This window comes from Eschscholzia californica, unplaced genomic scaffold, assembly GCF_041429995.1.
Source record: "Eschscholzia californica isolate CP2 unplaced genomic scaffold, dmEscCali1.0.p SCAF_3, whole genome shotgun sequence".
Lineage (NCBI taxonomy): Eukaryota > Viridiplantae > Streptophyta > Magnoliopsida > Ranunculales > Papaveraceae > Eschscholzia > Eschscholzia californica.
The window spans coordinates 63,633,869-63,772,857 of NW_028238420.1; the positions used below are offsets into that span (position 1 = coordinate 63,633,869).

General features: G+C 36.1%; 18 protein-coding genes, 2 long non-coding RNA genes, 1 other non-coding gene and 3 pseudogenes across 25 annotated transcripts; 15 read left to right on the forward strand and 9 right to left on the reverse strand.

Annotated features, from left to right (window-relative positions):
- The first annotated feature begins 1,664 nt into the window (after window positions 1-1,664).
- On the forward strand, window positions 1,665-5,798 carry LOC147553174 (protein NRT1/ PTR FAMILY 2.11-like). The gene is made up of 4 exons (XM_086666549.1): window positions 1,665-2,189; window positions 2,955-3,172; window positions 3,592-4,151; window positions 4,714-5,798. Exons 1-4 carry the CDS (start codon window positions 2,078-2,080, stop codon window positions 5,609-5,611), a joined length of 1,788 nt encoding a protein of 595 aa, XP_086522675.1. The 5' UTR covers window positions 1,665-2,077; the 3' UTR covers window positions 5,612-5,798.
- A 124-nt stretch (window positions 5,799-5,922) lies between these two features.
- On the reverse strand, window positions 5,923-14,622 carry LOC147553175 (uncharacterized). The gene is made up of 4 exons (XM_086666550.1): window positions 13,831-14,622; window positions 7,714-8,253; window positions 6,872-7,169; window positions 5,923-6,347 (listed from the first exon to the last, which is right to left on the reverse strand). Exons 1-4 carry the CDS (start codon window positions 14,479-14,481, stop codon window positions 6,313-6,315), a joined length of 1,524 nt encoding a protein of 507 aa, XP_086522676.1. The 5' UTR covers window positions 14,482-14,622; the 3' UTR covers window positions 5,923-6,312.
- Window positions 10,733-11,580, forward strand: LOC147553176 (uncharacterized). Its single transcript, XR_015237027.1, has 3 exons — window positions 10,733-11,249; window positions 11,342-11,440; window positions 11,515-11,580. It is a non-coding gene; the product is annotated as an uncharacterized LOC147553176 (long non-coding RNA).
- A 203-nt stretch (window positions 14,623-14,825) lies between the features above and the next one.
- Window positions 14,826-15,380, reverse strand: LOC147553177 (uncharacterized). Its single transcript, XM_086668688.1, has 2 exons — window positions 15,300-15,380; window positions 14,826-15,218 (listed from the first exon to the last, which is right to left on the reverse strand). The coding sequence occupies exons 1-2, from the start codon at window positions 15,378-15,380 to the stop codon at window positions 14,826-14,828; spliced, it is 474 nt and encodes a 157-aa protein (XP_086524814.1).
- Window positions 15,381-19,307: 3,927 nt separating this feature from the next.
- LOC147553178 (LEAF RUST 10 DISEASE-RESISTANCE LOCUS RECEPTOR-LIKE PROTEIN KINASE-like 1.5) lies at window positions 19,308-21,813 on the forward strand. Its single transcript, XM_086672152.1, has 2 exons — window positions 19,308-20,846; window positions 20,971-21,813. The coding sequence occupies exons 1-2, from the start codon at window positions 19,530-19,532 to the stop codon at window positions 21,580-21,582; spliced, it is 1,929 nt and encodes a 642-aa protein (XP_086528278.1). The 5' UTR covers window positions 19,308-19,529; the 3' UTR covers window positions 21,583-21,813.
- Window positions 21,814-22,922: 1,109 nt separating this feature from the next.
- On the forward strand, window positions 22,923-25,135 carry LOC147553179 (uncharacterized). Its single transcript, XM_086666552.1, has 2 exons — window positions 22,923-23,795; window positions 24,531-25,135. Exons 1-2 carry the CDS (start codon window positions 23,017-23,019, stop codon window positions 24,634-24,636), a joined length of 885 nt encoding a protein of 294 aa, XP_086522678.1. The 5' UTR covers window positions 22,923-23,016; the 3' UTR covers window positions 24,637-25,135.
- A 350-nt stretch (window positions 25,136-25,485) lies between these two features.
- On the forward strand, window positions 25,486-25,556 carry TRNAG-GCC (transfer RNA glycine (anticodon GCC)). Its single transcript has one exon. It is a non-coding gene; the product is annotated as a tRNA-Gly (tRNA).
- A 68-nt stretch (window positions 25,557-25,624) lies between these two features.
- Window positions 25,625-27,867, reverse strand: LOC147553181 (protein NUCLEAR FUSION DEFECTIVE 4-like). The gene is made up of 2 exons (XM_086666551.1): window positions 27,320-27,867; window positions 25,625-26,981 (listed from the first exon to the last, which is right to left on the reverse strand). The coding sequence occupies exons 1-2, from the start codon at window positions 27,791-27,793 to the stop codon at window positions 25,803-25,805; spliced, it is 1,653 nt and encodes a 550-aa protein (XP_086522677.1). The 5' UTR covers window positions 27,794-27,867; the 3' UTR covers window positions 25,625-25,802.
- A 13,359-nt stretch (window positions 27,868-41,226) lies between these two features.
- LOC147553182 (protein NUCLEAR FUSION DEFECTIVE 4-like) lies at window positions 41,227-44,081 on the forward strand. Its single transcript, XM_086667198.1, has 2 exons — window positions 41,227-41,882; window positions 42,699-44,081. The coding sequence occupies exons 1-2, from the start codon at window positions 41,415-41,417 to the stop codon at window positions 43,848-43,850; spliced, it is 1,620 nt and encodes a 539-aa protein (XP_086523324.1). The 5' UTR covers window positions 41,227-41,414; the 3' UTR covers window positions 43,851-44,081.
- LOC147553183 (glutathione S-transferase U17-like) lies at window positions 44,024-45,414 on the reverse strand. Its single transcript, XM_086667200.1, has 2 exons — window positions 44,826-45,414; window positions 44,024-44,510 (listed from the first exon to the last, which is right to left on the reverse strand). The coding sequence occupies exons 1-2, from the start codon at window positions 45,141-45,143 to the stop codon at window positions 44,127-44,129; spliced, it is 702 nt and encodes a 233-aa protein (XP_086523326.1). The 5' UTR covers window positions 45,144-45,414; the 3' UTR covers window positions 44,024-44,126.
- LOC147553184 (glutathione S-transferase U17-like) lies at window positions 45,378-47,036 on the reverse strand. Its single transcript, XM_086667199.1, has 2 exons — window positions 46,656-47,036; window positions 45,378-45,957 (listed from the first exon to the last, which is right to left on the reverse strand). The coding sequence occupies exons 1-2, from the start codon at window positions 46,971-46,973 to the stop codon at window positions 45,568-45,570; spliced, it is 708 nt and encodes a 235-aa protein (XP_086523325.1). The 5' UTR covers window positions 46,974-47,036; the 3' UTR covers window positions 45,378-45,567.
- Window positions 47,037-48,657: 1,621 nt separating this feature from the next.
- LOC147553185 (HIPL1 protein-like) lies at window positions 48,658-51,965 on the forward strand. Its single transcript, XM_086667201.1, has 7 exons — window positions 48,658-49,092; window positions 49,259-49,416; window positions 49,541-50,320; window positions 50,431-50,647; window positions 50,745-50,923; window positions 51,027-51,268; window positions 51,400-51,965. The coding sequence occupies exons 1-7, from the start codon at window positions 48,981-48,983 to the stop codon at window positions 51,806-51,808; spliced, it is 2,097 nt and encodes a 698-aa protein (XP_086523327.1). The 5' UTR covers window positions 48,658-48,980; the 3' UTR covers window positions 51,809-51,965.
- Window positions 51,966-54,859: 2,894 nt separating this feature from the next.
- LOC147553186 (beta-glucuronosyltransferase GlcAT14B-like) lies at window positions 54,860-59,669 on the forward strand. The gene is made up of 4 exons (XM_086664863.1): window positions 54,860-55,843; window positions 55,929-56,004; window positions 56,088-56,203; window positions 58,847-59,669. Exons 1-4 carry the CDS (start codon window positions 55,228-55,230, stop codon window positions 59,359-59,361), a joined length of 1,323 nt encoding a protein of 440 aa, XP_086520989.1. The 5' UTR covers window positions 54,860-55,227; the 3' UTR covers window positions 59,362-59,669.
- An 81-nt stretch (window positions 59,670-59,750) lies between these two features.
- On the reverse strand, window positions 59,751-61,386 carry LOC147553187 (AAA-ATPase At3g28510 pseudogene; annotated as a pseudogene). The gene has a single exon (XR_015236573.1). The product of XR_015236573.1 is annotated as an AAA-ATPase At3g28510 pseudogene (transcript).
- A 1,552-nt stretch (window positions 61,387-62,938) lies between these two features.
- LOC147553188 (AAA-ATPase At3g28580 pseudogene) lies at window positions 62,939-64,741 on the reverse strand (annotated as a pseudogene). Its single transcript, XR_015236575.1, has one exon. The product of XR_015236575.1 is annotated as an AAA-ATPase At3g28580 pseudogene (transcript).
- A 990-nt stretch (window positions 64,742-65,731) lies between these two features.
- On the forward strand, window positions 65,732-68,709 carry LOC147553189 (putative prolyl 4-hydroxylase 6). The gene is made up of 8 exons (XM_086664867.1): window positions 65,732-66,451; window positions 66,533-66,616; window positions 66,729-66,786; window positions 66,876-66,983; window positions 67,806-67,866; window positions 67,942-68,117; window positions 68,202-68,256; window positions 68,333-68,709. The coding sequence occupies exons 1-8, from the start codon at window positions 66,330-66,332 to the stop codon at window positions 68,632-68,634; spliced, it is 966 nt and encodes a 321-aa protein (XP_086520993.1). The 5' UTR covers window positions 65,732-66,329; the 3' UTR covers window positions 68,635-68,709.
- Window positions 68,710-69,807: 1,098 nt separating this feature from the next.
- LOC147553190 (putative prolyl 4-hydroxylase 7) lies at window positions 69,808-72,425 on the forward strand. 2 transcript variants are annotated; one of them, XM_086664868.1, is made up of 8 exons: window positions 69,808-70,003; window positions 70,105-70,194; window positions 70,303-70,360; window positions 70,809-70,913; window positions 71,474-71,531; window positions 71,608-71,783; window positions 71,888-71,945; window positions 72,049-72,425. In XM_086664868.1, exons 1-8 carry the CDS (start codon window positions 69,909-69,911, stop codon window positions 72,348-72,350), a joined length of 942 nt encoding a protein of 313 aa, XP_086520994.1. In that variant the 5' UTR covers window positions 69,808-69,908; the 3' UTR covers window positions 72,351-72,425. The 2 variants fall into 2 exon arrangements, with proteins under 2 accessions (XP_086520994.1, XP_086520995.1); XM_086664869.1 differs by having other exon boundaries at window positions 69,961-70,194.
- Window positions 72,426-74,948: 2,523 nt separating this feature from the next.
- LOC147553191 (uncharacterized) lies at window positions 74,949-76,868 on the forward strand. The gene has a single exon (XM_086664865.1). The coding sequence runs from the start codon at window positions 74,949-74,951 to the stop codon at window positions 76,587-76,589; it is 1,641 nt and encodes a 546-aa protein (XP_086520991.1). The 3' UTR covers window positions 76,590-76,868.
- A 72-nt stretch (window positions 76,869-76,940) lies between these two features.
- LOC147553192 (putative prolyl 4-hydroxylase 6) lies at window positions 76,941-86,556 on the forward strand. Of its 2 annotated transcripts, XM_086664872.1 has the most exons (8): window positions 76,941-77,262; window positions 77,364-77,453; window positions 77,562-77,619; window positions 78,069-78,173; window positions 85,197-85,254; window positions 85,331-85,506; window positions 85,611-85,668; window positions 85,772-86,299. In XM_086664872.1, the coding sequence occupies exons 1-8, from the start codon at window positions 77,168-77,170 to the stop codon at window positions 86,071-86,073; spliced, it is 942 nt and encodes a 313-aa protein (XP_086520998.1). In that variant the 5' UTR covers window positions 76,941-77,167; the 3' UTR covers window positions 86,074-86,299. The 2 variants fall into 2 exon arrangements, with proteins under 2 accessions (XP_086520998.1, XP_086520997.1); XM_086664871.1 differs by lacking the exon at window positions 85,197-85,254 and having other exon boundaries at window positions 85,411-85,506; window positions 85,772-86,556.
- A 2,674-nt stretch (window positions 86,557-89,230) lies between these two features.
- LOC147553193 (uncharacterized) lies at window positions 89,231-91,648 on the forward strand. The gene has a single exon (XM_086664864.1). The coding sequence runs from the start codon at window positions 89,599-89,601 to the stop codon at window positions 91,546-91,548; it is 1,950 nt and encodes a 649-aa protein (XP_086520990.1). The 5' UTR covers window positions 89,231-89,598; the 3' UTR covers window positions 91,549-91,648.
- Window positions 91,649-91,846: 198 nt separating this feature from the next.
- On the reverse strand, window positions 91,847-95,926 carry LOC147553194 (uncharacterized). Its single transcript, XM_086664866.1, has 9 exons — window positions 95,205-95,926; window positions 94,753-94,833; window positions 94,236-94,646; window positions 93,849-93,984; window positions 93,527-93,689; window positions 93,063-93,191; window positions 92,772-92,966; window positions 92,264-92,386; window positions 91,847-92,105 (listed from the first exon to the last, which is right to left on the reverse strand). Exons 1-9 carry the CDS (start codon window positions 95,365-95,367, stop codon window positions 91,998-92,000), a joined length of 1,509 nt encoding a protein of 502 aa, XP_086520992.1. The 5' UTR covers window positions 95,368-95,926; the 3' UTR covers window positions 91,847-91,997.
- A 2,220-nt stretch (window positions 95,927-98,146) lies between these two features.
- Window positions 98,147-102,159, reverse strand: 5-FCL (5-formyltetrahydrofolate cycloligase). The gene is made up of 7 exons (XM_086664870.1): window positions 101,802-102,159; window positions 100,570-100,710; window positions 99,541-99,708; window positions 99,163-99,204; window positions 99,030-99,075; window positions 98,602-98,672; window positions 98,147-98,482 (listed from the first exon to the last, which is right to left on the reverse strand). Exons 1-7 carry the CDS (start codon window positions 102,085-102,087, stop codon window positions 98,349-98,351), a joined length of 888 nt encoding a protein of 295 aa, XP_086520996.1. The 5' UTR covers window positions 102,088-102,159; the 3' UTR covers window positions 98,147-98,348.
- Window positions 102,160-105,331: 3,172 nt separating this feature from the next.
- LOC147553196 (AAA-ATPase At3g28580 pseudogene) lies at window positions 105,332-106,774 on the forward strand (annotated as a pseudogene).
- Window positions 106,775-119,390: 12,616 nt separating this feature from the next.
- On the forward strand, window positions 119,391-121,489 carry LOC147553197 (uncharacterized). Its single transcript, XR_015236576.1, has 2 exons — window positions 119,391-119,713; window positions 121,178-121,489. It is a non-coding gene; the product is annotated as an uncharacterized LOC147553197 (long non-coding RNA).
- Window positions 121,490-138,989: the final 17,500 nt, after the last annotated feature.

Genomic DNA, 138,989 nt, shown 5'->3' on the forward strand with positions numbered 1-138,989 from the left:
ACTATTAACCCGCAATTGATAAATGTAGATCGAACTCTAGAAAAATAATTAGAAATATTTTCAGAGTTAATCATATTAAGAGATTCAAATTCACCTCGTAAAGTCTGCAACCTTACATTTTTTACCTTCTCGTCGCCCTTGTAAGATCTTTGTAACAAATCTCACACTTCTTTAGCTGCTTCAGCTCTTGAGATCTTCTCAAAGACAATCTCATCAACAACTTGATAGAGAAAGAACAGTGCCTTCTTATCCTTCTTTATGTTCTCTCTCAAACTATCTTTTTGGACCTAAGAGAGAGCTTCATGTGCTCCCCGATCAACTGATTTTTCATACTCAAATTCTACGACCTCCCAAATTTTTTAGAAGTCAAATAATGCTTTCATTTGGATACACCATCGATCAAAACTTTTCTCACAAAATCACGGAAACTGAGGTTGGATTGGCCCTCATTTTGCAATTCGATTAGTAATCACAAAATATTCCTAGCCCGGATACCAAATGTTGGAAATTAAAAGTGTTCGATTTCCGAATGATAAAGGAAATTATAACTTGCACAAACAAAGAAGAATGAAGAAGATATTTAACTGCATAGAATTACTTGACTTGATTTCATTTGATGAAAATAAACTATAAAACCTAGTCTATTTATAGATCCAAATTCTGGCCATTAACTATGACTACTACTAACATGATCCCACTAACTTATCCATTAACACCATTAACTTACCACTAATCAACTAAAGAAAATAACTTCCCACTAAAATTGACTCTCTGCTTATTTAATTAATAAACTAATTAAATTTGAATTTAGATAAAATTTAACAGCTACTTATGTTTGAAAATGATTAGTACTTGGATATTATGTTACATTAGATCTATTAATGATATTATAGTATTTCGAGAGATGGTTTGTCAATGTTTTGGATAGCTTGATTAATTTCAAAGCAGAGGGTCATTTTTTGGAAATATATAAACAATTTAAAAAATATATCAGAATCAATCAGCGACGGTTTTAGCGTCGTTAGTATACAGTAGCAACAGTTTTCTTTACAAATAACGTCGCTAATAATTGCCATTGCACCGTTGCTCCCAACTGTCGGTATATTAATTTCGATGGAGGCTTCCGCAACAAAATTTCTTACATTACCAAATACTTTTAGCGACGTCGCTACCCCATTTTGTAGTGATCAGTATAAAATATACCTAGTCTTTTTATGAGACATCCCTTTGCATTATAAATTTAAAACTTGTCATGTCAAAATACAGAGTCATACTACAAAAATGTTGATGCGTTGTTGTCCTAATATAAAAATAATTATTTTACATATCAAATTATTGATCTGGATAAATATAATAGACTCATAAAACATAGTAATTGACAACATATAATATTTTTTTTTTGTTCAAACGGACAACATATAATATTATTCTGATGAGGTGTAACGTAGTTTATTTTCTTATTAGGTACAACATATTTTTCGTCATTCATGGGACTATGACTAAATAAATTTGTTTGCGCTGACCTGATATAAATACAATGAATATTCTATGTATTGTTCCAGGTATCGCGACACCCCAACAATTTTCTATTATACCATGTAAATTATCCCCCATTGAGCCACATGTTAATATTAAAATAAACACAGAAAATAGCGACTTATGGTGTGAACATTATCATGTGAACATGTTACCATTAAAATAAACATATTGTGGGAGGATATTTAGGAGGCATCTTCCATAGATGTTAATATTAGAGAGAGAAAGAAGAAAGAGAGATGAGATTGAAGTTCTGAAAAGAAGACATATAGTGCCTATCTAATGTCTCAATCAGGGTGTGAGAGATTACTCCTCATCAAGCTAGTTGAAGAATTAAGATGATGAGATTCTCTTTAAGTGGGGGTGGGGCAAATTTTTTTTTTCACTTTGACCACAAGTCCATTATTGGCTAGTTGTTCACTTTCTCTCTCTATAAATACAACAAGGATAGGTGACCTAGAGAAGTACAAAGATAAGGAAGAGAAACATAGAGAGAGAGAAGAAGGAGAGGTGTGTGAGAGAGTGATAGGAGAATATAGAGATGGAGAAAAGTAAAGAGAACAAAAATGTTGAAGAAATGGAAGAAGATTTTAATGAAGAACCAAAGAAGAATCTCAAATATAGAGGTGTTAAAGTCATGCCCTTCATCCTTGGTAAGTAGTACTTTTTTCAATTAAAAGAGTGTTAGTCTGCCTGATCACAACTCCGGTTGAATCCTGGTCGGGGTATGTGAACGAATATTTGTTTGGAGAATTTTTTCAATAGTTAAAATTCTTGCATTTTTAGTAACATCATTTAGTGTTTCCTTTTGAGTTCTTAATCTTTTGATCATAATTGAGGTATATAGAAAATGAGATTAGCTCATGATAAGAGTGATAATCTTTTGTTTTGGTGAAAACTAGTCAATTAAGATATTATTATGTTCCCCTAAATAATTGCATATACATGGAAATTTTATTTTAAAAAGTAGACGTTTCGAAAGAAAAAAAAAAAGATTAAGTCAATAAAGACAGCCTAATTATATAGATATAAAATATTAAAATTGGAAATATGTATTTTTCGTATAATTTGGCAATTCGCCAATGGACAAAACAAATAGCATCTTTTGTTATATGGGGAGAGTCATTTTGTCACTTGAACACAAAGCAACCAAAGCCATTTCTTGGGTTAAGACTAGTTGGCACAATGATTTTCGGTTTTAAAATGGAATTCTTTTTAAGATGAAGATTTAGAAAGTTTTCGAACTTAAAGGGGATGCACATAAATATTATACCTAGCTAAGACCCCTAAAAACAAAGAAACCCAAAATTTTCGATTCATTTAATCTCTACTGAATATTTTAGTATTTCTTTTTTTGTTTCTTAATGTTTTTGCTCGTAAAAATGACCTAACATATATATGATGGATGCATAATGTAGGGAACGAGACGTTTGAGAAATTGGGAACAATAGGTACAACGTCAAACTTAATGGTTTATTTGACCTCGGTTTTTAACTTGAAAAGTGTTTCTGCTGCAACTCTTATCAATGTTTATAGTGGCACATCTAACGTTGCCCCGTTATTCGGGGCCTTCCTCTCTGATACTCACTTTGGTCGCTACAAAACTTTACTATGTGCTACGACCTCTTCCTTCTTGGTATGTGCTTTCTCTCTAAATTCTAAATCCCATAAAATTTTGTATCTTATTAAGAACAATTAAAACATCCAATTCTTCAACAAAAAAATTACAACATCTAATTAGGCATAAGATTTCGTTGATGGAGCCACAAATCTCGACAGGCCCCACGATGGCCAACATGTTATATAATCCTCTCGCATGAGAAGTCTATAAGCACGTACGAATCTGAGTGTGTCTGTATGTATATACAGACAATTCAACCGTCTGTACATATGGAATTTTGTTAATACATTTTTGTGCTTCAATCAACTATAAGATCATTACTATCATAGCCTATGGAATCTTGACCCCTCCGAGCCAATGAACCTGTTCAAGTCTATAGAGACCGAGTCGACTCAGTTGAATGATCAACTCTAATAAGCTTTTCTCCATTTCAGGGTATGTTAATCCTAACCCTAACAGCAGCCATTCACAAACTACATCCTCCCCATTGTGAAAACAAAGATAACTCAGCATGTCTAGGACCTACACATGGGCAACTCACATTCTTAGTAGCAGGGTTCGGGTTCTTGATAATTGGTGCGGGTGGAATCCGACCGTGTAACTTAGCATTCGGAGCAGATCAATTCAACCCTAATACTGAATCGGGGAAAAGAGGGATAAATAGTTTCTTCAATTGGTATTATTTCACTTTCACATTTGCTATGATGACTGCTGTAACACTTATAGTTTATGTACAAACAACTATAGGTTGGGGTGTCGGACTTGGAATTCCGGCACTTCTAATGTTGTTGTCGTTTGTTCTCTTTTTCGCGGGTACCAAATGGTATGTTATTGTGAAGCCTCAAGGAAGCCCGTTTACGAGTATAGCCCGAGTTATTGTTGCCGCTATCAGAAAACGACAATTGAAAATACCCGAAGAACCCGAATTCACTCTCTTCAATTACTATCCACCTAAGACTATGAACTCTATACTTCCTTCGACTAATCAATTCAGGTAAATTCCCAGCACTATCTATTTCTTATACTACAGTTGTTTCGGTCTCACACGTTTAAGTCTAGTTTTGGAAATTGACTATGACAGTCATAATAACAATGACATTGTTACATCAATAAGATGGGATTAGCATGATAACTGCCAAATTTAAACCCTTGCATAAACCGGTTGAAAGCCCAACTAAACTACTGGTCGAAGCCCATTTGACTATTTTAGTTAATAACGGAAATTCAATAAACCATGGATTTCACCTCTCTTGGGAATCAAACCTGGGATCTCCAAGGTTTTGGCGTACATGCACTATTAATGTGATGGTCCCACATCGGTTGCAAGTGTCCCAAGCCTGTATAGGTTCATGCTCAAGCTTAGTGTCCAGGCTCCTGGGGTGGGCTCCTGAAGCCTTCACCAAGAACAAACCCCCATACATAATGGGCTTGGGCCTGGTATCAAAAGCTGGGGCAATAACGCTAACTCCTAAAAAACGTCCCATCACTGAGCTCCTATACATATTATATAGACAAACTCGAACTACCCGACTAAGTGACTGAAACCATGAATGCAGATACCTTGACAAGGCAGCAATAGTTACAGAAGACGACAAGATCAATACAGATGGATCACCTGCAAATCCATGGCGACTATGTGGAATGCAACAAATAGAAGAAGTAAAATGCATAATTAGAGTACTACCTATATGGGCTTCTGGCATAATCTACTATGTGGTCATTGTTCAAGCACACACTTATGCAGTCATTCAAGCTCTTCAATCCGATCGTCGCCTCGGTAACACCGGGTTCCAAATCCCCGCAGCAACTTACATTATATTCGGTATGTTAGGTCTAGCATCATGGATACCTATTTACGATCGAATAATCGTTCCTAGACTTCGAAAACTCACAGGAAAAGAAGGTGGAATTTCACTACTTCAAAGAATGGGTATTGGGTTAGTTCTATCATTTTTAACAATGATAATAGCTGGTGTGGTCGAAGGAAAACGAAGAGAATTTGCTCTCACTAGACCGACTCTAGGAATCGCTCCGAAAAGAGGAGCAATCTCTTCTCTTTCAGCATTTTGGCTTGTTCCACAACTCACTCTTTCAGGTCTAATTGAAGCATTTAACTCAATAGGACAAGTTGAGTTCTATTACAAACAGTTTCCTGAAAATATGAGAAGTATAGCCGGATCTTTCTTCTATTTAACCATAGCAGGAGCTAACTATCTAAGTACTTTTCTAATTTTTATCGTTCATCGAACAACCGAAGGATCGTCGACAGGAAACTGGCTAGCTGAGGATCTTAATAAAGGAAAATTGGACTATTTTTACTATATGATTGCTGGTTTAGGAGTATTGAACTTTGGGTATTTCTTGATTTGTGCTAAATGGTACAGATACAAAGATACCATTATTCAGATGGCAATGGAAACAAAGGTATCAGCTGATGAGAAACATTTGGTTTGAATTAGGGCTTGTTTATAGGGTGTCTTTGTTGAAATGGTTATTAGTCTATATCCTTTGTTTTGGTAATATGGGGATATATGTCGCATGTAATTTTGTCATTCAATAAAAGTGTATAAAGGGCACCACAATAACTGATTTCCAACTTCTGCTAAAGGCAATCTATATATGTAATATATGGTTTCGGCTATTCGTCTCTGTCTCTAGTTATTGTTATCAGATATATTCTTATAGGATTCGGGTACGGATATGAGTTTCTATTTGCAGATATCAAATCTTAAACTTAGACTAAACAATAGAAAAGGAATTCAATATGATAAAATCTTCTGCTAACATCTTATCTATATTGAAATCATATACCTAATAAACAGTCACTCTCTGTGAAACAACATGATCGAAAAAGAGAAGAAATCGTCTTTCAGCCATAAATTCCTCTTATCATCTACAGTAATATGCAAATAAAACAACAACGGAAAACGGTTTATTGACTGATCCAATTAGACTAGTTGAAGTAAGTTATCGTACCCTGACAAAGGAAAAATGACATAAGTTTCGCATCCTTGCAATCGTCATTGCTTGAAGTATTAGAGTATGAAACCGGCAAGCCACGAGCAAGAAATCAAGAAGAAGAGCTTGTCTTTAATAAATCATACATAAGAGGGTTCCTGGGGAAATTACACTGAACTCTATCCTTTCTGCTCGTCTTATGCTTGACTCGGGGATGCAAACTCTTTAGCAGCTGAAAGGAAAAAACAGAGTGCAAGAATGAACTTCCATGAACCAAGAGAGTTAACAGAGATATTCTTGAAGAATGGTGAAGATTAAATATGATGGAGAACTCTAAGGAGCTATACTTATCGACCTCAAAATACTGGGCGAACCGAAATGGGTATATTTCAATGTTGTGACAAGGAAATAGTCGTCTATGTTAGGTTTTATGAGTCCATGATGATTAAGTGTCGTCTTCTATCTAGCTAACATCGGATACATTACTTGTATAACTTCATTGATATTCTTCTAATAGTAGCAAATACTCAAAAACAAATTGCGAAAGACAAACATGGAAGCTTGTGTGAAAACGACCCCAAAAGTTTCCAAATCAAGTTCGGGAACTTGGTCGGATTTCATTTTCTTACTTCTAAGCCTTCGAATTTAGTTTATGTAAACTTGAACTCCTATCATGCAAGACCTTGAAGTTTAAGGATTTTGAACATAGCATAGAATAGGAACTTAAGAAAATGTGCAAAAACAAAGAAGACTTACCTCGTGACGAAGCCTTAATAACAATTACATGCATAGTTGCATTATTAGGCGGAAGGTGCAATAGAAGAGGATAAAGATTTCCATTCCATTTACTACGAGTACAAGCAATTATGTCTTCCATCCCTGTCTCTTCCTCCAATCTATGGGTTAATTCTTCTACACTAGTCCCTTTAAAACTAAATGAAGGTCCATCAATGGCTTCCTCATTACCAACATTACCCTTATCGTCAGCAATATAGTAGTAAATTGTTCTACCATCAGACTTGGGTGGTGAACTAATAACAAAAGAATCATTTGACTGCACAAAAACAACAAAAATAGGGATACAAAAAATCAAATCTTGTTCTTACTTCATTCCCATAAAAGAAACTCATTGAACAAATTCGATATCTTCTACCAATGTACTAAGATTGTGAACATCCAATTCAACACCACGTAGGCGGAGATGCTTTTATATTCGTGAGACTTCATTTATCCATGTGGGACTACTCTCGCGTACTACTGAAATTCAATCTAGCTTATATGGGTAGCTCTCGTATAAAATGTTTAAATATCCGAAAATACAAATACTTCAATTTATCAATCATAAAATCAATGAAGAACGACAAATTTTTCTCTATTTGAGATATGTTCATGAGACTTCATTTATCAATGTGGGACTATTCTTACGTACCCAACGGAAACCCCGAAAATACAAATACTTCAATCTATGAAATCAATTAAAAACAACCATTGTTTCCCCTCAACTAAGCTTGAGGAAAAAACAAAAGGGGGGCTGGCTAATTAATTAGACATTTCAAAAATAAAGAAAAACCCTAAATAGAGAAAAATGAGAATCAAACCTCAATTTTAGACAACTTGGGAGATGAAGATCCATCAGAAGATGGAGGAGGAGGAGGTGGTGGTAGTAATGGGCGGAGTTCAAGAACATCAACATTCCATAAAATCCAATCTTGGGTAGCTGTTCTATGAGGAATATCATGAGTAATTGAATTTCTCCAAGGTGGTAGACCACCATTAGCACGAAGAAAATTCCCATACCTAGTTTTCAATTTAATCATCTGATTATTACCTTCTTTAATGGGTTCCCATTCAACCATTGAATCTAAGCTTCTAGGTACAAATTGAAGAACTTTTTTACCAGTCATTCCAAGAAAATATGGAATTTCTGTTGCTGTTAAATATTTATTATAACAACTTTTTAAACGAATAACAGAGTTAATACCAATACCATCAACAAATTCAACTGTCCATCTTGCATTTTTTGAATTTCCATGACGATCTTGACAAACTGATTCTTGATCATCTTCTGCTAGTAAGTATTTATCATGGTGGCTTCTGAGACGAACTGTTTTTGCGTTTTCGAAGATTTCCATTCCTTTCTGTTTATTTTTAAAACAAAAACAAAAAACAGAGATGATAATCAGATAAGAGATTTTGGAATTAGGGTTTGTGTTAGAAATTGGAAAGAGAATGTGAATTGGGATTATTAGGTTTAATTAGAGAAGGAGTACAACAAGGGGTTTGATCTGAAAATGAAAGTTTGCTACTTTTTGTTTGTGAAATGGGAAATTGGGGCAAAAACGTTTTTGTTTCGACGACGAGGCAGATGCCAACTAGATGAGTGGATCTAGAAGAGTGAAGGATGTTTTTCTGGAGAGTCTCTCCATTTTTCTTCGCTGCACAGCAGCCTGGGCTAGTTTCTATGTGAAAAAGAAAACATGGGGCTTTCTGAAGCGGAAGTTTTATAGGGCCTCCATTCTTGTGAAATGGGCCCATCGTGAATTTGATATGATTCTACCGAATTTACAAGAAAACATTAGGTACGAGTCCAACAAATTTAAAAGAGACCATTCGGTGCGAACCCACCGAAATTCATCCCAGTAGTCTATTCTTGTGACTTTAGTAGATTCGTACCCAATTGTAAATTCGGTGGACTCATATCGATTCACAAGGAGGGACCCCTTTAACAGAAATGAGGGTCCCTATAAAACTCCCCTTCGTGACATAAGAAATCTCTCGTACAAAATTGAAAGAGAAATTTGTAAGTTTTGGGGTATATGTGTTTTTTTTTTGAACTTGGCAAATATGAGTGGGGTAACAAAAGTGTTTTCTCTTCTTAATCTCCAACCACCACCTCCCCCCCATCACCATGAATTTTCAATCCTCCTTCCTTTCTCTTCTCTCTCTCATTCCTTCCCATATCTGTTTCGACAAAGGAAAAAAGTCTCGTTCATTAGAACACCGATTTGATTTGAGAAATTTTATCTAAATCAGATTGCCCTTCCGGTGAAGGAGACCATCCCCTTCGGTGGAACAAATAAAGAGAGAGAGGAAAGAAAGTTAAATTGAAGTGGTGGGAGAAGAGGTAAACCATAACAGAAATTGTGGTGATAGTCGGAGGCTCGGAGGTGGTAGTGGTCAGAAGAGAGAAAAAAACCTGAAGAAAAAACTTAGACTCAACGAAGTTATGTTCAGATACCAAAATGGATAAGACTAAGAAAACTAGGTTTCAACTGGATTATATTCATATACCCAAAAAAGCTCTATTAATATTTATCATCTAACATGCACTTAGACAAATTTGCATTTAAGAAAAAATGTTGATGGAATCTTTCACTCCCCACACTAGGTTATGGAGGTGTCAATAGCTACTCGATAGAAACCAATCTCTAATAAAAGAGAAATATGGTAGAAGTAGGAGTATCTCCAAGGGGATAAAAGTCACATTGTTAAGAGTTCTCTTTCCTAAGTTGCAATTCAGAGACAATATCAACTCTATTTGTATCCAATAGAAATCTTTGAAATATTTCTACTTAATAAACATGTCACTCTTAAATTAAATAAGAAAAAAAAATAGTTAAAAAAACAAGGAATTTCTATTGGTTTAAATTTTAGAGTGAGACTTAGAGCATCTCCAATGCAAGACTCGATCTTAAAATCTTGAGTGCCACCTAGGACTTTAGAGTTTTTTTTTTGAGAAAAAATCTCTCCAATGCAAAACTTAATTGAGATCTTAAGATGATGTGGAAGCATTAAGTTTTAAGATGTCTCAACTAGAAACTCTATTTTTGAAATCTCTTTTGAGAGTCTTAAGTGTCTTAGAGCATCTCCAATGGGACACTCTAATAAACACTCTAAAAATCTAGTTGTCAAGTGTCAAATAAAGATTCTCTTTCCTAGTGTCAATATAGAGACACTCTACATTTGTTTGGTCTCCAATGGAGATCTCTAAAATCTCTTACTTAATACACATGTCCCTTTTCAATTTAATAGACAAAAAGTAGTTGAAAAGCAAAGTTTTCTATTGGTTGAAATTTTAAAGTAACACTTAGAGAGTCTCAAGTAGACACTCTCATTTTAGAGATTCTCTCTCTAGACACTCTATAATAAATGTGTCCAACTCATAATAGAGTGTGTAACGAAGTGTTCCATTGGAGATGATTTTTTAACAAAAACTCCAAAAAGTCATATGTGGCACTCTAAGTGTTAGAGATTGAGTGTCCTATTGGAGATGCTCTTAGTCATCAAATTTAATTTGGCCGCGGCTTTGGGGAATAAAGAAAATTCTCCGGGGAATAAATTCTCGAGGGAATCCAGATTTTTTTGAAAATTCTCCGGGGAATAAATTTTTATGGGGAATACATAATACATTTTTTTTGAAAGTTCTCCTCCATCTCATCTGTTCTCTCTGCCACTTCATCTTCTCGACACCTCATCATCTTCTCAGGCAAAAGTCGCCGGCCGGCCAATTTCCGGCCGGCGACCTTCAAACATAAAAAAAAAAAAAAAAAAAAAAAAAATTCTCTCTACTCTCTCTCTCCAAATTTATTTTTCTTTTAAGATCTGTTCTCTCTCTAAAAATACTTAGTGTGTTCTTCTGCTGTATGGCTGATATGTATGACAGTAATAAGAGCTCTTCTTATTTTCCTACTCGTCCAGTTCTTGAATCTGACGATATCTCTCTTTTTCTTCAATATTTTCTTCATTCTTCTTCTTCTTCTTCTGAAAGGTCTAAACTTCCTTGTTCATCTCAAACATTTCATCCACCTCTCTTATCTTCTTCTGCTTCTGCACAATTTAACAAGGACTAGTTGCAAGAAGATCAACTTCGTTCATGTTTATCCACTGGAATTCCTAACTCGGATTTCCGACTCAGTAATCATAACGATTCTTCTCCTCCTCCTCTTGACTCGTCTGCCAATTTGATCCTTTCTTCTCCTAATATTTACTTTCCTTCTGAAATGAAAGAGAATCCTCCGATTTTTTTTTTTAGAATGGAGTTGCCGGAGATTCAGATGCCGCCGGTGCAGGTTCCGTTAAGAGAAGAAAAGTTCCGGTGGAGAACGATCTTGACGATTATGATTGCGAAAGCGAGGTATGTTTCATTAGTTTCTCCTTCTCTCTCTACATTTTCTCCCTCTCTCTTTCTCTCTCTAGAACTAATTGAGTAATACTGTTTGAATATAGGAGGGATTTGAAGCATCAGATGGACCATAAAAAACAGTTCCTTGTCGTAATTCTTCAAAGAGAAGTAGAGCTGCTGAAGTTCATAACTTATCTGAAAAGGTAAGATTTTCTCACTTAATGAAATTGTGGATAAAAGTGTGATGAGATTTTGTTTGATTTGAATGTTTAAACAGAGAAGGAGAAGTCGGATCAATGAAAAAATGAAAGCTTTATAGAATCTAATTCCTAACTCAAACAAGGTACTAATTTAAGAAATTTCCCCTCTTTCTTAACTTTTCAGAGTTCCTTGATTTTCCTTTATCAATTGTGAAGAAGTTGATGTTTGGTTTTACAACAGACAGATAAGGCTTCTATGATTGATGGAGCGATTGAGTATCTGAAGCAACTTCAACTCCAAGTTCAAGTGAGTAATCTTTGATTTCTACCAAAATATTGTTAGTTTTATTTTTCTTTTTCTTTGTTGTGATAGATGATTTTTAGCAAACCCTAGAAAGTTTTCTGCAACTTATGTAGGTAAGTTGTCGAAAAGCAGAGAAGATTTGAACCCACAAAAGAGAGCATCTAAGTTAGAATGTGATATACTTCAAATTTGGGACTAGACTTTTTCTTTTGGCTCTAAATCTGTTCTAGAGAGAGAAAAGAAAAAAAAAATTAGAGAGAGAGAGAGAGGAGAGAGAAAAAAAAAATTATGTTTGAAGGTCGCCGGCCGGAAAATTGGCCGTCCGGGACTTTCGTCGGAGAAGATGATGAGGTGTCGAGAAGATGAAGTGGTAGAGAGAGGTGATGAGATGGAGGAGCCTTTTTATAGCATCTTCTAAAATTAGAAGCCCCCTAGCAATAAAAAGAAACATAAAAAGTCAATCTTATTTGAATAGTTTTAAGAAAAGTCTTTATTCCCCGGAGAATTTTCTTTATTCCCCAAAGCCGCGGCCTTTAATTTTTGGACCAATAGAAAATCTTTCTTTCTCAACCACTTTTTCGTATTAAATGTATGTGTGACATGTGTATCTATTAGAGTTTTTCAGAGTGTTGCATTGGAGGACTTGAATTAGAGACACTCAAGTTAGCCACATAGGAAAGAGAATCTTAGTTGAGACTCAACACATAAGTCAATTAGAGTTTTTTTTCAATTTTGCATTGGAGATGCTTTTAGAGCTTAAGAAACACTCTAGTTTCTCTAATTTTAGAGTGTTTCTTTGAGAGTCTCTATAATAAATGTTCCCACATCATCATAGAACGTCAAATAAAATACCCTATTGGAAACAGTTTTTCAACAAAAATTTTCAAAAATCTCAAAAGGCACTCTAAAATTTTTGAAGTTTGAGTGTCCCACTCAAGCTGCTCTAATCTCGAACATTTTCTCAATGACTCATTGACTCCAATTCTCTAGTGTGACAATTTTGGTGCATGGAAAGCATTTCAAACGGCACTCCAGAAGAAAAAATAAATGAGGCTCGCTGCTTTCACGCGGAAATACGTGTCCTGGAAGATGGGCCAAGCAGTGGGGTGGGAAATTGTTAAACTACCTTTATGAGTGTTTCTTTTGGTCGGTTTGGTTTTGCGTGGCTGACACTGACTGGACACGCAGACTCCCACGTGCTTCATATACGCACGAGTTTATAACGGTTAGATTAATAAAGTCAGATTACAGTTATTGGTGGAGATGGGCCGGGCGGCCGGCCCAGGTTCCCCGGAGTGGGTTTCCACCTGAATCCGCCCCTTTCATCAAGGTCAAACTTCTCGAAATTTTGTTAAGCTCAATTGACCTAGTAGACATTGGCATATATGTGATTATGGCAACAATATCTGAAGGTGTCGCTCTTTCGAGTAACGCTTAAATTTTTACTCCTTTTGAGTTTTGAATATCTTAAACCCGACTCCTATCCGACCGATACCCGATAAACCTGAAAACTTTAACGGGTTCTGATGGGTTTTTGCCTTTTTGGGCACTGGGATAGTAGAAACTACTCTTCTGATAACTCGATAGATATAAAATTCTAGAGCCTGACCAACATGACTTGATGAGAGTGAGCTTGTGGTCACCCAACTCTACTCTATTCCCACCCTTAAGCCAATAACCAAGGAAGGGACACCAATGAAACTACCGTTACTACATATTTGGTATACAATACTGATAACAATGGATGGATACAGGTAATTGGTTCGAGTTGCGGGCTAAATAGCCCCAGTCTCCTAATTACAACTATGAAATCTGCATGATTTATTAGCTCCTCTCGGTTTTTACAAAGTTGTAAAGAGCACCAAAACTAAACACAAGTACTCTGGCCGTTGTATTTGACTAAAAATCGGTGGCATCTATTCGATTTTTTGTTCACAAGATTAGTTCAACTCTACCGATTTCAAAAAGGGCGGAAAGCACTTTGAAATCTAATCCTATGGAGTTATATCTAACTGTAACTATGAAAAATCATAATAGAAAATAGGTTAATCAGGAAAATAAGCAATAAAATAAGTTTTGAGCGCCAAACCTTAGATGAAATAGATAATCTCAATGATTTAAAAGATGCGGCCGACCATAAAGTAGAAGTGGGAGAATCCATAGGATCATCTGATAAAGAAGAAAAACTAGTCGAAAATGGTGAATGATTGAAAAATGATCTTGTTAGCTCCAAAGAATCTACAACGATTTCAACATCCCATAAAAGCCAATTTCTTGTTACTGTTTTATAAGGAATGTCATGAGTTACAGAGTCTTTCCAAGGCCTTGCTCCGCCGTTAGCACGTAAAAATGTTCCATTTTTAGTCCTTAACTTCACCTGAAATCCATCTCTTATGGGTTCCCATTCAATTATTGAAGAAGACGAAAACGAAAATGAATTGGTTGCCCAAATTTTTGGTGTTTGATGATAAGTTTGAAGGACTCTCTTACCAGCCATACCAAGAAGGTAAGGAATTTCAGATGCACACAAGTATTTTCCATAACAACTCTTGAGAGCTATAAGATTTGATTTACCTTGTATGAATTCTACTTCCCATTTTGTTTGAGGAGATGATATATTATGGCTTTGTCGAACGGATTCTTCATCTTCTTCGGCTAGTAAGTACTTGTTTAGGTGGCTTCGGAGTCTCACTACTTTAGCTTCATTGAAAAACTCCATTGGTTCATCCTTGTGATCCATTCACCCATATATGGTATTATGTATAAATATAACAGAAAAAAAGGGGGTTTTCTCCTTATGTTATTGTTGGAAGGGGCATTTTAGTTTGTTTATGAAAGGGGTGAAATGTGCCCAATTATGAACTTTTTCTTTTTTGTGTTTGTATAAATACTAAATTATATTATATTTATATAAAGAGATGATGTTTGAAATGTACTTTTAGGCAATATTTGTTTATAAAATTTGATTCTTAGTTAATATTATTTTTTGGTCAATATAATGAATTTTAAAATAGTAAATATACTACGACTTTTTTTTTTGATGAAGGAAAATACCATTAAAACCAAGCGTCTATTACACACCTACTAGAAATCCGAAACAAAAGAGACAACATCATTCCAAAGTTTCTTACACCCGTGAGCACGCCCCCATTTGGCTAACGCATCTGCATCATTATTACTATTCCTAGACACATGAGAGAATATAATTCCTGGAAAGTTTTCCTTGATGTCTTTGATCTGTCGGATGATATTTTGAGATTGCCATTGAATACATCCTTCCTCGTCATTGAGAGCTTGGATTATTGCTTTATTATCACTTTCTACATGCACATAAGATAGTTGCATTTGCCTCGCGCTTAGTAGACCATATAATACCGCTAAACTTTCACATTCTTCAGCATTTTGCCCTCGTACACTATCTGCTACCGCTAGAATAAAGTTGGCTTCTGCATCTCGCATAATGTAACCGATTCCTGCCTGTTCATGTAAATTAACAAAAGAGGCATCTACATTAATTTTAATATAAGGTGTCGATGGAGGTCTCCATGTTTGTATAACCGTTTGTTTTTTACCCTTCGTGGTAGTGCAATTCTCAGTTCTGAGAGGAGTAGTAGAGGTGTTGTTTATCCTTTCTGTCATTTGTATTGGATTCTGTTTAATCGTCGTAAAGCAGTTTTCACATCTGGCTTTCCACAGAAACCAAAGAATTTTAGCATACAGGTTAATAATTTCTTCGTCAAGGGATTTCCATTGGTGTATCCATTGAATAGTGGTACTAATGTGATCAGTTCTAACTTGGTAATGAAACCAAATTGCTTTCGCAAACGTGCAATGCAACATGACATGATCTATGGTCTCCTCATCATTACAGTTCACACAGGAGTAATTATTACCGATGAATTTGCCGATCCTTGATTTTACTGGTAAGCAATTCGTACAGCACTTCCATAGGAATAGTTTGATCCTAGGAATAGTATTCATATTCCATATGAAAAACCAGTCCATCTGGTCCTGCGTATTATAGATAGTATTGGAGCGTAAAAAATTGTACATGGATTTAAGAGAGAAGTTACCTGATTTAGTCAATGTCCAGATAGCTTTATCTTCATCATTAGGATTTAGGTTGATGCTGAGTATCGCCCTGCAAATCTCATTAGTAAAATACATATTTATTTCATTTAAATTCCATGTACCGTTCGTGATAAGTTGAGAAACCCGATCATAGTTACAACCTCTATCATTGATGATAGGTGGAGGATGGTTAGGTATCCAGTAGTCAGTCCAAATATTGATAAGTTCTCCTTTGTTAATATTCCAAAAAATCAGTCTCTCACTTTGATCATAGTATTTCGATATAGATTTCCACGGCCACGAAAAATGATTCTTGGGGGGCTTAGGTTTCTGGGATTTATAAAAATACTTCCCTTTCAGCACTTGGACCCAAATAGCCTTCGGGTTGCTGATAATCCGCCAGTTCAGTTTGTGAAGGAAAGCTTGATTGTCGAGTTGAGGAAGACGAAGCCCGAGACCACCATATTTGCGAGGCTTGCAAATAGAGTTCCAGTTGATAGTATGGAAAGTTTTGGGTTTTCCCCACCAGAAAGTCCGTTGTATAGACTCAATGCTGTTGCTTATGCCTTTAGGAAGAGCGAAGCACTGCATTTGGTATCGGGGAACAGCCGCTGCGATGGTTGATATTACTACCGAGCGGCCAGCTTGCGAGAGGAGATAAGTTTGCAATTTGGCAAGTTTATTCTTGATTTGGGTGACAAGAGAGTTGAAAGCTTGTTTCTTATTGCGATCAATGAAAAGTTTAGTACCTAGGTATTTATCCCCAGACGAAGATTGATGAACCTTAAGTTCTCTAATAATCATCCGTTTGAACTTCGGATGCGAATTTTTCGAGAAAAAGATATTCGACTTAGCGTAGTTAATCATCTGACCGGACGCATCACTAAATTCCTTAAGAATTTGCTTAAGATTGAAAATATTCTCAAGAGAGTTTTGTCCGAAAATGATGCAGTCATCCGCAAAAAGGAGATGTTTGATCGAGAAGTTCGCATTGGGGATGAAATATACTACGACTGCCCATGGCAATATGTCAATAATGCTTTCTTCAATTCTTGGTTAACGGTTAATAACCGCCCCATAACTATAGAAATCTTGCCTTTTCATGGCTTGAGAAAATTATATTGCGAATGTTATGATGACACCATGCAAAAATTTTGCCTTTTCATGTTCGGGGTCATATCTCATGGGCGGAGCAGCATTGTTATTTAAGATCATTTCCTCTAAAGGACCACTAGATAAGTCATGTACGGTGCAAATTTCTTCTTGGAAACTAATTAACATTCATGTTCAAATGTGATATTTACATGTGTGCATCTTGCATGCTACAAATTTATGCTTTTGCACTAGGCATGACTTTTGATGGTGATGAATCAATAAAATTTATACTTATAGGGGATACATAAAAATGATAAAGAAAAAATAGAGAAGTCATGGAGTTTTGAGGAAATTGGGAAATGAAAATGACATAACATAATTGAATAAAAAAATGTTACATAGTTGTATAAATATTTATGCAATTGTTATCTTTTATTACCCGCATGCTTAGAGTTTAAAATGCAACACGAAACACGATTGAGATTTTTCCAGTGGGAATCAAATGTATTAGGTGATCAGTTGACTAATTTATTACAAACATACAGTGAATTCATAATAGATTGTATCAACATGACTATGAAGGTTAATGGTATGTAAGACATGCTGCTCATATGCTATAAGCCCATTGTGCCATGTTTTTCACAACAAATACTAGCGTGCCATTCTTGGGTTGTGTGGATCACCCTAATTTAATTGACATAATGAAATCAAGTACAAAACTAGAGTGTTACGAACCGATGTACCCGCACGGTGTACTTCAAAACGTCAAGTTTGGAGAAATATGAACATCGTACTCATTTACATCCTCAAATATACAAAATATTTGGGAATTCAACTTTTTTACTTGCTCTACTTGAATACTCAATTACTAACACATGATTAAGTACTAAACTGTTGTGATTCACGGAAAACAATATGGTTGTCAATAAGTACATAAGCCGTACCTGAATAGCTGAGATTATAAATGGATCTCGCGTGGTTGTTGTTAGATTACGATTGTATAGCTACGCAGATACATCACCTCTGAACAACCATGAGTATAGTGAAATTTCGTTTTTTAAAGTGTGATCTTTTACAAGATATTTCCATATTTAAGAGAGTTTGACAATAATCCTTATCACAAAATGGATAGTGCCAAGAGAAGGATGGGTCACGAGGAGAGATGGGGTGCCTATAGAGGCACCTGTATATACCACATCTTCTATTTCATAGGATATGAAAATCCTCCCATTCCAAAAGGGAAAGTTTGTATACCCTCACCATTTTTACCTGCCACACTGGCCTTCGATTTGACTTGGTCAAGTTATCTTGACCGAGTCAAATTTCACTCACACTCGGCACTAAGTCAATATTTATCAAATTGATTAAAAAAAAAACCTAAAATTATCTATCACTCCCATGACGTAGGAATTTATTTTCCATCATCCACGCCCACTACCACTACTTTTCGAATGTAATATCCAAAATCAAACAATTATTTTCCTTGGTGTTTTAATGGTGTAAATCATGTCAAAGAGAGAAACTTCACATTTTATTTTGGCCTAACTAAACTATAAAGACGAACGATGACCTTGAAAAACAAAAAACTTCATAAATGTAATCTATCGGAGGTATCAGTCCGACAAATGACATTGCAGGTCCACACGAAGTTACTGATATGTAATGGGACGTATCTATTTTATCTTACTGATGAAAAACTTATCAAAATTATCTTCAAATGTTGTTCAATGTTATCTTTTGGTAGTACCATACGTCTTATGTTATGCATCGATTTCATGCTTCCGACAGTTTGAGTATAACAACTGTTTCATTCGATGAAAAATTATCAAAATATTTATTTGATTATTTCTCTTTGTTATCCGTTGACATGTCTTATGATAAACATTAATTTCATCTTTCCGATTGTTTGAGTAAATAATATGTTTCATGACGAAAACGGGTCAAAACATTGGACGAATATGTATGTACGAGAAATGAATGTATGGAGTAAAAATATACTCCATGTAAGTGCGGACGTAAATAACCATGAATATATGGGGGTAAATTATGGTAAAATTTTCCCTTCAAGAATGACCCATTTAGACCTTTCTTTTATGAGAATGACCCATCAAGTGATAAAATCTTGACCAGTAGACTTATCATTTCCGTCCAAGAAATCCAAAGAAAGAACTTTCCACAACAAGTCAAAAAGATCACAACCCTACCCCATTGACTGGCCTATCCGTACGCACCCATTTATTCAACATTAGATACTGTCACTAAAGGTGGTCCCACAAAAATGATCCAGCGGTCCTCATCGTTTCATCTACCACAACAATCTAATAATCCTACGGGTTATATTTACACCTCGATTTAATAAGGACAAACGCTAAATTACTAGAGTCAATTTTCAAGACTTTTGTCTTCTGATCTTTCCCCACTATATCTCCTCTCACACGTGACTCTTGTTTCTCTCTCTCTAAATTCTAAACCGGATCCTTGTTTCCCTCCTCCTCACTTTTTTATCTCTAAACAACACACAAAACCCCCCAATAAACCCTAGTTTTGTGTAGAAGAAGAAAAATATCAAATCTATCTTTTTCTCTGTCTCTAGATTTTCTCTGTTTATCTTCTTCACAAGTAATGACAGTCATGCCAAATCTTCATCTCTTTTTACTTGTTGTTATCTTTCTCTTTTCTATATTTGATTCAACTACTTCCCATAAATGTTCTTCTTCATCATCTATTGGTGAGAAAAACTCAACATCATGTCCACCTTTAATGTCTTCTTCTTCATCACTATCATTTCCATTTTCTACATACCCAGGTTGTGGTCATCCATGGTTTCAGATCCATTGTTCAAACCCACACTCACTAATCTCCATTAATAACTTATCTTTCTCTATCCTTGGTTATGAACCTAACCCATCTTCTTCTCTCCTTCTCTCTCCTCAACCCTCTGTTAAAAAAACTACTCTGAATACTCATACTCATGATCAGTGTTCTTCATTATCTCTTCCTAATCGTTCTATTAATCTCTCTGGTTCTCCTTTTCGATTCTCTGATTCTTCTTGTTCTCGACTCTCTGTTATTAAACCTTGTTCACCTCTAATTCTTCCTAATTGTAGTCTTTGTAGTTGGGAATGTGAACTATTTAAACACCCAATTAAGCTCTTACAAGGTTGTGAGTTTAGACATCATTCTGATGAACAAGGAGGTTGTGAAGAAGATTTTCTAGGGTTTTTAGAAAGTTTCTTGAAATGGGGAATTCAAATTCAATGGGATGAAGATGATGATGATACTTATTTCTCAAATTGTAAAACTTGTCAAGCTAACAATGGTGTTTGTGGGTTTAATTCTTCTCATCCACTTAAACCCTTTCTCTGTTTTCAATCACTAACAACAACCCATCAAATATTTCATCGAAATAGTTCGAATCGAAATCGAATTGTTCTATTTTGTACCCTTTTTATCTTTGCTTTTTTAGTACTGGTTATATCAATCGCCATTGCTATTTTCAAATTCAGAGGAGGTGGTAAAGCTTTACAAACAGAAGAAGATCCAACTACTCTGTTTCTTCATCGACATCGTTCGCCGAATCTTCTACCACCAGTTTTCAGCTATGAAGAACTTGAATCATCCACAAATGGATTCGACCCGAAACGGAAAATTGGTGATGGTGGATTTGGATCAGTTTATCTTGGCCAACTCTATGATTCTCGTCTTGTTGCAGTTAAAAAGCTTCATAAATTACAGAGTAGTAGTTCTGCAACTAAATCATTTCGTAATGAAATCCTAATTCTTTCATCAATTGATCACCCAAATCTTGTTAAACTTCATGGATATTGTAGTGATCCAAGAGGACTTCTATTAGTTTATGATTATGTCCCAAATGGAACCCTAGCTGATCATCTCCATGGATCTAAAAGTTCATACAAAAAAGGGTCTTTAACATGGCAGGTAAAAAACCTCCCCAAAATTTCAAGATTCAATTTTTATTCATTCATATTGAAATTTAAGACAAACCCATTTTAATTCATGTAGTTTGATTACATAAATGATTGAAAAGTTTACTTTTTTTTAGGTGAGAGTTGAAGCTGCTTTAGAAACAGCCATGGCGGTTGAGTACTTACATTTTTCAGTAGAACCAGCAATTGTTCATAGAGATATAACAACAACAAACATATTTGTTGAAAAAGATATGAAAATCAAAGTGGGTGATTTTGGTTTATCAAGACTATTAGTTTATCCTGAATCTTCATTATCATCTAGATATGTTTGGACAGGTCCACAAGGAACACCAGGTTATTTAGATCCAGATTATCATAGATCATTTAGGTTAACAGAGAAAAGTGATGTTTATAGTTTAGGTGTTGTTTTATTAGAATTGATTTCCGGTAAGAAAGCTGTTGATTTAACAAGAGATAAAAGAGAAATTGGATTAGTTGATCTTGTTGTTTCAAAAATTCAAGTGGGTTGTTTACATCAAGTGGTTGATCCAGTTTTGATTGTTGAAGGAGAAGCAATGGGTACTATTGATGCAATGGCGGAATTAGCTTTCCGATGTGTAGCGGCCGAGAAAGATGATCGGCCGGATGCTAAAGAGGTGGTGGCTCAGTTGAAACAGATTAGAAATCGTGTTAGTATTGGAACTAGGGTTTCATCAAGAGTTGCTTTGGATGCTTCAAGGACTTAATAGTTAACAGGATTTAGTCTCTTCTTAGTGTACATAGCTTTTGTTTACTTTTGTGCTTTTGTGGGAGAGAAAGAGAGTTGTATAATTGGAAATCAATTAGAAATCTTTGAAAGTTAAGTAGATCCTTATCTTTCAGCAAAAAAAAAGTAGATCCTTATGAGCTATAATTAGGTAATGTATTTTTGAATTATCATGGATATGTATACCAATATACATTCGTACCTTCATTTATATGGTAGATAGATACACATGTTACAACTAAACGCGATTGTAATGTGCAAAGAAACAACTCAATCTTTCAATGTCGAAGTGTTGTGTCCCATAGCCCATTAGAAGTTTGAAGAGTGATTCAATCTTTGCCTAGATTTATTATTCGACAACGAATTGATTGATGGGTGGGTGTGGTTTTAGCCTTCTATGTTCCCAAGTGGTCTAGAGCCTCACCCACTACAAAAGCTAAGGCAAGAGCAAGTTTTTCTTTGACGATTATGAAGTGACTAATCCACGTCCCGCAAGTCACATCCTATGTAGTTTGACTCAAACGATATTTACAATCACAGATGGAACTTGAAAGTTGATCATCTGCCCATGTCTGGAAAAACTTTTGCGAACTTGTGTTAGATATCCTTTTCTGAATGTTGTCTTCAAAGCTTAGCTCAAGACATAAAATTTTTCCTCGCATTTATAAAGTGACTATCAAATTCATGACCCTGCCACAACGTGGGATAGCTCCAACATGATACATAATATGCCTTTCTGAGAAGTGGGTTCTAGGGGCACAAAAGGTTTCACTCTGGGATGAGAGTTTCAAGGGGACGTCGTACCATTTGAATGAAAAAGTGAATTTAAGGGTCCGGGACCGCTCACCCTTGGACTTGCTCTTAGTGGAAAAACAATTTCCTCTGATTCCATCTTCTTCACTCACCATCACCAAGTCACCAACTAGTCCATCACCACAATTGTCATCGACCAGCACCACCATCTCTTTCTACACTCTCTCCCCTCCCCCTCATCTCTATCTCTCCTCCCCACTTTCTCTATCTTCTTTCTGTCCTCGCCATCGGTAGTCTTAGACAAACGTTAACAAATCTCATCATTGGCATTGCCAAATTGGAGACCAAACAAGCGAGTTGGTAAAAAATTGGAGGCCATTTAGAAATTAGCCAAATCATGTGTTTACCTAGTCCTACATTGATCCCCTATTAAACCGCACAACTACATCTTCTTCACCAATCAAGAAAACTAATTCAGTTTAAAAAATTCACCATTTTTAGCCACTCCACCCAAATTCAATCACACATGTATTTTTCTCTCTCTAGATTAATTTTCTTACTTTAGTCCCCCACCCCCCTCCTTTGATGCCATTAAGGTCGCAATTTGGTTTCTTCTTAGAGAAAAAAACAAACAAAACCAGAGAAAGAAGGGTTTTTGAAGATGACCGTTAAGGGCGGCACTAGCCATGCTTGCGCTGCTTGCAAATACCAGAGAAGGAAATGTTCTTCTGATTGTCTTCTTGCTCCTTATTTCCCTCCTGATCAACCTAAAATGTTTCAAAATGCTCATAGACTTTTTGGTGTTAGAAATATTCTTAATATTCTTAAACCTCTTAATCAAAACCAGAGAATTGAAGCCATGAAATCTATCATTTTTGAATCTGATATTAGAGCTCGTTTCCCTGTTGATGGTTGTTATGGTGTTGTTACTCAACTCCATTATCAACTTCAACAAGCTAGAATGGAATTTGAATTTATTACTACCCAACTTGCAATTTGTAAACAAACCCACCACAATCAAAATCAATTTTCTTCTTTATCACCACCATCTCCTCCTCCTCCTCCTCCTCTCCCTGAATTACAATTAAACACAGGAAACAATCACCCCACCTCCTCTCCCAAAAACACACTAACCCTTTTTCAAAATCAGTCATTTGAAGACACCACCGGAATTTCTATTCAATCATCTAATGAAGTACATGATCAAGATTTCAATGTAGTTCCTGCAGAATATTTGATCCAAAAAGATGAAATAATTTCAGATCATATGTGGATGCAACAAAATTATAATACCAACAACAATGGTAAGAAGATAGAAGGAATTGAATCTCAAATTTTCGGTGAACAGCCATTAGTGTTCCAAGAAGAAGTAATTGAAGCTCCTCAAGATTATGATGAAATACCAGCTTTTTTTGACTCAAGGGAAGGATATGAATCAAGGTAGTTTATTTTTGAATTCTTTATATTTTTCTACCTAATTGTAGTTACTGAGAGAGTTATTTTGTGAAAGGGGCGTAAAAAGAAGTACTGGTAGATGGATTTTAGTCTTGACATACCAACTTTGACGTTTTAATTAGTATGTGACATGGAACTCAAAGTCGGTCCGACCAAACTGAAGATAAAAAATCGTTTCTCAAACCCATTATTTGATGGAAAATGATGGCTTGACAAAAAAAAAAATGACACAAACAAGGAAAAATATCATGCTAACATTATGTGCAAATTTGTCATTTCAAGCCAGTTCGGACCATATTAGTCGGGCCAAGTACGTTGTTGTTATTTGACACTCTTATTGAAGAAAGTTAGTCGGCCTCGAACAGACGTTGACCGTTGCTGAACCACCCTGATTACTAAATACATTATACACTCGAACAATACCCAACTTTTACTCTTCTAGTAGAAGATGGGTACTTAATAGGTTAAGGGTTTTCGGTGCTTTAGCCCGTACACTAAAGGTCTATGGCCTGCCATACTGACCGCCCAAGCTTATTTCGGTATCTTGATTGGGCTTTTGACAAAGGAATTTGTTATGCACCCAGCCTGAGCCAGCTCGGTAACCTTAATGGCGAAGGGTTTTCCCATCGTGCCTGGCTAGTTTTGGTTGTTAATTTGTTACTTAAAAATGACTTTTACTCTAATGATTCTTGACATATAATTGGTTTATTATTTTTGCAGCCCTGAATCATCATCTCTAATCGACACAACTCAACCAATTCAAAATGTATCGGAGAAAGAATTAAAAAGTGCCGCTTCTTGCTTTAGTCTCACCAGCGTGAATTGATAAAACAACGAACGAAAAAAGATGCAATAGAAATGAACTTACCTATCCATTATTTTTGTTTTCTTTTTCTGCTTCCCTTTTAGTTCGATTTGTTAAAGTTTATTCCAAAATTTTGAGCTCTAGTTTTCTCTTAATATCCTAAAATTTCAAAATGTAATTTCACAAATGAATAAGTATAGCTAGTCAAAAGTAGTCTTCCTGCAAAGCTCTTGCCAATGTTCTTCGATTTCAATAATAGCTAACTCTTGAGTGTCTTGGATCTATCCATTTGTTCGTTCTAGTTTGTCTCGTGATCCTTCTAGCCGCTTAGTTGGTTATTATATGACATTTTTTTTATTCGTTAATTTTCTAGCTACTTAGTTGTTTTTTTTTTCTTTTAAAGAACTTAGTTGGTTATTATATGATATTTTTAGTTCGTTGTTTTATGTTTGTTTTATTTCTCGAGTTGTAACAAGAACGTAGGTGTTTTTCCTACCTATTATGTTATGTTTGTTTTCTATGCTTGGTATTGTCGATTATATGGAAGTTTGTTCTAGCAATATGGACGTTGTTTCAACATTGAAAAAGATAACAACAGAGATTTTTCTTTGCCTCCACCATTTCAAATGAGAAGTCCTTAGCTCGTCTAAATAATAGGTAAACTAAATCACCGCCCACAAAGTACCTAATGAGATCTCTTTCCGCTCATCCTTTTCGCTATGCTAAAATGGTTGTTTGGTTTCATATGATATCCGCCAAGCACAATAGAAAAGTGATTTTATTTGAACGTTCCACTAGGAATCATTTTACATTTCCAAGAGATATTAGAAAGTTATACAAAAATAAAGTATTATCAACTATATAACATCAGCACCAGTGGTCTAGTGGTAGAATAGTACCCTGCCACGGTACAGACCCGGGTTCGATTCCCGGCTGGTGCATTTCTTTATAGTATCTTTTCACAAAAACCATATTTTTTCATTTCATCACAATTTTGCTCCATTCTATAAAGAAAAAAAGACGTACGTATTGAGATTATTCAAATTTCAAAATAATACAAAAGTTTCACTCAAGTATGTATACCACTAAATAGACCTTCAACCTCTCAAAGATTTCATCCCCCTAGCGCCTCCCGTTTAATTGACAAGGTGCACAACTATCGACGTAATGTCTCGTCTGTGATACCTTTACTGTTTACCAGAATGCGTTACTCTTTCAAATATAACTTGATGATAAAACTTTCTAGTCCTGAAAAACAACCCCAACGCAATAACAAAACCTAAAAGACTAACAGAAGCCATTATCATAAAAGATAACATAAAACAGTGAATACCAACACAAGTCTTTTCACTATTTAACATCGATGATTCTCGGTCATAGATAAATCCAACAACTCTCACTGAGAGAATATAAGATCCTACCGGACTAGCTAGGGCAATCGTGTTGAATATAGTACCAAGATGAGTTACTCCAAAAATTTCAGAAGTTATAGTTGGGAATAATGACCATTGTGAACCGTAACAAATACCAACCAAAGTTGAACCAGCATATAGAGCACCAGGCAAACCAGATGAAATCACTAAATGACCAACACCCATGCTTGCTAGAGTTACAGCCATGAAGATTGGTCTAGCCCAACCTTTCAAATGTAAGAAATAGTCTGAAATGAAACCAGCTCCGAATCGACCAAGAAAATTCCATATACTCCATAATGAAACCAGGGTTCTTGTTTCAACACTAGTGTAACCAAGTGATCCACCAATTTGACTTATATTGTTAACAGTTGCCATTCCCGAGCCTAACCCACATGACATTGCCAAGAAAAGTAACCAAAAATTGATTGTTTTCATGGCTTGAAGAAGATTCAATTGTGGTTCTAATGGAGTAGTAGGCTCATTGATCTTGTTTTCATCAGTTTGAGACTTTTGGGTAGGTGAATGTTTATCGGAATTAGGGTTAGTAATGTTCTCAAGTACTTCAACTTGTTCTTGATCATTCAAGATTAATGAAGTTTGTTTAGAATCTCTATAATGGGCTCTAGTTGCAATTCCAATTGGGGAAGCAATTAGTCCTAAGAGAAGAAGTAAGAACGAAAGTATACGAGCCGCTAATCCATAAGTAACGAGGCTTTCGGAGATGATTAAGATCATAAGATAAGCAGCAATTGTAAGAGCAATGATGGAAAAAGCATTGAGATGTTTCTTTTCATCAGTACTAATTGTTGGGTTGATTTTGACAAAGAACATGAGTAAGATAGGAATAATGGATGGTAAGAGAGAAAGCAATAGAAGGAAGGAGCTTGGCTTGTCAGCAAATATTGTCTGGTATACTTGGATCAGTATTGCACCACTTAGACCCAGAAATCCCTGATCACAAGACAGTTTGTTAGTAAGCACACATTACAAAAATGACACTCTACCAGACACTTAAGACGACGAAATACGACAAGCTTAGGTGAACGGACATAATACAGAGAGAAATCACCCCTGTCTAAACATTGGCCGTCCACCTAAACCGATCGGAATACCTTCGTCGTATTAGATGTCGACCACAATATGGTATTAAAATTAAATAATGCATAAATGAAGTGTAGTGCAGAGGTAACAAAGATGTTATTCTGCCCTACTCTAGAGGCAAATAGAACCCTGACCGCCTTAGATGGATGAACATGATTTAGAAAGAGTAGCGGTAAAAATGAACAGACCTTAATGATACCAACAATGGTCCCACTGTAATTGGGGAAATTTTGAACGGCTGTGACAACATCAGCAGTGTTAGAGAAAGTCTGAGCATGAGCAGCAAAAAACATAAACAAACACATCACTGGTACCGACGGTCTTGATATAATCCCAGTAACAGCAAGCCACATAAAAAAGTAACCCGCGAAACACTGAATTGCTCCGGTTGTAATAACAACCCATGGCCCACCGAGTCTTTTGATCCATGATCTCGATGAAGAAGAAGAGGATGATGATACAACGACAGTGTAGAGAAGACCGGATAGAAGACCAAAATTAGCTCCGATGTCTTTGAAAACGGCGATGGAGTCAAGTGTTGACTGATCGTAACCTTGACTTGACTTCAGGATCGGAGAGTATATTCCAAAGGCGTACGATGCACCCACACTACACTGAATCCAAATACTTGCTACTGTTGTTACCCATTTGCTATTCTTCATTTTCTCTTCTCCTTCTTTCTTCTTCTTTTTCTTCTTTCTCCTTCTTCTTCTCTTCTTTTATTTCTTCTTTCTGCATTTCTATGGAGTGATGTCCATTTGGTTTTAAGAGGGTAGTAGGTGACACTAAAAATGGAAAAAGTGAAGATGTTTACACAATGATATAAATGTGGAAATAGTTCGAAAAATTGAATTGTTTTTTGTTCACAAAGGAAATTTTATAATAGTAAAGTACCGTAAATGATTTAAATAATAATTTACGAAGGTTCCTTATGAATCTGGTGGGGATTATATTGAGAGATAAATTATTATAACTTTTACCCGAAAAACATTGCAAATCAATGCAACTAGAACTATAATCGTGCACAGATCTTCATACAGATTACACTATATCCGTTTTTCTATACAATTATTTCTTTTTTCAACAAGGAGGTACTTTGATATTATATTACTCTAGCTATAATCTTGAGGATTCTAATCAGATAACAAGTTTAATGAGTCATATTTTATTTTAGTTTATAGAAAAGCACAATCATGAAAAGATATATACAGTGAAGTACAGAAATAATTAAATTATGTAACCAGCTCTTCTTCCTTGGGCTTGGCATCATTAGTGGTTGTCGTGATGTTATATATATTCCCGGTATATTAACTCCGTAATATCTGGCTAACTCAATTTTCTGAAAGATACACTTTAAAAAAAATATTTTGAGAAAGATACACTTAAATTCGAAATGTGGGTGAATTTTATAGCAGAATCAATGTTATACTTACTAGATACGTTACATTGTTATTAAACGTTCAAATCTAAATGTTGATTTTTTGTTCTTGTGTTTCTTTTTTTAAGATTGGAGTTATTTCTATGAACTTTTAGATATATTTTCAAAGATATAAATTGGTCAATCTGGTAAGATTTTCTTGACTTTTATTCTTCGTAACAGGAGTGTGGTACAAAGAACTAAAACTAAATGAATGAAATATCACCACCACTTTACTCCGTATTTAATGAAAAAGTTATATAATTTTGGACACTACACTAAAAAGTATAAAAACTAGAAGAGGGATCTAATATTTTAATGGGTTATTTTCCTAATGGCCCCAACTTTGTGACCAGCTTCCCGCTTGGCCCCCTACTTTACAAGAAATACCCATATGGCCCCCTTCCGTTATAACACCGTTACTCTCTCTCTTCCATTTCTTTTCTCTCTCCTCCAGCATGTTTTCTCTCTCTGTCACCTCGTTAAACCAGCCACATCATCGTCTTCACCGGCAAGGTCGCCGGCTGGCCAAATTTCCGGCCGACGACCTTCAAACTTTTTTTTTTCTCTCTCTCTCTAAACTCCGGCGAAGGGAAACCTTCGCCGGAGCTAGGTCTGTTCATCACGAACAGACCAGATCTGGGTCTGTTCGTGATGAACAGAGGTCTGCTCATCACGAACAGACCACGATCTGGTCTGTTCGTGATGAACAGACCTAGCTCCGACGAAGGTTTCCCTTCGCCGGAGTTTAGAGAGAGAGAGGTGAGAAAATTTTTTTTTCTTTTTAGAGAGAGAAAAAAAAAAAGTTTGAACTGGCCGGCCGGCGACCCTGCCGGTGAAGACGATGATGTGGCTAGTTTAACGAGGTGGCAGAGAGAGAAAACATGATGGAGGAGAGAGAAAAGAAATGGAAGAGAGAGAGTAACGGTGTTATAACGGAAGGGGATCATATGGGTATTTCTTATAAAGTAGGGGGCCAGGCGGGAAGCTGGTCACAAAGTTGGGGGCCATTAGGGAAATAACCCTATTTTAATCTACTCACATTCTTAACTCATAAATCTACATTTTTGTTGTATTTCAAAAAATTCTTTAATTAATTCACCCTCAGAGCCTCTGGAATGCAAAGTTCAAAAAAGTCCTCATTTGTCATATGTGTTAAGTTTCAATTGAGATTCCACTTTTAGGTGGTAAAAATAAAGATCTTTAATCCTTCTGCATATCCAATACAAAACTCTAAACATATTTTATTAACTTATGTGACATAAATTATTCTTATAAAGAAATAGTTAGTTATTTTAAAATTTTAGAAGACTTGATTTCTATTGGTTGAAATTCAAACAGTGATGAGTTAGACAATAAGAGATCTCCCAAGAGGACACTCTTTTTTTAGAGTGCCCTCTTGAGATATCTCTATTCTACTCTCGACACGCCATCTTTAAGATTATAGCTCAGTTTTACATTGGATATGATTTTTAAGAAAAAACCCCAAAAGCCATAGGTGGCACTCAAAACTATTAAGATTGAGTGTTGCATTGGAGATGCTTTAAGTTTGGTTTACCTCAGAATGTCTCTGAAATAACACATATTATAATACTAGCTAGGGTTATTTCTTTTTGGCTCCCTAATTTAGGACAAGTTTCCTTTTTGATTTCATGTTTTTTAAAAATTCAAAATTTGCTCATTTTTTTAAACGGTCAGTTAACTTTAACAAAGTAATTTTTTTTGTTTCTCTAATTACTCTTCTTCTAAAAATTAAATCAATTTTGTTTCTTCTTCTTCTCAAATAATAACCTCAATGTGACTTTCGTTCAAGCTAGGAAAAGAATATTCAATCTGATGTCATCATATATTACTGCTTGATGATAAAGAGAAGAATTTGATCCTCACTTTTTTTGGAATCTGATCCTCACTTGGTAGTCAGGTTTCACTTGAATTCGATAAAATTTTTGTGTTTTTCGAGCTTAAAACCAATTATCCATGAGTATAGAGGATATAAATATTTATATTATTGGTTACTAGATCGCCTTTCTCCCATGATATTAGTATTTCCGACTCTACTTTTTACCTTACCGCAGTTGAATACGACAAAAGAAGAACAACTTAGTTTCGAGGACAATTTCGTCACCATTCATGTACTCAATGCCCTAAGATGAAAAATAAAGGAGGAGGCATCCTATGGCTTTGGTTAGTTCCCTAATTCATCCCTAATGTTTACCATAAAAGTTCTAATTAACACAAGAATACAAGATAATCCATGTGCACGACTGCTCCTTATCAACATTTACTAAAAAAAAAAAACACATTTGCAACCTTAAATAGAATAAAAGCTCTCAAGATATATATGATGGGTAAGCAACAGTAAACGGTTGACCGGTGCAAAGTAAGACCATACTTGGTCACATTGTTGTCCGAAGCTTGTGTTCGACCTCATATATAGTTTAGTGGCGATTTATTAAAGGTCAGTGCTTTGAGGAAATCAAAATAATTTTCGGGATGTGAAGACTTTGTCAAAAACTGGTCAACTTTAGTTGACCAGTATATTTTCTAGATGTTAGGGGGAAAGCAAATTTTTTGACCATTTCTTCTCCATTCCGGCAACGGTTGTCGGAATCCGACCACCACTAGGAGCCGATCTAAACCACGCCATTAATGAAAACTGATTCAAACCTTCCTAATGAACTAATATTAATCTTTTCCTCTAAAAACTTGTCTTAGATACTAGTTAATAACACCAGTCATTGTTCAATCTAACTACTCAAGTAACAAAACAAAGAACACATCAGTAATCAAAATCCTAGGTCTGCAGTTTTTTAAAATAGTGAAGTTAGATATGCACATTGATAAATGAGAAATGAAACTCTCGAGAAGCCAACACTTTAGCACACAGTATTGCTCAATCAGTTTTTAGTACCTAGCTTTCGCTTCTTTTGTAATTTAGTCCTTATTTTTAGTTAGGTCTAAATTCTGCCATTTAACTTCATTGTATCTCGAAGCAGCCGTTAGAGGCAACTAATGAAGTTATTTTCTCCACCCCCCCCCCCCCCCCCCCCCCCAAAAAAAAAACTAATAATTAAACAAACAAGAGAAGAAATAAGTAAAAGTGAAGGATCAAGTAACCGTTTTTTTTATATTGGTGGATAGATGATCGTACCTGAAGGAATGAAAAGGAGGTGGATGAAGAAACCCTAGTTTTTTACAAGTTAAAGAGAGGCATTTCTAGATGGTTTGTTCAAACCAAAATGGTCAAGATCCCCTTAGAACTAAGAGAGAGAGAGAGAGAGAGAGAGAGAGAAAGAGAGAGAAAGAGAGAGAGATCGGTATTTAGGGTTAGGGTTTGTATTTGAAGGTCTAAGAGAGAGACGGTAAGAGAGAGAGGGGCAGAGATAGAGAGGCAAACTATAAGACAGAGAGTGGGGAGAGGAGTAAGAAAATGGTGGGGGTTGTCGTCGGAGATGGTGGTCAAAAATGGTGGCCGGAGATGGTGGTCAGAAGAAGAAGAGGAAGAAACAATGATTGATTTCCCCTGAAAATTTCTAAAATTTCACATATTCTCTTTAAATTTTCACACTCTAAAAATTATTTAGCTTTCTCCAAAACGCTGGCCTTATTAAAACTACCAGAATTGTCTCAAAATTAAACAAAAAATAAAAATAAATATAAAAGTGACGTGAAATTAGAGTTAACCACATATTGAGAAAGATAATATGATTGCCTCCAATTAGTCATGCCATAATCGAAGTGGACCAGGTCACTCTTCTGTTTGTAGTCGGACACAATTTTCAGTCACAGTAATAATGATCAAATTTTTCGAGGACTTGTTATACCATTTTGTCAAATCAAGATTTTTTTAATATGCTTATATCAAGATTTAATATAGAGTTAATTCCTATATAGCCCCTACTTTGTGACCAGCTTCAAATATGGTCCCCAAAATTCTGTAAATTCAAATATGACCCCTTATTTTTAAGTTAATGTCCTAACTACCCTTCCTTTAAATCTTTTTTCAAAATTAAAGATAAAAATAAAATCATAATTCCACCTCATTTCCCTCTCCACCGCACATCTCTCTCCATGTCAACTCTCTCTCTCTCCACATCACCTCTCTTTCCAACTCACCTCTCTCTCCAACTCACCCCTCTCTCTCTCCAACTCACATTCATCTTCTCCGATTGAAGTCGCTGGCCGGAAAATTTTCCGGTCTCCAACTCACATTCATCTTCTCCGATTGAAGTCGCTGGCCGGAAAATTTTCCGGCCGGCGACCTCAAAAAAAAAAATTTTTCTCTCATCTCTCTCTCTCTCTCTAAAAACTCCGGCGAAGAGGGTTTCCCTTCGCCGGAGCCGTGAACAGACCAGATCGGTCTGTTCACGAGCAGACCTTGAACCTTCGCTAGATTTTTAGAGAGAGAGAGAGATGAGAGATTTTTTTTTGGGAGGTCGCCGGCCGGAAAATTTTCCGGCCGGCAACTTCAATCGAAGAAGATGAAGGTGACTTGGAGAGAGAGAGGAGTGAGTTGGAGAGAGACAGGTGATGGGCCTAAAAGGTTACCCTAAAAGGTCTCCACCCGCAAGTATACGGGCGTCAAGTAATAAGTCCGGTAAGACCGGTTCGTTCCTCAGAGACTAAATTAAACTAAAATCTAACCTTAAAACTATTGAGATTTAAAAATGGTTTGATTGAGGTAAAATAAAAATAAAATATAAAACTCAAAAATAAATAAATAAGTCGGTATTCAGAAAAAGGAAACCTAGGGTTTTCGAATCCGTCTTCCTAATAATTCTAACGATAATTTAATGTTGATCTAATTAGAGAGTTCTTTATATAACTCAGGTTTTAGTCCATGAACGGTCTAAAAACCCGGAAGATTTTATCGTTAAAATGGTAAAAACTTTAATAAATTATCGAGAAAACAATTATTATGACTTCATTTAAAACCCTAGATAAGAAATTTAGTTTCTCATGATGATAGATGGAAGTTTAACTAAATAAATGATGGGAGAAAAGTAGAAAAAGTTAGATTTCTTACTGATTTTGCAGCCAAACAGAACCTTAAGGAATTGATTTCCTTCTGTTTTTCCCGGAAATTTGCCAAACGCACCCTCTGGGAAAACGATTTTCTCGTCTTCCCGGAAATGGTTTCCCTGAGAGAAAATTATTTTCTCATCTTCTTCAACCTTCTTTCTCTCTCTAAACTTCCTGTTTTCTCTCTCTTTTCTTAATCTCTCTGTTAATTCTCTCTCTCTATCTCTCTCACAAAGAAAGACTAATTAAAATCAAAGAAATATAAAATTGAAATAAAAAATTACCTCCATTAAAGCTCTCGGGTTTCTCTCTCTCTCTACAATATCTCCCTGTTTCTCTCTTGTTCTTTCTCTCTTCCTCTGTAATCTCTCTCTCTTTCTCACTAAGAACAGAGTTAAACAAAGAAAAAAAAAACGAAAATCAAAAGTTAAGGTAGCTCTCGGTTCTCTCTCTCTCTCTCTCTACTGTTCTTCTTTAAACCCCTTGATCTTTCTTAGCCGAGAGGACCCCAAAGATGAGATCCCCCTTGCTCTCTGTTTTTCACTGATATATATAGAGAGAATTCAAAATTCGAAATCCTCAACAAATCTCGATCTCCCACTCAGTCGAATCCCGAGTTCCTTCTATCTCGGTTCTCCAAAATCTTTGGACTTTAATCTTCTCTCTCGGTTATCTCTCCCGGTTATCTCTCTCTCCTTCCTGTTTTTGAATCAGTTTTATTAGATAGAGACGAGAGAGAGAAGGATTTAATCTGTTTTTGATTCTCTCTCTCTCGGTTTCTCTCTCTAACTAAACTGTTCTTGAATGGCAGTGAAGATGGGCGGCTTTAGAGACCGTCCGATCTTCAAAACACGGATCTGGACGGCGGAAACGCTCGAAAGCACCATAATAACTTGCTCGCGGGTGTATTGGGACGTAAATTCTTGCCATCCCGAACAAGCGTCCCGCACAGCCCGACTGTGTACCGAAAATTCCATGTTACGTTAGATTGCACGCCACGTGTCACTGTTGACCTGATTTTAATCCAAACTTTGACTAGCTATAAGTCTCTCGTCCGAACTCTGATTTGACTTCCGTTTTCGCCTACGGGCTCGTCTTGGACTCTACTTTCCATCCGAACACTAATATTGACCAAGAAGTCAGAATCAACAAATGACCAAAATGCCCCTAGTCTGTATTCTTTCCGACTTTTATCCGTTTTGCACGCATAACTCTGTAAAAAGGTACCTGAACATAAAAGAGAGTAATTCGTGAGAGTAACTGCTCTAGAGAGACTAACTCGTCTAAATTAAGAGACTCAGATGGGACATTTCCATGTCTCATCAAACATCCCCAAACTTAGATTTTGCTAGTCCTCGAGCAAAACAGAAAAATAAAACTAAACCCATTTCACCACTTTCGTAGGGACCCACGATTGCACTTAGCCCGTGCAACAAGCCGTTAAACCTCTAGGTTACCCAAGAGGACGAGTTTTGTCTCGTGAGGGTTTGCAGTGAATATACCCACAAAATTCAAAGATCAAAAATGCAAAAGGGTCTAAATATGATGTGGACTAGAAATGTTCATCCGGTAGATTTTCGAAAGTTAATAGACATGAAATCTAAGTCGACCAAACCATAAAAATGCTAAAAATCCCTTCACTAGTAATCAAGACTCGAAGTGCACGTGACCAGCCAATATGAGTATCATTTCGGTTCTTAAAAGACAAGACCTCGATTACCGTCTCGATACATTTCGCCTCAACTACTGCCTCACGGTCATACACTCAAAAATCAAAGTCACTCAAGAATGGTTCACTCTATGTGTTGGTATGAATATGAAAGAAAACTCAACACATGAAAAAGACGGACTAAAATTCTGTGGACGACTGATCTCAAAGAAGGAAACAACCACTAATACAGGATGGGGAAGCTAACCAACTCTTCTCACCTGATCTACTATCTAACAATGCTTCCTAGAGGTCGATAGACACTAATGAGGATCTGACTAGAACTCCTGAGAACTCGACGTCTTCAAATCTTCAAGAACTACTTCAAGGGATAAATACTCAAACAAACTACATAAACAAAATTTTTTTTCTTTCTTTCTTCTTTTCTATTCATACTAATTATTTTTCTTTTCTCTTTTTTTTTTTTTTTTTTTTTTTTTTTTTTTTTTTTTCCTACTGACTCTGGTAATAAAACTCAAAATACAGAACATACTTTCTTTCTTAACACTTTCCTTGGGTATAATTCTCTCCACTTTGCTTCATGCCTTATTCTCAGGGTTCTAAATGATGAGGTTCCTATCTTCCTCTAGTTGACACTGTTTTCAAGTTTCTCCGACTACAAGAGAAAGGTTTGTATTCCTGATGACATCCCTAGTGGTTGTAAAATTTGAACTCAAGAGATCAACTGAGTTCTAATGAATATTGCGAGGTTGAGTAGCTCTTCATTCTACTCAGAATTAGCTCAGAAGAGATCACTCAAAGCAAAAGAAAGGCTCAGAATCTCACATGGGTTAAGTCTCCACTAATGATCGATTAAGTTCTCTTAGAAAAGTCTACTCTTCACCTATCTAATACTCACATGGGCTAGTGCACAAACAACTTCAAGACTCGAAATTCATAAAAAAACCTTTAACAAAAGCATAGTACAACCAACTAGACTCTATAACTATTAACAAGCAAAAACAACCAGACTCACGTTTCTAATCCAAAAATTAAAAATTTTGAACCCTTTTGAATTTTTGAAATAAGGACTAACAATTCAATCCCCATCCCCAAACTTAAACCGAACATTGTCCTCAATGTTCTGAAGACTATGCAAAAAATAATAGGGTGAAGGGAAAGATATTACCTAATTCCAACGTCCTGACCGTGGGTTGCCTCCCAGAAAGCGCTAAGTTTAACGTCTTCAGCCAGACGAAAGTAGATGACTCGAAAAAATCGAAAGAATTAACCTACTGGATTACAGATAATGTGATTAACTATAAACCAATAGTCGATACATCTGTGGGTCCACCCAAAACACAAATTTTTCAGTGAACGATAGTCTCATACTTAAATAATTTGGTGATAGTGAGACTATCAGGAAAGAAGGGCAATCCCCAAACTTAGACGACACTGAGGGAGTTAAGTTTGGTACTGCACCCGAGAGAGTACATACCTGATAGAAGGGGTCTTCATATGGACGGTAGACAGAGGGAACGAGTGCTTCAAAATCTACACATGGTTTCGAGGGACAAAATACAAAGCAATCTAGAGGACTATCAATGACACCCGGACTTAAACTAAGGTTCTCTAAAACAGGTACTTCGGGTTCCTTCAATGGAGAAACCCTACTATCAGACTCACAATCCCTAGAAGTCGGGTTAGATAGTCCTTCTATAATTTCTTTTATCATGTTATCATCGGTGTCCCTAAAGAATTCTAAATCTTCGCCTAAGTCAGGCGAGTCAATGCTCTCATTTAACAAATTGGTTAACCATGATTCATCATCCTCAGTTGAGTCAAACGACTTCAAATCATCTTCAACTCTAGTGAACTCTTCATTATGGTTTGAATGGGTTTCAAGTTTGGTTCGATGAGAGGATATCTCAATATCGGGCTCCATCGTTTCTGAGATTTTAGTCTCAATAACGATGTTGTCGGGAGAACTATGCTCCTCTAAAATCGTATCCTCGTCATCATCATACACATGATACTGTGAACCGTACTCTACATTCTCATGGTGATCTTCTTCTATAATACTAGTTGTTATTTCTTGTAGAGTTCCACAGATATTGTCAGTCTTTTCTTCTAAAGTCTGACAAAACTCGAAAGTACTCTTTTGAAGATCACTAACAGTTTGGGTCAATGAAGATGATGATAAAGATGGAGAGTCAATAGTTTCAACGTTATCCCATTGATGTTGAGACACATTTAAAACATAAGACTCTTCATTAATCTTCCTTAACATACTCATAGTTTCGGCTAACGAAGATGATCCTAAAGATGAAGAGTCAACCTTTTCACTGTTATCCCATTGAGGTTGGGACACGTGTGGAGCAGAAGATTCTCCATTAATCCTCCTTAGCGCAGTCATAGACTCTTCATGAACCTTCTTTAACATACTCATAGTTTCGGCCAACGAAGGTGATGCTAAAGATGAAGGATCAATAGTTTCACCGTTATCCCATTGCGGTTGAGACACGTGTGAAGCATAAAATTCTTCGTTATAATGCATGTAAGAGTCATTAGCTTCAATGTTTTCCCATTGAGGTTGGGACACATTTGGAGCATAAGACTCTCTACTATAATGCATGTAAGATGATCTGTCAGGATATCTATAATATGGTTCATAACCTTCTTGAGGTTGATAATAATCCCTAGGACCATCATTATGCACATTGTATCTAGGATGACTAACACTATTCTGACCATTTGCTAAATACCACCATGGTAGTGATGAAGAATTCTCGTCCCTTCTGCCATTATGTTGGGACCACGATCTATCCATCACTCAAAATTATTATTATTTTTTTTTTTTTTTTTTTTTTTTTTTTTTTTTGAGACCGAAAACCGAGGTAGCCCTACGAAGATCCTATAGGAAAGCAAACACAATCAGGCTGACTCCACCAAGCAACCTAGACAAAATCTAGCAATGAGTGGGTTTGTCAGATTCACCTAAAAAGCTAGACAGCTCCTACTTCTCCACAACACTTGAACTTTGACTGTTATAAAGGTTACTCGATCAGAGTAGTCAGTAAACAATTCTCCAGGAAGACAACCAACGATGAACGTTGTGACAGCCGTCTTCCTTCGGCAAACGTTTCCTCTTCTCGAGGCGGCCTTTTTGACAAGAATTGTTTACAAACTTTCCTCTGAGAATGCCTAGATAAAAGTCAATTTCCCGAGTTGTTTTTGAAGGGTCCTATGAGCTCGTTACCTTAGGGGCTGATGTCTAAATAATATTTTAGCTTTTTAAGTGAGGTTTGGGTTCGTGAATGTTGTTACCTATGTGGGCAAGAGAACGGTGATGAAATCCGTTTCTTATCTTGTAACTGGGTTAGTGCCCTTACTAAAATGATTACACTAACAGTTCGATCAAAGCAATCAGGCACACGAATTCACACCAAAAACCCACTGACAGGAGATTCGTGGGTGTTCAAGAAATTTACCTCCCGTTCAAGACGGGCGATGACCTTTGTAGATGACCCGCGAATGTTCCGACCCGAGGCTTCGTTTTGGTTTTCGGTTACAATTTAATTAAGCCCTCCAATTTAGGGTCAAAACTTAAAAATAAAAAATAAAACCAGAAAGTCTAAAAGTCTCTCTCTCACAAAAAAATAAAATAAAAATAAAAAAATAACAAAAAATGTAAATTCTTCTTCTTGAGCTCCTCTCCTTGTTGCGCCTTCTCCTTTGCTCCTTAGTGTTTTTCTACACCAAAAACGGAAAAGCAAGTAAAAGTGTCCAAAAATATAAACTTACTAAAAAAATAGAAATAAAATTAGATTAAATTTAAACTAAGTCCCCGGCAGCGGCGCCAAGAACTTGATGGGCCTAAAAGGTTACCCTAAAAGGTCTCCACCCGCAAGTATACGGGCGTCAAGTAATAAGTCCGGTAAGACCGGTTCGTTCCTCAGAGACTAAATTAAACTAAAATCTAACCTTAAAACTATTGAGATTTAAAAATGGTTTGATTGAGGTAAAATAAAAATAAAATATAAAACTCAAAAATAAATAAATAAGTCGGTATTCAGAAAAAGGAAACCTAGGGTTTTCGAATCCGTCTTCCTAATAATTCTAACGATAATTTAATGTTGATCTAATTAGAGAGTTCTTTATATAACTCAGGTTTTAGTCCATGAACGGTCTAAAAACCCGGAAGATTTTATCGTTAAAATGGTAAAAACTTTAATAAATTATCGAGAAAACAATTATTATGACTTCATTTAAAACCCTAGATAAGAAATTTAGTTTCTCATGATGATAGATGGAAGTTTAACTAAATAAATGATGGGAGAAAAGTAGAAAAAGTTAGATTTCTTACTGATTTTGCAGCCAAACAGAACCTTAAGGAATTGATTTCCTTCTGTTTTTCCCGGAAATTTGCCAAACGCACCCTCTGGGAAAACGATTTTCTCGTCTTCCCGGAAATGGTTTCCCTGAGAGAAAATTATTTTCTCATCTTCTTCAACCTTCTTTCTCTCTCTAAACTTCCTGTTTTCTCTCTCTTTTCTTAATCTCTCTGTTAATTCTCTCTCTCTATCTCTCTCACAAAGAAAGACTAATTAAAATCAAAGAAATATAAAATTGAAATAAAAAATTACCTCCATTAAAGCTCTCGGGTTTCTCTCTCTCTCTACAATATCTCCCTGTTTCTCTCTTGTTCTTTCTCTCTTCCTCTGTAATCTCTCTCTCTTTCTCACTAAGAACAGAGTTAAACAAAGAAAAAAAAAACGAAAATCAAAAGTTAAGGTAGCTCTCGGTTCTCTCTCTCTCTCTCTCTACTGTTCTTCTTTAAACCCCTTGATCTTTCTTAGCCGAGAGGACCCCAAAGATGAGATCCCCCTTGCTCTCTGTTTTTCACTGATATATATAGAGAGAATTCAAAATTCGAAATCCTCAACAAATCTCGATCTCCCACTCAGTCGAATCCCGAGTTCCTTCTATCTCGGTTCTCCAAAATCTTTGGACTTTAATCTTCTCTCTCGGTTATCTCTCCCGGTTATCTCTCTCTCCTTCCTGTTTTTGAATCAGTTTTATTAGATAGAGACGAGAGAGAGAAGGATTTAATCTGTTTTTGATTCTCTCTCTCTCGGTTTCTCTCTCTAACTAAACTGTTCTTGAATGGCAGTGAAGATGGGCGGCTTTAGAGACCGTCCGATCTTCAAAACACGGATCTGGACGGCGGAAACGCTCGAAAGCACCATAATAACTTGCTCGCGGGTGTATTGGGACGTAAATTCTTGCCATCCCGAACAAGCGTCCCGCACAGCCCGACTGTGTACCGAAAATTCCATGTTACGTTAGATTGCACGCCACGTGTCACTGTTGACCTGATTTTAATCCAAACTTTGACTAGCTATAAGTCTCTCGTCCGAACTCTGATTTGACTTCCGTTTTCGCCTACGGGCTCGTCTTGGACTCTACTTTCCATCCGAACACTAATATTGACCAAGAAGTCAGAATCAACAAATGACCAAAATGCCCCTAGTCTGTATTCTTTCCGACTTTTATCCGTTTTGCACGCATAACTCTGTAAAAAGGTACCTGAACATAAAAGAGAGTAATTCGTGAGAGTAACTGCTCTAGAGAGACTAACTCGTCTAAATTAAGAGACTCAGATGGGACATTTCCATGTCTCATCAACAGGTGAGTTGGAAAAAGAGGTGATGTGGAGAGAGAGAGAGTTGACATGGAGAGAGATGTGTGGTGGAGAGGGAAATGAGGTGGAATTAAGATTTTATTTTTATTTTTAATTTTGAAAAAGGATTTAAGGAAGGGTAGTTAGAACAATTACATCAAAAAAGGGAGCCATATTTGAATTTATAGAATTTTGGGAGCCATATTTGAAGCTGGTCACAAAGTAGGGGGCCATATGGGAATTAACTCTTTAATATATTACTAATTTTGTAAAGGCCCCCTTGCCTTTACAAAATGAGTATAATAATATTCTCACATTTATCTCATTGTGGACACCTCTTCTTCCTACTTAATATTTATTTGTTTTTGTCCAATTTAAATAATAATTTCTCAAGTCACCCATCCACCTACCACTTTCCTCTTTTGAGGCCAAATGAAAAACATGAATTAAATCCTAAAGAAAAATAAGAGAAGATAGAGAGAGAAAGAGAGAAGAAGAAAGAAGTAGAGGGATATGGAAACCAGCAAATGGGTAGCAACAGTAGCAAGTATTTGGATTCAGTGTAGTGTGGGCGCATCGTATGCCTTTGGAATATACTCTCCGATTCTGAAGTCAAGTCAAGGTTACGATCAGTCAACCCTTGATTCCATCGCCGTTTTCAAAGACATCGGAGCTAATTTTGGTCTTCTATCCGGTCTTCTCTACACAGCCGTCGTATCTTCATCTTCTTCCTCGAGATCATGGATCAAAAGACTTGGTGGGCCATGGGTTGTTATTACAACCGGAGCTATTCAGTGTTTCGCGGGGTACTTTTTTATGTGGCTTGCTGTTACTGGGATTATATCAAGACCGTCTGTACCAGTGATGTGTTTGTTTATGTTTTTTGCTGCTCATGCTCAGACTTTCTCTAATACTGCTGATGTTGTCACAGCCGTTCAAAATTTCCCTAATTACAGTGGGACCATTGTTGGTATCATTAAGGTCCGTTCATTTTAACCATCTATTTTTCTTCCATTTTGTTTTATGGGCATCTATCTTTTTTGCAACTTTATGAGATTTTGCTTAGATGTGAATCAAAAGTCAACCTAGGTAGAGGGTCTTGTTTGGTTAAAGTAGGAGGTTTACCCAGACCTTGGATTGGATCGTGTTTTCTATATTAGTCTCAGACAATGATAAATATTAATCATGGTTGGTGGGTAGAGAAAAGTGAGATTATCAAGAAAAAAACGATTTCATAATGTGATTTTGATGATTATGACATTTTTTTTTGCTCGACGAATTAGTTCCTTTCGGAATAAGATTGACATATAATGATTTTGTATTCAGACAGAGAGAGTGATAATAAAAATAATAAAGAGGAGAAAGAGTAATAATAAAGAGGGGAGAGAAGATTGAAGTTAAAGCCAGTTGAAAAAAGATATCGAACTAACAGAGTTATGACCGAATCCTCAAAAATGAGGCATTACGGCATTATATGTAAACTCGGGGGCCTGAAGGAAAACTAGTCATAAACGAGGGAGTCATTTGAAAAAAAAATCTATAATTATATTTGTTAACTATTTAGACATGCCCAACGGATTGATTCGCGGACCTTCCCGCGCCAGGTGAGTTCCACCCGTGCCTGGGATCTTAAAATCCCAGGCATAGCACGGGTCGTGCTAGGTATCGTTTCATTCTAGGTCATCCCTTGTGCAACACGGCCCGCTGACCACCACTAACAAGTTGTTTATGCCTTTTTTTTACAATTATTTTGTTCATGCCTTAAAAGTGATTACTAACAAACTGTTTTATGATCAGGGTTTTCTTGGTCTAAGTGGTGCAATATTGATTCAAGTATACCAAACAATATTTGTTGATAAACCAAGCTCCTTCCTTCTTATGCTGTCTCTCTTGCCATCCATTGTTCCTCTCCTACTCATGTTCTTTGTTAAAATCAATCCAACAATTAGTACTGATGAAAAAAAGCATCTCAATGGTTTTTCGATCATCGCTCTTATAATTGCTGCTTATATTACCATCTTAATCATCTCCGAGAACATCGTTTCCTATGGATTATCGACTCGTATATTTGCATTCATAGTTCTTCTCTTAGGACTTGCTTCACCAATTGGAATTGCAACTAGAGCCCATTATAAAGATTCTCAACAAACTTCATTAATCTTGAATGATCAAGAACAAAATGAGACTCTTCTGTATAAAAATCCTAAAGCTGATCAAGAATCACTTACCCACAAGATCAAGGAAATTACTACTCCATTAGAACCACAATTGAATCTTCTTCAAGCATTACAAACTATTGATTTTTGGTTACTTTTCTTGGCAATGGCATGTGGGTTAGGCTCAGGAATGGCAACTGTTAACAATATAAGTCAAATTGGTGGATCACTTGGTTACACTAGTGTTGAAACAAGAACTCTGGTTTCATTATGGAGTATATGGAATTTTCTTGGTCGATTCGGAGCTGGTTTCGTTTCAGACTATTTCTTGCATTTGAAAGGTTGGGCTAGACCAATCTTCATGGCTGTAACTCTAGCATGCATGGGTATTGGTCATTTAGTGATTGCTTCTGGTTTGCCTGGAGCTCTATATGCTGGTTCAACTTTGATTGGTGTTTTTTATGGTTCACAGTGGTCATTGTTCCCAACTATAACTTCGGAGATTTTCGGAGTAACTCATCTTGGTACTATATTCAACACGGTCGCCCTTGCTAGTCCAGTGGGATCTTATATTCTTTCGGTGAAAGTTGTTGGATTTATCTATGACCGAGAATCATCGTTGATAGACAACGGAAAGACTTGCATTGGTACTCATTGTTTCATGTTATCGTTTTTCATAATGGCTTTCGTGAGTCTTTTAGGGTTCGTTTCTGCTCTAGTTCTGTTCTTTCGGACTAGAAAGTTCTATGAACAAATTATATATGAAAGAGTGACACATTTTCATAAACGGTAAAGGTAATGCTAACGAGATATTACCTCGATGATTTTGTACCCCTTTTATCATTGTGGAGGTCTTGGGTTTGCATCTTTCGGACTCTGGTGGTATCTTTGGGATTGTTCATGGTTATTTTTTATTTGTTGAGAAGCAATGAATTCATTTCTTTTTCTTCGGATATTCGAGTGAAATTTTTGTATAATTTTGATTTTGAATTTCTCTATTATAAATTATGCATCACTACTAAAAGCTGAAACAGCAAAATTATTCGTCGAAGATCATTAAGATGACTATTCATTTAGAAGCAGCAGGATCCTTAGCTGCCAGGATGGTGACAAGGATCTTAGCAAACTCCATGAGCTTTTCTGTTTCAGGCATTACTTCCTTAACTGAAGGATCATCACAAAATCTGTTAGCCCATTTTGTTATTCCTGGAACCTTAGCCTCGTCGAGGATTTTCGTGTTGTTCATCTTCTCAATAGCTTTGACCCATCCCAGGTAGCATCCAAGTGCAATATCTAGATATCCGATCTTCTCCCCACTGAAGAATTCTTTCCCTTGACTGCAATCCGAGAAAGCTTCTTCTAACAATCCCAAACCTGCAATTACTTGTTCGACAGCGACCTTCTTCTCCTCTTCGTTTTGTTTCGTAACGATCTCAAACAGCAAGGGGAACCACTAATAACAACATCAACAACAAGTTCAACAGATAAGACTGGTTCAACTATGTGGTAGTGTTTCTTTTTTTTTTCAAAAGTCAGATCTGACTGGTCTAAGTTGCCTGACTCTGGGATGATTTCAGAATGTTTGCTTTTGGTCTGACTCGTCCAAAAAAAAAAACTGTCTCCGGGTGATTTTGAGCCCTTTTGAGTCAGACACGTAAGTCTGAATTAAGAGTACGTTATCTCAAATATCCTTAAATGACTATATTACCAGATTTAGAAGAGTCAGTTTCAGACAAACAATGAAAAGATACATGAGTTATTGGTATACCTTGTCGTCGATGTAAGTAGCCCAGAATCTAGCTACGGAACGATCGTAAGGATGAGACGGAAGAATAGAAGGTTGAGATGTCCAAACATCATCGATGTATTGAACAATAATGAGAGATTCAGAAATGGGTTTTTCACCATGAATCATGACAGGCATCTTCTTATAAACAGGATTTGATTTGAGAAGAAGTTCACTTTTAGAACCAAATTTTTCTTCAAGAAACTCATATGGGACTGATTTTATGTTGAGTGCAATTCTTGGGCGCATCACAAATGGACTTGGCCATGCTCCTAAAAGCTTCACATCTACTCCAGCCATGTCTACTTCTCTCTCTCCCTCTCTCTATTAGGATTAGAAAAAAACAAGAGCTTCTTTGAAGTCTTAAAGAGTTCAGGGAGTTTGGATTTGTGTGGTTATAAATTGGACTACAATGAAGAGATAGAGAAAGAGCAACCAACCAACCACTTAGTAAAAAAAAAAATGCACCAGCCGAGAATCGAACCCGGGTCTGTACCGTGGCAGGGTACTATTCTACCACTAGACCACTGGTGCTATTTATTCTAATAATATTTAAAACGATAACTTATAAACAAAGGCTACAAAAGTAGACCTACTCCTACGAAACGACCGTCCTTTATGAGAGTGAACAAATCCATCCAGATGTCTCTCTTATCTGTGTATACGGCTAGTTATTTGGCAAATACAATAGTTGTATAGTAACTTGGTGGATTTTATGTTATGATTAAATTTTAGCAACAACAACACTGTTCTTAGCGGCCATGGTGGTACGAAGGATCTTAGCAAACTCCATGAGCTTCTCTGTTTCAGGCATTACTTCTTTAACTGAAGTGTCGTCACAAAATCTATTAGCCCATTTAGTTAACCCTGGAATCTTAGCCTCGTCGAGGATTTTTATGTTGTTCATCTTTTCAATAGCTTTGAGCCATCCTAAGAAACACCCAAGTGCAATATCAAGATATCCGATCTTCTCCCCGCTGAAGAAACCTTTCCCTTGACTACATTCCGTGAAAACTTCTTCTAACAATCCCAAACCTGCAACCACTTGTTCGATGGCTACCTTCTTGTCCTCTTCGTTTTGTTTCGTAACGATCTTAAACAACGACGGGAACCACTAACAACAAGTTCAAAAGATAAGAGTACTAGTTCAACTTTAAGGTGGTGTTTTTAAAGTCATATCTGATTGGTATAAGTTGTCTGACTGCAGAGGATTTCGGAATGTTTGTTTTTTGTCTAACAAGTCTAAAAAAGTTGACCCGGGTGATTTTGAGCCCACTTGAGTCAGACATATGAGTCTGAATTACGAGTTTGTTATCTCAAATATCCTTCGAGCATCTCCAATGCAATACTCAATCTTAGAAACTTTGAGTGCCCCATATGCTTTTTAGAATCTTTTCTTAAAACCTTTCTCCAATGCAACACTGTATTTGGATCTTTAAGATGACGGGTCGAAGGTGGAACAGAGATATCTCAAGAGGACACTCATCAATATTTCATTTTCAACCAATAGAAATCGAGTCTTATATATTTTCTAAATAATTAATTATTTATTTACAAAAATAACTATGCCACATAAGTAAATAAGACAAGTTCACAGTTTTGCATTGGAGACGCACAAAAATTGAGGATCTCTATTATCGCCATCTAGGAGTGAGAATCTCAAATGAGAACTTGACACACATGAATAGAGATTTTTTTGAGTTTTGCATTGGATATGGTCTTAAAGGACTATATTACCTTGACCGAAACAAGTTAGACTTAAAAGAGTCAATTTCAGACAAACAACCAAATATACATAAGTAATTGGTTTACCTTGTCGTCGATATAAGTAGCCCAGAATCTAGCGACGGAACGATCGTAAGGATGAGATGGAAGAATAGAAGGTTGAGATGTCCAAACTTCATCAATGTACTGAACAATAATGAGAGATTCGCAAATAGGGTTTTCATCATGAATCATGACAGGCATCTTCTTATAAACAGGATTTGATTTGAGAAGAAGCTCACTTTTAGAACCAAATTTTTCTTCAAGAAACTCATATGGGACTGATTTTATGTTGAGTGCAATTCTTGGGCTCATCACAAATGGACTTGGCAATATCCCTAGAAGCTTCACACCTACTCCAGCCATGGCTACTTCTCTCTCTCTCTCTCTGTCTTTATTAGAGTCAAGAAAGAGATTTGAAATGGTTCTTCAATTTTAGAATTTCTTCTTATTAAAGAGTTCAGAGGGGTGGTGGTTTGTTGGTGGGATTTGTGGTTATAAATTGGGCAAGAGAAAAAAATGAAGAGACAAAGAAAGAGCAGCGACCCCTCAACAAAAAAAAAAAAGAAAGAGCAGCTAGCTACTACTGGAAAAAGAAAGCAAATGCACAATCCTGGAACCGTACTCGGGTCCCTAACTCCGTACCGTGGCAGGGTACTATTCTAACACTAGACCTAGGGGTGGGAACACGCGGGTATGGGTAACCACAATAACCAGGTTTTAGGCTCGGGGGAGTCGAGTACGTGTGTTCCTTGTCCATTCAGGTACTCGAGTAAACCTAATGGGCAAATTTAAATAAATCTAGAGGAGATGCGAATCGGAGCTCTTAGTCCTCGAAAAGGCGATCAATTTAGTCTGAGGAAAGCGATATAAGGTATATCTCTTACTTGCTAGTTCAACATAAGTTTACACATGAGATCATGGAAGTCTAATGTTAGATGTCTGAGATCCAACTTAGAACATTAGGATACGGTTGAACCCAACACCCACCGGGTCTACCCATGACGGGCTGGATTCGAGTGTGGGCAGGGGGGCGTTGGCCTTGTCACCCGAGCTCAAATCCTGTGGGCCGAGCGGGACCTGGCTATCTTCAAGCGCGGGCGCCCACAAGGCTTTCCATACTCGGCTAACTGAAATGGGTTTTGGGTAGTCGGTGAAAATCCCACTCATAACAAGACCACTACTGCTATTTGAAATAAGTGTTTTTTCCATTTTATTTAGAGTTATTTCCCAAATAGCCCCCAACTTTGTAACCAGCTTCCTGCTTAGACCCTATTTTATCAAAAAATATCCAGATGGTCCCCTATTTCAATTATCGTTATAACTCCGTTAACTAGTCAACACTTCTCTCTCCTCCATCTCATCTCCTCTCCCTGCCACCTCATCTTCTTGCCACTACAAAAGTACGTGCTATTTGTGATGCACTTTTTCCGACAGCCAGTTCCAGGTGAGCCGTGGAAACTCTACTGTTTCCGACTAGTCCAGCCGTCGGAAAAGGTATTTGTTTCACCCTTGTTTACGACCACTTTACAACGGCTTGTTCTCGTCGAAAAACCCTTTTCCGACGGTTTTCCTCTATTGCGACAGTTTTGGGCCGTCATAAACCAGCATCGTTTTTGTAGTGAAATTGGGTTGGACATTGACTCGTATTAGAGACACTTTCAATTGCGTGTGTCTTTTTATATATATGTTGATTGCTTCAAAAATCAAAATGGACTTCATTTACTTGCTGAATTAGTAGTACTTCTTAAGCAAAAAACAAAATCTTGGTTGTGTAGGTTCAAAATTCAAAAATTCAATTTGGGTAAGGTTGAGAATTCAAGTTTGATTCTTGATTTTGAATTCTGAGTTCCGACCCATAAACAAGACCAATAAATTATCTGATCCCAATTCATAACCAGAATCAAAGTTGGTATTTTTAATCAACTCCAATCCATTTTTTTTCTGAACAACCCACAATTTAATAATACTATTTGGAATCAAGTCAATGATTTAGACTCAGGGCTGAGCCTATTATGTCTATAATTGCATAAATTACTGTTGGTTTGTTAATTATTTGTCCTTGTCTTTCTTATGAACTAGAGAGAGAGAGAGAGAGAAAGAGTCCATATTAAATAACTACAACTTGCAAATTCCTGGTTCTAGAGACAGACAGAGAAGAGAAGAGAGATGGGGTGAATTTAGTTCGTACTATATTTTATACTTGAAATGATTTATATGATATAATTTAGATACCCATCAAGACCCTTTATGTTATTGTTGTTAGTCAACTTGATTGCCATGGAAAAAATGGTAGCTAGGCATCTTGTCTTTTGTACTTAGACCCTTCAATAACTTGTAGAGATTGTTAATTGTTTCTCTTTCTCTCTAAACATGGTTGGTGGTGGTTGTGCTGGTGGTGGTGCTAGTGGTGGTGCAACTTTTCTCTTTATGTTATTGTTGTTACCTTACCTATCTTCTTCTCATCCCTTATGCACTGATTCAAGTGAGTCTTTCTCTTTCTGCCCATCTCTCTCCCTCTCTCTGCTTTCATAATTTCAATCCAATATAGTTTAATGACTTGGAGTTTTTTATCTGAATTATGCTTTGTTTCTAATACTAGTTTTTTGAATTTTAAAATGGGTTCTCTTTTGTGTTATGATTTGGAATAGGAGCACCTTTAATCCCAAAGACACCTCTAACCTTCTGTTCATATAATGGAACTACTTGCTGTGACTCCATTAAAGACTCACAATTACAGAAACAATTTCAATCCTTCAACGTATCCGATATAGCCTGTGCCTCTATCGTAAAATCAATCCTCTGCGCGGTAAGTCTTTTGTCTCCCTAAATCATTGTAGTTCTACTATCTACTATGCTAGTTTTTGAATTTGTGTTCGTTTCGAGTATATTTTTTTCTGTCTCTTAAGAGTAAGAATTTTTCGGGTTTGCAGCAATGTGATCAGTTTTCGGCTGAGCTATTCAAAACCGAATCAGAGGTTCGAACCATTCCTGTTTTATGCAACTCAACCCAATCTAAAGTTACAACAAATAATTTTTGTGCTAAAGTTTGGGATACATGTCAAAATGTATCAATATTGAATTCCCCATTTGCATCTTCACTACAAGGAACTACTCCAATCCCGAAAAATACGAATTCTTCGAAGTTAAGTGATATATGGCAAGAGAAAACTGATTTTTGCAAGGTATTTGGTGGTTCGCCCATTGGCGAATCGGTATGTTTTAATGGTGAACAAGTTTCACTCAATGATACTGAAAAACTAAGTCCTCCAAATGGTCTTTGTATTGAGAAAATTGGTAATGGGTCTTATCTTAACATGGTTCCTCATCCTGATGGGTCTAATCGTGTTTTCTTATCGAACCAACAAGGAGAGATATGGCTTGCAACGCTTCCTGAAATGGGGTCTGGAGGACTACTTGAGCTGAATGAATCGAACCCATTTTTGGATTTGACAGATGAAGTACATTTTGATAGTGAATTTGGGCTATTAGGAATAGCATTTCATCCAAACTTTGTAAGTAACGGCCGTTTTTTTGTTTCATATAATTGTGATAAAGTGACTTCACCAAGATGTTCCGGACGATGTTCTTGTAATTCAGAAGCAAATTGCGATCCTTCGAAGCTTGGGTCTGATAATGGCGGGCAACCATGTCAATTCCATAGTGTCATAGCAGAGTATTCGTCAAATGGTACTTCATCAACACCCACGCCGGTAAGAGCATATACACTTCTCACTTAGACAGAGATAATGTTTGAGAATAGTCCCACATAGACAAATGTTAGTTGAATCTGAATTTAATTCGATCTAGTTCTGTTTTTTAGGCAACCATTGCTATTCCATCAGAAGTTAGAAGGATATTCACAATGGGTCTTCCATTTACAGGCCATCATGGAGGCCAAATTCTCTTTGGACCCAAGGATGGGAATTTATACTTCATGATGGGAGATGGAGGAAGAATAGGTGATCCATATAATTTTTCCCAAAACAAGAAATCCTTGCTTGGAAAGATTATGAGGTTCGACATCGATAACATACCAAGTGAGTTTTAGTACTAAACAAAAATCTCCATAGTAGCTCTCGCTCGCGTAACCTTATATTTTTTTTTTCATATTTGATTCTTGCTATGTGTATGTAGATGCAAAAGTAATATCAGACCTTGGTCTATGGGGAAACTATTCTATCCCAAGAGATAATCCATATATCCAAGACAAAGATTTAGAACCCGAAATTTGGGCAATGGGGCTTAGAAATCCTTGGCGTTGTAGTTTTGATTCCTACCGACCTTCCTACTTTCTATGTGCAGATGTAGGCCAGGTTAGTCGAAAACATTCTTCTTATTTGTACTTTTTCTACTTGGAAACTTCATGAAATAGTTATATTATTATTGGCTTAAAATCGAATTATTTCGATCTTATAGGAACAATTCGAAGAGGTAGATATAATAACAAAAGGCGGAAACTACGGATGGCGTGTTTATGAAGGATATAACCTTTATAATCCTCCAAACTCACCAGGAGGAAATACATCAACCAATTCTATAAACCCCATTTTTCCTGTCATGGGTTATAAACATTCAGACATAAATAACCAAGAAGGATCGGCTTCTATTACAGGCGGATACTTTTATCGGTCAAAGACTGATCCTTGTACGTATGGAAAGTAAGTACTTGAGCCCCTTAACCCTGTAAATTGAGTCTTTGTTTTTGAGACAACCCATTTGAATAGAAAGTTCTAACAATATTGATCATCTAATAAAGAAGTTTTATGAGAGTTTTGCTTGAATTTTGTAGGTACTTATATGCCGATTTATACGCTCATGCTCTATGGGCAGCTACCGAAACACCAGAAGGAAGTGGGAAATTCAATTCTACTCTGATACCATTTAGTTGTGGGCGTAAATCTCCGATAAAATGTAGTTCAACGGTTGGTAGTATTGAACCGTCTTTAGGTTATATATTTTCGTTTGGGGAGGATAATAAAAAAGATGTTTATATTTTAACTAGCAATGGTGTTTATAGAGTAGTTCCTCCAAGCCATTGTAGTTACACTTGCTCTAAGGAAAATGCTACCTCGGATATCGGTAATCCTGGGCTAGGTCCTTCTTCTTCGTCGTACTCCACAAGCCCATTTGGTCCCAATGGGCTTAAGAAGATATTGTTCTTTTCCTACTTGTTGTTTGTACTTAGTTCTGTTTTTTAGTTTATGCATTTGGTGTTGTTCTTGTCTAAGACAAAAGGAGATGAATGGTGGGCTTATTGTTTACTATCTTGTGTACGTTTGAATAAGAAGAATTCTCACAAACTAATAAGTTTATGTGTATATTTTTCATGGGTTAATGTGACGAAAGTTGTTGAAACAGTGTGGACATTGATAGTTGACCTGGTCGATAATATCTTGTAGTTATGTTGTCTGACCTACCCGTTTTTGAAAAAACATAGTTCACTTTTTAAATTATCTTCTTTTCTGTTTGGGCCAGACCGACACGAAAACTTGATTTCTTTTTTCTGAAATATCTTCAACTATCTTAGAATATCTTGAATTGTTGTTGATCGTCGGATATAAATGACTTGGGTTCTGAGGACAAGATAGTCAGCACAGAGAAATTTTGAAGGCGTCTCCCCGAAGTGTTATTGGCCCGTTTGACGGTAAATTTTAGACGGAGAGTTTAAGGATAAGGAGGCCAATAACACTTTGGAGGGCGCTTTTAAAATTACCCAAACGTTTATTCCCTTCCATCAACTTATTTATGGGTAAGCCTTGTTCTGGGTAGTCCCGTACTCTGTAGTCTGTCTAATTCGATGGATTAATCCGTTTCAAACTTGTTGCAATTTATTTTCTTTAATATTTATGGATGTGTAAGAACGACTACCAATTTTCGGGTTAACTTTCCACCTTTAGTCGCAAGTCGTTCAATGAATACGTAACTAGGAGGATTTGATTAATGAAAATAGTGAATGTTAGTGGAGGACCATTCCATTGGATGAAACAAATTTAACACAATAATTAACACTAATGTCTATTCAAGGACTGAAACGTACGATTAAGGAAGTTTAGTTTTACTTAATTTAATACTCCCAAAGCTTGATTAAAGAGTTAATTAAGCTACTAATTCTGGTACCAAATAGCCGTCTTGGATCCGTCGTCATTCATGACATCAAAAAAGTAACGGACGGCTCAGATTATATATTGTTAGAATGTGAAAGCGCGATTCATGGAATCTTGATTTTAAATTGTTATGGTATGGGAAAATGGTGGTCACATGACGACAGACTATGTTAGCTAGACACCTGAAAACATCAAAGATCATCGTTATATTATTTTATTCTATTGAATTAAATAGTTTAAAGATCAAAATTTACTTATGTGTCTCTAATTATTCAAACGGATTACTCTCCCATTGTTGAAAGTACCTGAATATAGAGTGACATTTGTTCGAACTCGAGGATTCCTCTAATATGATGATATCAACTGAAGTTTTGATCTGTTTTTGTATGTTTATGTTACAATTCGTTCTAGTTTTATAAAAGATTGTTAACTTGTGTATCTATACAGCTGAGATATCTTATTTTCGATATAGGGTGAGAGTTAGAGGTAGGTGATCAACTAGGATTTAAGTGAGTTACAAATACTAAATTTTTTGAGAAATCTTTGTAATCTTGTTCTCCATTCATAGTGAATAGTTTTCATGTCATTAATCCCGACCTATTTACTTATGTTTGTAATTTGCCCTAATCTTATAAATGTTATTATCAATGTAATGATATATCTTATTTTTTATTACGGGAGAGTGTTAGAGACGGCTAAATGCTAAAGTTTCAGTAACTACGGTCACTAAAACTCTTGATAGATCTCGATGCTTTTATTTTCATTTGTAGTAAAATCATCACGCAAGACTCGTTACAGATCATGTCTTTCAAACCAAACTTTGTAAATCTCTTGCGTTCTCTCTCTCTGTAACTTAGTTTTCTTAATTTGTTGCTTAATAGTCATAATGAAGTACTCTATTGAGACTTTAAAAAGCCCTAGTTTAGTTCACCACTGTTTGGTGCAATGAATGGACACCCCCTCTTAAGTCTATAAGGTTGTGGGATCGAGTCTTGGTGTAAGTAGTTTACCATCAAATCTTTTTTTTATGTAATCAAGGCAATTAATATAACAAATAATGTAATCAATTTTGTCGGATTTTAGACCTCCTTCATGTCGTCGGGCTTCAGACCTCCTTCGTTAATGGTTTAAATTAGACAGTTATCGTGCTTATCACATCTTCATGATGTATCAATGTCTCGTAACGACTAGTGTAAATTATATTCGATTTTAGAAGAAAAAAAAACACTGCATTAAACATTATTGCACGTATCCATAACTTGAACAACCAAACCAACCAACACTACCAAAGAGGTGGGACCCAAATTTGATCAATACGTGTCCCGGATCATATAGAACTGATCACGCTCCATTGATGTTCCACCAAATTCCCCGTCCTTCAAATTACTACTACGTACTCCCCACCTTCATACTATATAATCTTCTACTTTCAAAATAGATATCAACGGTTGAGATTTATCTCATGAGACCTGATGTCAGTTTCCAATTGTGGGACCGGATTCAGCGGTGAGAGCGGTCTGATCATAATCACGATCCTCCTTTAAGGTGTGTGAGTTTCTATTTTACCCAAAGATAAATTTCATTAAATATTATTTTTTTTCATAGGGTTGGATAAAATGTTGAAAAAAAATCAATATTTTGCAATCTTAACTCCCATTGAAAAAAAAAACATAGTTGGCTCCGTGATTATAATAAACCACATTAAGAGATTTATATTTTTAGCTATTCATTCATTTCTGTTCGCCGAACATAACATAGTTTTATAGACCACGTAACCGCCTACAGCTCAATTCGTACATAGATTTAGATGAAATAATACAAAAAAAATCAAGTCTCCTAAGCATCGAACTCACACCTTCCATATTTTGGAAGAAATGCACCACCAACTAAGTTGTATATATGTTCATCATATTTATCACATAAATGAATCAATAAATCTTTACCTGTTATGAAACATTCTTACATTTTACGAAATCGATATACGTAGAAGATGTAATTACGTAATAAATTATCACGAAAAAACATTAACAATTCTAAACAACATTGAATTAAAGATTATGGTAGAAACATAAAATAAGTTTGATAAGAGCATTAGAATTTCTTTTAATATAATTATTTTTTATTAAAAATTACAAATTTTTTGGAATAGGAAATTAGAGAGAAAAAGAAGGTTGAAAGAGAGTAAAAAAATGCTAATAAAAGCTAACTCTCTCTCTCTCTCTCTCTCTCTCTCTCTCTCTTGTGTCTTTCCTTCCCCAACTAACATAAACATCTCTCTCCAAACCCCAAACTCATAAAAACTCACCCAAAATTGCTACCGAAAATCTTCTTCTTTTCTTTCCTCTTGGGTTCAAACTCCTACTAATACTTCCTCTCTCTATCTATATTTCTCATCAAAACAAACCAAACCCAAAACTAACTACTTTCTCCTTCTCTCTCTCTTTAAGTTGGTTTAGAGAGAGAGAAAAGGCCACACTTAGATTAGAGAGAGAGAGAGATAAGAGTGAAATGAGATGAAGAAATTAAGGAATTATTTGCATAATAAACAACAACAACAACAACAACCACAAAGTATGGAAAGAAAATGGTTATTTCCATTAGCAATTGGTTCATTATTTTCTCTCTTTCTTCTTTTCCTTCTTACCCTTTTAACACCAGGTGGTGTTGGATTCCCATTTTACTCTCATTTTAACCTAATTACTAAATCCTCTTCTTCTTCTTCTTCTTCTTCAATTTTTGTTGAATCAAAACTTAAACCCATTCCAATTTCTTCATCATCTTCTTTACCTCGTTTTGCTTACCTAATTTCTGGATCTGTCGGTGATGGTGAAATGCTTAAACGAACACTTGAAGCCTTATATCATCCGATTAATCATTATGTTGTTCATCTTGACCTAGAATCATCTCCTAAAGAAAGACTTGATCTTCATCAATATGTTTTAAATCATCCAATTTATTCATCTGTTGGTAATGTTAAGATGATTACTAAAGCTAATCTTGTTACTTATCGAGGTCCAACAATGGTTGCTAATACACTTCATGCTGCTGCTATTTTATTAAAAGAAAGTGGAGATTGGGATTGGTTTATTAATCTCAGTGCTTCTGATTATCCTCTTGTTACTCAAGACGGTCTGTCATCTCTCTCTCTATCTAACTTTTAGTTATTAGATCTGATTCATTTCTATTTGATCTGATTTTGTTTGTTTTGATTTAGATCTATTGCATACATTTTCCAATTTGCCAAGAGATCTTAATTTCATTGATCATACTAGTGATATTGGATGGAAAGAGTAAGTTCATTTTCTTCTTCATCTGTTTGAATTGTTGTTAGAGAAGAATTGGATTAAATTTTTAGGGTTTTTTTTTTGTACAGAGTTCAAAGGGCAAAACCCATAATTATAGATCCAGGGTTGTATATGACTAAGAAAGCTGATGTTTTTTGGATTACTCAGAGAAGAAGTGTTCCAACTGCTTTCAAACTCTTTACAGGTAAATGAAATTCATTTTCTTCTGTTTTTGGTATCTAACTCAAATTTGAATGATCTTCAGTTGGTTTAGTTTAAATGCTTAAAAAAATATCAGTTTTTTTTTTTTAACTAAAGACAGTTTCCTAGGAAAGAAAGTAAATGATCAAATTTAGACTGTTATCTTTTAATTGACCTTCGGTTAGATGTTTTCGGTAACTTCTTATGAATTTTTAGCTCTGTCAATGTTGGTTGGAAATTGCAGTTTGCCCACTAGAAATTCAGCCATTATTGGAAAAAAAAAAAAAAAAAAATTTTGGACATGTAAAAAGAGCTTATATATAATAGGGATTTTCTTTTTTACTTTTTTTTAGAAATTAAAGACAACATACACTGATACATCTAAACTAGTTACTATGAAGGATGAAATTAGTAAGAGATTTCGAGGGTCAATTACTATAGAAGTAGTATATAAATTGGGAATGATGGCATAAAGTTCGAAGTAACCTCCATAAGCACCTTTCGCCTACACTTTTGGTTGGTTTTTTCTCGCTTTTAAGAAAAAGATTTCAAGGGCACGGATGGTTACTTTAGGTTGCACAAAAGTTCGGAACTACATTATATACCGTCATGACGTTCGCTGTGGGAGATGTGCGGGTCAAACAGACCAGTTTCTGATACTGGGGAGTTTGGATCAGTCCGCACTAAGAAAAAGAAAAGAAACTTATAATGATTCATTCTGCAGTAATTTCATGATCTGCATCACTTTGGTTAACAAGATTTTTGTTATAGATAAGTTCTGTACCGAAGTGTTCTCTGATCTTTATTTCTGACTAAAAGGTGCATTACCCGAGACGGATTTATGGCTTCATTTGGTGGTTCCGTACTCCAATTACCATATTAGCTAATACTGCAAATCAGGATAGAAGTGAATGATTATGCCTGGGTGGTTTTCATCAGTTATGAATGTTTTAGATCTCTTCGATGTGTTCTATCAACACCCGATTTTTATAAAACCAGCTGCAGCTCTAACAGCCATTGGTTCTAAAGGATATATATACATTTGCCATGGATTTCTTTGCCAAGTCTCTCAATATCAGAGAATATTAACATCATATTAGAACAAGCTACTAAGTTACTGGACAAGGCAGCCAAATGTATAGACATCATAATGACAACGACAAGAAATGTAGAAAGGACACACATAGTATCAGCATTTTGGTTTCAGCTCCACCTTAACACTCCAGATCTGATAAATTGTTGGATAACGTGAGTTGCATCAGTGTCGAAAAAATAACTACAAGGTATACCTGACGTCAGAGTTACGAAGCAACCAAAATGAACCTAGGGGTTACACCTGATGATTGATGGATGTAGGATATAAACAGTAAGATATAGGCTCCTATAAAACCACTAATTTTATCGACAAACTCGGCTTGTTGATGAATCACCTGCAATTGTAATTTGTAAATGATGGCTTCCCATGAACTATACGAACTCTAGCTTGTGGACACATGGTCTTAAGTTTAATGGATTTTGGTAAAAAGTAGAGATGCGTAAATAGAGGAGGTAGATCTGGTATCCTTTTTTTCCGCCAAACATTACTGACACTGCATGTCATTAAAGGGAAACCATTTTGGAACACAAACTGAAATAATTTCTTGAGTATTCCCAAATTTAGAATTTCATGGACCATTATGAACAGTTGGGAAACCAATACCGATATTAATTGCTGCTTCAAGCTTATACTGAAAGTGGACAGTAACTGTTTCCATTTCAGTGGTCCTCTTTGCTAATGGTTAAGAAATGGTATGGTTTCGTCTTATGATGTGCTCTTCCACGCCAGAAAGGATATTACCAGTAGCAAAATAAAATTGTTGATGGTATCTCGGTTTGGCTTGCCAGTGCTCTCAGGTTGGAAGAGATCTGTGATATGGTACTTAGACTATAAAGAGATCACTGATGTCTTTATGAACCCTGTAAAAATCATCATGGGAGAAGTGGTTAACGACGAGGCCCATTTGGTAGAAACCCCCACAACCTTTGGGGTTATCCTGTGCTTCGAGGAAGTAGAAATGAATGAATAATAGCAACAGTTTGATTCTTCTGTTGTAGTTTCTGAGTTGTTGGAGTAACCATATATTCATGTTTCTCATTCATGGCATCTCTGGATGCTCAGACAAGGGTGTAATGTTTGGAGTTGTGATAAGAGGTTCCACGCATTGGACCTATCCCTAATGAAGCTCAAAGCTTTTACAAATTGGATCTTCACCGATTTTTATTTGGACTCGTAATTGACTGAAATTAGTCATTGTGGATATACTATGCTTTCATAAACTTCTCATATAGATAGTAGAACCAGAATTCTCTTGGACCAACTCCTCTCATGCTTTATCAAGTGAAACTGCTGTGGCTTGAACTGATATACTATGCTTTCGTCTTGTTTATGACCCCTAATGAATATCTATCTAGATATGAAAATCGCTAGAATTGTTGATATTGGACTATCCTTAAATGTGAATTTCTTTATATACTTGAGCATAAGTTTGCTCATAGCCTTATATGACGTACCATATAAGAATTATGTCACTCTCAAAAAGAATTATATTCCATGTCATTTGGAACTTTGTTAATGTTAAATATTTGAGACATTCCTTTGTTTTCGCAGGTTCAGCATGGATGGCTCTTTCTAGACAATTCATAGATTTCTGCGTATGGGGATGGGACAACTTACCACGAACTGTCCTAATGTACTATGCTAACTTCTTATCCTCTCCCGAAGGCTACTTCCACACTGTCATCTGTAACGCTCCAGAATTCCTAAACACAACCGTCAACAGTGACCTACATTTCATATCATGGGACAATCCCCCCAAACAACATCCCCATCACCTTAACTTAAACGATATTCAACGAATGATCGATAGCAACGCTCCATTTGCTCGAAAGTTCCCCAGAGACAACCCAGTACTCGACAAGATCGATTCTGATCTCTTATCTCGAACCCTAGGGATGGTTGTACCTGGTGGCTGGTGTGCCGGAAGTAGTGAAAATGGGTCTGACCCGTGTTCTATTATCGGTGATACATCAATCCTCAGACCAGGTCCTGGCGCTAAAAGATTAGAAAAATTAATGACTTTTCTCTTGTCGAAAGAAAATTTCCGCCCAAGACAGTGCAAGTGAGATCAACATTACTAAAAGTAGACACAATCTAGTGTCGAATTCGGCGTTTCATTATGAGTTGAAGCCATTACAGTGAGGTTAGTAGGTATTTTTTCTGTAAAAAGAAAGAACAGTTAACACGGCGTATTCAATTTCATTGGAGCAGAAGACAGCAGGAAATCTTAATTCTTAGAATATTGGTACACCAAGGAGATGAAATTGGTGGGAACAGAAGATAACCAAGTAAGTTTAGGATTCCCCTGTTTCTGTAATAATACATTATACGAAAATTGAAATTGAATCGGTTTATTGTTCTTTGTTCTGCTCAATTGATCTTGTTTTCTTATCTTGCCGTTCATGTTTAGTTTGTGTTAAGGTCCACAGATCGGTGAACTTAATATCGTAAAGCATTAACCAAATTGAAAGAGATTATAACAATTAAAAGTTTTAACCATAATACCAAAACTTAGTCTCTAATTCTAGTTCCAGATCTAATCGAAGTTGCTTAATTACTCCTCGTACTCGGTTTCTTCCGCCATTGTTACCCTACTGTCTGGCTCTTCATCATCCTTGGTAGTTTCTTCCTTCAGGGATAAACTCTCTTATTTGCTTCATCATCCTTTTCGGATGATTTCTTCTTGTTCTTTTTTCTTTTCTTTCTCAGCCTTCAATATTGCTTGTTCTTTTCTATGCTCAAGAACTCGAATCAATTTCTTCAAACAAGTTTCAGTCTGATCTTCATTATTGTTCTTAGGCATTAGATTTTCAGCAACATCAGCAGGAGTTATCTTTGTGTCTCTAATCAAACACCTAATCTTATCAAACAAAATGTGTGAATCAAGATTCAAATAGTTTTTCGCCAATACCTTAAACCCTTCAAAACAAATGTAAGACATTTCAATATGCATATCCATTCGACCTCTTCGAATGAGAGCAGGATCAAGTCTTTCTATATAATTAGTCGTAAAAACGATAAGTCGTTCACTACCACAAGTCGACCATAACCCATCGATGAAATTCAATAGCCCCGAAAGTGTAACCCCTTTTTTACCTTCTTTTTCGTTCTCCGTTATTTTATAATAATCCTTCGCATCCTTTTCGTTCTTATTACGATTGTTTGTAAGATTAACAGTACAATCTATATCCTCAATAACTATAACAGACTTATTCGATGTTGCAAGTAAAAGCTTTCGAAGTTCACTATTCGTTCTCACTGCAGTTAATTCAAGATCATAGACATCATAGTTCAAGAACTTAGCCATGGCAGCAACCATAGTAGACTTCCCTGTTCCAGGAGGACCATATAAGAGATACCCGCGTTTCCAAGCTTTCCCAACTTTAGCATAATAGTCTTTTCCTTTACTAAAACTAATAAGATCGTCGAGAATTTCCTTCTTCTTGATAGGATCCATTGCTAAATTATCGAACGTGGCAGGATGATCTAAAAGTACTTGATCCCATACACCTATCCTATAAGAATCATCTGAGTTGTTACTATAAAGCTTTCTTTGCCTAGTACTATTCAGAAGAGCTATTCCTTTTTCGACGACATGTTTCAAATACAAATCGGTGACTAAATCACGATATTTCTTATGAAATTTAAGGACTAAAAATCGTTTCTCGCTAAATGTGGATCCCATATGATTTTGTTGACTAGTTTTGCCTATATTCCAGTACAACTTAGCTTCTTGAAACTCATAAAAAATTACTTCACTATCATCCATAGTAAGAATCATATTCATGTGTCTCCCAAGTTGAGCTTTAAGTTTAGTCGCATTTTTGAGCGATTTAGTACTAAGGTAAGCTTCAATGGTTGTATAAGCTTTGCTCTTTAAATTTTCGTCTGTAAATTCATTAATCTTTATTTCAGCAAAAGGATTTGTATAACCAAAAATTATACTCACATAACTTTGTATGTAGACACGAAGAGCATTCGGGAAATATCGTTCGATCATCGCATATCCAAACATAAAGGTAGCAAATGTTGATCCTAATTCTTTCCATAGATCCACCATTCCCATGTTTATGATGTGCTTGAAACACAAGTTTGATATTTTTTAGGAAGGTATGTGTGGGTATTATAAGAGATTGGAGTATTGACTAATCGATTAGTTTATAACCCTAGAGCTAATGAATGATTCGGTTAGTTAAGATATATATAAAAAAGATATAGGTAGCTTGAAGAGATAAATGAGATCCAAACAAGATATAAGAAAGACTTATTATAAATAAATATTCGACATGTAAGTGTGATAAAATTTTGTAAGTGATTACTAAGATTTAGGGTGGTGAGAAAGATTTAGGGTGATGCTTTGGGGCATCGAGATTTAGTTGGGGCATGTAGATTTGGGTCAATCCTGTTTGACTAGAAGGCAACTTAGTGTTAAGTCCAAAACATCAACATATTTCTTTTTCACCCTATAATCTTCATTGTTACAACTACCTCTGACCACCGCCACCACTACCGGCCCACCGCCAAATTTTTCTCTCTCTCCTCTTTTTTCTTTGGGGCGAAGGAACCCTTCGTTACGATCCCTTCGTCTGAGGAGGGGAACCATTTGGGGGGGGGGGGGGGGGGGGGAGGGAGGAAGAGAGATTTAATTGATATATTTATGTGTACTAACTTGTTTCTTTTGTATCACTTGTACTTCTCCACCGGGCTCTTTAGGCTCACTATGACTGGGCAAACTCCTTTATATACTTTTGTGGCGAGCAATAGCCCAGAGAGTTGGGCATGCCAACTCGATATGCCCTGATCCATTTCGGTACAGGGCACAAGACGTCAAGACCTGTGATCTGATACGTCTGTGAGGAAACGTTAGACTAGTTACAGCTTGTTCCTTTTGTATCACTTATACTTCTCCACTGGGCTCTTTAGGCTCACTATGACTCGGCAAACCCCTTTATATACGACTGTGGCGAGCCGCCATAGCCCAGAGAGTTGGGCATGCCAACTCGATATGCCCTGATCCATTTCAGCACAGGGCACCAGACGCATAGACTTGTGATGTGATACGTCTGTTAGGAAACGTTAGAATAGTTACAACTTATAAATATGATCGAAACTAATTAAATGTCTATTTTATCCTTATGTGGGATCCTTACATCTAGTGAGTGTTCTCAACATTTTCTTATGCAAATACATAAACTCTTTTCATCACCCCATCAAATCATTTCCAAATTCAAAAAATTTCTTCTTCATTCTTGCTTTCTAAAAGTTAAAAAGAAATGTGACTATCACTTTTTATTTACTTAAGAACCTAGACTAATCACATGATTCTCTTGGTAAGTATCCAACTATATGAAGGGTTTATATCTTCTTAGCACTTAACAAAATTAGTTCAAACTAATAAGCTCCAACCTTGAGCTAACTAAATTGTACTTACTTCCATAACACTTATAAATAAGTAGCACTTAGGAGGATTATTATAGATATATGATGTCCTTTTACAATTTCATATGTAAATTGACTTGAATAAGATTTCAGAAGTTATTTTTATCTTACTCATGGATCTGAGTCGTTTGGATGACTCATGACTGGCTCAAGTGATTATTTTCTATTTATATTGATGACTAAAAAAAGTAAGACTCGAACGCCTTAGATTTAAAGTAATTTGTTATTCGAAACATAAATACTTCCATAGTCTATATCTAATTCTAGTTCTAGTGCTAATTTTTATTTTTCATCAATATAGTTTTGTTGCTTTTCCTAACTCTAATTCAATTAGCTTGACTAATTGACATTTTCTTCCTTCTTCCTCTGTTTCGTCTTTCGTTATTGGACTGCCCTTTGGTTCTTCACCATCCATAATTGTTTCTTCCTTCATCGAAAAACTTCCTTCTTTTGCTTCTTTTTCCTTTTTCAATAATTTCTTCTCCTCCTTCTTCTTTTCCTTCTTAACCTTCAATATTGCATCTTCCTTTCTTTTCTCAAGAACTTGAATCAATTTCTTTAAACAAGTTTCAGTCTGATCTTCATTAATGTTCTTAGGCATCAAATTCTCAGCAACATCAGCAGGAGATATCTCTGTCTCACTAATCAAACACCTAATCTTATCGAACAAAATGTGTGAATCAAGATTCAAATAGTTCTTTGCCAATACCTTAAACCCTTCAAAACAAATGTAAGACATTTCAATGTGCATATCCATTCGACCTCTTCGAATAAGAGCAGGATCAAGCCTTTCTATATGGTTAGTAGTAAATACGATAAGTCGTTCACTACCACAAGTCGACCATAACCCATCAATGAAATTCAATAACCCCGAAAGTGTCACTCCTTTTTTACCATCCTCTTTTCCTTTTTCTTTCTTTGTTAATTCGTCAACCGTCTCTTCTTCTTCTTCTTCTTCGTGGTTCTCCTGACGTTTGTTTGTAAGATTCATAGTACAATCAATATCTTCAATAACTATAACAGACTTATTCGATGTGTCAAGTAAAAGCTTTCGAAGTTCACTATTACCTTTAACCGCAGTTAACTCAAGATCGTAAATATCATAGTTCAAGAAATTAGCCATGGCAGCAACCATAGTAGACTTCCCTGTTCCTGGAGGACCATATAAGAGATACCCGCGTTTCCAAGCTTTCCCAACTTTAGCATAATAATCTTTTCCATTACCAAAACTAATAAGATCGTCGAGAATTTCCTTCTTCTTGGTTGGATCCATTGCTAAATTATCGAATGTGGCAGGATGATCTAAAACTACATGATTCCATAATCCTCTACCCATATGAGAAGAATGATCTGAGCTATTACTATATAGCCTTCTTTGACGAGTACGCATTAAAAGTGATCTTCCTTTTTCAGTAATTTGATTTAAATATAACTCGGTAACTATATCACGATATTTTTTATGAAATTTAAGGACTAGATATTGTTTCTCAGGCAATGAATATCCTGACTTGGTTTCGCGACTTGTTTTTCCTATAGACCAAAACAACTTAGCTTCTTGAAACTCATCAAGAATTACTTCATTGTCATTCACGGTAAGAACGAGATTCTTGTTTCTTCCTCTTTGAGCTTTAAGTCTCATTGCATTTTTTGGAGATTTAGTACTAAGATAAGAATCAATTTCTGTATAAATTGGGTTTCTTAGATACTCCCCTAAGAATTCTTGAACAGTTATTTCAACATAATTATTTGTATAAACAAAAAATTTCCCAACATAATGTTTTATGTAATTACGAAGATAGCTAGGGAAATATCGTTCGAACATCGTATAAGCAACCATAAGGGCAGCCACATTTGATCCTAGTTCCTTCAAGAAATCACCCATACCCATACCCATTCCTAACATTTCTTTTGCTTACTTCTCTCCGTTTTCTAGCTCTTTGTTTCTCTCTCAGTTTCTGCATTTACTACTTATAAAGAGGGGTGAAAATGATAATTGTTGGTGAAGATTTTCGTAATTTCTAGAGGGAGAAGTTTGTTGAAATATGAAAATTCATGCAGAATAACAGTTGCTGTATACAGTGTTTTATTCATGCTTGAAAAAGCAAGTTTGTTATTAAATTTTGTGAAGGTACAAATGAAGAATATGTGTGGGTGTTATAACAGATTGGTGGCGATCTGTACAGGCGTGGCTTATGTGTTAGAGGAAACTGTAAACAAAGAGACCTGAGGTATGGGCAGGGAATCAGACTGGGTCGGGTGACCACAGGCTTACTCCCTCCTCAGGTCGGGTCTGTCAGACTTTAAAGTTGAATGTCCATTAGGGTTACTGGACGGACTCTGGTGGGTAATTTTTAAAATTCTATTGTTCAAAACCTGTCTAGTCCCGTCAAATCTTTCAATTTTATCGGGTATCGGCTTCACACGCTACTCAAGAAGGGCATCTTCAGACGCTATTGATATGCACTCATCAACGCCAAGACTCAGTAGGTCACTTGAGTTTAATGAAATTTTGAGATCCGCAATCATTGTAAACGAAGTTCATCCAAACATGTGTTATCCTTCTACAATGTGGAATTAAACCACTTTTTATTCTCTCTCTCTATATACTTGACAAATTAACGTTACCAAGCAGATGAGTCGGATTACTACTAATGGGTCACACTCGGGAAAGATGTCTGAGTAGCACTTCGAAATTTAAACCCGTTTATTTCATCAGACCAGTCGTATTTGACCCACCTTCGGGTTGAAGTGTCATGGGCCCTAACCTAAGGCAAAAAGGATTCGGTTGGAGCCCATGGTAAACACCATCTTGCTCCATATGTAGACGTATTCCACAAATCTCGGTTCAATTGTGACGTGTTTTCAACCGTTCGACTTGATGCATCATACTAACTTTAAACTTATCCATTATCAGATTACTCATTTGTAAGGAGTACATATCATGATGACAATACGATAAAATTCAATTCTGATACTGTGCCCCACCAATAATGGGATGGAGAGAGAGAAAAATGGTGGTGGTGGTAGTAGGTGGTGGTTGGAGGTGGAAGGAGATGAAGAAGAAGATGTACGTTGCGTTGTTGCTGAAAATTTGATAAAAATACAAGTTCTCAGCAACATCAGTTGGAGTCATTTTGTCTCACTAATCAAACACCTACTCTTGTCTGTGAACACCTTAACCCTTCAAAACAAATGTAAGACAATTCTATATGCATATCACTTCCACCTCGAACCAGAGCAAGATTCAAATGAAACTTAAGCCACGCTTCGCCAATCGCCAGTGTCACAAATATGCCACCGAGGGACTACTATTCTAACAGGAGATCAGGAACCGTCGCTAAGTGACTATTTTGGTCTTAGCACAATCGCAGTTGTATACGTGGCTAGACAAGATTTAGAGAGAGAAAATAAAATCCTATGGAGCCACTTACTGCCATTTCCACATAGAGGATCCCGGCAAAAGAACATTTTTTTCCAAAATTGAATGTCTTGAAATCTTAAAGATTGACCTTTCTAAATTCTCTCTCTCTCTCTCTCTTAGTGACTCCAGTATCCTCTGTTTCTCTGTGAATGGTATCAGGACTCTGAGGAGACAATGAAAAAGGAGTATCTAAACAAGATGAAGTTCCAACTTTTTATTTTCTTCTTTCTTCTCACTTCTTTCCCAACTTCCTCTCTATCATCGATTTTCCCTGGTTGGTATGGAGAATCGAAAACGTATGTAATTATCTCTCTCTTTACATCTTTCCAACTTCCATTAAAAAACCCAATTCACAATTTCTAATTTTATAATCTCAGGCAGAAATCTCCCTCTCAATTGAAACAGAGGTCTTCTTCTACTTTCGACCCAACCAGAGTTACCCAACTCTCTTGGCACCCCAGGTCTCTCTCTCTCTCTCTCTCTCTCTCTCTCTCTCTCTCTTCTCTCTCTAGAATTATGTATGTGGGTTTCTGATGAAATGAGGGGTTTTGTTTTGTTGTGTGAGTGAAACAGAGCTTTCTTGTATAAGGGTTTTCTCTCAGATGAGGAATGTGACCACCTCATTCATTTGGTGAGAAATTGATATTGGACATTAGATTTCTTACCCAATTTCTAAACCGATTACTATCAATCTGATTTGTTAATTTTGATGGGGAATAGGCAAAGGATAAACTGGAAGTATCAATGGTGGTTGATAATGACACTGGTAAAAGCCTGAAGAGTGAATTCCGGACTAGCTCTGGTTTTTTTCTTAGTAACAAGCATCAGGTAACAAAAAAAAAAACTATTTAACCCATTTTATCTCTCATCCATCTTCAATATTTTATTTGATCAATCAATCTTGTCAAAACCCTAATTGCGGCTCTGATTTGAACAAACACAAATGCTCTGTTTTTTTTTGGAATTGGGGATTTTCATACTCAAAATTATTGATTGGGTGATCCCAAAATAGAAAGATTAGCAAAATCCTTACGATATCTCGAAAGGATTTTGTTGGTTGGTGAAACGTGTCTCTGACACAAGGGTTCAGATCTTACTGTTTCGCGAAAAGTTGATTTTATTTGTGTGTAAGAATGTTTGAGATACGTAGTTGAAGTTTCAGAAATTTCTACCTCATTAATGCACTTTATGATAGTTGATTTTTTGTAAATGATTCCAATTTTGAAAGACATGATTCTCTTTTCATTTTCGTTTTTTGAATAATTTTAAACTCCGTTAGATAACAAGGATCATTTGAAAATGTTGTAAAACAGTCGTAAGTTTGTATGTGCTAAATGATAAAATGATTCTTTGCTTGTGAAGATCATAAAGCTTCATATAAATATGAATGATGGTTAATGGATTGATTTCGTTACCAAAATATTCGCTAATGCCTAGATTTTTATCATCCTTGGTACTTGGACACGTATCTTCGTAGATTTGAATGAAGATTAAATACTATTACTTTTTTGCCTTTCTTTTCCTTACCATTGATACTTTATCACATTGATTTCGCTACTTCTCATAAGAAGCGCCCCTAGTGATTTTGGGCATTTCTATTATTTCGTATGCTTTGAAACTCTATATATCTCTTCTTTTTCTTGCTCTCAGGATGATGAAATAGTTGCAAATATAGAGGAAAGGATTGCTGCTTGGACTTTCCTCCCAAAAGGTAATATTGTAAAAATATGAAATTTTGTCCTTACAAAAGTGGTGTAAGTTCTAATATAAAGTTTGTGGTAATTAGAAAATGGGGAGTATTTGCATATACTCCGCTACGAGAAAGGTCAAAAATATGATGCTCATTTCGACTATTTCCAAGATAAGGTGAATCAAGAATACGGTGGTCAACGGATGGCAACTGTACTTATGTATTTGTCTGACGTTGAGAAGGGTGGCGAAACTGTCTTCCCTTTTTCTAAGGTAAATGAGCTTTCTTAGTACTATCGTTATATTCCTTTTTTAGTTTTTCTACGAGTGCATGAACTTGACATTTACCATTTGCAGTTACCCCAAACAAAGGACGATTCTTGGTCTGAATGTGCCAGAAAGGGTTATGCAGGTAAAACCATATGCGTACAAACTTAGTTTTATTACTAATTTTTGTTTGGGTGTGCTCATAACTTCAATGCTTGCAGTGAAACCCAAGAAAGGTGACACCTTGTTATTTTTCAGCCTTAACATGGATACCTCAGAGGATATAACAAGTTTGCACGGTAGTTGCCCTGTTATTGAAGGCGAGAAATGGTCTGCTACAAAATGGATTCATATCCGAGATATCAGCAAGCGCGTAACACAAAAAACTAGCTCGGAATGTGTCGACATGAACGAATCTTGCGCGCAGTGGGCTGCAGTTGGTGAGTGTGGTAAAAATCCAGTTTATATGGTTGGGACTAAAGACTCTTTAGGACATTGTAGGAAAAGTTGCAATGTTTGTTGAACATATATTTTCAGATTACTCAGTGAATATTGGTTCTGAAGATCGATTTATAAATAAGAGTACCTCAAATGTAACCAATTATGTAATGCGTAGGTCCTCATTGTCAATAGGTTTTCAGTTGGATTACCATAAATTTACAGGTTTCGTTATGCACCACCTAAACATCCCAACCCAAGTCCAAATGCACAACAAATTTCAAATAATGTGAAATTTGTACTTCACCTTAAAGAGTCGCAATGATTTGATGCAAGATGAATGTGATTTTGTTGTCTTGGGAGATAATTTAGATAGTGAATACATTTTGGTCATTGATAATGAAAAGAATGCCCAAATTGCTTGGATTATTGATTTTTAATTATCAATTTTGGGACCTTGATGGGTGGATCCTAATCCTTGGACCATCTTTGAATGTACTTTATTATTTGTTAATAATAACTTTCATAAGAAGACAGACTCTTATGATTCTACCGCCCAACCAACAATGGCGCGCCTTTTCCCCCACGAAGCAACCCATATGAAATTCATGTGGACTTGTGGAGTTTATGCTCATTGGGCAAGGCAATTGTTTGAATTAAATTTTAACTGTTTGAATCAGAATAGATTGTGTGTTGAGTGATGTGAATGTCTAAATTTGTGAGGATTTCTTCTCAATACAAACTTAATGAAAAATACCATATAGATAGACAAATGTTGTAACAACCTATTATTTTCATTTAGAATAATAGTAGAAGAGGTTACAAGTCAAAGCATGTTTAAAACCTAAACGAAATCAACAGTTTTCATTTTGAAATCCACTCTCTTTCTCTCTCTCTCTCTCCCCATCTCTTGATAAAAAGTTCCACTCTCAATGATGATCTAAAATATTTTCATATGAAAATATTTTTTCTCTTAAAGTCTTACGTTGTTTCTACATGTTTTCATTTATTATATTTCGAAATCTAAATGATTTTAAAATAAAGAGACAGATTGTGTTTTCAATTTATTGAGTGAGACAGTAAGTCAAATTCTAAGACTTATGGTGAAATATTCCTCCACACAAAATTCTATAAGGTTCGACGTGTGAAAATAAATTTCTCAGAGTTTCTTTTTAGTTTCCCTGTGGAGAAGAGTATGAAAGTTTTCTTTAAGAGGATTTAGAGTAAAAGTAGCATGGAAACTTACAAGATATGGGGAGTGGGGACTATTATACATACTAAGATCTCTCTATTTAACTCATCCAATCAAATCCAAAACCTCCTTCCTTTTTTCTCTCTCAAAATCTGAAGTTAAATGAAATGGGTTTCCAAGTGTTTCTCTTCTTCTTCTTTCTTCTCCCCACTCTCTCTCTTTCATCGATTTTCCCTGCTACTTGGCTTGGGGAGTTGAAGACGTACCCAATTCTCTCTCTCTCTCTCTCTATGTTTTATACTTTCAATTAAGACTTGAATGAAAGAGAATGAAAACCAAATTGTCGATTTATGTTTATCTCAGGCAAGAAGATTCTCCCATCCGATTGAAACAGAGGTCTAGTACTTCTAGTATCGACCCAACCAGGGTCACCCAACTCTCTTGGCACCCCAGGTCTCTCTTTAAACTCTCTTTCTCTCTCTATAATTATGTACTTGTATGTGACTTAAGATGATGATGAAATGGGTTGTTGTTTAATTTGTTGTGAGAGTGGAATAACAGAGCTTTCTTGTATAAGGGTTTTCTCTCCGACAAGGAATGTGACCACCTCATCAATCTGGTGAGAACAATTACTATTTTTTTTTTGTCAAAAACAAAACAACTATTTTCAAATGGGAGATGTTACAATTACTTAAAGAGGATGACTGGCTTTCAACAAAATACAAAGTTTTTTTAAAAATTTGACTACGACCTAGACTGTTGTTTACCCGTATGAGTCAGCATGTCATTCTTTAAGTAAGAAATTCTAAGTAATTGTAGCTTTTTCAAATCTTATTTGTTTCCAACTAGACTCAAAATTACAACATCCAAAATCATGAAGAAGAAAAGGGTTAATTTCTGTTTTAGCCCCAGAGATGTGTCCAACTAGGTCGTTGGGCCCCTCACGTTTGATCAGTTTCTACTTTGGTCTCGTAATAGAATGCTCACCATATATAGTTCTGCATAAGCTCCTGAAACGTAGCTAAGCTAACTAAGATGTTTATGTCATTAACATTGAGAACGGACAGGCAAAGGATAAGCTGGAGGTATCAAAGGTGGTTGATGATGAGTCCGGTAAGAGCATAAAGAGTGATGAACGAACTAGCTCTGGCATGTTTCTTAGTAGGCGTCAGGTAACAAACTAATCTCAACTCCCCAATTCTAGTCTATAGGATTTGTGGGTTGCTCAAGATGGAATTAGATTAAGATTTACTTAATTATTTTTTTTCTAACTTATTCATACTTAGCCGTGAATGAAATATGTAGAATAACTTGAAACTCATTTCATCTAAGGTTTGACGTTGTTTGTAGTAGCTTTATCCCACATCGTCTGGACATTAGTAATCCTTTCCTTGGAAGTCAGTTTTTCAAGGAGAGCGGGGTCCAAAGAGCTCTAACTTAGTATTGGAGCTAGTGGTTTAGGCATGGGTAGAACCTCGTAATCAAGGGTGTAACCAGAAGTAGCATTAGGGGGAGTACGTAAGATGGGATACAATAGGTCGAATCAGACATGTCGGGTCTGATTGAGCATTTATAGCATTTCTTATTGGGATCATCAAATGACATTCTTTTTTGTTATTTTGTGTGACTCCTTGTATTTAATCAACTTATCCATATTGCTCTATATGTCCAATTGACATGTTTAGTCATTTTCATATGTTTGCTACTTTGTCCATTTTATTCGGTCCCAAAGGATGAGATAGTTGGTAACATTGAAACAAGGATTGCTACTTGGACTTTTCTCCCAGAAGGTAATGTTCCCAAAAATTTTGTTCTCTTATGTTTTAAAAAGTTGTATAGTTTTAACATTAGGTTTGTGGTAATCAGAAAATGGAGAATACATGCAAATTTTGCACTATGAGAAAGGTCAAAAGTATGATCCTCATTTTGATTATTTCGAAGATAAGGTAAATCAAGAAGTCGGCGGTCAACGTGTTGCCACTGTACTAATGTACTTGTCTAATGTTCCGAAAGGCGGAGAAACAGTATTCCCTAATTCAGAGGTAAAAATGACCTCCTTTAACATTATTACGTGTTGTTGAATTAACTGTCTGTTTAAACTCTAAACGCTAAACCCTAAACTTTGAACATTATTTATCTTCTGCAGTTGCAATCTCAACCAGAGGATGATACCTGGTCTGATTGTGCCAAAAAAGGATATGCAGGTAGGCTTAGGATTGAAGAACTTGTGTGCACATTTGTTGATGATAAACTCTACTTATCTTCTTCATTTGCTAACATATAAAAGTATCTATTTTGATTTTATAGTGAAACCGAAGAAAGGCGACGCCTTGTTGTTTTTCAGTCTTAACTTGAATACATCAGCTGATACGACAAGCTTACATGGTAGTTGCCCTGTAATTGAGGGGAATAAATGGTCTGCTACAAAATGGATTCATGTGGAAGATTTAAAGGAATGGGTAACAGAAAATCCTGGATCGTCTTGTGCCGATGAAAACGAACATTGCTCTAAATGGGCCTCAGTTGGGGAGTGCAAGAAGAACCCTCATTATATGATAGGGACTAAAGACTTTGTGGGATATTGTAGGAAAAGTTGCAATGCTTGTTGAGTGGGCTACAAAAATGATGGATGGGATGGATGGATTGATAGACTAGATAGACAGAAACTGTGTTTTTATTTCAAAGGGTTCTTGATCAGTTTTGCTACCTGAGGTCAAAAAGTAGGTATACTAATGCGGTAATGCCATGACTAATCAGAGAAGAGACTAACATTCAGAGAAGAGACTAAAATTCGACAAAAAAAAAAATCAGAGAAGAGACTAAAATTCGACAGGGTCTTCTCTGTGAGTTGTCAGGGTGTGCTCGTGCCTAGTTTTGGTGTATGGGCCATTATAGATGATTTAAAAGTTGAAAATTGTTAAGTATATCAGACCTAGCCGGCCCCCACTGGTTCATATGTATAATTTGATTGAGTTTGGTTTGTTTAAATTTGAGCGGGAATTAGACAAACAATAGTCATCTTAAGTTATTACAAACAATGTGTTAAAAGAGAAACAATGTGTTAAAAGAGTCTGATTTATTTTGAATTCCGACTCAAATAGACTTAAAATTAGTCTTATTTCGTTATTTAAACGAGTTGGGTGCATGAGTTAGATAAAAGACAATATGAAATCCAACTCGAGTCAATTAAGATCTCAAGTCAAACTTGAATAAAAAATTGAAAGAAAAAATATCCCCACCTAAGGGTCAAGGAGACTGAAAATGAAAAGCATCTACCTGTAAGGAGTGATGTTATTTTATCCAAAAGTCTTTTGAGTTGCTAAGCTTGGTTGAGGGTGTGAAGGCTGAGAGACTGAATCAGATTAGGAAAAAGACTTGTGACTTAATCGGGCTTCGTTGGGTCATAGACGTCTTTAATAAATATTAGGAAAAGGAATTGCAAATTATGACCTTATAATATCCCCTTTTGATTGGTTCCACCAAGTAATCAATATTCAAACCTATAGTAATTCCTTAGGGTTTCTTCAACAAGTTGATTTTGTTTTTCTAATCCAAGAGAATCCATTAGAGATCTAAAAGATTTGGGATCATCTGATTTATATAATTCAATTTCCTCTTAGCTCTCTTATATGCTCACTCCATTGCATGTGTGCTAGATTTGTTATCTTCATTCCTAATTTATTATTACATGCTAGAAAACAAGGTTAATTTTATTATTGTATATCATTTTTTAAGTAAACTTCATTCCACCTCTTTTTTATTCGTTCTGATTAGAGCATGGAATGACAACGCAATATTTTAGGGTTTATCTTTCGAAAGGTAATTTGGCTAGTCTAGTTGTGGGTCTCTATCGTGAGTGATTTCAAAGAAGAAAAAGAAAATAATAGGATAACAAAGTATTGTCCTTAGATATGGCCCGATTGAGCTTTTCTCCTATAATGAAGGATTGATGGCACAAATTCTTCGAGAAAAAAAAAGTAGAAAAAAAAGTGAGTAACAGAGTATTATCCTTCGAGTTGGCATGGGTCCGACTGAGACTCCCTTGCATATCCGTTCGAGGACCAACATCGTGATTCTTTATTGAGGGGATTTTCAAAAAGATTTTGCATCTTCATAAAAATGAAAAATATTTCTTTCTCTCAAAGTCTTACTGTGGGTTTGTCTCAAAAGTTGATAACAGGATCAAAAGTACGGATTGTGTCGTTATTGTATTCAGTAAGACTCTGAGTCTAACCTTAATGCTTGTAGCTTTCCACACAAAAATTTTTTTTTGCTAGACTAGACTTTGAGAAATAGAGACATGAGATTCACATATTCTACACCTATAACCACATTTTATTTTTATAGTAAACATCCCACATAAAAATGCATGTTTCAAGAAACAAGATACTTAAGATTGCATATTGCTCTTCCATATGTATCTTGTTTGGTTCCTACTTCCCTACCACATGCAACTTGAATTCTTTTCTCTTTTTTTAGACTATACAGTTCAAAGAACTCTTGATAACTCTCAGATCTTTCTTTAATTTTAAAGAAAAAGGAAACTAGTTAAGTTATGAGGGTACTCTCTAACAACCACTGTACCTATGAACATTTAAGTTCTTTAAAGATTCTCTCAAAAACCTTTGAAACAAGTGCAATCAAAGATAACATACATAAATGAACTCTAGCATCATTAAATCACTATTTCCATTTAGATCCAAAACTATGGGATCCCCATTTATGTCCATGAAAAAACACTAAAATGGTCCGATTTTCGAGGCCGACCACGACCCCAAAGGTTACGTGATCGGGCCCGATTGGTCAGACCATTAGGAGAGAGATAAAGCCTGACCAATTAGGGTTGGCCACGTTACTTTTCCGGGCGTGGTCGGCACCAAAAATCAAGCCATTAGTCACAGTTGTATGTTCATTTTGGTTGTTGGCCTCATGAATTTTTTCTATCTCTCTCACTCACTCTATAGGACAGATATTTGCTTTTGAAATGATCAGACTGTGAAAAGGAAAAGAGTAAAAAAGCAAAAAGCAAGAAACCAAAATCATTGACCATTAGCTTCTTTCTTTCTTTAATCAATCTTCTCACTTTTATATAATCATTTTTCATCAACATACCCAACTCATAGATTCTCTCTCTCTCTCTCTAGCTAGCTAAATGTCTTAATCTCAAAATATTGAGTTTTTTCTTACCCATTTTGAATAAAAAGATTATGATGATGATGATCTTTAAGAACTTCTTATTGGTTACTATTATGTTTATGATCTTGTTCACAGTTGCAGAGAGTAAGAAAAAGGGTAATGGAAGATTCTGCAACAAAAGAGACTTAATGGGTTTGAATGGTTTCAAATCTGAAATTCATCTTGATACTTCTGGTAGATTAGAGAAATGGGTTGGCCATGAATGTTGTAAATGGGAAGGTATTTCTTGTAATAACAAAACAAGAAGAGTTATTGGAATTAATCTTCCTGGTTTTATCTCTACTTCTGATTTCCCACTTCAAACCAAAATGGAAGGAAACTTATCATCTTCCATTACTCTTATCACTTATCTAGAAATTATCGATCTCGGTGGATTAATCGGTCTTACGGGCAATATCCCATTTATGATTGGTTCCCGCCTTTCTAGCCTTCGAAAACTTTATCTCTATGGCAACAAACTCACTGGTTCAATACCATTCACCATTGGTAAGCTCTCGAAACTCGAAGAACTTCAACTACATGAAAATTCATTATCTGGGTCAATCCCATATAGTCTTGGAAAGCTTCAAAATCTTAGTAGACTTCTTCTATATACCAATCAGTTTTCGGGTTCAATCCCCGATTCTATAACGAACTTATCGAATTTAGTAACTTTGGATCTTCATGGGAATAGATTTACGGGTCGAATACCAGAGAAGATAGGTACATTACAAGTTCTTAAAGAACTTGATCTTTCGGATAATCTTGTAAGTGGAAAACTACCTTCATCTTTGGGAAATTTAACTTCCATTTCAGTTTTGTATTTAGATACTAATTTGCTTGAAGGAGAAATCAATTTTCCAACAAGTTCTAATCAAATGCCATCACTTGGGTTTCTTAGACTTCATGATAACCATCTAACAGGAAGAATTCCACCTTCATTTGGATATCTTTCATCACTCCAAAGGGTTTCTCTAGCTAATAACAAACTTGAGGGAGAAATTCCATTTTCGTTCGGAAATCTTTTAGCAGTTTCAGAGATTTATCTCAATGGGAACTTGTTATCGGGGACGATACCCAAGTCGCTTGGAAAACTCTCGCGTCTTCTGTTTCTGATTATGTCTAATAATCTCATTGAAGGTCCTTTGCCATCTGAGATTGCTTCTCTCCAAAATCTTCAAACAATTGATCTGTCGTTTAACCGTTTAAATCTCAACTCTGTTCCAAAATGGCTTGGACAAATGCCTTCCCTTTGTCGAATTTCCTTAGCTGGTTCTGGAATCCAAGGAGAAGTTCCAGAGTTTTTTCGAACAACTCCGAGTTTAATTCTTGAACTAGACTTATCAGATAATCATCTGACTGGAACTATTCCATCATGGTTAGGGAGTCTGAGTAGTCTCTACTCATTGAATCTTTCAAGGAATTCACTTGTTTCTACAATACCTGAAGCAATCACTAAGTTGAAGGATTTGGGTGTGTTAGATCTTCATTCGAATCGTCTTACTGGGTCAATTAGTAAGATTTTTGAGATCGAAAACAGGTTTGAGGAAGGATCGTTGACATACATTGATCTTTCTGCTAACAATTTTTCTGGTGGAATTGATGGAATTGGAGTAGGGAGTCAGACTCAGATCAAAGCATGTTTAAAACCTAAACGAAATCAAATGTTGTAACAACCTATTATTTTCATTTAGAATAATAGTAGAAGAGGTTACAAGTCAAAGCATGTTTAAAACCTAAACGAAATCAACAGTTTTCATTTTGAAATCCACTCTCTTTCTCTCTCTCTCTCTCCCCATCTCTTGATAAAAAGTTCCACTCTCAATGATGATCTAAAATATTTTCATATGAAAATATTTTTTCTCTTAAAGTCTTACGTTGTTTCTACATGTTTTCATTTATTATATTTCGAAATCTAAATGATTTTAAAATAAAGAGACAGATTGTGTTTTCAATTTATTGAGTGAGACAGTAAGTCAAATTCTAAGACTTATGGTGAAATATTCCTCCACACAAAATTCTATAAGGTTCGACGTGTGAAAATAAATTTCTCAGAGTTTCTTTTTAGTTTCCCTGTGGAGAAGAGTATGAAAGTTTTCTTTAAGAGGATTTAGAGTAAAAGTAGCATGGAAACTTACAAGATATGGGGAGTGGGGACTATTATACATACTAAGATCTCTCTATTTAACTCATCCAATCAAATCCAAAACCTCCTTCCTTTTTTCTCTCTCAAAATCTGAAGTTAAATGAAATGGGTTTCCAAGTGTTTCTCTTCTTCTTCTTTCTTCTCCCCACTCTCTCTCTTTCATCGATTTTCCCTGCTACTTGGCTTGGGGAGTTGAAGACGTACCCAATTCTCTCTCTCTCTCTCTCTATGTTTTATACTTTCAATTAAGACTTGAATGAAAGAGAATGAAAACCAAATTGTCGATTTATGTTTATCTCAGGCAAGAAGATTCTCCCATCCGATTGAAACAGAGGTCTAGTACTTCTAGTATCGACCCAACCAGGGTCACCCAACTCTCTTGGCACCCCAGGTCTCTCTTTAAACTCTCTTTCTCTCTCTATAATTATGTACTTGTATGTGACTTAAGATGATGATGAAATGGGTTGTTGTTTAATTTGTTGTGAGAGTGGAATAACAGAGCTTTCTTGTATAAGGGTTTTCTCTCCGACAAGGAATGTGACCACCTCATCAATCTGGTGAGAACAATTACTATTTTTTTTTTTGTCAAAAACAAAACAACTATTTTCAAATGGGAGATGTTACAATTACTTAAAGAGGATGACTGGCTTTCAACAAAACACAAAGTTTTTTTAAAAATTTGACTACGACCTAGACTGTTGTTTACCCGTATGAGTCAGCATGTCATTCTTTAAGTAAAAAATTCTAAGTAATTGTAGCTTTTTCAAATCTTATTTGTTTCCAACTAGACTCAAAATTACAACATCCAAAATCATGAAGAAGAAAAGGGTTAATTTCTGTTTTAGCCCCAGAGATGTATCCAACTAGGTCGTTGGGCCCCTCACGTTTGATCAGTTTCTACTTTGGTCTCGTAATAGAATGCTCACCATATATAGTTCTGCATAAGCTCCTGAAACGTAGCTAAGCTAACTAAGATGTTTATGTCATTAACATTGAGAACGGACAGGCAAAGGATAAGCTGGAGGTATCAAAGGTGGTTGATGATGAGTCCGGTAAGAGCATAAAGAGTGATGAACGAACTAACTCTGGCATGTTTCTTAGTAGGCGTCAGGTAACAAACTAATCTCAACTCCCCAATTCTAGTCTATAGGATTTGTGGGTTGCTCAAGATGGAATTAGATTAAGATTTACTTAATTATTTTTTTTCTAACTTATTCATACTTAGCCGTGAATGAAATATGTAGAATAACTTGAAACTCATTTCATCTAAGGTTTGACGTTGTTTGTAGTAGCTTTATCCCACATCGTCTGGACATTAGTAATCCTTTCCTTGGAAGTCAGTTTTTCAAGGAGAGCGGGGTCCAAAGAGCTCTAACTTAGTATTGGAGCTAGTGGTTTAGGCATGGGTAGAACCTCGTAATCAAGGGTGTAACCAGAAGTAGCATTAGGGGGAGTACGTAAGATGGGATACAATAGGTCGAATCAGACATGTCGGGTCTGATTGAGCATTTATAGCATTTCTTATTGGGATCATCAAATGACATTCTTTTTTGTTATTTTGTGTGACTCCTTGTATTTAATCAACTTATCCATATTGCTCTATATGTCCAATTGACATTGTGAGAGGGCGGTTCAAATTCAAAATAGGCAGTTTCATAAATTGGCAGCAATTGTGGCGGTTTCTAAAATTGGCAGTTTCACACATTGGCATCAATTGTGGCGGTTTAGAAACCCAAATTGTGAGGCGGTTTTGGATTCCTAATTTGGGTTGTTATTAGAGTCGGCTTATATGTATATATATAGGTGGGTTGAGTGCTTTGAACTATCATCAACAAAAACACAACTCTTCTTTAGAGAGAGCTAGAGAGAGAGCAAGTAAGAGAGATTTTTGTTCATAGTTTTGAGCGGTGTTAAATTTCTCGGTCGTCGAAGATTTAGTATAGAAGGTTAATTTCTATACGGTACCATCTTGGGACGAACTTGCGGGTTGTGTGAGTCGTCTTCATCTATCCTTCAATAAAGATTTCTTGTTCGCCCGAGGACGTAGGCTTTAAAGCCGAACCTCGTTAAATTCTGTTCGCATATTTGATTTTGACTTAGCTTTTCGATTAATCTTCATAATCGGATCAATTTCTGGGTAGGTTCGATAGCTTCCGCGACTTTTAGTTATAACAATTGGTACCAGAGCCTTGTTGAGATTGAACGAAGAGAAGATGGGATCGAGAAGTGGTACGGTCAAATCAGGGAAATATGAGATAGAGAAATTCAATGGGAAAATCGATTTTTCTTATTGGCGGATGCAGATGAAGAATCTGTTAATCTCGCAGAAATTACACAAGACGTTGACGGGAAAGAAACCAGGAGATATGTCAGATGAGGATTGGGAAGAGTTAGATCTCGAAGCACGGGCTACCATTATGTTGTGTCTTGAGAGGGATGTGGCGTTCCTAGTAGACGGAGAAGCAACGGCGGCGAGTGTGTGGTTAAAGCTAGAAAGCAGTTTCATGACGAAAACTTTAACGAATCGGGTCTACTTAAAATCCAAATTATTCACATGTAGAATGGAAGAGGGTTCTTCTATTCAGGAATATGTGAATAGGTTTGACAGGATTATCTCAGATTTGAAGGATATTGATGTTAAGGTTGAGGATGAGGACCAAGCCCTCATATTGTTACTTTCATTGCCAAAATCCTATGAAAACCTTGTTCAAACTTTGATGCTTGTTGGTGATAGTCTAAGCATGGAAGAGGCGAGAAATTCGCTATTAGCGGATGACCTTCGTAAGGTTGCTACTAGCAGTATGGCGTCGGGTGGAGTAGACAAGGATCAAGCACAAGGGTTGTTTGTAACGAGGGGGAGGAGTAATGAAAGGGGAAAGGGAAAGGGCGGGAAATCTAGATCCAAATCTAGAGGCTCTTTCAAGAAAACGTGCTTTAGTTGTGGTGAGCTTGGCCACTTTAAAGCGGCTTGTCCAAAAAGAAAGTTGAAGCAAAAGAACGAAAGCTACAAGGAGAAACAAGAGATGCAAGAGGCGGGATATGTGTCAGAAGAGGCGGACAAATGTTTCTCGGTGACAGAGGTGTCTGAGAAGATCTTCGATAAGTGGATGCTTGATTCAGGGGCGTCACACCATATGTGCCCAAATAGGGAGTGGTTTACTACCTATAGGAGTATAGATGGTGGTACAGTTATACTGGGTGATGATAGTATATGTAAAACTGTGGGACTCGGAACAATACGGATCAAGATGCACGATGGAGTGGTGAGAACATTGACGGACGTAAGACACATACCCGATTTGCGGAAAAATCTAATTTCCCTTGGTGTGTTGGAGCGGAACGGCTGTAAGATAATTATAGAGAATGGCTCCATAAAAGTCGTTAAGGGTTCTTTGGTGGTAATGAGAGGTACTCGTTACGGAAATTTATACAAACTTTTGGGGACAACAATTACGGGAGATGTAGCAGTAGGAATCAGTGGAAGGGATCCAACGGCTAGTACGAGGCTTTGGCATATGCGCCTTGGGCATATGTCAGAAAAGGGTCTATCTTTGATGTGCGGGAAAGGCTTGTTGAAGGACATGAAGAAGCCTTGCATGGAGTTTTGTGAGCATTGTGTGTTCGGGAAGGCACACAGGGTGACGTTCTCTACAAGCAAGCACAGGAGCAAAGAGGTGTTAGACTACGTACACACCGATGTCTGGGGACCGGCAAAGTTACCTTCCAAGGGTGGTTCCAGGTATTTTGTTACATTCGTTGATGATCATTCGAGATTTATCTGGCTTTATTTTCTGAAGCATAAGAATGAGGTATTCAACACATTCCTGGTGTGGAAAGCAATGGTTGAGAACAAAACTGGTCGAAAGCTGAAGACGTTAAGGTCGGATAATGGGACCGAGTACACGGATGGGGCATTCAAGGAGTTTTGTAATCAGGAAGGCATTGTGAGGCACTGGACAGTAGTAAACACACCTCAGCAGAATGGAGTCGCAGAGAGATTGAACCGTACACTACTTGAGAAGGCTAGATGTATGCGCTCCAATTCGGGATTAGGCGTAGAATGGTGGGCAGAATCTGTTGCTACAGCTTGTTATATTGTGAACAGGTCTCCACATTCTTCTTTAGATGGCGGCATACCTTACGAGGTGTGGTCAGGTGAACATGCAGATTACGGGAGACTTAAGGTTTTCGGTTGTACGACCTTTTACCATGTTAAAGGTAACAAACTTGATAATAGAGCAAAGAAGGCAATTTTCTTAGGATATGCTACAGGAGTCAAGGGTTATCGGCTATGGTGTACGGAAGAAAAGAAGTTTGTAATCAGCAGAGATGTGGTGTTTGATGAGTCATCTATTGTAGCTATGGCGAAAGCTACGGTGCCTAGTTGTGGTGATGTTGGGTCTACTAAAGCTCAAGTAGTGGAAGTAGAAACCGAAGACCAACGGGTTTCTAGGAATCATGATCAGGTGGAGCATCAGGATAATACTCAGGATGAGGAAATTGATGAACCCGATCATGAGGAGGTTCAAGGGGAAGGTACACAAGTTTTACAACAACAACAGCAGGATGTTTCGGTACACACTAGGCCGAAACGGTTATATAAGCCGGTACAGAGGTTAGGGTCAGACAAACCTCTTAGGCATTACGGGCAGGCAAATCTGGTTGAATATGCACTCTCGGTAGAAGACGACGAGCCGGTCACCTTCAAACAAGCTATCACCGCGGCGAAAAGAGAGAGTTGGTTGGTTGCTATGCAAGAAGAGATGGAGTCTCTTCACAAGAACCAGACATGGGAGGTTGTCTCATTGCCCGAAGGTAAGTCTGTTATTGGTTGTAAATGGGTGTACAAGAAGAAAGAGGATTCTTCCGAGATCAAGGGTACAAGGTATAAGGCAAGACTAGTGGCCAAGGGTTATGCACAGAAAGAAGGGGTCGACTACAATGAGATTTTCTCACCGGTCGTGAAACATACTTCTATTCGGGTGCTATTGAGTATTGTTGCTCATAGTGATCTTGAGCTGGAACAACTCGATGTTAAAATCGCCTTCTTGCACGGAGATTTGGAAGAAGAAATTTATATGGCTCAACCAGAGGGATACAAGGTTGAGGGTAAAGAAAATCAAGTATGTCGTTTGAGGAAATCTCTTTACGGATTAAAACAATCCCCTCGCCAATGGTACAAACGATTTGACTTTTTCATGCTAAAGCATGGTTTTCGCAGAAGTGACTATGATTGTTGTGTATACATCAAGAAGTTTCGCGAAGGTGACTTTATTTATCTCCTTTTGTATGTGGATGACATGCTTATTGCTTCTCGAAGCATGGTGGAGATAAATAAGTTGAAATCTCAACTCAGTCAAGAGTTTGAGATGAAAGACATGGGCGCTGCAAAGAAAATACTGGGAATGGAGATTAAGAGAGAGCGGTCAAGTAAGAAACTATACTTGAATCAGAAAGGTTACATCGAACGAGTAGTTTCTCGATTCGGGATGCAGAATGCGAAGGCGGTGTCAACACCTTTGGCACCACACTTCAGGCTCTCGGGAAAACAATCTCCCACTACTACGGTGGAGAAGGATCATATGGATCGTGTACCGTATGCTAGTGCAGTTGGCAGTTTGATGTACGCTATGGTGTGTACTCGTCCGGATATTTCACAAGCAGTCAGTGTGGTTAGTAGGTTTATGGCAAACCCGGGGAAGACACATTGGGAAGCTGTGAAGTGGGTCTTGAGGTACTTAAAGGGTACTGTTGATACGGGTTTGTGCTTTGGTGGAGACACATGTCAGGTAAGCGGGTATGTTGACTCGGATTATGCTGGCGATCTAGATAGAAGACGATCTACTACTGGTTATGTATTTAGGGTACATGGTGCTCCAGTTAGTTGGCGATCAATGTTACAATCCACAGTTGCGTTATCTACTACGGAGGCCGAGTATATGGCTATGGCCGAGGGTGTGAAGGAAGCATTGTGGTTATGGGGTCTTCTGGATGATCTAGGGATTAAGCAGGAGTGCGTGGATGTATGGTGTGATAGTCAAAGTGCGATCCACTTGGCGAAGAATCAGGTTCATCATGCTCGCACTAAGCATATCGATGTCAGGTATCACTTTGTACGAGATATCATAGAGGAAGGTGATGTTTCTCTCATGAAGGTACACACAGATGAGAATCCCGCGGACATGTTGACTGAAGTGGTGACATGTAGCAAGTTTCAGCATTGTCTGGAATTGCTGCAAATCGACTCGTGTTAAGTTGCCCGAAAGGGCGTAATGGCGACAAGGTAATCTTTATGTGAAGGGTTAGTAGAACTACGGTAGGCTTGATCCTGTAAAAGGGTACGTAGGCAGCCATGGTCATATGGTGCAGTCGGATGAAGTTACAAGAAGCAGATATATCTTACAAGGAGTATCCTGGTGTTCGTCCAAAATTTGAAATTTGAAGTATATCAAATTGTGTACGAGGTGGAGAATTGTGAGAGGGCGGTTCAAATTCAAAATAGGCAGTTTCATAAATTGGCAGCAATTGTGGCGGTTTCTAAAATTGGCAGTTTCACACATTTTTTTTTTTTTGAAGCCAAGGGAACCATTTCCATTAATAAGTGACAAAATCACATTGTTTACATGGATGCTACATCATTCTTATTTCTCTCCTTTGAAAACTTCATGAGAGTTACATACCTTTAAATGCAAAGTGCCTCATGAAGAGAAAGAAATGGGACTAGACACAGACTCAATAAAATGACCCTAAAGGTCGAGAATGAGAAGACCCTAAAGGTCGCGAATGAAAAGACCCTATAGGTCGACTAAAAGTAATGCTAATACAAATACAAATACTAAAATAACCACCGTAGTCGTCACCGGAAAGTCGTAGCCGTCACCGGAAAAATTGTTTTCATCACCGGAAAACCGTCTTCATCGTCGGAGAACCGCCCCCATCACCGGAGAACCACCACCACCACAGGGGAACCGCCGTCAATGCAACCACTCACTGCCCCATTTCTTAACTTACACAAACAAACCACGCACAGTAATCCATCTCTATCTTCATCTTCATTTTTATCTTCTTCTTCATCTTGTTTGAATTGGTCAATCAACAAAACCATAGAAGTTAAACCATTTGATGATTCAAAATTTTCTTCCCTGCTCAAGACTCAAGAGAGATTATATTGACCCATAGTTTGATTTAACCAAACAAAACCCTTTGAATCATAATTAAGATATCTTTCTTTTGATTGGGTAATTGGTATAAGTAGGGAAAAGATCTTAAGAAATGGTATAAATGAAGCAAGAAATAAAGCAAAGAATAAAGCAAGATTGGATTTTGGGTAAGCATGTATGTGTATAATCTTGACATTTCTTTATCTACTCTGGTAAATCCATATCTGGTTCTTCCTTTCTTCTTCTTCTGTGTGAGTAAGAAGATGAAGATGAAGAATGTTGTGGTTTTGATAGAGTACCCTAAAAACTATTAATGGAGGAAAAACCTAAACAAACAAAAGAAAAAAGGGGATCCGGCGAAGGGATGACCCTTCGCCGGAGGAAACAAAAACGCAGATCTGAAGAGGAAGGAAGTTAGTTTTTTTGGCTTTTGGCAGTTTCACACATTGGCATCAATTGTGGCGGTTTAGAAACCCAAATTGTGAGGCGGTTTTGGATTCCTAATTTGGGTTGTTATTAGAGTCGGCTTATATGTATATATATAGGTGGGTTGAGTGCTTTGAACTATCATCAACAAAAACACAACTCTTCTTTAGAGAGAGCTAGAGAGAGAGCAAGTAAGAGAGATTTTTGTTCATAGTTTTGAGCGGTGTTAAATTTCTCGGTCGTCGAAGATTTAGTATAGAAGGTTAATTTCTATACGGTACCATCTTGGGACGAACTTGCGGGTTGTGTGAGTCGTCTTCATCTATCCTTCAATAAAGATTTCTTGTTCGCCCGAGGACGTAGGCTTTAAAGCCGAACCTCGTTAAATTCTGTTCGCATATTTGATTTTGACTTAGCTTTTCGATTAATCTTCATAATCGGATCAATTTCTGGGTAGGTTCGATAGCTTCCGCGACTTTTAGTTATAACAGACATGTTTAGTCATTTTCATATGTTTGCTACTTTGTCCATTTTATTCGGTCCCAAAGGATGAGATAGTTGGTAACATTGAAACAAGGATTGCTACTTGGACTTTTCTCCCAGAAGGTAATGTTCCCAAAAATTTTGTTCTCTTATGTTTTAAAAAGTTGTATAGTTTTAACAATAAGTTTGTGGTAATCAGAAAATGGAGAATACATGCAAATTTTGCACTATGAGAAAGGTCAAAAGTATGATCCTCATTTTGATTATTTCGAAGATAAGGTAAATCAAGAAGTCGGCGGTCAACGTGTTGCCACTGTACTAATGTACTTGTCTAATGTTCCGAAAGGCGGAGAAACAATATTCCCTAATTCAGAGGTAAAAATGACCTCCTTTAACATTATTACGTGTTGTTGAATTAACTGTCTGTTTAAACTCTAAACGCTAAACCCTAAACTTTGAACATTATTTATCTTCTGCAGTTGCAATCTCAACCAAAGGATGATACCTGGTCTGATTGTGCCAAAAAAGGATATGCAGGTAGGCTTAGGATTGAAGAACTTGTGTGCACATTTGTTGATGATAAACTCTACTTATCTTCTTCATTTGCTAACATATAAAAGTATCTATTTTGATTTTATAGTGAAACTGAAGAAAGGCGACGCCTTGTTGTTTTTCAGTCTTAACTTGAATACATCAGCTGATACGACAAGCTTACATGGTAGTTGCCCTGTAATTGAGGGGAATAAATGGTCTGCTACAAAATGGATTCATGTGGAAGATTTAAAGGAATGGGTAACAGAAAATCCTGGATCGTCTTGTGCCGATGAAAACGAACATTGCTCTAAATGGGCCTCAGTTGGGGAGTGCAAGAAGAACCCTCATTATATGATAGGGACTAAAGACTTTGTGGGATATTGTAGGAAAAGTTGCAATGCTTGTTGAGTGGGCTACAAAAATGATGGATGGGATGGATGGATTGATAGACTAGATAGACAGAAACTGTGTTTTTATTTCAAAGGGTTCTTGATCAGTTTTGCTACCTGAGGTCAAAAAGTAGGTATACTAATGCGGTAATGCCATGACTAATCAGAGAAGAGACTAAAATTCAGAGAAGAGACTAAAATTCGACAAAAAAAAAAAAATCAGAGAAGAGACTAAAATTCGACAAGGTCTTCTCTGTGAGTTGTCAGGGTGTGCTCGTGCCTAGTTTTGGTGTATGGGCCATTATAGATGATTTAAAAGTTGAAAATTGTTAGGTATATCAGACCTAGCCGGCCCCCACTGGTTCATATGTATAATTTGATTGAGTTTGGTTTGTTTAAATTTGAGCGGGAATTAGACAAACAATAGTCATCTTAAGTTATTACAAACAATGTGTTAAAAGAGAAACAATGTGTTAAAAGAGTCTGATTTATTTTGAATTCCAACTCAAATAGACTTAAAATTAGTCTTATTTCGTTATTTAAACGAGTTGGGTGCATGAGTTAGATAAAAGACAATATGAAATCCAACTCGAGTCAATTAAGATCTCAAGTCAAACTTGAATAAAAAATTGAAAGAAAAAATATCCCCACCTAAGGGTCAAGGAGACTGAAAATGAAAAGCATCTACCTGTAAGGAGTGATGTTATTTTATCCAAAAGTCTTTTGAGTTGCTAAGCTTGGTTGAGGGTGTGAAGGCTGAGAGACTGAATCAGATTAGGAAAAAGACTTGTGACTTAATCGGGCTTCGTTGGGTCATAGAATATCCCCTTTTGATTGGTTCCACCAAGTAATCAATATTCAAACCTATAGTAATTCCTTAGGGTTTCTTCAACAAGTTGATTTTGTTTTTCTAATCCAAGAGAATCCACTAGAGATCTAAAAGATTTGGGATCATCTGATTTATATAATTCAATTTCCTCTTAGCTCTCTTATATGCTCACTCCATTGCATGTGTGCTAGATTTGTTATCTTCATTCCTAATTTATTATTACATGCTAGAAAACAAGGTTAATTTTATTAGGCCGCGGCTTTGGGGAATAAAGAAAATTCTCCGGGGAATAAATTCTCTAGGGAATTCAGATTTTTTTTAAAATTCTCCGGAGAATAAATTTTTATGGAGAATGCAAATTAAATTTTTTTTGAAAGTTCTCTTCTATCTCATCTCTTCTCTCTGCCACTTCATCTTCTCGCCACCTCATCATCTTCTCCGGCGAAAGTTGCCGGCCGGAAAATCGGGCCGGCGACCTTCAAAAAAAATTTTTAATTTTTTTTTTCTCTCTTCCTCTCTCTCTCTCTAATACTCCGGCGAAGGGAGACCTTCGCCGGAGATCTGGTCTGTCCATGGACAGACCTTCAAGGTCTGTCCACGAACAGACCAGATCTGTTCGTGGACGGACCTTCAAGGTCTGTTCGTGGACGGACCTTCAAGGTCTGTCCACGAACAGATCTGGTCTGTTCGTGGACAGACCTTGAAGGTCTGTTTCCACGAACAGATCTGGTCTGTTCGTGGACAGACCGGATCTGGTCTGTTCATGGACAGAGCGGACCTCCGGCGAAGGTCTCCCTTCGCCGGAGTGTTAGAGAGAGAGGGAGGAAGAGAGAAAAAATTTTTTTTTTTTTTTTTTTTATGTTTGGAGGTCGCCGGCTGGAAAACTGGTCGGCCGGCGACCTTCGACGGAGAAGATGATGAGGTGGCGAGAAGATGAGGTGATGAGTTATATCATCTTCTAAAATTAAAAGCCCCTTAGCAATAAAAAATGAACAAAAAAGTCAATCTTATTTGACTAGTTTTAAGAAAAGTCTTTATTCCCCGGAGAATTTTTTTTATTCCCCAAAGCCGCGACCTTTTATTATTGTATATCATTTGTTAAGTAAACTTCATTCCACCTCTTTTTTATTCGTTCTGATTAGAGCATGGAATGACAACGCAATATTTTAGGGTTTATCTTTCGAAAGGTAATTTGGCTAGTCTAGTTGTGGGTCTCTATCGTGAGTGATTTCAAAGAAGAAAAAGAAAATAATAGGATAACAAAGTATTGTCCTTAGATATGGCCCGATTGAGCTTTTCTCCTATAATGAAGGATTGATGGCACAAATTCTTCGAGAAACAAAAAGTAGAAAAAAAGTGAGTAACAGAGTATTATCCTTCGAGTTGGCATGGGTCCGACTGAGACTCCCTTGCATATCCGTTCGAGGACCAACATCGTGATTCTTTATTGAGGGGATTTTCAAAAATATTTTGCATCTTCATAAAAATGAAAAATATTTCTTTCTCTCAAAGTCTTACTGTGGGTTTGTCTCAAAAGTTGATAACAGGATCAAAAGTACGGATTGTGTCGTTATTGTATTCAGTAAGACTCTGAGTCTAACCTTAATGATTGTAGCTTTCCACACAAAAACTTTTTTTTGCTAGACTAGACTTTGAGAAATAGAGACATGAGATTCACATATTCTACACCTATAACCACATTTTATTTTTATAGTAATCATCCCACATAAAAATGCATGTTTCAAGAAACCAGATACTTAAGATTGCATATTGCTCTTCCATATGTATCTTGTTTGGTTCCTACTTCCCTACCACATGCAACTTGAATTCTTTTCTCTTTTTTTAGTCTATACAGTTCAAAGAACTCTTCATAACTCTCAGATCTTTCTTTAATTTTAAAGAAAAAGGAAACTAGTTAAGTTATGAGGGTACTCTCTAACAACCACTGTACCTATGAACATTTAAGTTCTTTAAAGATTCTCTCAAAAACCTTTGAAACAAGTGCAATCAAAGATAACATACATAAATGAACTCTAGCATCATTAAATCACTATTTCCATTTAGATCCAAAACTATGGGATCCCCATTTATGTCCATGAAAAAACACTAAAATGGTCCGATTTTCGAGGCCGACCACGACCCCAAAGGTTACGTGATCGGCCCCGATTGATCAGACCATTAGGAGAGAGATAAAGCCTGACCAATTAGGGTTGGCCACGTTAATTTTCCGGGCGTGGTCGGCACCAAAAATCAAGCCATTAGTCACAGTTGTATGTTCATTTTGGTTGTTGGCCTCATGAATTTTTTCTATCTCTCTCACTCACTCTATAGTACAAGATTTGTGACTGTTTTTGCAGCTTTACTGAAAATAAGATTCTTTACTTAGATCAAGAGCCATGTAATTCAAATCTATTAATTAGTTCCTTTTTTCACCAAGAACCATATTAATGCTTTTACTAATATACCCATCTTAGGACAGATATTTGCTTTTGAAATGATCAGACTGTGAAAAGGAAAAGAGTAAAAAAGCAAAAGCAAGAAACCAAAATCATTGACCATTAGCTTCTTTCTTTCTTTAATCAATCTTCTCACTTTTATATAATCATTTTTCATCAACATACCCAACTCATAGATTCTCTCTCTCTCTAGCTAGCTAAATGTCTTAATCTCAAAAAATTGAGTTTTTTCTTACCCATTTTGAATCCAAAGATTGTGATGATGATGATCTTAAAGAACTTCTTATTGGTTACTATTATGTTTATGATCTTGTTCACAGTTGCAGAGAGTAAGAAAAAGGGTAATGGAAGATTCTGCAACAAAAGAGACTTAATGGGTTTGAATGGTTTCAAATCTGAAATTCATCTTGATACTTCTGGTAGATTAGAGAAATGGGTTGGCCATGAATGTTGTAAATGGGAAGGTATTTCTTGTGATAACAAAACAAGAAGAGTAATTGGAATTAATCTTCCTGGTTTTATCTCTAATAATGATTTCCCACTTCAAACCAAAATGGAAGGAAACTTATCACCTTCCATTACTCTTATCACTTATCTAGAAGTTATCGATCTCGGTGGATTAATCGGTCTTACGGGTAATATCCCATTTATGATTGGTTCCCGCCTTTCAAATCTTCGAAAACTTTATCTCTATGGCAACAAACTCACTGGTTCAATACCATTCACCATTGGTAAGCTCTCGAAACTCGAAGAACTTCAACTACATGAGAATTCATTCTCTGGGTCAATCCCATATAGTCTTGGAAAGCTTCAAAATCTTAGTAGACTTCTTCTATATACCAATCAGTTTTCGGGTTCAATCCCCGATTCTATAACGAACTTATCGAATTTAGTTACTTTGGATCTTCATGGGAATAGATTTACGGGTCGAATACCAGAGAAGATAGGTACATTACAAGTTCTTAAAGAACTTGATCTTTCGGATAATCTTGTAAGTGGAAAACTACCTTCATCTTTGGGAAATTTAACTTCCATTTCAGTTTTGTATTTAGATACTAATTTGCTTGAAGGAGAAATCAATTTTCCAACAAGTTCTAATCAAATGCCATCACTTGGGTTTCTTAGACTTCATGATAACCATCTAACAGGAAGAATTCCACCTTCATTTGGATATCTTTCATCACTCCAAAGGGTTTCTCTAGCTAATAACAAACTTGAGGGAGAAATTCCATTTTTGTTCGGAAATCTTTTAGCAGTTTCAGAGATTTATCTCAATGGGAACTTGTTATCGGGAACGATACCCAAGTCGCTTGGAAAACTCTCGCGTCTTCTGTTTCTGATTATGTCTAATAATCTCATTGAAGGTCCTTTGCCATCTGAGATTGCTTCTCTCCAAAATCTTCAAACAATTGATCTGTCGTTTAACCGTTTAAATCTCAACTCTGTTCCAAAATGGCTTGGACAAATGCCTTCCCTTTGTCGAATTTCCTTAGCTGGTTCTGGAATCCAAGGAGAAGTTCCAGAGTTTTTTCGAACAACTCCGAGTTCAATTCTTGAACTAGACTTATCAGATAATCATCTGACTGGAACTATTCCATCATGGTTAGGGAGTCTGAGTAGTCTCTACTCATTGAATCTTTCAAGGAATTCACTTGTTTCTACAATACCTGAAGCAATCACTAAGTTGAAGGATTTGGGTGTGTTAGATCTTCATTCGAATCGTCTTACTGGGTCAATTAGTAAGATTTTTGAGATCGAAAACAGGTTTGAGGAAGGATCGTTGACATACATTGATCTTTCTGCTAACAATTTTTCTGGTGGAATTGATGGAATTGGAGTAGGGAGTCAGACTCAGATCGAATACCTTAATTTGTCGCATAATTATTTGACGGGTAGGTTACCTATTTCTATTGGAAAATTGGGATCGATGAAAACGTTGGATATGAGCTATAATGGATTGGGTTTCACCCTACCAGGATCATTGAGCAATATGAGCTTGTTAGAGAGACTAAAGCTTCAGAAAAACAAGTTTACTGGTCAGATACCAAATGAATATCTCAAGTTAACAAAACTTAGAGAGTTGGATCTATCAGATAATATTTTGGTTGGAAGAATTCCAGTTGGGAAACCTTTTAGTGATTTCTCACAGAGCTCATACTCTGGAAATAAAGGGTTGTGTGGGAAACCTCTTTTTCCATGTAAGTTTTGAATTTTTAATTAGGGTTTGGTGATATTTCATGTAATGTCTCTAAATCTAAAGAATGTCAATGTACCCCTTGATTCTTGGTAAAGATTTGGTTGATTTAGAATATTTTGCGAACTCGAGTGACGTTTGTGTTTCTCATTGTCTGAATCTTTGTTGTCTTACTCATCAGAGACTAACGTGTCCGAATCTGAAGCGTCTGACCTAAATGGACCCAAGATCAAATCAGCTATCCATACGAGTCGAACAAAAAAAACATCCTGAATTCTGACTTGAGACAATTTAGACCCCTAAAAAAGAATAATAACAAGGAAGAAACTTTTTTTTTTATATATTTGAAATGAAGAATTCAAAAGAAACAAGAAAAATATGCTTCTGAGGTTTCATAAAAATTGACAAGGTTGAGATCTTTTATTAGATAAAGGTTTACAACATTAGAATTTTGAGTATATTCTTCACAGGTGCTCTGGATCCAGAGCCAGATGATGATAATTAGAGTAGTCGATACCGTTCAATCTTATACAACATAAGATCTGCTCCGGCAATTCTTCAGCCTTGTTTCCCTGCACCACCCGGTAACATGTTAAAACCACGAGCGAGATTTGAAAGCATAAGAACTTCATCCATTAAGAATTTATGCAAATTAATGGTGTCAAAGAAAAATATTCGAAGAATAGAGTACAAGCGATAATGTTTTTCGTAGTCCAGTTGATAGGTTTACCTGAATTGTCAATCCAACATCTAGGACACAAATCCTCAGCCTGTCAAGAAATGCCGAGAATCCTTTCCTAGAGATGTAACTAAATCTGTGCATATCGATATCAATCTCAAAGTAATTCTCGCCCTGTAAGAAAGTTGAGACAGCAACTAGTCAGATGAATTCAGAAACATTCTGATGTAGAGGTCACCAACGGGCCTGTCGGCCCAACAAGGCCCCTTATATTGGCACACTGGCCAGCATGGCCCATTTCAAAATGAACCTCCACTAAATCTATTCTGAGGAATACAACTTATTATTCTACTACACAAATCAATAGAAAATCAGTAATTCTGATAGTAGGGCCCGCAACTCTCTTCTTTGCTCGGATGCCGGCAAGTCTTAGCCCGGGTGCTAGACTAGGCATATGTATACAACATTTTGACTTTTATATATGTAGCTTCTGCTTCTCTGCTTGGGCTAATCCCGAGCTCGGGTAACTTCTGACTACAAGGTATCAAGTATAACTTACCAAGTAAAATTCATGTTGAGGCCGTGAAAGAACAGGTTTTTCATTGTATGCGTGCATAAGTTTCCTCTCGGGTGCATTTAACTGCAGGTCATCCACATTTGCGACACGACCTAAGATCTTTATCCTTTCTCGGACAGGTACAATTGTGTCTACAGGAAAACCTTTCACTTTTTCTACTTCATCATCAAGTATTCTCTGCATCAAAGGAAAGTTAGAAAATGATTGACTAAAGAAAAGGAAAAAAATCATAGATTTGAATTTCGACCATAAAAGTACTAAAGACTATCTTACCCTGAAATTCTCCTGGAAATTTAGTGGAAGTTCTTTAGAGTAACTCTCCGAAAGCTTAAAATACAAAACAAAACTCATGCCTTCCCCGTCGGTTTCACCATGGAAGATAGCAGCTGGATATAATGGAATCTGCAGAGATACAACCATATTAGTACGGAAAGGCATTATCAGAAATGAATATTATGGAGGGAGGGGAAATAAGTTTCTGGTAAGGATCAGAAATCTTATAACCCTAATTTAATAATCAGAAGGTATCCTCTGATTAATTATGAAAGATACAAATACATATCTTTTTAGCTCCCGGGCTCATATTGGTCATGGGTTGAGAACCGGAATTGAACTCTTTGAGATCGAATTTCCTGTTGTTCCTATAAAACCAATTGGTCGCAGGTTCGAATCCTATAAAACCAATTTATTGTGTGTGTATTATTCATTCCACAAACATCACCACTTAAGAGATATACCTGAACATTAACAACAAGAATAGGTGGGAGTTTTCCAGTTGAATTTGTAGCAGGAAGTTGCACAAACCGAGCAATATGATCAATTTTTCTCGGAGATAAGAAGACATCAACACCGAATGGGTAGTATGCAGCATAGTCAGGAGCAAACTCTTTCTTTTTATCCCTGTCGTATATATTAGAAACGTATTCTATTTAAGATGAGATCAAAGAAAAAAATTCAAATTATAAGCTACGATTATCTATAGATGTCCAACTATTCGTTCTTCTGAAAAGGACAAATGGAAGAAGAAAAAAGGAAACTACTTGGATATTGTTCTCTTGCCTAAGATAATTGTCGCCCCGAACTCTGAAAGAACTGGGTTCAATAGCTGACCAACAATCGAACATTTTCTTGTCTATTGGGCAGAATGAAACTTGGGTGCCAGCAATTGGTCTTTGTAGAACCATCTTTGAAGGATCTAACACAATACGACAGTAAGATCAGAAAGACATAAATGACATGATTATCAATCAAAAATTTCCGGACATAAATCTTTATGACCTATCATCAATAAATATCAATCGATCAAGAACCCATAGCATCATACAAATGATTGACATGGAGGAACCACTAGTTGACTTTCAGGGGCTAGCCTACTGGTTGTTTCCTTAGAGTGATACTGATTTAAGCTTTAATCGACAACCACCCAAAAAAAAAACTATTACTTACTTGAGGTTGGATTAGAATGACCGTCTTTCCATTTAAACGACAATATAGTAGGAGCCTTTTTCTTCACGCTAGGTGAAGTAGGACTCAAAGATTTCTTCTTCTCAATTGAAGGAACAGTAGATGCAAGACAAGGCAAGCAAGTATTTGGAAGTATCCCAAAATGACTAAGTACACCACCACCATTCTTCTCTCCACCACTTGCATCAACAGAGTCACTAGTGTGTTCATCATTACTTGGTTGGAGATCGGCATCACTTGAGTGAGAGACTCGGCTGTTTGAAGTTTTAGCAACCTCACTGATAGATTGTCGTGGAGAAACATTTCCGTGCTGGTGGTCATCATGGTTACCCATTCTTGTTGATGATATACTAGATAAAGATGTGCCTTCAGACCCATTCAAGGAAAATACATCTGTTGAAAAATGGAAGTATTTGTTTGATCAAACAGAAGTCGAAAACCCTAAAAATAAATCTAGATGATGTGATATTCGAATTTGATGTGTGCTTTTCTTTTTTACCTTCTTGAACACTTTCGAACTCGTCTTCATAATCGGATTCAAATACAGGTATGGAGTCGAACCACGCCTCTTCTGCACTTCCTGTCTCATACATTAAAATCGTATTGGCATATAATTATGAGGTATCAAATAGAGAGAACTGCATTGGCATTTGAATATATAAAAAAAATAACCTAGGTTTCTAATAAGAGGCTGAGGAATAAGAACCCTAATTAGCTCATTCACTGGCACAACCTAAAACCCTAATTATTATTAACAACTATACCCAATTAAACAAATAATACAATCACCAACTCCAATAATCAACACAAAAAATAGCAGAAGCAGATGAATACCCCCAAATCAATATTAAACCAAAAAAATTAATAAACCTAAATTCAAAATATAGATTTACCCTAATCAAAGATAAACCCAATAATGATAAAATTCGTGAGAATCAAAGGGGCCGGTACCTTGAAAAGTTGGATTAGTAAAGGAACAATCAGGAACCTTATTATCATGAGTTAATTGATCAGATTTTCGAGATGAAATTTTTCTTCTAATAATTCTTCTTCGTTTTCGTGACTTTGATCGTCTTCCCACACATCCTGATGGTCTTGAAACACACCCACCCATTATTACCCACCTTCTTCTTCTTTTTATCTCTTCAAAACCTAAACTTTTCTTCTGTAATCTCGCCTAATTCTTTCTTTCTTTCTTTGAATGTCTCACTGTTTCTCTCTCTAAAAAATAAGAGAGAGAGAGAGAGAGAGAGAGAATGTATATAAAAGAAGGGTATTTTGATCTTCTTCCCCTTTTTATTCACCAAACAAAAATATAATTGAAAAAATGGAGTTGTTAAGATTCTTCAGAACTAAAAGACTTTTTTTTTCACTTGCTTATGTCGTAAGAGAAGAAAAAAATAAAAATGGTGGGTTTTTAGAGAGAGAAAGAAAAGAGAACTTCCCTGTAACTCCTCCTTCCAGTTGAGACGATTTTTTCAGCCTTTGTTTCTCTCTCTCTCCTTATTTTCTCTGTTTTGGTAATTAGGTAGAGTCAATTAAAAACACAATAAAGGGCAGTTGTTGTTTCAAGGGTTAATTTCATTTACCATCCTAAACATAGACCCAACTTATCAATTGGTCTCCTAAAAATGACCAGCTTTCGTTTCGCTTCTTTTTCATATTTTCTTTTTCTCATATCAAGTTTTAAAAGTTGATTTCTTTTCTTTCTATATATGCTTGTATCTTTATCTTGTTCCACTCTCAAAAGAAAGAAGAGATACAAGAATGTTGAAGGAGAATAAGAGATGTGAATGAATTATTGTGAACTGTGGTGGACGACCATTGGTGGAAGGAGAGAAAAGATAAAACAAAACCAAGAGAAAAGGAAAAAAAAAATGTTCCCTTCTCCGAATCCCGGACGAACCCCTCTCCGACGTACTCTACGGCTTTGGCTCCCTCTTCTGTGAATCTCCGGAGGCTTTCTGACCCGGTGATTCTATGTAGGTTATCCGAGGGACAGAAAGCCATTCCGATATCTGAACCAGTCACTTTCAGAAAAAAGATTATGAAGAGTTGTCGATCGCCTGCAGATCATTTGTAAGTGCCCATATAGTAGAGAACTTTTGGAAAATCTAACGGGGCTAAAACAGAAGTTAGTGATTTAGTCATTTAGGGAGCCATCTTGGTAAGATGGTCATCTTTAGAGCCCAAAATGTAACTCCACAAACTCATCTATATACGTGGGCCCATGGATCCTACGTGGATTTAAGAATCTTACGTGGTAGATCCTTATTGGTTGCACGAGTGGACTGTTGAACTGGTGGTAACCGTGTTATCTGTAGCTGCTTCGCACGATAACAGTTGTTATCAGACCCGGTCTGCTGACGTGTATAAGTCACTTTCAGATTATTGGGCCCACTATATCTAACGGTGTATATTTGTTTGAGTTTTGTCCGTTAGATTGATTTATTTGTGTTGGGTCCCACATAGGAACAGTCAAAGTCAATAAATTCTCCCGAATATTTTTGACTCAGATCCGACACGTAGGTAGATCATCAAGTGTATTTATTCGGCGGGAACATCGAAATGGAAAACTTATGAAAGCGAGACTGACGATGAATAGATTTACTATTTTACCCTTTGAATTTAATAATGTCAAAATGTTACTGTACTACTACTTTGAGAAATTTATTTACTGTCTTGGGAAGTTTGATGATCTTGATGTTCAATTAGATTTTTTTTTTGTTGAAAATCATTAGATTATTTGGGTGCACGTTTTTGTTGCAATTTTCTTCTACTTTATGTATCAAAATGCCGCAAGTCTTATTTTAAGATGTTGTCATATTATTCCAAAAAAGTATGCAAAGTTTGAATATATCTCTAGTGCTCAAGCACGATATAAAAATTTGCTCTATTTTCCTTTGCAAAAGAGAGAATCATGGCAAACCAAATAATCTAAAATGTTTCTATGGTGTGAGAAGCTAGGTTTGGGTAATAAACCAAATGCATGAGTTTGTATTTGGTAAGGCTGGACAAAATCACAAACTCAGTATATAAATAAAAAGAACGAAAAAAAAATCTATTTGGTACGATCCATTTACTAACCGACTGTACTACCTGCAGCAACTTTAGGATCATGGTGTTACTCGGAGCTGGCAATGTAGTTCGCAAAGTCATGATCCTTTCGGACCTCATATCTATGGCAAAATTTTGTTGAGAGTATGGCAAAATTATATGGGATGGGAAAAGCATTTCTTTAGGTCTACCTTTATTAGGTGAGGTTGTACCTACATTAGTTAGAACCATAAAAGCCTAACATATCTTTTTATATAAAAAAGAAAAAATGATCCCTCAACCCATAATCATTTAAACTAAATAATGGGTTTGAGTAACCAAAACTGAGATCTAGAAGACAGTGATGGATCCCAGATAGGAAAGAAGAAGAAATGAACCACCACTACCACCATCTCACAAAAGAAAGATCAGAAACAAATTAGACCAAATGGGTCCACTCACTTCAATATTCTGTTTTTCTGCTCCTGATTTAGAGTTTCATGTTAGCCGACATAAGTAGGTGCTTTCTTCCTAATCTAACAAAATATCGTCTGAGTGGCTGACTAAGAGTTATCTGAATGACTGACTCAGACTGATTAAGAGTCTGATTGGTTGATTTTTTTTTCCTTTTGTCTCATCTTCACTGGGAAGATGGTAGTAGGTACCAGCCATAAACAATAACAATTGTTACATATAACTAAAATTCGATCAAATTTTAGTTAAGTACCCGGTTATTTGATCATCAAGGCTTGATGACAAGAACCTTAGAAGATGAACACTAGTGAAGTTAAGGAGCGAAAAGATGAATAAAGAAAACCAATTGAAGAACATAGAAGCAACAGCGAGAAACAGAAAAATCATCTAATCACTTGATTTTATTGCAAGAGTACAAATATTACAGGAAGGGAACCCGAAAAAATATCATCATTAACATAAATATCTGCTTAAAATGGAAGAATCTTATGGTGTTGAAATGCGCCGTTTCATGCTTCCCTAGTTTAGAAGTATTACAGAATAACAGCATGGAAGAGATGAGATATGAATTTTGCACTTGCTGGTTTACATCCTCCCGAATGCTGCCTGGCTTATAGGAATCACACCAGACGGGGTGACCAGGGCATCCACAAATTCATCATTGGGTGTGACAGAGATGAGTCCTTCGTCCAAAATTTGCCGAGAGTATGACAGTGCAACTAACAGCAAAGAGGGAAAGAAAAGTTTAGTACAAGACAAATAATATTGGAAGGATAAGAGTTTATCGTCGAGGCTTGAAGTTATAAGTAATATCAAGAATCATAGATTGAGTTTGTACCACGAAGAGGTTGCTTCCACTTCCGCTCTATAGCGAGCTCCTGGTATTTCCTTAGAAACGTATCGTAATAACTTTTACCATGTACAAAAAAGCAGGCAAAAGAATATCAAATCAGAGTGCTTTTAAGTGAAAATGCTATATAGACAGGAAGATAAAGTCAAGTTCCTCATGAAAAGAATGAAACGAGAAAAAGATGAAAGGAAGGAACAGATTTTCTTTGAAACTATGACATGAGATTCAATGCTAAATATTTAACAATGTTGGTTTGAGACAATTTTCTTGACAACCTTATAGATATAGGGCATCTGATCAATTGCTTTTACTGTTTTGGTTATCCGAGATAATAAATGTAAAGTGTAACTAATGTAAGATGACTAACTTGTACCAACCTAGCATTATCCAATATTTGAATAGGAAGATGAACTTACCCTCCACCACGACCCAAGCGTCTTCCCGATCTATCAAAGGCAAGTCCTAATAATAAAAGGAATAAGGTGAATAAGACAAAAATGGATCTTTTTGGTGTTAATCACTGTAAAATTATTGGAAGATGGAATTCACCTGGTAGGAGGAGCAGGTCGACTGGTTCGTCTGCCTGCATAACTGCGTCGGAGAGATGTGTTTAGATATAAATATGAGAAAACAAGAAGGAACAGTCGCCATAAACAGCTGTGCCTAATTATTTCTTAATGCTCTTCAATAAAGCTTGGATGAGAACGTAAAAGGGCAGTAGGACCCGAAAGTCAAATGAAAAATTGATAACCGACGAATGCTTTGAAAGGAAACCCTTCATCTATGGCCATGACGAAATATAGGAGTTTCACAAAGAAAATCAAAACGATGAAACTATAAGCCTAGATAAAGGACGAACAGGACGTGGCCAGGATTAATAAAACAAAAGATCCAGGAAAAATAAGAGAATTCATGAGAACTGTTTACCATCTTCTCGTTGATTTCCATCACCATCTACTGGGGCTGGTTCCAAAATGTTCATTGAGTTAGCAATGAGATCATCCATGCTAGAGATATTGAACATTCGCATATGGCAGTTCTTGTCTTCAACTCGTGGAACATAAAGCTTCTTCTTGATTTGTGTACTTTCTTGATCTGTCAAACAACAACTACTAATGCATTATGTGCAATTACATAAAATATCTTACTAAATCGAAGTTATCTTTCTGATAATCTTTTAAAACAATCTAACCACCAAAAGAAGGTTTACAACCACATATCACCCATACACTTGTACTTATAGCTTGTGGTGGTGCTATTTGCGCTTCTGATTCTCTTGTTCTATAATTTTTCACATACAAAAGAGTTCACAAAGTGAAGATATTATTGTAAAGAAATGAGATTTATGAAGTTTTATGTTATGTAATAGGGGAGATATAAATTTGCAAATCGACTTCTATAAAAAGCAGAAAGTACACCGTCTAGGAGCTGCATCAATGAATTCATACTTAGTACTGAGATAAGTTTTTGGTACATCGTCCTGACAATACCAAACAAGTTTTTCAAATATCCTAATCCTTTCAAAGGGGAGACAGGTGATATACTTCAACCAAGAAAAAAAAGTGAATGGTAACAAAGGAAAGCTGAGTTTCTCGTGTATAAAAAAGATAACAATAGACTGAGCCAGCTAGACTAAATGAACTATAATGTCTAGCAAGTTCTGTTTCAAAGAGAAAAGAAAATCATTTAAATAGTACGGAACGTTGAATTGGAGTGATGAAGCATAAATACAACCAAAAGACATACTCGAGAACTGATCCTCTCCAAAACACTTCCTCAAAAATAAAAGATCGAATGGTGAACGAATTCTACTGAAAAAGATAGTATTTACAAGTATAACATGAACAAGAAGCTACAAGAATAGTAAACACTTACTCTGAGCTAACATAGCATTCTAATGGTAAAAGAAATTATTGAATGATCAAAATATTAGCCTAGGCGCAAAGACATACATACCTTTAACTTGATCAGAGAGGATTTCTGACAGAATCTTTGAAGTATCTACTTCCCGTAAGGCAGCACAGCTAATATAAGCGCAAAGACTCTTACTGGACTTAAACCATGGTGATTCTAGTACAAGATTCTGTATAGCAGTATCTGAAAGGAAGCTAATTTCAGAAATGGGAAAAATCGACCCTTTTTTTATATTTCATTAAAAGAAAGAACTATACACACATCTCCTTTCTCCTCCTACAAGAATAATAGTGGATTTATTCATGTTTTATAGTTCTATTGTACGAACTAAACTTCAGCTGTTTTTCTATTCTTAAGCTCTACAATTTATTTTCCGATAGCACTACTACCCGATATTATGCAACATCTTCGCCACACAATGTATAACAGAATAAACTTAGAGGCCTTATATCCTCCGAGTATCTAGCAGTTGAGATTGCTTCCTTCACAATCTTATCATCATCACTATGTGCAGAGCTTGGGCCTCTCCAAAACGTTTTGGGTTGGATGCTAAAAAAATTTATAGTTACTACTGTGCATCTGCATATTTCAAGTAGTTTCAAAAAATTTCCCATTACGTCTAGTCTCTAGAGAGCAAATACCCAACTTTATCACGTTCTAGAATCGTTCTCGAAAACATCACATTGTTGTGAACCCTAGTTGTGAGGTTCTTAATCCTCTGTTAAAAGCGTACTGACCATTGTTGTGAACCCTAATTGGTTCTTTCAGTTCCGTAGTTGAAATGACTGAGACGCAAATAATTGAAGCTTCCTCTTTGTTATCAACTAAGTTTTTTCACTCCAACTAGTTTAGGGAATCAATTGGTTCCAAGTATCATACATCCACTAACATCTCATTGGCACCAAGAACATCAACAACTACATACCCTAGATTTCTTTAGAGCATATAACTATTATACGCCAAAATGTCAAATTTCCGACGACTATCTAATCATACAATAAGTATATTTACTTAATACACATTCAATTGTAGTACTGATTTCCACAATCAATCAAAACAATATTCACAGAGAAACAAAACCGAGCTGATATCATGAACCTTTTAATTTCTAAATTAGGGCAAAAACTATCTAATCCACACATATATAACAGTACAATAATCAAAATAACAAGATGTAATTAAAAATCTAAAAAAAACAAATTGAAATTTCATATAGGAATAAACAAACAGACAATTAAGAAAAAGAAGTAAAAAAATGAAATGATTAATTTGACCTTCTTGAGATCTCTGAATGGAAGTCATGGCCTTAAGATCTTTCTTAACTTTAGATCTTAGAGTTCGTTTCTGTTTGAAGATTGAATCCAGATTAAGATCTTCACCACTCATTCTGACGACGGAGTAACGAGATGTATTGTACAAGGTAGTGCGGCGGCGAGAGAAGAGAAGCGGCGGAGCTGCTGATGTATGAAGTGGTGGTGGAGGTGCTATTCCGGTGGTCGTTGAGGTCATCACCCCCAACTTCTTCGCCTTTTGTACTAATACCGCACATTTTCTTCTCATTTTCTGACAACAGTGTTAAAACGTTTTTATTACACAGTTTCCAAAACTGTTTTTATGTGACATTTAACGGAGAAATTTTATGGGCATTAATGAATGGTTAGTTTTATAGGGTGTCCTTGTTAAAAAGGGTTCCTCTTTGTAAATTCAGTACGAGGCTACGAGCTCACTGAATTTGAATCCACCGAATTCACAAGAGACTATTCGGTATGAATTCACCGAAATTCACTCTGGTAGACTATTTTTGTAAATTCGGTGGACACATATCGAATTCACGAGAGAGGCCCTTTTAACAAAAATGGAGGGTCCCTATAAACTTCCCTTAATGAATTATCAATAATATATATTCCTTATTTAGGGTGATTTTATAGGTCATGTTTTTGTTAAAAGGGCCCCTCTGCTAAAAGCGCACCCCATATTTAGTATTTTAGTTATAAGGACCCCTCTGCAAAAGAGCACATCCTATTCTTCATTTGACCTAACGGCAAAGTTAGCGCCGTTAGGTCAAAATTAAAAGACCAAAAATTTGAAAGTAGAACACAAACTCCAAACCTACCATCATCTTCTCTTTAACTCAGGTAATTGAAATATCTCTCTCTCTCTCTCTCTTTCTTTCTCTCTTTCTTCTCTTTAGCGTGGGTGAAATTAGGGGTGGGAATTCTACCCGAAAGCCCGATACCCGTCACGTTTACCCGCGCCCGACAATGTCCATGGACGCCCGCGCCCGAAGATGGGTACTACCCGCCCAGCCCGATGATTTTTCGTGGGCGGGCTCGGGTGAAAAGCTCTGCCCGCCACCCCGCCCATACCCGAGCCCGATATGCTCACCCGACGGGTGCCTATAGATGCCAATCACTTTGAGTGTCGATTATACTTCACTATAAAGCCCAAAGTAGATTTAAGGTTTCTCCCAAGATATATAAACTACATATTGAAGCAACCCTAATAGTTTACCACATTGAATCTGAAAAATTCGATAGCATAGAGAGAGAGAAAAAGAATCTACGTTGTCTCTCTAGCCGTTTCTCTCTTATTTACTAGACCTTCTTGTGCCAACCTTCTTCTCTATTAAATAAGTTATTGGGATCATCTTCCATCTCTATGTAGTGGTCAAATTTTAAGATTATTTTGATGTGAAGGAAGAACAAAGAAGAACTAATGAAACATACAAAGACAAGAAAAAAAGTGGAAGACAACCAAGTCTCATGTTTGCATATATAGATCTATATCAGTTGTTGATTTCTTATGTTACGGAATCTGAGTATTTCTTTCATTCTTGATTTATAAGTTTTGTAAAGTTTTGGTATCAATTTGTTTAAAGAAGCTTATTTGAACAATATCAAATTTCTAGAGTTTTCTGATCTGGTAAAAAAATATCAGATAAAGAAATCCGATGCCCGATTTGCCCGAAGCCCGACTTGCCCGATGCTTTAGTGGGCATGGGCGGGCTTTGATCATAGGAGATTTCAGAAAAGCCCGCCCGAATCCGCCCGAGAACCCGAGTGGACAGAGGAGAAACTTACCCGACCCGCCCGAGCCATACTCAGAATTACCCGCGGGTGCCCATACCCGCCCGATTCCCACCCCTAGGTGAAATATAGTTTTGAAGGGGGTTTGTTTCACTCCCTCAATGGGGCACCCTTAAACCAAACTAAGCCACAAAAGACCTTTGGGAAATTTTAAAGGGGCCTCCCGTTTTTGTTAAAAGGCTCCTCCTCGTGAATTCGATGCGAGCCCACAAAAATTCACTCCAGTAACCTATTTTTGTGAATTCGGTGGATTCGTACCGAATTGTGAATTCAGTGGGATAGCATCGAATTCACGAGAGGGGGCCTTTTAACAAAAATGGGGTCCCCTTTAAAACTTCCCAAAACCTTTTACTGAGTCAATGGAGCCATGGGGGCCTTTTAACAAGAAGGGGACCCTATAAAACTACCCTTTTTTATAGTTTCTCACAAAAAAGATAGGCCAGCGCTTTGGGGAAAGCTAAATAGTTTCCGGGGTGTGAAGACTTGGTCAAAAATTAGTCGATTTTGTTTGACAAATTTATTTAGGGGAAAGCAAAATACTTCTCCACCTCAGCTCTCTCTCTCTCCACCTCACCTCACCTCTATCTTCTCCAATTATGTCGCCGGCCGGAAAATTTTCCGGCCGGCGACCATTAAAAAAAAAAATAAAAAATTTTCATTCTCTCTCTCTCAAGAAACTCCGGCGAAGGAGTTTCCCTTCGCCGGAGTTCCGGTCTGTTCTGGTCTGTTCTTCAACAGATCCGGTCCTTCAACAGACCCGATCTGGTCTGTTCTTCAACAGACCGGAACTCCAGCGAAGGAAAACCCCTTCGCCGGAGTTTCTAGAGAGAGAGTGAATTTTTTTTTTTTCTTCATGGTCGCCGGCCGGAAAATTTTCCGGTCGGCGACCAAATCGGAGAAGACAAAGAGGTGAGGTGGAGAGAGAGTGAGGTGAGGTGGAGAGAGAGTGAGATGAGGTGGAAATAGATTGAGGTGAGGTGGAGTGTTTTTTTTTTATTTCCCCTTAAAATTTATTTCCCCAGAAAATCTCTAAAATTCTACATATTCCCTTTAAAATTTCACACCCCGGAAACTATTTAGCTTTCCCCAAAGCGCTGGCCAAAAGATAATATTTTTAGCGACGGCTTATAAACTGTCACTACACCGTTTATAATCTTTTCTCATTGCAAATTGGTGACAGTTTTATGCCGTTGGTAGAGTAGTGCAAGTTTTGTGACTGGGTGCTAAAGATCTCCTTAGTCCTTTTAGTGCTCCTAATCTTCTTCTTTTTTTCTTACTTACAATGAAAATGAATAAATTGGTCATGGCAGATACAGAAGAAAAGCGTAATTTGTCACAAGAGTGTCAATAGATATTTGAAAATTCTGTCGATTTAAATTCACAACAATTATTAAATTTTATTTATAATATGGAGGTATGGGGTTCCAATCTAAATATCTCCACAATATATTACCTTATTAGAAAAATTGGATATTGCACCACTCAAATTGATAATTACCTTATCAAAATCAATTTGCAAAGGAAAATATATATCCCTTCAACAAAAAAAAAGGAAAATATATATTCCCAATTGTAATATATTCCCATAACTTTGTTTCTTCCTATAATAACGAAAATCTTCACCTATTAAACACATTTACTAGTCCATATAAATAGTACTAGCATAAATTGAGTGAGATAGAGAGAAGTCGAAGAAGAAGAAGAAGAAGAAGATGTCAATGACGGGAATGGGGGAGAAGTTTACAGAAGTAGGATCAAGATTAGCTACCATTATGTTTTTATATACTATGTTCGAACAATATTTCCCTAATCGTCTAAGAAAATACGTAGATAAAATATTTGGTCATAGGAATCCTTTTGTAGAAATAAGCATTCAAGAATACCCAGGGGAGTATAGTAGAAGAAGCTCAGCTTATATAGCAATTGAGGCATAACTTAGTACTAAATCTCCACAAGATGCAATGAAACTAAAAGCTCAAATTGGAAGAAACAAGAAAGTTGTTTTTACAATGGATGACAATGAATCCATTGTTGATAAATTTGAAGGAGCTACATTGTTTTGGAGTAAAAGCACAACTAACCAACAAACCGGTTCCGGCGGATCTTCAACTATAGCCGATGAGAAACGATCTTTAGTCCTCAAATTTCATGTGAAATATCGCCATATAGTCACCGGGTTGTATATGGATCAAGTTATTGAACAAGGAAAAGCACTTTTAATGGGAGCTAGACAAAGAAAACTATATAGTAACAACTCGGACAATGATTCTTTTAGGTCTAGTAGAGGGTTATGGAGTCATGTAGTTTTAGATCATCCTGCTACCTTCGATAATTTAGCAATGGATCCTATCAAGAAGAAGGAGATAGTCGAAGATCTTATTGCTTTTACTCAAGGAAAAGACTATTATGCTAGAGTTGGCAAGGCTTGGAAACGCGGGTATCTCTTATATGGCCCTCCTGGTACAGGAAGGAAAGTCTACTATGGTTGCGGCCATTGCTAATTTCTTGAACTACGATATTTACTATCTTGAGTTAACTTCGGTTAAAGGGAACAGTGAACTTCGAAAGCTTTTACTTGACACATCGAATAGGTCTGTTATAGTTATTGAAGATATTGATTGTACTATTAGTCTTACAACCAATCGTAAAAACGGAGAAGATGGTCAGATGGAGGACGCGGAATTGGATCAGATGGAAAAAAGAAATGGTAAAAATGGGGTAACTCTTTCGGGGTTACTGAATTTCATCGATGGGTTATGGTGAGTTGTGGTAGAGAACGTCTTATTGTTTTTACCACGAATTATGTAGAAAGACTTGATCCTGCTCTCATTCGAAGAGGTCGAATGGATATGCATATTGAAATGTCTTATATTTGTTTTGAAGGGTTTAAGGTATTGGCAAAGAACTATTTGAATCTTGATTCACACATTTTGTTTGATAAGATTAGGTGTTTGATTAGTGACACAAAGATAACTCCTGCTGATGTTGCTGAGAATTTGATGCCTAAGAACATAAATGAAGATCAGACTGAAACTTGTTTGAAGAAATTGATCCAAGTTTTTGAGAAAAGAAAAGAAGATGCCGAAGCAATAGACAATCCAACATTAGACAGAGATACCGAAGAGAAGGAGATTCTCTCGGAAAATAAAGAAGAAAATTAATGGTGTGTTTGGATGACGGAATCATGAATTCGCGGATTCATGAATCCAAGTAATATTTCTTGGTTTGTTTGGCAACTAATAAGAATCCTATGATTTATTATTAATGAGATATATGAGCTTGAGTTCACCACCGTCGATCTTTCAAGATCAACCCACGTCCAGCTGTCTATATCCTTAAATTATGGGATTGTTAATACCGGTAAAGAACAAGCCATCCAAATCTATTTAGTTACAAGTCTGTCCACAAACATCTATTTACTCTCTTCTAACTTGATCTTCCCACAATTCATAAAAAAAAAGGCAATTGATTCATTGAGCTCGAGCTCATACCAGCTCGAGATCCTGACCCTACATAATAGGAAGGACAAACATGGAAAGATAGCCAGCTTGCATTCACATACCCTAGTTAATTGAGGAAACATTAGAAGAAAAGAAATAAGCCACATAAGTTCATTTATTTACAGCAATTGCCATTTGCTTCAATTGGGACTTTTATATCGTATTCCTCTTTCCACGGTCCTTCTCTTTCCATCTCACTTAACACATTCCAACTGAATCATATATACATATATTAGTTACTCAATCATATATATCAGTTTTTGCAGCATATTAATTTCCTATATCGAATTTGAATTTTTATTCCTCTTTAATATAGGGAGTTTATATTTATTTTCTTATATTATTTAGGTCGTTTTTGTTTCTTCTCTTATACAGGGCCGGCCCTGAGTTTTTGGTGGCCCGAAGCGAGATTACAAAATGTGGCCCCTTCAATCATAGCAAATTGTAAAGGGCGGCGAAAAATGGAAAACAAAAACCGGGGTGTAGAAACTTTGTTAAAAAGTGGTCAACTTCAGTTGACTAATTTTTTTCTAATTGTTAGAGGAAAACCATTTTAAGTGAAATATGTTTGTTTTCTTTTTTATCCTCCACAACACTACCACCATTTTTTATCCATTCCGCAATAGCCGCCGCCTAACGACCATTGCTGACAACCTTCAACATTTATTTAAACTCTTTCTTCTCCTTTAACTATCATCACAAACCATTGTTTTTTTTCTCATTCTTCCTTTCCCTTTCTCTCTTCTCCCCCGCTCTTTTCTCCCCCCTCTCTTTCTCTCCCTATCGCTTTTTAGTTGTATCTGGCGAAAGAATTGCCAGACACGACAATAGTTTGGAAAATTCCCAAACTAGATCGGTTTTCCCTTCGCCGGATTAAATAAAGAGAGAGGAGATTGGGGATAGAGAGAAGTAGAGAGAAAATAAGGATAAATGGAAGTGGTGGCCGGATTTGGTGTTGGTGGTAGGAGATGGGGAAGAAGAAAAAGTGTTATGTTTCCCTTTAAAATTTGTACCCCGAAAAATTGGTCAAAATTCACAATTTCTTTTTAAAATTTTATACTCCGGAATTTATTTCTTATTTTCCCGAAAGTCGTCAGTGTAAAACTCCAAGACAAGCACATGAACTTCTCAAATGACCATCATCTTCGGAATTTAACTTATGCAAATCAAATAAAAAATCAAAAATCTCTTCGTACTATTGGAATTGTCTGAACTATTCTTGCAATAAGAAAAATCAAGATTGTTTTAGGTTTTAAAGTCAAGAAAATAGAGTGACTTTTTGTCTTGAATTTTAAAGTTGAAGAAAGAACAAAAACAAAGTTTGAAAGTTGGGGTTGTAGCTTTTTATGTAGAACTTACAAGTGATTTGGGGTAAAAGGTATTAGTTTAGGTTAAATTATTTTACAATTTAGAAAGTGAGTTAGAGGATATTAGTTTAGGTTAAATTGTTTAGAATTGTTTAGGGTAAAGAGTAATAGTTGCAACCAAAAAAGAAAAAAAGTGGGTATGTGGGCTGCAGCTTGTAGCATGTACAGGAAAGAGGAAGTCAAACCTAGTTACCAAGGAATTTGGGGAAGTGGGATGGGGTGGATGGGGCCACTCATTCGGCCATTCCTTTGTTGGGTCGGGATCTTGTGGGCCATTTACTAAAAACTCATGGGGTCTCTAAAATTTTCATACAAACTACATAGCTGGTGGCCCCCAAAAATTGGTGGCCCAAAGCGAGGCTTTGCTCGCTTTGGGCCAGGGCCGGCCCTGCTCTTAAATTATTCAGAAAGTTTCTTTGATAAAAAAAAGGCAAAATAATAACACATTAAATAGCAACACAATTTTAAGCTTTAACCATACGAAAAAAATTTTGTTTTTCATCTTCTTCTTCACAGAATTTCAAAGTAATTAGCGTATTTTTTTTGTTGAAAACGATACATTAGATTAAATTAATATTCCATTACAATAATGCTTAGATAAAAAGTAAGGAACATGCTTCCACTTCATCTCACGATTCTTCCGCCTAGCCCACTTGGCGAGAAGGTCAGCCTGGGAGTTTTGAGCTCTCTTCGTATGATGGAATATAATGTTGTCGAGCTTTGTAATCATCTTTCGAATTTTATGGATATGGATCCTGGATAGCCATTTTATAGCTTGATGATGATCTTGGATATGCTTTATTATGCTATGGTTGTCGCTTTCAATGATGACATTTTGATATTCTCGATCTATCGCCCATTTGATACCGTTGAGGATGGCGATTGCTTCACTTTCTTCACTATTTCTGGCCCTGGAAACATATGATGCCGCTTCAATGAATTTAGCTTCTGAGTCATGAACTACTAGTCCCCTTCCGATAGAGGTGCTGATAGAAGTGTAAGAGGCATCTACATTAATCTTCAAATACGATTCATTCGGGGGCTTCCGTTTTTCAACATATTTCTTATTTGTAGTGGAGATCTCTAGCTGATTTTCCGGGTAACTAATAATAGTATTAATTATATCTTCAGTGTCGGCCTTGACATTCTTGAAGCAGCCGTCACATCTAGCTTTCCAAATGATCCACAGAATAGTAGCGAATTGAGTTTTGTTTTTATTATGACATCTATGATGATCGTTATTCCACGTGAAAATCCATTCCTTGATAGATTTAACGTTTTTAGTTATGATATTAAAGTGAAACCAAATATTTTTTGCTATAGGGCAGTATAGAAGTGCATGCTCTAAGGTTTCAGTGTAGGGACATAAGTGGCAGTTCAAATTATTTCCTATATATTTACCTATTCGGTCTTTGACCGGTAAAGCGTTGTGACAAATTTTCCATAAAAATAGCTGAATTCGAGGGAGGACCGAGAGTTTCCAAATGAAATTCCAGTTTAACTGTTCGAGGTTAGGGGTCAGATTTGCCCTTCTCAGATGATTGTATAAAGATTTTACCGTGAAATTTCCGGACTCAGTCAAAGTCCATCTAATTTCGTCTTTTCCTTCGCTACAAATAGGAATTACTTTAATTAAATTTCTCGTGGGTTCATCGAAATTTTCTACGAGTAGATTTTCATTCCACTCATGGTTTGTGATAAGCTGTGAGACAGTCGTGAGATTGGAGTTATGGTGGTTTGGGATGGGACTCGCTATAGAGGGGATCCAATTATCCTGCCAAATCTTTATATTTTCTCCGGTGTGAACTTCCCATATGCTAATATTATTAATAAGGTGAAAAGTTTTGCGTATGTTCTTCCAGATTTATGAGTGGTGTTGTTTGACTGCTCTTGGATTATCTGTGTTAGGGTAATATTTAGCTTTTAATACTTTCACCCAAGTAATTAGCGTATTCGATAAGCAAATTCTTTCATCTTGGAGAACAGGCTTCCAGAAAAAGATATGTTTCCGAACATTAACGAGGGGGATATAACTATTAATAGTGAGAAGGAAGATTATATTTACAGTCCACATGAGAGAGATGATGAATGTAAATTCAGGCATAACATCAACGAAGAACATGAAGATTTACAAAGAGATGTGCGAGGAAAAGAATATGATGATATTCAAAATGAGATAAATGAATTTCGTCCTTATGTTGGCATGGAATTTGAATCTTCCGATGAAGCTTACAACTTTTACAATCACTATGCATTCACTGTGGGGTTTAGTGTTCGAAAATCTTCGACCTGTAAGTCTAATCGCACCAACACAATAATAGGTCGAAAATATTGTTGCTCGCTACAAGGATTGTCTAATTCCACTACATTTGAAATTTTCAAAGATATAAAAATGACTCGTTCTGAGACAAGAACCGAATGCAAAGCAATGATGTTTATAAGAAAGAGATAAGAAACTAAATGGGTAGTCTCTCCATTTGTAGAAGAGCATAACCACAATCTTGTAAGTCCAGATAAAAGACATAAACTTCAATCACATAGGAGAATAGCAGAAAGTCAAGGAGTATTGTTAAATAACATGCGTTCAGCAGGTATGAAAACAAACCTTATGATGAATTATATGGTTCGTGAAGCTGGGGGTAACCGCAATGTTGGATTTACAGAAAGAGATGCGAGAAATTTTTTTGTTCATATCTAATAGTTTGTTCGGTAAGAAAAAAAATTAAAATTATGTTGCAATTTTAATATATTTCTATTTTTTTGTCAAAGAAAATCTCGAAAATAAAGAGAAATTTCAAAATTTATAGAAACAAGTAATATCGTCTTGCAATAAAAATAAAATAAGTGATTTCTCACAAAAACTCAAAAAGAAAAAAAAAAATAGAAAAGTTAATAGTAGTTAAGAAAAGTGCGCCATGAATTGTTTGCATGTTGGAAAGAGGAATTACCCCCTGTAGACGGTGAGAAGTCTACGGGTCGGAAGTCAGAAGGTCGAAAGCGTGAACGTCTTCTGGAATTTCAAACGTCGAATTCTTGATTGATGGGCACCAACAACGTCTAAAAGAAACCTGCAAAAGAAAGTGAACAAACACGAACAAACCCGTGAAGACTTGGGGGACACCGGGATGGTGCCTGCCAAGGGCCCTCCGATGGTCAAGTCAACAAAGTATTACAATGAATAATAAATGAAAAGCCGAGGGTATAACCGTTGATGTATAATCGGAGAGTGGCTAGGCTCGTAGAATGACCGGAGTTCGAATCTACGGGAGTGAAATGATCAGAAGTATGAGAGTAGATGTTACCAGTAGCGTCGAGCAAGAAGAAGGTTGTGATCTCCTCGAAGACGTCTGGAAGCGTCGAGCAGGAAGCGTCGAGCCGGAAGCGCCGAACAGGAAGCGTCGAGCAGGAAGTGTCGAGCAGGAAGCGTCGAGCAGGAAGCGTCGAACAGGAAGCGTCGAGTAAGGATAAGCTTTAACACCCTTGAGGCGTCTAGTAGTTTCGACGACCAGAACCAGGTGAACTTGTATGCAAAATGTCTCAAGGACAGTCGAAGAACAGAGAGCGAGTGGAGAAGAAGAAGTAGTATGAGTTGCTTTGCTCTGCTTTCGATGCCTTGAGAAATGAAAGTGCTCCTCTTTATATAGGCTCGAGGAGTGATCCGTTGGGGGAGAGTAAAGGCTTGACCGTTACAGAGTAAATGCATGGCAAGATACCTGGGATGTGGTGACGTGTGCACGAGTTGTACATGCACAACGGTTGTGCATGTTCTCTGGTAATGACTCTCAGTGTGCATGTACATGGTCTCATTATTTATGTGAGACGTTACTATGTTATGCCTTTCATGAATGGGGGGATATTCGTTGCTGGAGTTACGTTGACCAAGTCTGAGATCTTTGTCATTATGGATATATTTGACATGTAGAGGATCTCTTCATTAAGTAATCTCTTACACGTGGTGCGTGGAGATATAGACGTGTCGAGCGCCAGACGTGTGGAGATTCAGGCGTGTGGAGTTTTGTGCATGTGGAAACTCTTTGCACGTGATTGGGCTTTGACACGAGTTTTAGGGTCTAGTCGACGAGGGCCCATTAAGAGACTTCTGGGCTGGGCCCAAACAAGGACAAGCGAGCCGAGTTGGGCTTGACGTCTCAATGGAGATTTTATCGTCGAGGACCCAAGTGTAGTTTTTGGTCAACACACCCCCAAGTTGGAAAGAGGGATTTCCGTCAATTATACAATGGGTTGGAGTAAATGACAGTTGTTGTAAATAAGGTGATTTATATGGCTGATTTCGTTGCTTTTAAAGTTTCCTCAATTCGCGACCATTCAAAATAGTACTAATTTTCTTCACCAGATTACTTACTTCAGCATACACACATAAAATACCATATAAAATACTATTATAATAGTAATGTTCTTCATTACCACTACACTTTAGCAGTCCTTAACTAATTTTGTATCCCTTCCAAATTTGAGTGTCTCAGACCTGTATAATTACGAAGAAGAAGAAAAAAAGAACATTAACATAACATACTCTTGATCAGTAGACTAAATTTTGATTGTACGCGTATATTTACTTACGTGATGATAACATCCCGGTTAACCAAAACATCGTTGTCCCCGGAACGTTATCGGCCACCTTTGTCTGAACATATAAGTTTCGCAATATTTTTATTTATTCGAAAAGATTAAACAATTTGAACAATAAAATCAAAATTGACTAAGAAGACTTACGCAAACCCATCCTATGATTTTAGTAGTCCTTAACTAATTTTGCGTCCCTTCCAAATTTGAGTGTCTCAGACCTGTATAATTACGAAGAAGAAGAAAAAAGAACATTAACGTAACATACTCTTGATCAGTAGACTAAATTTTGATTGTACGCGTATATATACTTACGTGATGATAACATCCCGGTTAACCAAAACATCGTTGTCCCCGGGAACGTTATCGGCCACCTTTGTCTGAACATATAAGTTTCGCAATATTTTTATTTATTCGAAAAGATTAAACAATTTGAACAATAAAATCAAAATTGACTAAGAAGACTTACGCAAACCCATCCTATGATTTTGGTACAAGTAGTGCAACGAAGGGTTTGACCCTCGTAGCAGTAGTATGTCTCCCCACTGGACGGGGTTGGAAGATATTTGGGTGATATCCAACCAAATTTGTGTCCGTTGATACTGTGAAAAAACTAGTTTAATTGAGTTGAATTTGAATGATCTATCAATAATATAGCTGAAATAGTACACATTACCACTTAAAATCAACTTAACATAGATAGAATATTAATGAAATTTGTAGTGAAAAACTCACAAAATGGTCTCAATAGAAAATTAGACTCACTCAAAAATAATATTGTAAAAAAACCCATTTTGTAACATCTTTTAAAATGTTAACAACATATATAATTATGTTATTAACAAGACAGTCCTATTAATCTTATAATCTCTTTTTTACCCTTCTATGTTGATAACATATATAAATATGTTGTAATGGCCTGGTTTTTTTTTTTATTTCTAAATTTTAGGTTATAGAATTATGGGTCCCAGATAAATACTTCTTAACGATTCACCCACTTTAAAAGCTTTCCAAACAACAGGGGTCCATAAAAAAAAAAGCTTTCCTCTTTAAAACCTCAATTTTTTTTACAGTTTGGTAAGGGTTGAATGTTGAGAAAGCAAATAATAGGTAAATTCTACAAGCACCCAACTTTACTTCTATCGGCGCCTTTATTTCTAGCACAAAGAGGTTTTAATGGCACTAGCAGCGGGTGCCTTTAAAATATCACGGATTCCTCTGTCTACCATCTTCTTCGCCCTTTTTAGGGTGTCCCTTCGAATTGTTCATTAATTTCATTCAATCTACAATCTTCCATCCAAGAGTTCAATAAGAATTTTGTTCATATCTGAGTATAGGATGATTCGATTCAGGAAAGGTGTTTCAATTTACTTAACAATTTAGTGCTTGGATAGATCAATTAAGGGTTTGGAAGAATTAGGGTTTCAAAGAAACTAATATACGTTGGGCAACGAAATCTACAACCTTCCCGCTATCTTCGAATTGCAACTGAGGTTTTTTCTGATATCAATTTCTCTTATGTATCTACATCTACTTATCTATCCATTGGATCCCTAATTGACTGAAACCATCATGATTTCCATTATTGGATTTTCTTATATACCATTGAAAAGTTTCTAGACTACTAAGTTTGAATTGCTTTGATGGTTGATAATGAAGTGGGGTTTTCAATCAGTGCTACAATACTTTTCTTTTTTTCTTGAATCCAAGGGAAACATATCCATCATATCCATTAATAAGTGATAAAATCACAATGATACAAGGATGATAATGATGGTATGGAAGGAGATGTCCTTCGACCAAGAATGCAATGCGAACAATTTGTCGGCTAGGACAATTGATGGATAAGATCATCAAGTCCGATTGATTTAGGGGTCGTAGAGTTTAAGCTAGAAACCAACTACGATCGTCGAATTACTTCGTAATTCGCGACTAACTTCAACCGGATCCTACAATGGGTTATACATAAGAGTAACAATTTGATCAATGATATGACTAGTGGGAGTAAGATATAATTATGGGAGTGTCCCATAAACATATCTCATAGGCCTAAAAAGAATTAGGCAAAGATAGTACAAAAAAGCCAAAAATAGGGTTTTTGGGCCTAAGCCGATTCGAGCACTTTTAGGGCTCGGATTGGGCTGAATTTTGTAGGGTGAATTTCTGATATATAGAAAAATATATCTGAAAATTTTCGTGGTGTTTGGACACCTCCTCCTTAGGGAATTGAGAAAATAACAATAGTTGCTATTTTCGATAATTTCCCTAAATCTTATTCTAAAGGGTGTTTTTGGAAACCTTTAAGGAGGTGGATTCTTATTAGGATTCTATATAAACACTCTTAGGGCAGAGAATAAGGTGTGGAATTTTTCTCTAAGCTTTCTTACTCTACCACATCAAGTAGAGAGTAGAAAGTGAGCTAATTCCCATAACTATCTATCTAGTCAAAGAAGAAAGGTGTTCTTCTTCTAACCACCATTGAAGTTCTAGCTAACAACAAGGTGAGAGATCAAGTTGATTGCTCGTGTCCCAAGTAGAGGAGCTTCGTTTGAAGCTCTTGGTCTTCTCAAAAGCAATTGGGAAGGTTCGAGGGAAAACTAGCGAATAAGGTATTCATCTTTTAATGATTATCATAGGCTTATGCATGTAATCTTGGGGATACTAATGTTAGACATTAGATGTCGTTATCTGCTATAAACATTAGTAGAAGGGTGTAAAATCCACAGTTAAGTGGGAGTGCAAGAATGAATTGTGTCATCCTAATCACATTAGGTACAAAGTGCCTCAAGGCTACTTGATGAGTTGACAACTGAAAATGCGTGGCCACGCTCAAACGGATTAGAAGTTAATCGTTTGTCTTTTACAGTTGTACTCGGATATCAAGAAAGTCTGAATGACGTGACATATCAGATGGGATACTAATTGACACGGGAATCCAGCATTGCACTTGTTCTAAGTCCAAGTGGGAGTCTGAAGGTATTGAAGGAGATGTCCTTCGACCAAGAATGCAATGCGAGCAGTTTTCTGGCTAGGACAATTGATGGAGAAGATCATCAAGTCCGGTTGATTTCGGGGTCGTAGAGTTTAAGCTAGAAACCAGCTACGATCATCGAATTACGAAGTAATTCGCGGCTAACTTCAACCGGATCCTACAACAGGTTACATAAGAGTGACAATTTGATCAAGGATATGACTAGTGGGAGTAAGATATAATCATGGGGGTGTCCCATAAACATATCTCATGGGCCTAAAGAGAAATTAGACAAAGATATCACGAAAAGGCCAAAAACAAAGTTTTGGGCCTAGGCCGATTCCGCTACTTTTAGGGCTCGGATTGGGCTGAATTTTTTAGGGTGAATTTCTGATATATGGAGCAATATAGCTGCAAATTTTCGTGGTGTTTGGATGCCCCCTCTTTAGGGAATTGAGAAAATATCAATAGTTGCTATTTTCGACAATTTCCTTAAATCTTATTCTAAAGGGTGTTTTAGGAAACTTAAAAGGAGGTGGATTCTTATTTTTTTTTGATGAGGAAGGTGGATTCTTATTAGGGTTCTATATAAACACTCTTAGGGCAGAGAATAAGGTGTGGAATTTCTCTTTAAGTTTTCTTTCTCTATCACATTAAGTAGAGAGGAGAAAGTGAACTAATTCCCAAGCTATCTATCTAGTCAAAGAAGCAAGGTGTTCTTCTTCCAACCACCATTAGTGTGCTAGCTAACAACAAGGTGGGAGATCAAGTTGATTGCTCGTGTCCCAAGTAGATGAGCTACACTTGAAGCTCTTGGTCTTCTCGAAAGCAATTGGAAAGGTTCGAGGGAAAAACTAGCGAATAAGGTATTCATCTAACTAGTTTGTCACATGATCCTGGGAATACTAATGTGGACATTAGATGTCTTGTTTCCGCCATTGACATTAGTATAAGGGTGTAAAATCCAACAGATAATTGTTATTTCTCTCCTATCAAGACTTCATGAGAGTTATATACCTTTAAATCAAAGTGCCTCATGAAGAGAAAGAAATTGGACTAGACACAGACACAAATAAAGACCCTAAAGGCCGACTAAAAGACCCTGAAGGCTGACTAATGCTGAATACTTCAGCCGATATCGCCGTCGCCATAACCAGGAAAACGCCGCTACCACTAAAGACCCACCAATTTTATTGTACTAAGATTGATAAACTAAATAACTTTTCTCAACTACCCTTCTCCGCAGGATCACCACCGCCACTTAACAAAACAGTCCCCACCACCACCACAAAAACACCCCATAAACCACCACCACCACCACCACCACCACCACCACCACCACCACCACCACCCTTTACCACAACCCTCGTCTCCACCACCACACCACCACCACACATCCACACCACCACTAATACTAAAAATCCACGCTACCACCACACCAACCTCACAAAAACACCACCACACCACCACCACCACCCTCCACAATCATTAAACATCACCACAGATCCCTCCACCACTCATCATGAAGTAAACTTAAAATCCTGCTGCGCCACCCCCACCTCACCAATACCACCACCATCTTATCATCACCATCAGACCATCACCAACACCACCGACACTACCACCATCATACCATAACCATCACCAAAAAAACCCCACCATAGAACCTACACCACCACCACCCCACCATCACAAAACCCACCACCAGATCTAGCCGTAAATCCCAATCACACCACCACCACCACTTCCAACCATGAACACCGGTAGATCCCAATCGCTCCACCACTACCAAATCTATCCATAGTTAAATCAAACCATCACGCAACGGTTAATGTCGAAAGAGAATAGAAAGAGGAAGAAAGGGTCAATCCCTCGCCGGAATTGGCGAAGGATTAAACTTGAAACAACAAACGGTTTGTTCTTGAAACGGTTTAAATTCGCTCTTAGGAGGAGAGAACAATACTTTTCTTCTCAGAAGATAGTTCGGGAGAGATAGACTGAGATTTAGAGAGGTGGGACTGGGAGAAAGAGAGGGTTTGCCTTTGGGAGAAGAGAGAGAAAAGGTTTCGGAGAGTGTTTTAACTCTTACGTGGAAGAGGAGAGGGAAAAGAGCGTGTCAATTAAGGGAGGGTGAGAAATCACTGTTACCACCTATTTCGATTTGGTGGTAAAATTATGAAACTTATTTTCCCACTTTTTTTTCTCATGTGAATTGACTTTCATACTTTATTAGTGCAATCAAACAACAAAAAATGACTTTACCCTAGACAAAAGATAAAAAAAAAAGTAAGATTTATAGAACTAGTGTTTAATAAGAAATTGAGATCTTTTGAAACCTTATATAATTTTTTTTTTATGAGCAAACAATAATTCTTACTCAAAAAAAGAATACGAAAAAAATCATCTAAGAATTTTGATGAAGATTTAAAACAAAAAATCAAAAATAAAATGGAAGAAGATGAGGAAAAAAAAGGTTTTGAGGTGCTCATGGTGCCAATAGAAAAAAAGAAAAGAAAATTCATTTAACTGTAAATGAAATTGAGAAGAACTAAAGCTTAATTTTTTGCTTACGCTTTAGTCCGAAGAATCATAAATTCTTCATTTTCCTTGTCAGAAATAACCTGTCAAATAAAAAGATATATCAGAAAACTAAATTATGGTCTTGATTAGATTAATCAAAAAAATAATTTTTTTAACGAAAGAATAATAGAATTGACAGAGAAAAGAATACAAAACCCGGATCAATGAAGTTGTGGGACAAATTAGAGAGATAGTTTTGTTAATATGATAGCACCTATGGCACGCGTAAAATATCGCATCCTCCACTTCCGCAGTTAGTAAAGGAATTTCATTGTCCGACTCGTCACTCGCATCTTTGTCTGTGCTTGGATAATCAATGTAGCTTAAGGAGCTTGAGGAGTCGGTTTTTTCCATTTTGATAGATTGAGAAGGCCGCGGCTTTGGGGAATAAGGAAAATTTTCCGGGGAATAAAGACTTTTCTTAAAACTAGTCAAATAAGATTGACTTTTTATGTTACTTTTTATTGCTAAGGGGCTTCTAATTTTAGAAGATGCTATAAAAAAGGCTCCTCCATCTCATCACCTCTCTCTGCCACTTCATCTTCTCGACACCTCATCATCTTCTCCGTCGAAAGTCGCCGACCGGCCAATTTTCCGGTCGGCGACCTTTAAACATATATTTTTTTTTTATTATTTTCTCTCTCCTCTCTCTCTCTCTCTCTCTACATTTTTTTTCTTCTCTCTCTCTAGATCTAGGTTAGTTCTCACGAAAAAAAAAAAATTTGATTTCTCTCTCTTTCTCTAGAAATACCTTTTACTATTTGTTCCAAGATTTGTCTCTCTCTCTAGAAATACCTTTTACCGTGTTTACCATTTCTTCTTGTTCTTTTCCTTCTCTTTCCCTTGTTAACAAAGCCACTAAACCAAACAAAGGATCATCATCTATTAGATTGCGACAAGACCTAGATCTTGCCTCTTTATCAATCAATCAATCTTCTTCCAAGCTTAAATGTTGTAATTTTAGTTTCATTTCTACACTTCGATCTTCTCCATTGTTTCAGATCTTTATCAGTCAATCAATCTTCTTCCAAGCTTAAATGTTGTAATTTTAGTTCATTTCTACACTTCGATCTTCTCCATTGTTTCAGATCTTTACAGGTATAACAAAATCTTACTCTGCATTGTTTTTTCTTCTAATGAAATCTATGGTTTATTATCAGATTCGATTTCTCAATTTTAGTTTTTAGATTGGTTTAGGATAATCGGATACTTAGATCTAATTTAACTAGTTAATTTTTGTTAATTTTAGTAGGAGATTATGAAGTTGGATGTTAATTTAAGTTTGATTATTAGCTTTAGTTTTGATTAGTGTGATGTGAAAACGTTGATTTTGTTTTCAGTTGTTCTAATGAATCATTGACTTGAACTTGTTCTAGATCTGTTAGTAATTTGATTAGTAATTGATGGCATTTGATTTCACATAATTAAGGGGAAAAGATTGGATCTTAGTCCTTAAAAGATTGGGTTTTCTTGAGAACATACCTTCTCTCTCTCTCTAGATCTGTTCTAGAGAGAGAAAAAAAAAATGTAGAGAGAGAGAGAGAAAATTAAATTTTTGTTTTTTTTTTTTAATGTTTGAAGGTCGCCGGCCAGAAAATTGGTCGGCCGGCGACTTTCGCCGGAGAAGATGATGAGGTGTCGGGAAGATGAAGTGGCAGAGAGAATAGATGAGATGGAGGAGAACTTTTATTCTGTATTCCCCGTAAAACTTTATTCCCCGGAGAATTTTCAAAAAAATCTGGATTCCCTCGAGAATTTATTCCCCGGAGAATTTTCTTTATTCCCCAAAGCCGCGGCCATTGAGAAGTGATTAAAATACGGGGTGGTAGAGATAGTTGGGGGGGGGGGGGGTTATATAGGAAGGGTCGGTCCTGACAACGAACTCAAAAAATGTGGCCTCATATGCAAATTAAAAATCTTGTTTATTATTAAAAAATCGTATTTATTATTAAAAAATCGTACGGAGTATCAAATATCGTAAATAATTTCTTGATGTATACAACAAAATAATACTAATAATTACAATGGAAATGCTATATGTACATGATCTTTGACTTAACCCTTGACAAGATGAGTCAGCTTTGCAATGTGACACAAGTTGAAAAGTTGACTATGATCTAGACCGTCCGTTATTGGACGGGCCAGATTAAAACTAAGTAAAAATTCTACTTTTTTTAATTCTTACTGAAACTTGACGCGTCATTAAGATTATCGCCTCTTACTTGCTCGCCGTTTTGGGTGGAAACACATCCCCAACTGCTGAGGATATCAAATCAATCTTTGGATAGGTATCACCCCTACCACCCATTTTCTTCTTACCCATCTTTCTTGCTTTCTGAAGTTAAGGGTAAGGATATAACAAAGCTTATTGCATCTGGAAGGGAGAAGTTGGCTTCAGTATTATTTTAACTCTTCATGGAGATGATTTGATTTTTTTTGTAGTGATCATAATATCATAACGTTTAGTGATCATATTCGTAAAGACTCAAACTTAGTAATTATTGATATTGTCATTGTTTTCACCGTCGACCCAAGTCAACTAACACATTGTATTGTTTGCAGTTAGGCTCATGGAGCCCATCTGAAAACTTCAATACTCGCTAAGTTTGAGTTTGCACTTATTGATTTGAAGTATGGTGGTTCAACAAAACAAAACAAAAATTGAAGTATGATGTTTTTTTTCGTAGGTTTATATGTAAGAGCATATATAAAATAATACCGTTGGGGATGATAATTAGAGATATTTTGGCATAGGGTTGTTTGTGACAAAATAATAATGAGTTATGGTTTTACGTTTTCGGGACACCATAGCATGGATGATTGCTATTTGATTGTCAAATTTCAGTAAGAATTAAAAAATAAGGTTTTCACTTAGTTTTAATTTGACCCATCTAATAACGGACGATCTAGATCATAGTCAATTTTTCAACTTGTGGTGTCACATTGGAAAACTGACTCATCATGTCAAGGATTAAGTCAAAGATCATGTACATATAGCATTTCTGTTGTAATTATAATATTTTGTTGTATACATAAGGAAATTATTTACGATATTTGATACTCCGTACGATTTTTTAATAACAAATACGATTTTTTAATAATAATTACGATTTACTATTTGCATATAGTATGAGACTACATTTTTTGAGTTCGTTTTAGGCCATCAAACCCTTCCTATATAAACACCCCACAGCCACAACTATCTCTACCACCCCATATTTTAATCACTTCTCAAACTATTAAAATGGAAAAAACCGACTCCTCAAGCTCCTTAAGCTACATTGATTTTCCAAGCACAGACAAAGATGTGAGTGACGAGTCGGACAATGGAATTCCTTTACTTCCTGCGGAAGTGGAGGACGTGATATTTTACGCTTGCCATAGGTGCTATCATATTAACAAAACTATCTCTCCAATTTGCCTCACAACTTCATTGATCCGGGTTTTGTATTCTTTTCACTGTCCAGTCTATTATTCTTTTGTTAAAAAATCTATTTTTTGTTATATAATTGGAGGACCATTAGTATGACGCCACATAATGTGTTGTAGTTTAACTTTTTTTTTTGATGAAGATGTTGTAGTTTAACTTGTTATCATATACACAATATCTTAAGAGAGGATCAGATTTGAGTTACTTATGGACTAAGTATAAGTCTTAGCCATTTCAACTAAAAAAAGTATAAGTCTTATCCTAGGGAGGATGTGTCAATGCATGTCGTTTGGCATCGATGCATTGATACCTATAAATAGAAACATTCCCTTTCATGTAAAGTAAGGCCCTTTCATGTAAAGTAAGGTGTGAACTTTTTTTTTTTTTTTTTTGTTGAACTGTAAAGTAAGGTGTGAACTACTAATACAATCTAAGTTTTGAGAGAGTTTAGTTTTCCAATTTCTTATCTCCACTTCTCTTGGTACGTTAAACAGTGGGTTTAGCTTTGTAGTTTCTTATCCTTTTTTTTTCTCTTGGTTTACATATTTATTCACGTAACGTTATCAGCGCGATAATTTCTACAAACAGGTAAAGAAATTCAGTTATAGACGAGAGATTGTCTTGAAGGTTATTTGAAGATCAAAGTAAATTGTGTTAATATTTTTCATATGTCAAATCTAACTAATATAAATTTTGCAGCTCTTGACTCATCAGGAAGGAACTATATTAATTGGACTCCTAATGTTGAATCTCATTTAGAGAAAAGAAATCTAAAGAAACCATAGCGGAGGGTAATAATGAAACTTCTCAGAATAGTGCGGTTGCACTAAATTTTATCCGACACCATTTATACGAAGATCTAAAGTCAGAATATTTAAATACGAGAGACCCTATATTACTATAGATTGGTTTAAAGAAACGTTTTGATTATTTAAAAAGAATTATTCTTCCTAAGGCCCTAAATGACTGGCTGCACCTAAGACTACAGGATACTGCTTCTGTGTATAGTTCTGTTCTGTTTAAAATAACGACAAAATTGCCACTTTGTGGTTTTCCTGTTATGGAAAAACAAATGTTGGAGAAAATATTTTCAACTTTTCATGCCTCTAATTGGAATTTGCAAGAACAATATAGAAACATGAATTTTAAATGTCACTCGGATTTGATTTCATGTCTTTTGGTAGCAGAACAAAATAGGGAAGTGATTATGAAAATACAGAAGTCCGTCCAACTGGATACACTAACTTTTCTAAAACATATTCCACATCCGTCTCTACTGAAGAAGGTGGTAAATGAACATTCTGAAATGAAGAATCAACTTTGTTTTAAATGTGGTATGACAGGGCATTGACAAAGAACATGTAGGACTGCTAATTATATATCTAGTTGATCTTTATCAAGCATCCTTGAACAAACGTACTGCCAATATGGAAATCAATGATTCTTCATGTAACACAAGATTGGATGTATCTGAATATTTCACTGACGATGTTGAAATACATCTTACTGAAGTCAGGACCGAGTAAAAAATAACAGATTATGAGATTAATCTGAATAGAGCCGCATCGGTATTGCAGTACACCATCGAAGAAAAAGATATCTATGGTAGTGAATATGAAAATCTTACTTGTAATGATTTCGATCAATTACTTTAGGATGAGTTTGACGATATGATTGATCGAATTCACAACTCTCCTTAGTAGTGTTTTTAAAATATTTCCAGTTGTAAATCTTGTATTATATTAATGTTTTACTTTTGACTATTGTATAGCAATGTAACATATAAAATTTACATGTTTACTATCGGTATCTTATGTTTATTTTTATGTTTGTTAAGGTATGAATTCTAGAAGTACATATTTGAGAGATGATGAAGATATTTGTCTGGTAGACAGTGGAACCACAAATTCCGTCTTCTGAAGTAAAAAGTATTTCTTGACTCTAAATTTGTTTAAAGCTAATGCGATTACTATCGCTGGTTCATCTAGTCTCATTGACGGTTCTGGCAGAGCATTTATAATATTACCAAGTGGCACGAAGTTAACCATTGACGATGCATTGTATCAAACAAATATTTGAAGAATCTGTTAAGTTTTAAAGACAAACGTCGAAATGGTTATCACCTTGAGAGTAGAGATGAAAATGATGAAGAATATTTGTATATTACTTCAACTGCTTCGGGCCAGAAGCATGATCTCGGGAGATTGGCAACTCTTTCTTCAGGATTTTATATTAAAAGGATAAAAACGGTTGAATCTTATGTTGTCATAAATCCGAAGTTTTATGATCCAAGTGTGACGACACTTGGGCATGACCGTTTGGGACACCCAGAATCTACATTGATGAGTAGAATAATTCAAAATTCTCAGGGACACCCACTACAGAATCAAAGGATTCTAATAGGCAAGGATTTTTGCTTGTAAACCTTGCTCATTGGGAAAATCAATTGTAAGACCATTTCAAACAAAAGTTCATATCATTTTTTTCTCTTCGTTTACATATTTATTCATATTATTTTTTTTATTAATCTAGACCATAATTTAGTTTTTTGATATTATCTTTTTATTTGACAGGTTGTTTCAGACAAGGAATATGAAGAATTTGTGATTCTTGGGACTAAAGCGTAAGTTAGTTACTTATGTCCCAAACTGATCAGTCACACACCAAACCACCTTTGTACACATCAAACCTTTACCTAACAATGTTCGGGCGCTTCTAAAGGCACCGGGCCAAAAGGCTGTTAGCATCCATCTCTATTAGCATCAGGCCCAACCGCTCCTTTCTCTATTAGCATCGTCCAACTATGTAGGCACCCGTCATGTGGAGTTAACCCTAACCCCTTCATCCATCTCTCACATAATCCAATCAGAATTCCCAATTTTCTCTCTCTAAGCTTTGAAAAATCGAACTCTACAAACCAAATCGCTCCTAACCTCACGAATCTCTGTCTAATTTGTTGTCAATCAGTCCTTTCACTCTCTAAGTGTTAGAATCAACCATCATTTTTTGCAGACGAAGTAGAAATCAAGATACATTTGCTACTTTAAGGTTGGTTCAAAAACCCTAACTTTTATGATTATTTTGAATTAATTTGTTGTCAATCAGTACTTTTATGATTTTTTGAATTGATTAGGGATGTTAATCGTATCTTGTTATATGTTTAAAATGTTGTATGCTATAATTTCGAACATATTTAGAACCTTTTGTTTGAGTATTTGATGCCCTATGAGTTTGCCCTTAGTTGATCATGGTTGTTCGAACGACTCGGACGGACGGACCGATGCTTATAGAAAACTCGAGTCAATGGTCATTGACCCGAGTCAAATAAAATGTCCGCACGCTAACAACATTTTGGCCCGGTGCCTTTAGAAGCGCCCGTAATGTTTCATCCCATATTCAAAATAGTACTAATATTCTTCACCAGATTACTTACTTCAACACACAGACACATAAAATACCATATAGAATACTACTATATTAGTAATGTTCTTCATTACCACTACACTTTAGTAGTCCTTTACTAATTTTGCGTCCCTTCCAAATGGCCGCGGCTTTGGGGAATAAAGAATAATCTCCGGAGAAGAAATTCTCTAGGGAATTCATGTTTTATTTTATGTTCTCCGGGGAATATTTTTGTTTAGTCCAATAACTCACTTGATCAAACATCGCCCCTACTCTTCTTCCTCTTTATCACCTTCATCATAACAATTTCCCACCACCACCATTCGACCACCATTGCCACCTCTTCTCTTTCACCACAATCCAACAAGTGATTCTCAAGCTTATACATTATCATTGTGGCAAGATCCTGATGTGGCCAAAATAAATTCATGTTCTTAAATACAAAGACCATTCAATATTTTCTGGAGAAGCATCAACCGGAGACAACTTGGTTCTGGTTTTTGAAGTTGGGAGAGTAAAATTAGTAAAGGAGGATTTTGACTTCAAAAAAATCCCTAACAATTTTCTTTTCTCGTGGATTGTGTTGAAGTCAAAATCCCTAACAATTTTCTCTTTGAATTCTACAAAAATTCTCTCTTTTCTTATTTTGTCTCTTATAGAGTGCTACAATAACAAAATTCTTGACAAAATCCTTAACTTAGTGACTCGTTTTCTCTAAAAGACAAAGTTTTTTCAAAGTTTGACTTTGATTTAGACTGTACTTTTAAGAATGTGACTCATCGTCAAGGATTTTGTCAGAAATCCTTTGTACATTTAGCATTTCCCATTTTTATGATGGTATGTTTTATATATTTTTTTTATATTTTTTGTAATTTATTATATTAGATGCCCTCGTTTTAAAAAGAATGAAATTCTATGTTATTGTTGAAGAATAAGTGTTAATTTATTATATTAGATGTTATCCATTGAACAAGATATGGTGGAAGAATTGAATTATGAACGCATAAGAATTAGATTATGAACACATGTGACGGAAGGATTTATTGCAGTAGTAATTTTGCATCTCAAAAGTGAAGAAAAATGTTTAGAAACAGATTTAGCTCATCTCTATATAACTATATGTAAATTGAATCTTCTTATATATTATATAGTTCAGGTTTATGATTTTTAGTTACGTTTTTCATTCTAATACATTTGTTAATTTTTTTTAACTAGTCTAGAAAAGGCCCCAAAATTATCTTCGCTTTAGGCCTCCCAACTACTTGGGCCGGCCCTGAGGATCCATAACCCTCTACTAGCCCTAAAAGGATCATTCTCTGAGTTATTACTATAAAGTTTTCTTTGTCTAGCTCCCATTAAAAGTGCTTTTCCTTGTTCAATAACTTGATCCATATACAACCCGGTGACTATATTGCGATATTTCATATGAAATTTGAGGACTAAAGATCGTTTCTCATCGACTACAGTTGTAGATACGCCGGAACCGGATTGTTGGTTAGTTTTGCTTATGCTCCAAACCAATATAGCTCCTTCAAATTCATCAACAATGGTTTCCTTGTTGTCCATGGCAAAAACAATTTTCTTGTTTCTCCCAATCTGAGCTTTTAGTTTCATTGCATCTTGTGGAGATTTAGTACTAAGGTATGCCTCAATTGCTGTATTAGCTAGGCTTCTTCTACTATACCCCCCATGAATTCTTGAATGCTTATTTCGACATAAGGATTGGTATGGCCAAATATTTTGCTAACGTATTTTTTAATGTAGTTTTTTAGACTATTAGGGAAATATTGTTCGAACATAGTATATACAAACATAATGGTAGCTAACAGGGCCGGTCCTAGGCCCAAAGCAGGCAAAGTCTTGTTTTGGGCGCCCAAATGTTATCTTCTAATAAAAAAATGTTGGACTTCAATTTTTAACAATAGATTTTAGAGGCCACTCATAAAAAGATGAGCCGCTTATTTCTAACCCACTTTAACTCTTGAGGGTCCTATCTTTGTAGTTCCAAATTATAATTAATCTTTTAGATCTCAAATCACACACTTAATTACTCAATAGGGCTTTAAATTCATTTTCATGATTATTTATTTTCTTTCTTCAACTTGACATTTGCAATAAAATTAGGTTATTAATGGATTATTTGAGATATCTAGTGAATTCACTCTGAGTCTGTGAAGTGAGATAGGAGGAAAAGGTAGTGAAGTTTTGGGGATTTAGGGGTGATCAATTTAGCAAGAAATAGTTCTCCCCCATGAAAAAGTATGATCTAGTTAATTAAGATAAATGGATTATGGTATCACAAACGTTCTCTAAAATTAGACTTAAAGAACACCACTAATTTATGTAAATCAAGAATTAGCAAATGGGTCAAGGGTTATTTTTTCTTTTTCCTATGGGTGATGTTTGTTTTATAATGCTAGCATTCAAGGCTTTCTTTTAGGCTATTCATCCCTTGACGAATTTGTGATAATCCCTCGATATCCCGTTGATGGTTAGCCGTTTCATAGTTTTTTTTTATTTAGTTGTTCGCACCAAGAATTGAAAAGTGTTGAAATGTCTTGTACTAAGAGATAAAAAAACTTATTAAAATTTATTTAAAGATATGGAGGACTTTAACTCGTACGCATGGATTGCTTACAAATTTTGTTAACTATACTTGTTACGGTTACATCTGCAGAAATAAGTTTCTCTAATTTGAAGTTGACCGATTTAATTTTATGTTCGATCTACTATACCACCACAAACTTTAAATGGGTTAACTGAAAAAGAAATTTTTAAAAATATGAATTATTCAACAATCATCTACGTTAAACGTTTTTTCATCTAAAAGTGTAGGAGGAACAAAATTCAAGTAATTGTATGTAGGCCTTGTAATTACTAGTAATCTTTTGTTATATACATAAAGAAAATTATTTATGATACTTGATACTCAGTATGATTTTATAATAACTACGATTTTTTAATAATAAATACGATTTTTTTTATTTGTATATAGTATGGGGCCACATTTTTTGAGTTCGTTTTAGGCCACCAAAATGTCAGTGCCGGACCTGCTGGGAGTTGAACAAAATACAATTATTTTTTCTCGTGTATACACCTTTCTTTCTTCAATTGTAATATTTCTAAATAAAGGAACTACTTATTTTTCCAAAACATATTCCCATAACTTTGTTTTCTTTCTATAAATAACCAAAATCTATAAAGCGGGACAACTTACAGAAGTAGGGTCAAGATTAGCTACCAGGGTCGACCTTGACATTTTGGTGGTCTAAACCAAACTCAAAAAAATGCAGTCCCATACTATATGAAATAAAAACTGGTATTTATTATTAAAAAATCGTAGTTATTATAAAATCATACGGAGTATCAAGTATCGTAATTTTCTTTACGTATACAATAAAAGATTACTTACAAGGCCTAATTACAATTACTTGAATTTTGTTCCTCTTACACTTTTAGATAAAAAAACGTTAACGTTGATGATTGTTGCGTAATCAAGATTTTCAGAAATTTCTTTTCAATTAACCCATTTAAACTTTGTGGAAATTTCCTTTCAATTAACCCATTTAAATTTTGTGGTGGTATAGTAGATCGCACAAAAAAAATTGAATCGGTCAACTTCAAATTGGAGAAACTTATTTCTGGAGATGCACCAGTAACAAGTATAGTCAACAAAATTTGTAAGCAATCCATGCATACAAGTTAAAGTCCTCCGTATCTTTAAATAAACTTCGATAAGTTTTTTATTTCTTAGAACAAGACGTTTCAACACTTTTCAATTCTTGGTACGAACAATGTTCTATCATGCTTATAATCTCTATTGATAACAAAACGAGCAAGAATCAACAACTAAATAGAAAGAAAAAACTATGAAACGACTACCCATCAACGGGATATCGAGAGATTATCACCAATTCGTCAAGGGATGAATAGCCTAAAAGCAAGCCTTGAATTCAAGGGATGAATAGCCTAAAAGCAAGCCTTGAATGCTACCATTTAAAAACAATCATCACCTATACGGAAAAGCAAAAATAACCCAGGACCCATCTGCTAATGAGTTACATAAACTAATGGTGTTCTTTGAGTCTAACTTTAGCGAACATTTGTGATACCATAATCTAAGTCCCCCAAACCTCACTACCTTATCCTCATATATCACTTCACAACTCACAATGGATTCAGTAGATATCCCAAATAATCCATTTATAACCTAATTTTATTGCAAATGTCAAGTTGAAGCAAGAATGAAGAAAATAAATAAACATGGAAATGAATTTAAAGCCCTATTGAGTAATTCAGTGTGTGATTTGAGATCTAAACGACTTCAAAAGTTTGCTTTTGTCACTATTTATGTAAAGTACTATTTCTAATTTGGAACTACAAAGATAGGGCCCTTGAAAGTTAAAATGGGTTAGAAACAAGTGGCCCATTCTTTTAATGGGTGGCCTCTAAAATCTATTGTTAAGAACTGAAGTCGAACATTTTCTATTCGAAAACAATAAGTATTGGGAGCCCGTATCTGGGACTCCCAAATGAACCGTCCCACCCATGAATAGATAAAAGACAAAACCCAATCCTAGAGAGAGAAAGTGGGTTGGGTTTTGTCTTTTTATCCAAAGGGTAAAACGGTTCATTTGGGAGTCCCATTTGGGAGTCTCCCTAGGCGTACTGATTCGAAAATAACATTTAGGGGCCCTTAAATTTGGAGGTCCAAAGCAAGACTTTGCCTGCTTAGGGCTGAGGGACAACCCTGATTATATTATCATATTATTACATTATTACTATATTACTATGTTATTGTATTATCATATTATTATTATATTACTACTACTATATTATTATACTATATTAAATAACAAGTATTTACCAATTATCCATTAATTTAAAAATTTGTCTACAAAAGTCATAAAAAAGATATAATTTTGAGATATTAAGAGAAGTTTTTTCTTTTATATGATAAGACAGTAATAATAATATTTAATAATAAATATTTATCAAATGTCAATCAATGTTAACAAATATCTACGGATGTCTACGAAAGTCAAAAAATGTATATTTAAAATATTGATGAAAATATTTTATTTCATACGATAAGACAATAATAATATTAAAATAATAAATATCAACCAAATGTTTATCATTGTCCACAGATATTCACAAGTGTCTACGAAAGTCGAAAATATATTTTTAAAAAATTAGTACAAATATATTAGTTCACGAACAGACCAAACCTCTGGCAAATGTGTCCCTTCGCTGGAGTGTTAGAGAGAGAGAGTGAGGAAGAGAGAATTTCTTTTTTTTTATGTTTGAAGGTCGCCGGTCGGAAAATTGGTCGGTCCGCGACCTGCCCCAGTGAAGACGATAAGGTGGCAGAGAGAGGTGCTGAGATGGAGGAGAGAGAGAGTTGATGACTAGTTAACGGAGTTATAACGGTAACTGAGAAGGGGAACACCTGAATATTTTCGATAAAGTAGGGGGCGAGACAGGAAGCTGGACGTAAAGTTTGAGGCTATTTGAGAAATAACTTTATTTTTAACTATTAATGATTTTATTAAAAAAAAAAAAAATCATTTCTCTTTGGTGTCTTTCTTTTTAGGAAAGCAGGGCAGTCAAAAGAACCACCAAGTCAAGCTTAATTGAGGAGTATATTGATTGGGTTTTGAGAATGTTTAACTTGTATAGAAGAAAGAAGTTTTTTTTACTTATCACTACCAGTTGGATATCTTTATTGTCATTGTCATTTTGTATGTATTTTTTTTATTGTAACTCACAAAAACTTCAAAAGACATTTTATGAGAAACCCACTTTGCCAAACTATTTCAAAATTTGTTTATGGAGAGGTTGGGAAGGTGAATCAAAGAAACCCAAGTTCTTTCAACATTAAAAAAAAACTACCAAGTTTTCTCATACATATAAACATGAACAGTACTGCACCAGATAGACTCAAAGATATAGTGACCTACAACAAGTATGTTAGTAGATACTATAGAATAAAAGTTATGTTGTAAATATATATCAAGCACCGGTAGTTGTTTTTTTTAATGGTTTTTCTCTTTAAGAATTTTTTGGTCTATGTTCTCTTTTGAGGGTAATTTGTTTTTTTAATCAAACATGAAATTTAACTGAAGGTTTTGATCTACTCAAGTTAGATGTCAGACTGTTTATTCTTCTTTGAGATTTGTCTGAATGGCTGATTTGGATTGTTTTTTTTTTTTAATGATTTTATTTTAGACGAATCAAATACAAAACAACAACAAAATTGACATATGATTGTTTTCAAACATATTTGTCATAAAAATATCAGAAGGTATTCTGTGATTACTTATGAAAGATAGAGATACATATCCTTTTAGGCTCCCGGACTACTATTGGTCATGGGTTGACAACGGTAATTGAAATCCTATAAAACCAATTTATTGTGTGTGTATTATTCATTCCACAAAGATCACCACACAAATAAAATGTTAAGAGAAATACCTGAACATTGATAACTAGAATTGGTGGGAGTTTTCCAGTTGAAAATTTGTAGTAGGAAGTTTGCACAAACCGAGCAATATGATCAATTTTTCCAGGAGATAAGAAGACATCATCAGCACCAAATGGGTATTATGCAGCATAGTCAGGAGCAAACTCTTTTCTTTTTATCCCTGTTGTACATATTAAAAACGTTTTGTATTTAAGATGAGAGAGCAAAGAAGAAAAAAATTTACTCAAATTATAAGCTACGATTGTCTATAGATGTCCAAGTAAGTATGCGTTCTTCTGAAAAGAACAAATGGAAGAAGAAAGAGAAATGATAGATTTACAACTAAAAATATGTAAATAGTGTCAAGATCTAGGTGGCACCCTTGAAGATGAGAATTGAGATTGTAGTGTTTAATGCTACTTCTTATTCCCAAGACTACCACATAGGATCTGGCCACTATTTATATACTTTTAGTTGTAAACCTAGCATCTCTCAAGAAGAAAACTACTTGGGTATTGTTCTCTTGCCTAAGATAATTTTCTTGTCTATTATTGGGCGGAATGAAACTTGGGCGCCAGCAATTGGTAAACCATCTTCCAAGGATCTAAGACAATAGGATCAGAGAGAGACAGAAATAACATGGAGAACCCATAGCATATATATATATATATATATATCAATCGATAGCATCATTCAAATTACTAACATGGAGGAACCACTAGTTGGCTACCCCGGGCTAGCCTACTAATGGCTTCCTTAGAATCATACGGATTAACAATCATATCTAAGAACCACATTTAAGCTTTGTTAATTAAAAAAAAAAAACCTTCCAAGAAAAACTGCTAACTTACTTAAAGATGGATTAGAATGACTGTCTTTCCATTTAAACCACATCCTGATGGTCTTGAAACACACCCAACCATAACCCACCTTATACTTCTTCTTCTTCTTCTTATTATTATTATTATCTCTTCAAAACCTAAACTTTAATCTCCTAATTCTTTCCTTCTTTCAATGTCTCACTGTTTCTCTCTCTAAAAATAAGAGAGAAAGAGAAAGTGTAAGGTATTTTGATCTTCTTCCCCTTTTTTATTCACCAAACAAATATAACTGAAAAATGGTGGGTTTTAGTGAGAGAAAGAGAACTTCCCTGTAACTCCTCCTTCCAGTTGAGACGATTTTTTCTTACTCGGGTAGAGTCAATTAAAAACACAATAAAAGGTAGTTGTTTCAATTTGGGACTTGGCGGTTTCAAAAAAAAAAATTGGGACTTGGCGGTTTCAAAAAAAATTTTGGGACTTGCCAATTAAAAACACAATAAAAAGGCAGTTGTTGGCAATTAAAAACACAATTAAAGGAAGGTTTTTAGAGAGAGAAAGAGAATTAATTTTTCTGCCTTGTTTATCTCTCCTTATTTTTTTTTTCTTTGAAGCCATTACACCCTTTTCATTCATAAGTGAATATATCACTGATTTACATGGATATATTCACTTGGCAATTAGGTAGAGTCAATTAAAAACACAATAAAATAGGGGTGCATATATATTATCTGAACCGACCAAACCAAACCAATCCAAACCCATTTCAGCGGTTCGGTAACTGATCCAAGAACTGGCCGGATTGGCTCGGATGCTACATAATCAAAACCGAGTGGATTGGTTCGGCCTATAGATTTCCTTGCCTGATAACCGCCCAAATCGAACCAACCCATTGTTTTATATCTTTTACTTATTATATGTAAATAAATATAAATAGTTAGGTATAATAATATATGATGGAAAATGATGAGTGGTGGAGATTGAATAGTAATGTTAGTTCCATCAGAACATCAAAGTGTGAACATATCAAACAAAAATTAGAAAATCAAAACACAAATCATATCCCTCCCTCCCATTTCTAATTCACTCAATTTTTCCTTCCATGGTGTTACTGTTGCCGTGTTGGTAGCAGGGTCGTGCCTGAGAATTTAGGGGCCCCGTGCCATATTCGAATCTGGGCCTTTTAATGAGACAAAAAAATTACAAACAAAATCTGAACAATGTATAGTTTCTTTGTTATAGGTGTGTTTTTTTTGTACAAGATATAGTTTAGAACCTAAAAGCGAATTTTTATGTAGTATGTCTCGTATCACGATTTTGTACATATATATTTACATGTTTTCGAAGTTTTTACAATTTTTAGATATCTATTTCTAAACACACTTCGAAAAATCCCCCCAAATAATAATATGTTAAAATGAAGCGTAAGAGAGTAGAAAGAAAGAGTTAATTAACAATTGTACCATTGACATGTTAAAATGAAGTGTAATAGCAAAAGAATTTGCAGGGAGCTAGTTTTGAACCCCCGTCACCTTGGTGGAATTAAAAACCCCATACCATCTCGGCCAAGAGGCTTTAATGTTATGAAATGTATCTTACTTTTTATATACTTTAATTGTTGGAAATTATCAAGAATGGGCCCTTATAGGTTGGGGGCCCTGTGCGAGCGCCCTGCCCGCACGGGCCCAAACACGGCCCTGGTTGGTAGGCTAGTTCAACCTTTCAAGATATCTTATTCTTCTTCTTGCACGAATAAAGAATAGGGTTGAATCTGAAGCCATTTCTCTTCTTCTTCACTTCTATAACCTATAGTTCTAATCCTCTTATACTTCAAGATTAAAGACAATGCTCCACTCTTCAACTCAAAAAAATCTCTAGTTCTTCACGGCTGACTCTCCAAGACTCCAAGTGAGTCGAAAATGGGAAATTGCAGCAGGTCGGAAAATGGGAATTGTGTATATAAAAAAACAGCAGGTGGTTCGGTTATCCAACCAAACCAAGCCGCTCATATAGGGTTCGGTTGGATAACCGAATCGAACCACACCCGGTTTGGCTCGGCCAGCATTTTTCATTAACCGAAAGTTTCGGTTCAGCCTTTGGATGGGCCGAAAAATTCGGTTATCCAACCGATGAACAGCCCTAATAAAAGGCAGTTGTTTCAACACTAAATTGGACCGAAGTAAGTTTTAAAAATATTTGAACCACATTTTTACAGGCACTCATTTTTTAAAAGTACAAATTACCCTTTCTTTAATTACAAATACTTAGGAACCCAATTAAAATTAAATCAGGAAGTTTTTTTTAAGGATCGATCCGAGTTAGTAGAATTGAGGTGGCCGAGTTGAATTTCTAGGGTTTGAATCGATTTTTGTTATAAGATAGGGTGATGTTTTTAGGTTTGGGTGATTTAATCTATTTGCTTGTTGTTTGGAGATGATTTTGAGGGTTTTGATTTAGTTTTTTGTGCTAAATTCTAGACAAAGAAAATTACATTTTCCTTCATAGGTTGCTAGGGTTTCAAAAGTTTATGTACTTTTAATGGAAGGAGAATCTGATAGTGTTTCAAGGTATAATCTAACTTCTTCATTGCTTTATTTTCAATGAATACTAGATTATGAGTTATGAATGATGAATGACAATTTGTTAGTTTTTATGTTTATGTTCAAACTTATCTGTTGGAGTTATATAAAAGTTGTGAAATTATAGTTGATGCAAAGAATGTGTTTGATAAAATACTTGAAAGAGATATTGTTGTTTGGAATGCAATGTTAGTTGGTTATACAAGACTTAGGTTGGTTGAAATAGCTATAAAGTTGTTATATGAAATGTCTGTGAGAAATGTTTTTCTTGGACAATCATGATTGGTATTTATGCCCAAATTGAGAATTTCATGAAAGCTTTGGAAATTTTTCGAAGAAATGCAAAATGATGGTGCTAGAGCTTATAAAATGACTATTATGAATTTATAGTGGTTTTAGCTAGTTTTTATATACAACATTCTATTATACAAAATATAATAATTTGTAACAAATTTCATGTTAAATCATTCAAAAACAAATTTGCAAACCATTTGCAAGGCACTGCAAGGTGTTTGCAAGGTTGTGCAAGTTGTTTACAATGCAATGCAAACTCATTGCAAGACTCTTCAAGGTATTTGCGAGGCACTAAAAGGTGTTTGCAACGCATTACAAGATATTTGAAAGGCACTGCAAGGTGTTTGCAATGCACTGCAAGGTTATTGTTCATATGACTTCATTAGTGATTTCTATCATGCTTTTTATTGTCGTGTATCGTATGAGAAGGTTAGTGAACTTGTTGTTGATTATGACCTTCCCTATCATAATTCCGACGAGCTTATTGTTTTACCACCGACTGAGAAGAAGAAACCTGGAAGACGAAGGCGAAAGATGATACAAACAGTGGATTAAAGTGGAAGAGGTCGATAAAGTGTAGCGCGTGCCATACACGTGGTCACAACAAGAATACTTGTAAACTTGATATTTAAATAAATTTTTATTATGTTTTACTTTCTACCAAGAATATGCCAACTTAATTCATGAATTTTTTTTTTTTTTTTTGTTGAGAAGAACTTAATTCATGAATTAGTTTTCATTATATTTTCACTTACTATTATCTTCATTTTTTTGATGAAATATCTTTATGTAATTGTTTGTGACAGTAGGTGAACTTCAGACCATTGTGGCAGCAGTTGTAACATGATTGTAGACTCTGCAAAGTATTTGAAAGGCTCTCCAAGGTGTTTGCGACGCTTTGCAAGGTGTCAAAAGGGCTACGCAAGGTGTTTGCAAGGCTACGCAAGGTGTTTGCAAAAGCCTTCTGAGCTCTAACAAAGTTTTGGAAATTTTTCTCAGGATTGATCAAAATCACTTAAAATAACCATGAACACTATTCACATCATTTTCGTCTTCTTTTTATGGGGGTTCGGGCGGATCCCCCGTATTTTTGAAGAAATTTATGTGTATTTTTATATTATAATTGTTGTCGACCTTCTATTTACGGGAGTTCGACGGCGGAGCCCCCGTTTTTGTAAAGAAATTTTCAAAACAATTCATACGAAAACATATAACTTTAGAATTTATTCAAAAAAATAATTAAATAAATAAAAATGTAACTTTAAGAGTTTGACATTTATATTGCAAATGTTGTTGACGTTCTTTTACGGCGGTTCAGGGGCGGAGCCTCCGATTTTTTGAAGAAATTTTCAAAACAATTCATACAAACAAATATGTAACTTTAGAAGTCGTTGCAAGTACTTTTGCAAGGCTATGCAAGAACTTTGCAAGGCTATGCAAGGTGTTTGCAATGATGCACTGCAATCACTTTGCAAGGCACTGCAATGAGTTTTCAATCTATTCAAAACATGTAAAGACAATATGAAAATAAAAATACACAAATATTGTTCAAAATGATTATCATGCTTTTTTTAGGGTGATTTTATAGGTTCCCCGTTTTTATTAAAAGGGACCCTATATTAAAAGCGCCACTCAAAATGATTATCACCTTAACAAAGTCAATTTGCAAAGGAAAATTAGTCTAAGTTATGCTTCTAAAGGCACCGGGCCAAAAGGCGGTTAACATCCAAAAATTTTATTGACTCAGGTCAATAGCCATTGACCCGAGGTCTCTATAAGCATCAAATTTTAATGCGGGTGACGTTCACCCTCGTTTGCTTCTTCCATATTCTTCTTAACAAAAGGAATCCCAAGGTAATAAGCCATAAAAATGAAGTCCCAAATGAAATCTGAAGATGCTTTAACCATTTTATCATCTTTGTTTATTTAGTTCATTCCCAAAAATAGTATAAAATCTCTCTTCCTGCTCTTACTTGAGGCTCAATCGTTCATACCCACCTTTTGTTCTTCTTTTTATTCTCTTGGATTTTTTTTAGAGAGAGATTCTGCTTCTTGGTTTTCGTTAGACGTTCTGTTTTGAAGGCTTATAGAGAGAAAATTTGGAATTCCCAATTTAGTTTAGATTTTGTGAGAGATGGATGAAGGGGTTAGGTTAACTCCACTTTGACCGGTGGCTACATAATTAGACGGTGCTAACAGAGAAAGGAGCAGTTGGCTATGGTACTAATAGAGATAGATGCTAATAGTTTTTTGGCCCGGTGCCTTTAGAGCCACCCTTCTTAATTTTATATAGTTGTGTTTGATGACAATGATGTGTAAGGTATTACACAAAAATATGTATTTATTTTTATCTAAGTTCATTGTGTGATTCTTTCGAGGAGTAAAAAAAAAGTGCATCCCATTAAATTGATAAAAAGAAACATCGTAGTTTTGAGTTTATGGGTCAACACTTGAAGAAAAAATATTTGCAAATTGAGAACTAAAATGTCACATTTAAAAAAAAAAATGAAATACGTTTTACGTTAGCATTAAATGACATTGATACATCATCATGATGTAATAAGGACGACAATTGCGGAAGTTAAACTACAAATGAAAGAAGTTTAAAGGTCAACAACACAATAAAAATGCATGAAGTCCGACAAACTTATGATTTATACCTTTTAGTAAAACGTATACCACCTCCTGTGAGAAACGAACCTGAGATATGCAGGTTATGTTTCAATAATGGGATACTTCACCATCTCCACACCACAACTTGGGGAGAGTTAATCATCTATGAACATAGAGATTTAACCTGAAAATAAGAACCGTTGACTTCGTTTAGGTCTAGTTAAGTTTTGACCTTTAGCATCTTCTATCACTTTTGCACGAAGTAAGTTACATTGGGTCGTGCATTGACTCCCTAATTTGAACATATTCAAGTGTCTCAATATCTTTCAGTCCTTTGAGTTTTTCATACCCAAAGTACACAACACGAAATTTCAACAAAAAAAAAAAGTAAACGACACGTATGTGAAATGACTAGTCATACTATGCTCGGGTAAGCTAAGGGGTGTGCCCAATACGAATCAAGTTTAGTAAATACATCCAATGTCGTATATACATCTCAAATACTTTCTCCAATGGTAATAATTCTAGAAAAGGAAGACACTTTATTTAAAGTAAGATATGATGTGAAGAGGCTTGAACCTCTTTGTTATGGTTGAGTAACCGAGAGAGAGAGATGAACGAGAGGGAGAGGGAGAAACCGAAAGCTTGAATCAATATAGAGTTTTACAAGTAAACACTTTCAGTTATATTGATAATGGTTACATGGGTTGCCTATTTATAATAGTACATGGAGTTTGATAAATACAAAACTAACTAATACTTATCTAATAGA

Excerpts from the sequence above, each read along its gene's own strand:
- LOC147553174 (XM_086666549.1), top strand. The coding sequence starts at position 2,078 with ATGGAGAAAAGTAAAGAGAACAAAAATGTTGAAGAAATGGAAGAAGAT. Across the intron at positions 2,190-2,954 it reads AGTCATGCCCTTCATCCTTG|GGAACGAGACGTTTGAGAAA; the intron begins GTAAGTAGTACT and ends TGCATAATGTAG. Across the intron at positions 3,173-3,591 it reads CTACGACCTCTTCCTTCTTG|GGTATGTTAATCCTAACCCT; the intron begins GTATGTGCTTTC and ends TCTCCATTTCAG.
- LOC147553175 (XM_086666550.1), bottom strand. The coding sequence starts at position 14,481 with ATGGATCACAAGGATGAACCAATGGAGTTTTTCAATGAAGCTAAAGTA. Across the intron at positions 7,170-7,713 it reads CCAAGTTGTCTAAAATTGAG|TCAAATGATTCTTTTGTTAT; the intron begins GTTTGATTCTCA and ends GTTTTTGTGCAG. Across the intron at positions 6,348-6,871 it reads TATTAAGGCTTCGTCACGAG|CTGCTAAAGAGTTTGCATCC; the intron begins GTAAGTCTTCTT and ends TTTTCCTTTCAG.
- LOC147553177 (XM_086668688.1), bottom strand. The coding sequence starts at position 15,380 with ATGACAGAAAGGATAAACAACACCTCTACTACTCCTCTCAGAACTGAG. Across the intron at positions 15,219-15,299 it reads CGAAGGGTAAAAAACAAACG|GCAGGAATCGGTTACATTAT; the intron begins GTTATACAAACA and ends TTACATGAACAG.
- LOC147553178 (XM_086672152.1), top strand. The coding sequence starts at position 19,530 with ATGACAGTCATGCCAAATCTTCATCTCTTTTTACTTGTTGTTATCTTT. Across the intron at positions 20,847-20,970 it reads AAGGGTCTTTAACATGGCAG|GTGAGAGTTGAAGCTGCTTT; the intron begins GTAAAAAACCTC and ends ACTTTTTTTTAG.
- LOC147553179 (XM_086666552.1), top strand. The coding sequence starts at position 23,017 with ATGACCGTTAAGGGCGGCACTAGCCATGCTTGCGCTGCTTGCAAATAC. Across the intron at positions 23,796-24,530 it reads AGGGAAGGATATGAATCAAG|CCCTGAATCATCATCTCTAA; the intron begins GTAGTTTATTTT and ends TTATTTTTGCAG.
- LOC147553181 (XM_086666551.1), bottom strand. The coding sequence starts at position 27,793 with ATGAAGAATAGCAAATGGGTAACAACAGTAGCAAGTATTTGGATTCAG. Across the intron at positions 26,982-27,319 it reads CCATTGTTGGTATCATTAAG|GGATTTCTGGGTCTAAGTGG; the intron begins GTCTGTTCATTT and ends TCTTGTGATCAG.
- LOC147553182 (XM_086667198.1), top strand. The coding sequence starts at position 41,415 with ATGGAAACCAGCAAATGGGTAGCAACAGTAGCAAGTATTTGGATTCAG. Across the intron at positions 41,883-42,698 it reads CCATTGTTGGTATCATTAAG|GGTTTTCTTGGTCTAAGTGG; the intron begins GTCCGTTCATTT and ends TTTTATGATCAG.
- LOC147553183 (XM_086667200.1), bottom strand. The coding sequence starts at position 45,143 with ATGGCTGGAGTAGATGTGAAGCTTTTAGGAGCATGGCCAAGTCCATTT. Across the intron at positions 44,511-44,825 it reads CTACTTACATCGACGACAAG|TGGTTCCCCTTGCTGTTTGA; the intron begins GTATACCAATAA and ends TGTTGTTATTAG.
- LOC147553184 (XM_086667199.1), bottom strand. The coding sequence starts at position 46,973 with ATGGCTGGAGTAGGTGTGAAGCTTCTAGGGATATTGCCAAGTCCATTT. Across the intron at positions 45,958-46,655 it reads CTACTTATATCGACGACAAG|TGGTTCCCGTCGTTGTTTAA; the intron begins GTAAACCAATTA and ends ACTTGTTGTTAG.
- LOC147553185 (XM_086667201.1), top strand. The coding sequence starts at position 48,981 with ATGGTTGGTGGTGGTTGTGCTGGTGGTGGTGCTAGTGGTGGTGCAACT. Across the intron at positions 50,321-50,430 it reads CTTCATCAACACCCACGCCG|GCAACCATTGCTATTCCATC; the intron begins GTAAGAGCATAT and ends TCTGTTTTTTAG. Across the intron at positions 50,648-50,744 it reads CGACATCGATAACATACCAA|ATGCAAAAGTAATATCAGAC; the intron begins GTGAGTTTTAGT and ends ATGTGTATGTAG.
- LOC147553186 (XM_086664863.1), top strand. The coding sequence starts at position 55,228 with ATGAAGAAATTAAGGAATTATTTGCATAATAAACAACAACAACAACAA. Across the intron at positions 55,844-55,928 it reads TCCTCTTGTTACTCAAGACG|ATCTATTGCATACATTTTCC; the intron begins GTCTGTCATCTC and ends GTTTTGATTTAG. Across the intron at positions 56,005-56,087 it reads AGTGATATTGGATGGAAAGA|AGTTCAAAGGGCAAAACCCA; the intron begins GTAAGTTCATTT and ends TTTTTTGTACAG.
- LOC147553189 (XM_086664867.1), top strand. The coding sequence starts at position 66,330 with ATGAAAAAGGAGTATCTAAACAAGATGAAGTTCCAACTTTTTATTTTC. Across the intron at positions 66,617-66,728 it reads CAACTCTCTTGGCACCCCAG|AGCTTTCTTGTATAAGGGTT; the intron begins GTCTCTCTCTCT and ends TGAGTGAAACAG. Across the intron at positions 68,257-68,332 it reads TGCCAGAAAGGGTTATGCAG|TGAAACCCAAGAAAGGTGAC; the intron begins GTAAAACCATAT and ends CAATGCTTGCAG.
- LOC147553190 (XM_086664868.1), top strand. The coding sequence starts at position 69,909 with ATGGGTTTCCAAGTGTTTCTCTTCTTCTTCTTTCTTCTCCCCACTCTC. Across the intron at positions 70,195-70,302 it reads CAACTCTCTTGGCACCCCAG|AGCTTTCTTGTATAAGGGTT; the intron begins GTCTCTCTTTAA and ends GTGGAATAACAG. Across the intron at positions 71,946-72,048 it reads TGCCAAAAAAGGATATGCAG|TGAAACCGAAGAAAGGCGAC; the intron begins GTAGGCTTAGGA and ends TTGATTTTATAG.
- LOC147553191 (XM_086664865.1), top strand. The coding sequence starts at position 74,949 with ATGATGATGATGATCTTTAAGAACTTCTTATTGGTTACTATTATGTTT.
- LOC147553192 (XM_086664872.1), top strand. The coding sequence starts at position 77,168 with ATGGGTTTCCAAGTGTTTCTCTTCTTCTTCTTTCTTCTCCCCACTCTC. Across the intron at positions 77,263-77,363 it reads TGGCTTGGGGAGTTGAAGAC|GCAAGAAGATTCTCCCATCC; the intron begins GTACCCAATTCT and ends TGTTTATCTCAG. Across the intron at positions 77,620-78,068 it reads GTGACCACCTCATCAATCTG|GCAAAGGATAAGCTGGAGGT; the intron begins GTGAGAACAATT and ends GAGAACGGACAG.
- LOC147553193 (XM_086664864.1), top strand. The coding sequence starts at position 89,599 with ATGATGATGATCTTAAAGAACTTCTTATTGGTTACTATTATGTTTATG.
- LOC147553194 (XM_086664866.1), bottom strand. The coding sequence starts at position 95,367 with ATGGGTGGGTGTGTTTCAAGACCATCAGGATGTGTGGGAAGACGATCA. Across the intron at positions 92,967-93,062 it reads ATTTCCAGGAGAATTTCAGG|AGAATACTTGATGATGAAGT; the intron begins GTAAGATAGTCT and ends CCTTTGATGCAG. Across the intron at positions 92,387-92,771 it reads CTCAACATGAATTTTACTTG|GGCGAGAATTACTTTGAGAT; the intron begins GTAAGTTATACT and ends ACTTTCTTACAG.
- 5-FCL (XM_086664870.1), bottom strand. The coding sequence starts at position 102,087 with ATGAGAAGAAAATGTGCGGTATTAGTACAAAAGGCGAAGAAGTTGGGG. Across the intron at positions 99,205-99,540 it reads TGGAAATCAACGAGAAGATG|TTATGCAGGCAGACGAACCA; the intron begins GTAAACAGTTCT and ends TCTCCGACGCAG. Across the intron at positions 98,673-99,029 it reads CGCTTGGGTCGTGGTGGAGG|TTATTACGATACGTTTCTAA; the intron begins GTAAGTTCATCT and ends ACATGGTAAAAG.